Source organism: Pan paniscus, chromosome 1 (assembly GCF_029289425.2).
Source record: "Pan paniscus chromosome 1, NHGRI_mPanPan1-v2.0_pri, whole genome shotgun sequence".
In the NCBI taxonomy this organism is placed as follows: domain Eukaryota; kingdom Metazoa; phylum Chordata; class Mammalia; order Primates; family Hominidae; genus Pan; species Pan paniscus.
The window spans coordinates 79,506,931-79,651,109 of record NC_073249.2 but is presented as its reverse complement, the minus strand read 5'-3'; the positions used below and the strand labels follow the sequence as shown (position 1 = coordinate 79,651,109).

At 38.7% G+C, this 144,179-nt stretch overlaps 1 protein-coding gene and 1 long non-coding RNA gene across 4 annotated transcripts; both read left to right on the top strand.

Annotated features, from left to right (window-relative positions):
* Positions 1–34,868: 34,868 nt before the first annotated feature.
* On the top strand, positions 34,869–58,467 carry NTMT2 (N-terminal Xaa-Pro-Lys N-methyltransferase 2). The gene is made up of 4 exons (XM_003824640.5): positions 34,869–36,253; positions 50,501–50,676; positions 56,123–56,372; positions 57,107–58,467. The coding sequence occupies exons 1-4, from the start codon at positions 36,100–36,102 to the stop codon at positions 57,376–57,378; spliced, it is 852 nt and encodes a 283-aa protein (XP_003824688.4). The 5' UTR covers positions 34,869–36,099; the 3' UTR covers positions 57,379–58,467.
* Positions 58,468–61,644: 3,177 nt separating this feature from the next.
* On the top strand, positions 61,645–131,527 carry LOC130541447 (uncharacterized). Of its 3 annotated transcripts, XR_008955504.2 has the most exons (10): positions 61,645–64,335; positions 116,421–116,569; positions 116,965–117,104; positions 117,595–117,842; positions 127,709–127,914; positions 128,870–129,544; positions 129,856–130,098; positions 130,187–130,279; positions 131,022–131,242; positions 131,343–131,527. It is a non-coding gene; the product is annotated as an uncharacterized LOC130541447 (long non-coding RNA). The 3 variants fall into 3 exon arrangements; XR_008955503.2 differs by having other exon boundaries at positions 117,671–117,842; positions 127,709–129,544; XR_010112075.1 differs by having other exon boundaries at positions 116,968–117,104; positions 117,671–117,842; positions 127,709–130,279.
* Positions 131,528–144,179: the final 12,652 nt, after the last annotated feature.

Sequence of the window (144,179 nt, the reverse complement as noted above, 5' to 3'; positions counted from 1 at the left end):
TGTTAGGGTGTCAATTTTGGATCTTTCCTGCTTTCTCTTGTGGGCATTTAGTGCTATAAATTTCCCTCTACACACTGCTTTGAATGTGTCCCAGAGATACTGGTATGTTGTGTCTCTGTTCTCATTGGTTTCAAAGAACATCTTTATTTCTGCTTTCATTTCATTATGTATCCAGTAGTCATTCAGGAGCAGGTTGTTCAGTTTCCATGTAGTTGAGCAGTTTTGAGTGAGTTTCTTAATCCTGAGTTCTAGTTTGATTGCACTGTGGTCTGAGAGATAGTTTGTTATAATTTCTGTTCTTTTACGTTTGCTGAGGAGAGCTTTACTTCCAACTATGTGGTCAATTTTGGAATAGGTGTGATGTGGTGCTGGAAAAAATGTATATTCTGTTGATTTGGGGTGGAGAGTTCTGTAGATGTCTATTAGGTTTGCTTGGTGCAGAGCTGAGTTCAATTCCTGGGTATCCTTGTTAACGTTCTGTCTTGTTTATCTGTCTAATGTTGACAGTGGGGTGTTAAAGTCTCCCATTATTATTGTGTGGGAGTCTAAGTCTCTTTGTAGGTCACTCAGGACTTGCTTTATGAATCTGGGTGCTCCTGTATTGGGTGCATATATATTTAGGATAGTGAGCTCTTCTTGTTGAATTGATCCTTTTACCATTATGTAATGGCCTTCTTTGTCTCTTTTGATCTTTGTTGGTTTAAAGTCTGTTTTGTCAGAGACTAGGATTGCAACCCTTGCCTTTTTTGTTTTCCATTTGCTTGGTAGATCTTCCTCCATCCTTTTATTTTGAGTCTATGTGTGTCTCTGCATGTGAGATGGGTTTCCTGAATACAGCACGCTGATGGGTCTTGACTCTTTATCCAATTTGCCAGTCTGTGTCTTTTAATTGGAGCATTTAGTCCATTTACATTTAAAGTTAATATTGTTATGTGTGAATTTGATCCTGTCATGATGATGTTAGGTGGTTATTTTGCTTGTTAGTTGATGCAGTTTCTTCCTAGTCTCGATGGTCTTTACAATTTGGCATGATTTTGCAGTGGCTGGTACTGGTTGTTCCTTTCCATGTTTAGTGCTTCCTTCAGGAGCTCTTTTAGGGCAGGCCTGGTGGTGACAAAATCTCTCAGCATTTGCTTGTCTGTAAAGGATTTTATTTCTCCTTAACTTATGAAGCTTAGTTTGGCTGGATATGAAATTCTGGGTTGAAAATTCTTTTCTTTAAGAATGTTGAATATTGGCCCCCACTCTCTTCTGGCTTGTAGAGTTTCTGCCGAGAGATCCGCTGTTAGTCTGATGGGCTTCCCTTTGTGGGTAACCCGACCTTTCCTTCTGGCTGCCCTTAACTTTTTTTCCTTCATTTCAACTTTGGTGAATCTGACAATTATGTGTCTTGGAGTTGCTGTTCTCAAGGAGTATCTTTGTGGCGTTCTCTGTATTTCCCGAATCTGAATGTTGGCCTGTCTTTCCAGGTTGGGGAAGTTCTCCTGGATAATATCCTGCAGAGTGTTTTCCAACTTGGTTCCATTCTCCCCGTCACTTTCAGGTATAGCAATCAGATGTAGAGTTGGTCTTTTCACATAGTCCCATATTTCTTGGAGGCTTTTTTCATTTCTTTTTATTCTTTTTTCTCTAAACTTCCCTTCTCACTTCATTTCATTCATTTGATCTTCCATCACTGATACCCTTTCTTCCAGTTGATTGCATCAGCTCCTGAGGCTTCTGCATTCTTCACGTAGTTCTCGAGCCTTGGCTTTCAGCTCCGTCAGCTCCTTTAAGCACCTCTCTGTATTGGTTATTCTAGTTTTACATTCGTCTAAATTTTCTTCGAAGTTTTAAACTTCTTTGCCTTTGGTTTGAGTTTCCTCCTGTAGCTCTGAGTAGTTTCATCATCTGAAGCCTTCTTCTCTCAACTCGTCAAAGTCATTCTCCATCCAGCTTTGTTCCGTTGCTGGTGTGGAACTGCGTTCCTTTGGAGGAGGAGAGGCACTCTGATTTTTAGAGTTTCCAGTTTTTCTGTTCTGTTTTTTCCCCATCTTTGCGGTTTTATCTACCTTTGGTCTTTGATGATGGTGACGTACAGATGGGGTTTTGGCATGGATGTCCTTTCTGTTTGTCAGTTTTCCTTCTAACAGACAGGACCCTCAGCTGCAGGTCTGTTGGAGTTTGCCGGAGGTCCACTCCAGACCCTGTTTGCCTGGGTATCAGCAACAGTGGCTGCAGAACAGCAAATATTGGTGAACAGCAAATGTTGCTGCCTGATCGTTCCTCTGGAAGTTTTGTCTCAGAGGAGTACCCGGCCGTGTGAGGTGTCAGTCTGCCCCTACTGGGGGGTGCCTCCCAGTTAGGCTGCTCGGGGGTCAGGGGTCAGGGACCCACTTGAGGAGGCAGTCTGCCCGTTTTCAGATCTCTAGCTGTGTGCTGGGAGAACCACTGCTCTCTTCAAAGCAGTCAGACAGGGACATTTAAGTATGCAGAGGTTACTGCTGTCTTTTTGTTTGTCTATGCCCTGCCCCCAGAGGTGGAGCCTACAGAGGCAGGCAGGCCTCCTGGAGCTGTGGTGGGCTCCACCCAGTTCGAGCTTCCTGGCTGCTTTGTTTACCTAAGCAAACCTGGGCAATGGCGGGCGCCTCTCCGCCAGCCTCGCTGCCGCCTTGCAGTTTGATCTCAGACTGCTGTGCTAGCAACCAGCGAGACTACGTGGGCGTAGGACCCTCTGGGCCATGTGCAGGATATAATCTCCTGGTGCGCTGTTTTTTAAGCCCATCGGAAAAGTGCAGTATTAGGGTGGGAGTGACCCGATTTTCCAGGTACCGTCTGTCACCCCTTTCTTTGACTAGCAAAGGGAACTCCCTGACTCCTTGTGCTTCCTGAGTGAGGCAATGCCTCACCCTGCTTCGGCTCGTGCATTGTGTTCTGCACCCACTGTCCTGCACCCACTGTCTGGCACTCCCTAGTGAGATGAACCCGGTACCTCAGATGGAAATGCAGAAATCACCCGTCTTCTGCATCGCTCACACTGGGAGCTGTAGACCGGAGCTGTTCCTATTCGGCCATCTTGGCTGCCAGCCTACAGAATTCTTTTTAAAATCTTTATCAGAGGACACACCACACTATTTTGAAATTATATTTTCACCATCTATTTTTCCCAGTTGAGTGTAGCTCTTCAAGGAAAGAATATGTGTTTTATTCATTTATTTTATTGGAGAATTTCTGACACAGTGTGTACCCAATAAATGTTTATTGACTACTGGATTTTGTTGCTTAATGTATTTTATATGCCAAATGTATATTTAGGGTTTGCAGCTAGGCAGAAATATGAAGCGTGTCTCTTGTACTCTTTTGCAGCAATCTCCTTTCCTAACTTGCAGTACCTATTCCGTGATTCTCATGCTTTTATAGCAGTCTTCTCTCATGGTTAAGAATATGTCTGGTTCAGTCCTTAACACTAAGATGTTATTAGGGCTATACTAAAGGAATGAATTTTGTAATTTTAGACACAAAAACACCTGAGTAGAAAAGATATATTTTGAAGGGCATAGGACTTTCCAGTTCTTGTTAAATCACTTTAAGTATGCCACTACCTTCTATTAATTTTTGCTGCTACTACTAAGCATCTTGGGAACTCCACAGATGTATTCACTGTCAGTTCTTTGAGAATCCCATATGACAAAATTCAAAACACTATGTATTTTCGCTATTCTGTGACTTGGTCCATATAGTTTACTCTCTCTGGTTTTCTTCTGTTGCTCATCTCCCTTCAAAATGTTGACTTATTTTTCAATGTCACCTCTCCTAGTAATTGCCACTCAAAAGATAATTAAATGCTTCTTCTATGCTGTCCCATCACATTTGTCTAGATTGTAGACTTTATTGTGATATTATAAGTTGTCATATTCTTGTCTCTATCTCCTACTTAAGTATGAATTCTTTGAGATAAAGGATTTTGTCTTCCTTATGTTTGATTCTCACCTCATTTCAGTTCCTAGAAAAAGTGTGCATTACACTCAATGAAGGGTTGTTGTAGTAAATAAAGTCAGTAAACCAAATGAACATATACTGGATGCTAAAATAAAGTTGTATATCTGGAATAAACACTTTATCTGGAATAAACAATTTATTTATAATAAACATTTCTTTCTGAGCTATAGGGCTGCTTTAGCCTCAGTGTTTCATTCATGTAAATGGCATTAATCAAATGAACTATACATGTTACTGTAACCATAAGATGATGCTGACCACCTAAGGCAGGGTCTGGATGGCAGTAGAGAAAAATGCAGGAATTCTATGGGTGGTAGATTGGTTGACTTAAAGGCTCCTTAATCTCCAAAATCCAGTGAAACATGATATTCATGACTGGCCTGTTCTGAAACTTAGGGGCAAAGTGGATGCTGACCATGGTGCTGAAGGTTTGAATTGCATGTAATGAGCTCTTAGACACATGGTCTTTCACATCACAAAAATCAATCAGTGCCAGACTAGCACAAGTATAATTTACTTGATAGGTTATATTTTGATGTGCACTTCTACATACTGCTATCAAACCCCACAACTTTTATGATCAGTTCTAACTGGTGTATCTCAATGTAGAGTACATTGAAATACAAGATACAAGTACCCATAAACATTCATGAGAGCCAGGTCCATTCATTGAGAAAAATCAGATTTACTGCATAGACATTTATCCTCAAGTTTTCTTATTGGATACATTTTTGCTTCCAGTGCCAGAGGGGGCTCTGGAAGGACCAGCTCAACAAGCCCAAGATCAGGCTGGGTCCCAGGAGAGCCTAGAGGACAAATGGGCAAGGCCCCAGGGCTCAGCTCCTGCCTTCAGCTTCCACTTCTGCCTCCAGATTCCTGAGTCACTCACAGCACAGCCATGGAATAGGCCTGTCTCAGGCATGTCGCTGTGCCTCCTATGCTGCTGCTGCTGTCTTTGCTGCTGGGCAGGTCTCAGGCTCTGGATGGGAGATTCTGGCTGCAAGTGCAAGAGTCAGTGGTGGCACAGGAGGGACTGTGTGTCTCTGTGATGTGCTCCTTCTCCTACCCACTGAGGAGCTGGACGAGTCTACCTCAGCCTGTGGCTACTGGTTCAAAGAAGGGACCAACATAAACATGAGTGCTCTCGTGGCAACAAACAGCTCAAAACAAGTAGTGCAGATAAGCACCTAGGGCCGATTCCAGCTCATTGGGGATCCCCACTACCAGAACTGCTCCTTGGTGATCAGAGATGTGCAGATGGAGGATATGGCAGTGTACTTCTTTCGGGTGAAGAGAGGAAGCTTTGTGAGATACAATTTCATGAATACATTCTTTCTGGAACTGACAGCCCTGACTCAGAAGCCTGATGTCTACATCCCCAAGGCCCTAGAGCATGGGAAGCCAGTGACAGTCATCTGTGTGTTTAACTGGGCTTTTGAGGAATGTCCACCCCCATCTTTCTCCTGGATGGGGGAGGCCTTCTCCTCCCAAGGAACTGGAACAACAACCTCCCATTTCTCAGTGCTCAACCTCATACTTAGACCCCAGGATCATGACACCTACCACACTTGCTGCATAGACTTCTCCAGAATGGGTGTAAGTGCATGGTGGACCATCCAACTCTTCGTGGCTGATACCTCTAGGTACCTTGTTATCAGCATTTCCTATGACAATGCACCAACTGAATTGGCCTCATCCCATATTTCCTCCAAGAAATCATGGCCCATGGAGGCGGTGGTTCTGGTGGCCATCAGGGAGGGGGCTGTGAAGATCCTGCTTCTCTGCATCTGCTTCACCTTCCTCAGTGTCAATTTTTACAGGAGGAAGGTGATGAGGGCAGCAGTGGGTGTGGAGGCTGCAAACACTGTCACAGGCTAATCCCTCAGGCCTCCAGACTGTGTTTCCAGATGCCTACTTGTCCAGTTCCTCCACAATCTGAATGGCCATGTTTCCTCTCCATTGCTGGAGGATGAGGGGCAAATGCCACAGACTGGACTGAAGGCCTTGCAGGGTCGGTCCCCTGCTAGACTGTGCTCCTGATCCCTCTTCTCCCTGCATCATCCAATGTCTTCCCACATCCACTGGACCAAGCCTCTGTGACTCTGAGACTTTGCATGTGTAGTTCCTTCTCCTGAAATGCCCTTCTCTCCCCATCCCTGCCTATCCAGGTCTTGAAAATTATTCAGGCTCAGTCTTAAATGTCACCCTGGGCTGTGTGTATTCATTGTATGGTCTTGATGGAAGAAGGATATTGAATTATGTATTATGTATTCATAGACTCACTCAGCAAGTATTAATGAACATCTGCTATGTGCCAGGATTATCATAAACACCAGAGCAGCATCCATGGAAACAACCTCAAAAGTCTCTGTCATCCAAAGGTCTTGAGTAGATATTTCCTACAATATCTAAAAGTGCATTTAGGTTGATATACTGGGTAAAGAAAATGTGGTACATATACACCATGGAATACTATGCAGCCATAAAAAAAGAACGAGATCATGTCCTTTGCAGGGACATGGATGGAGATGGAGGCCATTATTCTCAGCAAACTAATGCAGAAACAGAAAACCAAATACTGCACATTGTCACTCATAAGTGGGAGCTAAATTATGAGAACACATGGACACATAGAGGGGAACAACCCACACTAGGGCATTTCAGAGGGTGGGAAGAGGGAGAGGATCAGGAAAAATAACTAATGGGTACTAGACTTAATACATGTGTGAGGAAATAGTCTGTACAACAAAACCCCATGACACAAGTTTACCTATGTAGCAAACTTGCATATCCTGCACATGTACCCCTGAACCTAAAATAAACGTTAAAAATTTTTTTTTGCTTCCAGACATAGTTGTAATACTTATAGTAAGAGGTGAAGAAAGATGTTTGGAACAGGGAAGTTCTAAATTAGGCAGACATGATGACACTAATCTGGAGATAGATTAAGCATACATTTTCCCCATTATGTTAGCATTAATTTTAAATGAAATTTTTATGTGCATGTAGCTTGGGACTAAATGGAAACTCAATGTGGAAGTAGTGAAATGTCACTATGCAAATTTCTTTCAAAGTCCGTTTGGGTGAAGATTAGTAGATAATAGAGTCTGAATACAGAGGAGAAGAAACGAAAGAATACATTTTTTAAACATTGTTGCTGAAACATTTTTAAAGACAACATTTTTCTACATCAAAAAACTATTTTTCTTGTCCTGTAACTCTGCCTTAATTATCCCACATGATTGTTGAGGGAGGGAATTGAGGTAGTGAATATAAACACAGTTCGTAAACTACAACTTCTTATGCAAATGTAAGATTTTGCTATTGCTATGTTGAGCTGGGACTTGTTTCTAAGCCTTTCTAAATTTTATTCTACTATTCAAACTAAGATACACATACTCTGAATGGTATGTGAAGAGTTTCTCAGGGATACTATGCCTGAAATAGACTAAAGGAATAAATTTCCAGATCTTTGACTTTGACGTATACTTGGTCCTCAGACTGATCTGTCTGACAAAGCACCTGTTTTGGAGGGGAGAGTGTTACTTTCCCACCACCCTTTTCACAGTTGTCCTTTCCTTACTTTTCAAAAGAAGGACATACCTCTTTCTTACCCATTTAGGGTATTGTGATATATTTTTCTGGGGGCAAAAATATTTATGGCTTCAAACAAAGGGATAATTTTAAATATTAATGTGATATTCAGGAAAGGATTGCTTTTGGATAATAAATGCACTTGCAAATTAAATTTCACCTCTTTGTTTTCAACAAAATTGAGGGAAACAATCAAGTTGTTAGCTCATATAGCATTACAAATAATTTTTGATGATCAATCATATAGAACTTTGGCATGCACATTAATAAATATAAGTACATGTCTAGGTATACTGTCATAAAATTTCCATTTCCCATAGTATAAGAAATGTTTATCACTATCTACATATTAAAACAAATTATAATAGAATTTATGGTGAACCCTGTCTCATTATAGTAGTAAGTTATTTATCCACAAATACATTGCTAATCAAAAATATAAAGCCCCATCTATCTTATTAAAAATGCATTTCCAGGAACATACCCCAAAATAATAAGCGCTATCTATGAGAAACCTACAGGCAACATTATACTGAATGGGCAGAAGCTGGAAGCATTCCCCTTGAAAACTGGCACAAGACAAGGATGCCCTCTCTCACAACTATTGAGCATAGGACTGGAAGTCCTAGCCAGAGCGATCAGGCAAAAGAAACAAATAAAACACATCCAAATAGGAAGAAAGCGAGTCAAACTATCCCTGTTTGTAGATGACATGTTTCTATATCTAGAAAACCCTATAGTCTATGCCCAAAAGCCCCTTCAGCTGACAAACAACTCCTGCAAGATTTCAGATACAAAATCAATATATAAAAATCACTAGCATTCCTATACACCAACAACAGTCAAGTCAAAAGCCAAACCAGGAAGGCAATCCCATTCACAATTGCCACAAATATAATAAAATACCAAGGAATAGAGCTAACCAAGGAGGTGAAAGATCTGTACAATGAGAACTACAAAACATTGCTCAAAGAAATCACAGATGACATAAACAAATGGAAAAACATCCTATGCTCATGAATAGGAAGAATCAATATCATCAAAATGGCCATACTGCCCAAAGCAATTTATAGATTCAATGCTATTCCTGCCAAACTACCAACAACATTCTTCACAGAACTAGAACAAATTATTTTAAAATTCATATGGAAGCAAAAAAAAAGAACCCAAATAACCAAGGCAATTCAAGCAAAAAGAACAAAGCTGGAGGCATCATGCCACTCGACTTCAAACTACAGTGCAGGGCCACAGTAACCAAAACAGTACGGTACTGGTACAAAAACAGGCACATAGACCAATGGAATAGAATAGAGAGCCCAAAAATGAGGACACACACCTATGTCCATCTAATCTTCAACAAAGCTGACAAAAACAAGCAATGAGGAAAAGACTGCCTACTGAGTAAATGGTGCTGGGATAACTGGCTAGCCATATGCAGAAGATTGAAACTGGATGTGTTATACCACAGACAAAAATCAACTCAAGATGGATTAAATGTAAAACCCAAAACTATAAAAATCCTGGAAGACAACCTAGGCAATACCATTCTGAACATAGGAATGAGCACAGATTTCATGATGAATACACCAAAAGCAATTGCAACCAAAGCAAAAATTGACAAGTCGAATCAAATTTAAAGAGTTCCTACACAGCAAAAGAAACTCAATAGAGTGAACAAGAAACCTACAGAATGGGAGAAAATTTTTGCAAACTATGCATCCAACAGAGATCTAATATCCAGCATTTATAAAGAACTTAAACAAATAAACAAATTTACAGGAAAAAAACCCATTAAAAAAAAAACCCCATGGCAAAGGACACAAATAGATACTTTTCAAAAGAAGACATACATGTGGCCAACAAGGATATGAAGAAAAGCTCAACATCACTGATCATTAGATAAATCCAAATCAAACCACAATGAGATACCATCTCACATTAGTCAGAACGGCTATTAATAAACAGTCAAAAAATAACAGATACTGGTTAGTTTGCAGAGAAAAGGAAATACTTATGCACTGCTGGTGAGAGTGTAAATTAGTTCAAACATTGTGGAAAGCAGTGTTGAGATTCCTCAAAGAGCTAAAAACAGCACTGCCATTCAACCCAGCAATCCCATTACTAGGTGTATACTCAAAGGAATATAAATCATTCTTAAAGACACATAAAGACACATGTATGTGTATGTTCATTGCAGCACTATTCACAAGAGCAAAAACATGGAATCAACCTAAATGCCCATTAATGATAGCCTGTATAAAGAAAATGTGGTACACATACACCATGGAGCCATAAAAAAGAATGAGATCCTGTTCTTTGCAAGTACATGGATGAAGCTGCTGGCCATTATTCTTAACAAACTAACTCAGGAACAGAAAACCAAATACTGCATGTTCTCATTTATAAGTGAGAACTAAATGATGAAAACACAAGGACACAAAAAGACATCAACAGACAGTGGGGTCTAACTCAGAATGGAGGGTGTGAGGAGGAAGAGGATCAGAAAAAATAACTAATGGGTACTAGGCTTAACGTCTGAGTGATGAAATCATCTGTACAACAAACTCCCGTGACATGAATTTACCCATAAAACACATGCACATGTACCCCTGAACTTAAAAGAAAAAAATGCATTTCCAATAAAAATTTAATTTTATTAAAATTATTTATCAAATTGGAAAAATATTGATATTTTGACTTCTTAATTTTGGAGTGATCAGGGTCCTTGGTTATTTGATTATTTTTCTCTATCTAAATTCAGTTCTTTAAATTTCAAACAGTCTTCGGGATTTAAATTCCATTAGTATGCTACTAACTCCTAAATTTATATCTCTAAGCTTCCTCTAAACTCCAGAATTATGAAGCCAATTGCTTCCTCAACATCTCCTCTTCTTTTTCAAAAAATTTCAAATTTTTATTTTTTGTGAGTACAAAGTAGATACACACACACACACACACACACGTACCATATATATGAGTTACATGAGATATTTTGATGCAGGTATGCAATGAGTAATAATCACATCAGGGTACATAGGGTATCCATCACCTTAAGCATTTATCCTTTTGGTTTACAACAATCCAATTATACCCTTTTAGTTATTTTTAATTGAACAATTAAATTAATTTTTACTATAGTCACCCTGTTATGCTAGCAAATACTCAGCCTTATTTATTCTTTCTGGCTATTTTTTGCACCCATTAACCATCGCCTCTTCCCCAGCAACCTTCCACCCCAACTCTGTCTACCCTTCCCAGCCTCTGGTAACCATCCTTCTCCTCTCTATCTCTGTGAGTTCAATTATTTTAATTCTTAGCTCCCACAGATAAGTGAGAATATGTGATATTTGTCTTTCTGTACCTGGCTTATTTCACTTAACATCTCCATTTGTATGTCTGACATCTTAAACTCCTGAGGTTTCCTCCAAACCTGCTCTACCAACAGCTTTTTATGTTAGTTGAGGGAAATTCAGCTTTCCCAGTAGTTTGGTCCTTGAGCCTTGACACTGTTCTTGATTATTTTCTTTTCTTCCTTCTTCTTTTTTTTTAATATCCCACATTCACACTGTTAAGAAATCCCACGAGTTTTACCTTCAAACTATATCTGGAATCTAATGAACTCTCACTACCCCACTGCTAAAAATGCTAAAAATGGTTCAAGCCTCCATTCTCTTTTATATGAATTAATGCAGTAGTCTCTTCTCTGGTGTCCCTGAGTCTACAATTCTCACCATATAGTCTATTTTCAATCAATAACCAGAATCATCTTGATAAAATACATTATATAATGTCACTCTTTCATAATCCTGCACAGTTAACTGTGATGCTTAATTTTATGTGTCAATTTGGCTGCGCCATGGTGCCCAGATAGATGGTCCAACATTATTCTGGAGGTTTCTGTCAGAGTGTTTTTCGATGAGATTAACATTTAAATTGGTGGACTTGAGTAAAGCAGATTATCTCTGTAATGTGAGTGAGCCTTGTCCAAACAGTGAAAGGCCTGAATAGAATGAAAGACCGACCTGACCAAGAGGGAGTTCTGCCGACAGCCTTCAGAACTGAACTGTAGCACTGGCTCTTCGTTGGGTCTCCAGCCTGCTGGCCTGCCTTCCAGATTTTGGACTTGCCAGTCTCCATAATCATGTGAGTCAATTCATTAAAATCACCTCTTTTTACTTACACACACACACACACACACACACACACACACACACACACACCTATTCATTCTGTTTTTCTGGAGAATCCCAACAGCACCACTTAAAAAGCTTTCCCTTTTAAAATACCAGGATATCTCTTATCAAAACATCTGTTCATTTATCCGGTAAGACAAGAAAAAAGATCAGTTAAAATGAATATTTAGGTTTTCTGTTTTTTCTTTATTTTTTGTGTTTATTTTTCTAATATGTCCCTTTGTCTAAGTTTTCAAAATTATTGACACAAAATATAAATTTTAGATTCTCTATTGCCTCTGTGGTCTTGCCCCATTTTTTATTCTTGATATACTATTTGCAACTTCTGTTTTTTCTTTATCAGTATTTCCAGAAATTTGACAGTTTTATTAATCTTTTAAAAGTATCAGTTGTTAATTTTTAGGTTCTTTCTATTGTTTCTTTGTTTTTATTACATTAATTTCTGTTTTTATCTTTATATTTTCCGCTGTTATATGTAGAATGTTTAGTTCATTATTTTTCAACCATTTTTAGCAACGTATTTAATTAAGATTATTCATTACATGGATCACAATCCATCATCCAAAACCCTTGGTGTCAAATGTGTTTCAGAATTCACTGATTTTAGATTTTAGAGTGGCAATATGGTTTATAAACTCTATATTATAAAAATCTCCCATGGTATCTGTGCCAATACTCTGGTCATATCTTGGGTTGGTGCAAAAGTTATTGCGGTTTTTGCCATTACAAAGTAATTACAAAGTAACGGTAAAAACGCAATAACTTTTGCACCAATCCGTACATTAAGCTAATAAAGACTATAGTTTGTCTCATATCAGATTGAGTCAGGGTTTCATGTCAAATTTTCTAAAAATTGTTTTTCAGAGCTTTCGGTAATTCAGAATTACAAATGAGGGATTGCACGCTGTATTGCTTTAGGTTTGTCTCAAAAGTGACTCTGTTGTTGCTTAATCCTAAAATGTTCTAATTTTCAAAATGACTTACTGGTGAACCCATAATGTGGTTAGAAATAAGCTATTTAGTTTCCAAATGTATGGAGATTTGGGGGTGATCTTTTAATTTTTTGAGGTATAATACAGATATATGCTCCAATCTTAAGTGTACCATTCAATCAGTTTTGATTAATTGTTTCAGTTGTATAAGTCACACCTGCATCAAGACAGAACAGTTTCATCATCACCTCAGAAAGTTCCTTTGTGCACCTTCCCAATCAGTTTCCTCCCTATAATCTGATCTGATTTCTACCATCATAAATTCATTTTGTCTATCCTAGACTTTCTTATAAGTAGGATCAAACAGTATGTAGTTTTTGTATGAGGGATTCTTTCACACAGAAAAATGTGAGAATTATCCATGTTGTTGCATGTATCATTACTTTGTCCCTTTTTATTGCTGAATAATATTCCTTTCAATATACCATATTCATTTTGTGCCTATTAGAAACTGAATTTCTATAAACAAGGGTTTTTTGGACATACGCTTTCATTTTTCTTAGTTAAGTACCCATGAATTGAATTGATGTGTTACATGGTAGATACATATTTAACCTTTTAAGAAACACCAGTTTTCTGAAGAAATTGTATCATTTTGCATTCTCAACAATAATGTATTAGATTCTAGCTGCTACTAATCTTCTCTAATATTTGATGTTGTAAATTGTTTTTATTTTTGCCATTCTTGTATAAGAACCACAATCTTATTGTGGTTGTAATTTGCATTTCTCTAATCACTAATGATGTTGAAGACTTTCTTATGTGCTATATACCACTTGTGTATCTTCAGTTAAGTGTTTGCTCAAGTCTTTTAATCATTTTTTTGTTTTTGTTTTGTTATAGAGTTGTGTTTTCATATATTTTAGATGTAATTCTCTTGCAGATGTATATGAATATTTTCTTCAGTCTATGGCTTGCCTTTTCATTTACTTACTGGAATTTTTCAATGAGCAGAAGGTTTTAAAAATTTGATGAATCCCAATTTATTATTTCTTCTCTTTGTAATTCATGCTTTCTTTGTCCACTTTAAGCAATCTTTGCCTACGAAAGTCATAAAGATACTTTCTTCTGCTGTTTTTTCTAGAAACTTCATGGTTTTAGCTTTTCTATTTAGTTCTATGATGAATCTCATTAATTTTTGTGCATTGAGGGAACGGGGGAGTCCAGGTTTTTTGCTCATATGATTATCCAGTTATTCTAGCTCCATTTTTTGAAGACATTTTTCACTCCCAGTTGAATTATTTCAGTGCGTTTGTAAAAATAACTTGACCGTACATGTGTGGATCCATTTCAGGACTCTCTCTTCTGTTCTATTTTCTATCTATCCTTTCACCAGTGGCACACTCTTTTGATTACTGTAGCTTTAAAAAAGTTTTCAAATAAGGTAGTATGAGTTCTCCAATGTTATTCTTTGTTTTGAAGATTGTTTTGGCTATTTTAGATCCTTTGTGATTTTCATATGTATGTTCTCATCACTTTGTCAATGTATATTTAAAAGCATGCTGGGAGCTGGGATTTTGATTGAGATTGTGTTGAATCTGAATCGATATGGTAGGGAGGAGGGAATTGATTGATAGCTTTGTTTTATTTAATACTGCTTCATTTATTTAAGTCTACTTTAATTTCTTTCAGCAATGTTTTATACTTTTTAGTTAAGAGGTATTACAACATCTTTTAATAAATTGTTAAATTTATCCCCAAGAATTTATGTTTCTTGATGCTATTGTAAATCGTATTTTTAACTCTTTTTTTCTAATTGCTACAAACACTGGCCATCAGAGAAATGCAAATCAAAACCACAATGAGATACCATCTCACACCAGTTAGAATGGCAATCATTAAAAAGTCAGGAAACAACAGGTGCTGGAGAGGATGTGGAGAAATAGGAACACTTTTACACTGTTGGTGGGACTGTAAACCAGTTCAACCATTGTGGAAGTCAGTGTGGCGATTCCTCAGGGATCTAGAACTAGAAATACCATTTGACCCAGCCATCCCATTACTGGGTATATACCCAAAGGACTATAAATCATGCTGCTATAAAGACACATGCACACGTATGTTTATTGCGGCATTATTCACAATAGCAAAGACTTGGAACCAACCCAAATGTCCAACAATGATAGACTGGATTAAGAAAATGTGGCACATATACACCATAGAATACTATGCAACCATAAAAATGATGAGTTCCTGTCCTTTGTAGGGACATGGATGAAATTGGAAATCATCATTCTCAGTAAACTATCACAAGAATAAAAAACCAAACACCGCATATTCTCACTCATAGGTGGGAATTGAACAATGAGATCACATGGACACAGGAAGGGGAATATCACACTCTGGGGACTGTTGTGGGGTGGGGGGAGGGGGGAGGGATAGCATTGGGAGATATACCTAATGCTAGATGATGAGTTAGTGTGTGCAGCGCACCGGCATGGCACATATATACATATGTGACTAACCTGCACAATGTGCACATGTACCCTAAAACCTAAAGTATAATAAAAAAAAGAAATGCTATTGATTTTTGTATATTGATTTTATAGCATACATTGTTAAAATCATATATTAAGTCTAGTAGTTTTCTTATAGATACCTTAGGAGGTTTTACATAAAGAATCATGTCATTTGCAAATAAAGATGACATCACTTTTTCCCAATTTCTATGATTTTTTTCTCTTTTGTACAAGCTAGGATCTCTAGTATAAATTTCAGTGAAAATGATTGGAGTGGACATTTTTGTTTTTTCTTAGAAAGCACTCACTATTAAATATACTATTAACTGTAAATATTTTGTAGATGCATTACAAATATTTTGCAGGAGTTTCCTTCTAGCATTTGTTTGCTATAAGTCTCTATCATAAATATGTGGGATATGTTTTCTATATCTATTGAAATGATTATAAGATTTTTCTTCTTTAATTATATAATGTGGTGAGTTATTTTGAGTAACTTTCAAATGTTAAGTAAACTTTGTATTTTGGTGCCAAATTCAATTAGTTACGGTTTGGTATGCTTTTTATGTATTACTGGATTTAATTTGCTAACATTTTGTTAAGGATTTTTGCATCTATATTCATAAAGTATATTGGTCTGCAGTTTTCTTTTTTTTTTTTCTTTGTCTGGCTTTAGTATCAGGAGAATGCTAACCTCATAAAAAATAGCTGTTAAGTATTTCTTTATTACTTATTATAACAGTATTCCTCAGACCGTTAAGTATTTCCTCTATTTTTGAAATATTTATAAAATCTTAGTGTTATTTCTTCTTTAAATATTTGGTAGAATTCACCAGTATGTCCTTCTGGGTTTGTTCAATGACTCTTTTCTCTGCTGTGTCCAATTTACTGATAAACTTATTGAACATATTATCTATAATCCAATATCATGAGTTTTTTATTTTTAGATTGTTCATTTTACTTTTATACAATATTCATCTCTGTTAAAATTCCCCATCTTTTCATGTAGATTGTCCATTTTTTCATTATATTTAAAAGCATTTGAAAATTATAATTACTTTAAAGTCCCTGTCTGATAATTCTAACATTTAGGCCATCTCTGAATTTATTCCATTTTCTCATTTCATGATGGGTCATATTTTCTTATTTTTTTGAATGAATCTCATAATTATTGATTGAATGCAGGATACTTTAAGTAAGAATAGTAGGTAAGGAGGTAAATAATATTTACTTTATGAAAAATATACTTCTCTTCTGTGAAGTCATTAGTTACATGATTAAATTAAACTGGTTTGTGATTGAACTGGGTTGGGTTTTGTGATGGCTTAAATTATGTCCATGCCTCCACAGGCTGGCTTCATGTATTTCAAGTGGTGCATTGTTGCTGTATTGTACTTCCCGTAAGGCCTGGAGTGCCAGACACATATCTCTGTTTGCTTGCTCTGGACTCATAATTAGTAAGGTATTCCTCTGTCTCTCTCTCAGTGCTCATTCACTTTCCTCTGCATCAGGCTGCTGTTATGTCGTGCTTGGTGGAATGTATGTGGGATAAAGAAGAGGGAGGGGAATTCCATTGGGTTTTCTGTCTTTGCCCTCAGACTTAAGCAACCCTTGCTTTCATAAGCCTCAGAAGGAATCGCTCTTAGCAATCCTCTTCCTCCCCCAGTGGCAGACAGCTGCTGTCTTAGTCACTGCAGGGTCTAGAGCACAGAGGAGTTTCTCTCAGTTCTCCTTGCTCTGTCCTAAGGCTTAGGCATGCCCCATATACCTGTGATTTACTAGGTGTCTCTCTCAGTGGTTTTGCCCTGCTTTCAATCTTTTTCATGAGCTCTCATTTAAGGACCATGAAAGAGCTGATGAATGCTACAGACTCTTCTGTATCCAAGGCTCTCAGGATTCTGATACTGTCATGCCATTCTACATGCAGCCTTTAGAAGTTTATTAAAACTTCAGCTGTTTTTCTTCTTTCCCATGGCTGGGGTAGCTGCCTTTCTCTCTGGATATTCTGTCAAAGATAAAACAGTCATATGTACTGTTTCTTGAGAGAAGCTTGTCACTCTTCAATATTAGTTCATTGAGTTACCTTGTGACATCAGAATTAAGCCCTTACCTTGTTAACTCATACTTACCATTTAAATTTTACCTCAACTTTTATTTCCTAGGTAAGGGCTCCCCTGAGTTTTAGATCATAAGATGCTTTTGCTTTTGCCTTCCACAACATTTTGCTTCCATTTCCTGTGTATAAGTTATCATACTTTTACTTTTAAAATGTCTGCAGCTTTCTTGAAGCCAAGCATTATGCCTGTCTCCACTCACTGTTATATATCCCAAATCCTAGTGCAGAGCCTGGTATTAATAGGCACTCAAGAAAATATTTGTTGAATTGAATTGAAATTCTCACTTTATTTCCTGGGAGGCATTTTGAGGTCCCAGCTGAAGGATAAAGGGAGGAGATAATTTCTTTTTTTGATGTGAATGATACAATTTAAATCCTGTGTCCACTAGCAGTGTAAAATAATTATCATCTCCTTCCATTTCCAGTATTGCTGGGAAGGCTACATGTCTTTGAAGTTAGGACCATGTTCTCTGCCATTGCATAGGCTTTGTTTTGTGTCCCATCTTCTCAACTAGTAGCTGATGACCTTGGACAAATTGCTTAATCCCTCAGAATCTCACTTTCCTCACTCATCAAATGAGAAAATACCATCCATCTCATTGGGTTGGTATAAGAATGAATTGAATTAATATGTACAAAGACCTACTGGATATTTAATAAGTACTTACTATTGTGTTTACTCCTTTTTGGTAACTTCTCTGTTGTTTTCTCAAGAAGGAATGAGAAGGGCTGTCTAAAGAGGAACAGGCAATTATGCATGTCTCCTTCCCCTGCATCCAGTATATTATTAAATGCTTCTTTTCACACTTCTTTACTTTTCTTGATCTTTCTTAACTCATTTGCTTAAAGGTTATTGAACAAAATGGGGCAGAGACAGCCAACAAAGGATGCTTTTTTTTTTTTTTTTTTTGAGATGGAGTCTGGCTCTGTCGCCCAGGCTGGAGTGCAGTGGCGCAATCTCGGCTCACTGCAAGCTCTGCCTCCTGGGTTCACGCCATTCTCCTGCTTCAGCCTCCCAAGTAGCTGGGATTACAGGTGCGCGCCACCACACCCGGCTAATTTTTTTGTATTTTTAGTAGAGACAGGGTTTCACCATGTTAGCCAGGACAGTCTCGATCTCCTGACCTCGTGATCCACCTGCCTCAGCCTCCCAAAGTGCATCACGCCCGGCCAAATGATCCTTAAAGTAAAATATGAGTATATCAATATTAATCTACTGAAATTTGATCAGACAAGAACGATTTCATCCACTTTGTGATGGTGCTGATATATAAAGAGGCTGTGAAACTACCCAGAGGCCTGAATATTCTTTGTTTCTAAAATTCCAACATGAAGTTAGGTTTACAGGCACAGAGGGAGTTCTGAGGGTTGTGCTTTCTAACTCTAAGGCAAACTCAGAAAACTCCTCTGCAAGCTGAAGTCTCTATATGACCTTTCCAACCCTTCCTTTGGACTCCTTTTCTTCTCTGAAAATCTCTTTATTGACTGTGGAGTAAGGGTGTCAGGAATCGAGGAGGGGCTCTGTTTGGGTCTAAGGGTATTCAACTGTGATTTTCTTATGCCAAGAGCATATGTTAATTCCTTAATCACCAATGCCTGATCTAATTGGTCCAGTCTCATAGTTTAGCTGCATAAACACAGTTTGGCTACTACCACTTTTAAGCAGTAACTCGCCAATACTGGCAAAGTGACACTACCGTCAGGAGAAAAGATTGACCATACGGCAGCATCAATCAGAAGTAGTATCATGAGCTCTAAACCAAACCCTCAATCAAACGGGGCAACCAAAGATCAAGGTTAGGTTACCAGGCTGGCCTGCGATATAGGTAGCAGATGCAGCAAACTGGAAGAAAATCAAGAATGCAGAGAATCAGATCAAATTTCCAGGACAAAGTTAGGAACATTAAAGATAAGAGTCAAGTTGTTAAGGCAAGGAGAAGACCACAGAAAATCAGAGCACAGGACAACTGAGGTGAATTATTTAGCTGAGATCAGGAACTCCATAGGTCAACATCAAGGAGAATGAAAAAGTCTGTTGATTCAGGTTTCAGCCAAGGACTGTGTAGAGTCAAAGAGGTAGGTCACCAGTAAGACTAAGAATGCCTTGGAGCCCAAAATAGTTGGCTACACCTGGAAGTAGCATTGCCTGCTCCTTACCCTGCCTTGCTTCCAACTTGCCTGTTTCCATGAAGCTTCATGGAAAAGGAATAGAAGTAAGGCCTTTAAGTACCTGCCTGTCCTACTATACTAATTTCCTTTCCAGTACTATTTTTGTTACAATGGCGAAATGTATAGTTGCCTCCGTACAGCCCTTATTTTGCTTCTACTGTCTTACACCCTGAGATCAGACAGATTCCAATGGTAGAGAAAATGGTGATGAAAAGTTCATTGGTTCTCTGCCATATCCCACCCATCCCATTTCCGATTCCTGCTCTCCACAGGCAACTCTTTTAGCTGTTTTATTTTTCTGCATTTACCTGCTTATTTCTAAATAATAGGCTTCTATGGCTATTTCTGGATATTTTTCAGTTTTAAGTTCTATTGACATTCTTGTCAGCAGGTGTTTTAGGTTCTTTTGACATCTTGGTAGGAATAATGAAGATTTAGATTTCTTACACCCCTGCCTGCTATCCCCACATCACTTCTCCCATTTTTTCAAGATGTTATATCACAATTTTTGTTAAATTCATATTATTTGTAATATTATGATTATATGAACAGTATTTATAGCTGTGCCATGTAGTTATAAAAATTACATTTTTTATTCTTTATAACTTTTGGTTTTTCCAGGAATCAATGAATACCTCCTTTTTGGTTCCTTAATTTTCTACTTATCTATCATAAATACATTCCTCCACTCTGCTAATCTCTACCTGCTATATTCAAAATATCAGGTTATCTATATGGCCCTTCTTAGAGACCACCATCCTTTTGCTGGATTGGTGATTTTCTAGAAATGCTGCATGCTGCCATTATGGAGATTTCTTTTCACTAACATCCTGGGGATTTTAAATATTTTTAAGATGCATTCTCTATTTTCCTGGATCCTGTAGATTCAAAATACTACATGTGCCATAGTCCATTTTTAATCGCATTCCACCCTTTAATTTTCATAGTATAAGCTTTGGGCTTCAGGGGTCTGCTATTTTTTTTCTCGGTGCTAATAGAATTCCAATTCTCAGCCTTAAACATTTCAGGCCTTCCTAAGAGCTGGAGAAAGAAATCTGAGAAAAATCAAGAGGGAAAATATTTTGTCATTTCTTGCATAAAGCAGATAGTCTTCTGCATCATAAAACTTTCTGAAAAGTGATTTGAAAATGTTTAGAAAAGTATCAATTTTATTCTCCTGTCCAGGCTTAAGATTTGTTTAAAGATATATTTACCTAATATGTTCTTTGTTTAAAAGTGTTCTTAGAAGTATTATTTGTGCAAAGAAATATTTTGGACACCTAAACATTAGAATTTGTTGCTATGACCTATGAAATATAATAGGTTACTTCATAAAATTTGCAAATCAGACTGGTTGTCATAGTAATTTGTTGCACTGACAATAAAATTCAAATGGACGTATTTTTCTGAGGTTGGTTTGTAGAGCTAGAAAAGTATTATGAATGAAAAACAATCCATGACCCTGTTGTGTACTTTACTCAAACAAAATTATAGGTATTTTGTCTTATTTGGAATTTATACTGTCATTAATCTTCCTCTTGTTTTACACCCTCTTTCCCGTGTAGCACATTCTTCAGAATTTTCCTCTGAAATGGTGCACAGGAGGTAATTTTTCGGGCCTTCCTCATGTTGAAAAATGCCATTATTCTTCTCATACTCTACAATCGATCGTTTGGCTGAGTGTTAGCATTTTAGTATTGAAATCATTTTTTTCTCAGAATTTTGAAAATTTTTCTCTATTGTCTTCTAGCTGCCACTGCTGTCATTTAAGTGCTGATGATCTGAATTGTCATTCTCACATGCATTACTGCAGAAACCTCCTAATTCCCTGCTGCCACTCTTGCCTTACTATTGGCCATTCTTAACACAGCAGCAGGGTGAGCTTTTTGAAAAAGAAATCAGATCATGCCACTTCTCCACTCCCAACTTCGCAATGACTCCCCACCTTGATTATGGTACCTCTCATGCCCTTATAATGGCCTTAAAGGCCTCACATGCTGTGAGCCCTGTTACTTCTGTGGTCTCATCTCTAGTTTCCTCCCCCATGTTTACTGTGCTCTAGGCACACTGGCTTCCCAGCTGTTCCATGAACATGTGCGATATGTTACCACCTTTGACACTTGGCACTGGCTGCTCCTCGGTCAGAAGGCTCCTCACCCAGACATCTGGAAGACGAACACCTTCACTTCTTTTAAGTCTTTGCTTAAAACATACTTTCTCAAGAGGACTATTTTGATTATCCTGTTTAAAATGACATGCCATCTTCTCTTCTTGCTTCAATTTCCCCTTATCCTGATTTGTTTTTTCTTTTTATGTAGCACTTAGCTTTTAACTAACTGTATTGTTTATGTTTATACCTTGTCTATTATGTAAACTCTAGAAGGGCAGAGATCTTTGTCTATTTTGTCATGAATATTGTCCCAGTGCCCAAAGCAGAACACAGTGCACAATAAATGTTTGAATGAATAAACTGAAAAGTGATTATTGTATTATTCTTCCATGTAATATGACAGAGAAACTTTACTTTAGTAATATTTCTGGGGCAAAGGTTACTTGCACAATCAAACTTTTCATCGTTTTACTGCCTCCATCTGTTTTTCACAATGTAGATAGAACAATACTTCCAAGATGTTAACCTGGTGATGTCAGCCCCCTCTCCACCCCTCCTCCACTCTGCTTAAGATACCCTAAGTGGCTTTCTATGTTTTTAGGATTAAGACAGAATTCTTTGATATGGCCTATAAAGCCCTGCGTGGATTGCTTCTTGCCTGAGCCATAGAGTTTTCACATAAGCTATTGTCTCTTCTTGGAATGCTCTTTTCTCTCTCTCTCTCTCTCTCTCTCTCTCTCTCTTCATTAACTACAGGAGCAAAGCCACGTTCTAAAAGGGGAGAGAATACAAGTGGAAATAGAGTCTGCCAAGAAGCTTGAGCCAGGCCCTTTGATTTCTTGGGGAGCAAAGATGAAAAGAAAAAGGCATTGTCCATTCATACTGCTTTCTTAAGCATCTTTTCATCCTAGTATTAACAGCCATTAAGTCAATGAATTACCTCTTTAAAAAACAGCAACACTATCATATGTAATGGAGGAGTAGCCTTTTTTCACTTCAGTTATGCTTCTAGTTAACTCCTACATATTTCTCAGATCTCAGCTGAAGGGTCAATTTCTAAGGGCAGTTTTCTCCAACTTAATTCTGTCCACCTTTGATAGGCTCTCTCAGCATTATGCACCTCCACTCCTTAGTACTTACTGTAGAGACACATACTTACACATACATGTGTTATCTGGCTAATTTGTATTGCTCCCACTAGAGTGTAAGCTTCATGAGGATAAGGGAATGAGACTAGCTTTTTTTCTCGATTTCGTCTCTGTTGTCTAGTGCAGTGTCTGGATCATGGGTGATAACAGAAAAACTATTTTTGGTCTCTGTTGTCTAGTGCAGTGTCTGGATCATGGGTGATTTTTAAATAAATTCATAGGTATAAAGTAGTCTGTTTAGGCATCAACTTTTATTATATATTAGATCTAATTCAAGCATAATTGCATAATTCCCCTTGTAATTGCACTAAGCTTTAGGGTTGGCCCTCTCTCCCTCAGATGCTATGCACTAAATTCTCTGAAGTCATAGCTGATTTGCATGCCCACTCTTCTATTGGTCTTCTTCTTGTTCTTAACAACTGCCTTATGTGGTTCTTCAAATATAGAATTTTTATTTCTATCATCAAAGCAGAATATTAATCTCATATTATTCTGGTGTCGTATTGGTTAATGCTGACTTGAAATGTAGTTTTAGTGTTTTACAACTCTAAGAACCAGCAGTTTTCACTGTTTTCTAAAAATGTGTCTGTCGTTTTACATTCCATATACATTCTAAAAATGTATATAAACTTTTGTAAAATTTCATAAAACTTCTCCGAGTGTACAGAACTTTCATACAACTCAAGAACTGACTATGACTTTCAGGCCTCAATAAAAACTTACAAGGTCTAGGTAAAAGAAGTGTAGGAGATGAGGATGGGAATAAGAAATGAGTGATGGCAAAACGAAAAGCAGGATGAGGCCACAGTGGATGAGCAAAATGAAGCCAGGAATTTTTTTCACACTAGACTTCTTGTCTTTATTCCAGAGAATATGTAGAGGTGTAAAAAAATTTATTGTCTTCTGATATTTGGCTTATGACACTTGGTTTCAAGATTCATTTTAGTTTTGAGAGGAATGAATTCTCTGTATAATGATCATCCTGCTGGCCTAGTCAGTAAATCTAGTTGTTTTTCTATCAGAGATGATGGATTTGCTGTGATCCAGCTACAATCTGTTACCCAGTCCAGCTACTGGCAGGTTTCATGGATTTGTAAAAGAGATGAGTCAATTAGGAATCCAGCCTATAGTTATGAAGTGGAACAAAAGTTAGTAGGCTTCATTTGGCTTCAAATGTAAGTCTGTCATGCTTATTCTCCAGACACCCTGAATAGATGTGTATAAATGCAAATATAGAGATGAGCTATTTTAAATTATGTCCCCTAAACCAGCCAATGTTCACAACTGCACAAAACACACATGCCTGCCAAAGTACTATTAAAATCAGCCTGAAAAAATGACCCAAGGGAGTCAAGTAGTTTATGAGTTTGGCTGTCACTAGATATTTAATTCATTTGAAGCACCCTTTATAACTGGAATGATAGGAGATGTCATAATGATCCAGAGATCTTGATAGATGCACCAAGAGTAAACGAGGGATAGCTTTTCAGCCTCACTTCATTATTGTCTGGCTTTCATCAGTGAGCCAGAGCCTGAGAGCCAGAGCTTGAGTGGCCCATTGAGTCTCTGCAGAGAAGGATGAGTCGGTGAAGTTCCAGAGGTTACCCTTGCCTAAAGTTGGCATTTCCTAGTAATGTTTCTGTGCTATGTGTGCAACTTAGTTGCTGATGTCACCAGTGACAAAAATTTATATAATTATTCATTTGGACATGGTTGAACAGGAAAAATAAAAACACACTAAAACAAATATGCTCAACCCTAACATCAATCGAAAGACAACTGCGGTTAAAAACAAAAGGAAACACAAAACATACTTGGCCTGATAAGTCGTTCTGTGTGAAAAAAGAGGATTGTCCAAGACATAAATCATGGCAACTTCCCTCTGCAGTAAGCACTTTTTTCCCCTCAGAATTATCATTTTATAATCGGAAAAGCCCTAGAGTTTAAAGTATGCCTCGTACAAATGTCACTTCCAAGCTTCAGTGCTAATCCAGAGGAAATATTATCCTAGTGGTCTCCAAGGCCCAATGTCTAAGTGTTGGATACATGATAAACTTACGTGGAGCTTTCTTAGTGAGATATAGTCCTCCAGAGGATTGAATTTTTCAAGGCCTAGTACAACCCAACCCTTTAAAATAAGATTTAAGCTTCCCTTGTCAGGTTCTTTTAAGAGCTTTTTAAATTTTTTTTATTTGCTGCTTTGACCAGGTTCTAATCCCTAGTCCCCAGTGACAACCTTTGGCCATCTCAACCATTTCATGTCTGGTTTCCCATGCCTGGGGCAGCTTGCACAATTAAAGGTATTTTTTTCCCACTCCCACAGAAGAGCCTCATGGAAATAATTTAAGATAGAAAATCTAACTCTTTTTTTAAACTAAAATAAGACTTTCTTGCTACTTTATGGGTAGTATTACAGATTTTTAATCATTTTTTCCATTCTATAGGCAGCTTTCTTGAATACAATAAATAATGACAGAATAGCAGATATTGGAAATAAGAAGTGGATCTACCAATTTGAACTCTCCAAAGCACAGCTAAAATATAAGTTTACTGTGCATAGACAAATGGCTTCCAAAGGTTTCCAAGAGGTCTAGGAGGGGGTTACGGTATGTCGCTTGATTGAGTGTCTGCTTTTAAAAAAAAAATAGATAAAGAAACAGGCAAACACTCCCTATGCAGTTGGACCCACGTAGGGTGAAGCGAGGCCTGGTGGTCTGTATGAGCCTGTCGGTAAAGCCTGTTTGCACTATTTTTCATACTGCTCTTTCATTCTAAGCTGAAAGTCTACTTAAATGCCCACTTTGTCACAAAGGCACATTAAGTTTATTAAGCAAGAATTACCCATTTGTATTCTTGACAATGATTTTTACCAAAACCTACACATGGGAGTATACTTTGTTTTTTATTTTTACTTTATTTTTTCTTTTTGAGATGAAGTGTCGCTCTGTCACCCAAGCTGGAGTGCAGTGGCACGATCTTGGCTCACTGCAACCTCTGCCTCCTGGGTTCAAGTGATTCTCCTGACTCACCCACCCGAGTAGCTGGGACTACAGGTGCCTGCCACCATGCCCAGTTAATTTTTGTATTTTTAGTAGAGACGGGATTTCACTATGTTGGCCAGGCTGGTCTCGAATTCCTGACCTTGTGATCCACCCTCCTCGGCCTCCGAAAGTGCTGGGATTATAGGCATAAGCCACCACGCTCGGTCCAGGAATGTATTTTGATGATTTTATCTTAAATTTAATTTTGCTAAGTTTGGCCTATTATTTTAGCCTTCTAAATCTATCATCCTGGATAGTAGGTTGGGGTCATCCTGATTCAACTATCAACATATTACTTTTGTTTCAGCCTTGTTTTAGCTACCAATTATAGAAACCTTTGGTCTATATCTTCTTAAGGTCATTAATAAAAATGTCAGTAGTTTTTAGCCAAGGCAGAAGTTTATCCCTGAAGATCCTGGAGATAAACTACTGTCAAAGAAAAATCAGAGCCTACAGTATTAAAGTGGTAAAACCGGATTTTGGTTCAAGACTATTGCAATAGGGAAAAAGAGGCTGGAGTATAGAACTGGGCTCAACTCCAAATACAGCTGGGCAAGTGGGAATTTATAGCTAAGAAGCAGGTTGTGAGGCAGTGGATAGAAAATTACTCTGAAGGAAGCATCAAGGGTAAGAGGAGATTCTGGCTCAACTGACTTGACAGGATTCTTTCTGGAGACAGGCCACTGTGATAAGATCCTGAAGGTGGAGGATGCAAAATTTGGTCAGATATTGAAGGTGACCAGATACTGAGGGTAAGGATTCTCTCTACACTAACTTAACAAAATTTTTGCTGAAACTGGACTCTACAGAGACAGAGAGAGAAGCCAAAATTTGGACCTCATTGATTAGAAGACTCAGAGGTGCCTATTAAAGTTTGGTAAAGTGGGATGGTGTCTTGTCAGTCCCTCCTCTTGTTCAAGTAAAGAAAAGGCATTCTTTTATCCTCTCAAAAATCTACATCTGCTTCTGGAGGCTCTCAGTAGAACCTCAGTTTGAGGTCTCCAGTTGGAATACTTTTCTAGTCTAAATAGCTTTTCTATTTCTTTAGTTGTGAAACATGAACCCAATGTTGAATACCATATATTTGATAGCAGTGTTAGCAATGAGTAAAACAGTATAAGGTCACTTCCTTCTGGGCTCAAGATTAGTTTTCTGATGCTAGTGTTTTTAGAATACCAGATTGCTTACTTGTAAATCAGGAAGGACAATCAGGAAGTTATAAGGGGAGGGAAGCCTTGAATTGTTGGTTATAGGATTGAGTATATAGTTTTTATTGATCCTTGATGTATCTAAAGATGCCAGATTAAGTCAAGTTAGAGCCCCACACTAGCTGAGATGCATAAGGCATCCTCATGGATCTTCCCAAGATAATTTCAAAAGTGAACACCTTATGTGGAGGTGAAGGTGTAAGAGTCATAAGATCAATGGAAAGCACTTGTGGTCATGGAAAGTCCAATTTTTCAGATGGTTTAGCCAATTTGGTCTTGAGAATGCTGTTGGCTTTTTCTATGGTTCCTAATGACTGAGGGCGGTAAGAGCAGTGTAGTCTTTGACAAATGTGTGTTGCTTTTCCAATTTTTTGTATAATTTTACCAATAAATTGTGATCTCTATCTCTAGAGATGGGAGAGGGGATACTCCAGATGGGGAAAATTTATCCTAGGAAAACTCCACTGAGTCAACAAAGAAACAATGGATTTAAATACATCCAACAACTGCAGAATATACGTTCTATTCATCAGCTCATGGAACATTCTCCAAGATAGACCACATAATAGAACCAAAAAAGAGTCCACATAGCCAAAGCAAAACTAAGCAAAAATAACAAATCTGAAGGCATCACACAAGGCCATAATCACCAAAACAACATGGTACTGGTATAAAAATAGGCACATGGACCAAGGGAACAGAATAAAGAACCCAGAAATAAACCCGAATACTTGCAGCCAACTGATCTTTGACAAAGCAAATAAAAACATAAAATGGGGAAAGGACACCCCTCTCAACAAATGGTGCTGGGATAATTGGCAAGTTAGTGTCATTGTCTCAGCAAGAAAATAACATTTTATTTTTCATTGAGTCTAACGGAACTCTACCATGTATGAGAGTGGCTCAATCATTTGCTGAGTTAGAAAGCAGGCACACCACAATTCCTTAAAAGAAAAGTGTTCTCTAGGAAAGAAAAAAAATGCTTGGATAATGCAAGTTATAGATAAATATAGCCTTGCCTGGAAATCTTATCTCACTTTCCAGTCTTGAATGACTCCTGCCAGAATTTTTATCTGAGCCTAATCTTTAGTAAGTGAATTAGAGAAGCGGAAGACTTCAACCTCCCTTCCTTCCTTCCGTCCTTCCTTCCTTCCTTCTTTCCTTCCTTCCTTCTTTCCTTCCTTTCTCCCTCTTTTCTTCTCTTTTCTGTCTTCCTTCCTCTTTCTCTCTCTTTTCTTTCTTCCTTTTTCTTTTGTTTATTATTCTTTCTTTTCTTTTTTCTTCTTTCTTTTTTGCCTTCTCCAAGATCTTTGCAAATACAAGCTCTCTATAATAGGGTAATAATTATTACCCTAGTATATAAGTTGTGATGGTGGAAGGGCAGAAAAGGATGAGAAAACTGTTGTGTCACATATTTGATATGCAATGTGGAATCATTGAAAGGTTTTAAACAGGTGAGTAAAAAATTTCTGATTTGTAGGTATTACAACAAGATCATAGTTTGCAGCTTACAAAATATTAATTTTTATATTATTGTGAGTTATTTCTAGATGTAAAGATTAGCTTTCTTAAGGCATCCTCTAAAGGCTGACACCCAGAAAAGGAATTGAATTCTTAAAAGTTCCATGTACACTACTATGGCGCAGTTTTTAAGGCAGTCAATTCTAGCCAACCATAAGCTTGAACCCCGGGCCTCAGGCATGCACAGGGTAGGGCTGTGTCTTCCCAATTATGAACAATGATCAGGCAAATCCTGCAGCAAACTTACTACATCATACAGCTGCAACCACCTAACTAAGACCACAGCTTTCAGATTATGGCAGAGGAAGAGCTGGTGTTATCTCCAAGTCAAAAAATGAAGCTGAAATCAAGGTTCTGCAATGTCATATAGTCATTTTGTCCTGGTCCTTCATTAAGCCAGAACATGAGCAGCTGCTTCCCTAATCATGCAGCTTAAGATATCCCCAACCCAAGGGTCAGGGTGTCTCTCCCAGAATATAACATCCAGCTCTGACAGGTGGCTGTGCCCTGCTCTAGAATGAATGGATAATGGGAAATTGTATGCCTGCTACTGACTCTGTTTCTGTGCATTTTATTTAATGAGCACTGCTCTAGGAGGTCTCGTATAAATGACATTTGGCCATTTGCCTTTGCTTGCATGACTATTTCATACAAACAACTATCTTAATATACAAAAAGCTAATAAGGTGAATATATTTGCACCCACAGCTTAGCTGAAGATTTAAACATTGCCAGTACTATCAAAGTTTCCTGGCATTCCATTCCAGATGTATCCTCTCCTTATCTCTCAGGATTGATCCCTGTACTGATCATTGTATTTACTCTTCCCCTAAAATCATACTGCTTAGTTTAGTGTGTGTTTGAAGTTTATATGCCTAGAAATATACAGTAAATATATTTTTGCAATTTGCTTTTCACACAACATTGTGTTTATGAGATTCATCCATATTTATGGGGAAGAGTAGTAGCAGATGTTTTCAAGCACACAAGATAAGGACAAAGCTAAGGTCTGATTCAGCCAGTTAAGACACAATGAGTTATTTTTAGATTCAGGCAGTTTGTTATTTCCATGGAGAGTGAAATAAAGAGTAGCCAAAGATGCCAGGTAGATGCATCCCTGTCCTATGCACCCAAAATTATGCTAGTAAAACAAAAGGGGCTGAATGGCTGCCCATAGGAGTTGCAGGATACTCCATTACTAAGATGCAATTCTAGACTGGAGCTAAGTGGTTTTGTAGCCTGATGCCACACCTTGCAGAAAGCCTCATATTTCATCAGTATCTGGGAAGTGGTAAGAAACTGTCCCATGCAAGACAAGTGCACACTTATGTTTATTGCAGCACTGTTCACAATAACAAAGACTTGGAAGCAACCCAAATGCCCATCAATGATAGACTGGATAAAGAAAATGTGGCACATATATACCATGGAATACTATGCAGCCATAAAAATGGATGAGTTCATGTCCTTTGCAGGAACATGGATGAAGCTGGAAACCATAATTCTCAGCAAGCTAACACAGGAACAGGAAACCAAACACCGCATGTTCTCACTCACAAGTGGGAGTTGAATCGATGAGAAAACATGGACACAGGGAGGGGAACATCACACACTGGGGTCTGTCAGGTGGTGGGGGGCTAGGGGAGGGATAGCGTTAGGAGAAATAACTAATGTAGGTGATGGGTTGATGGGTGCAGCAAACCACCATGGCACATGCATACCTATGTAACAAACCTGCACATTCTGCATGTGTATCCCAGACCTTAAAGTTAAAAAAAAAAAAAAAAAGAAAGAAAAAGAAACTGTGCCATGCAAGTCTCTTAGGGGATACAGGGAAGTGAGTGGGAGATAGCTCACAAACCACTTATCATCTTGTGTTTCGGGAGGATCACAAGGCATTCTGCCAAGACTCAGATTAGTTGTGGTTCAGTCCTGTGTGGCACGTGTGGATACCTGCAAGGGTGCCAGTGCATAATAGCAGAACATTCCCCAATAGTCATTGCTGTGTTTTGGTTTCTTACTGTATAAATATATGTTATTTGTCAATTTTGATGTTTTTGAACATCTGGGTTGCTATAGTGTTTTTGTTTGTTTATTTGGTATTGTAAAGAACACTATTTAAAAAATTCTTAAACATATCTCCTGGTGCAGATGTGTAGGAGTTATTTTAGGGTATGTGCCTAAGAATGGAATTGTTTGATCAAGGATACGCACATCATTAACTCTACAAGATAATGTCAAATTGTTTTGCAAAATGTTTGTGTCTATTTTCACTAAAACACAGCTTATAATGATTTCTTCTGTTCCATATCCTCACCAGGCCTTAATTTTCACAAATCTCACTCTGCACCTTGTTTTGATTAAAATTTGTATATTCTAGGTGATTAATGGGTTAGCCTTTTTTTAATGTTTCATTTGTATTTTTATTTACTTTTCTGTGAACTACCTGTTAATGTCTTTTTTCAATTTTTCTATAGAATTGTTTGTATTATTCTTATTTATTCATAGAAACTCTTCATATATTTAGTATACTAATTTCTGATTAATTATTGGTGGTACAAGTATTTCTTACCCATTTGTTCAATGGTTTCTTCTGATAAACAAAAGTTCACCATTCTAATTTCAATGTAGTCTAATTAATTATACTTTTTCTTTACGGTTTTTGCTTTTTGAATCTTAAAAAAGTTATCCTTCTTTTACTCTGTTATCATAAAGATGTTTTCCCATAACACGTTCAAAGAATTTTGGAGTTTTGCTTTTCACATTTAAATCTTCAATCTGCCTGGGTTAGATTTGTGCATGATGTGAGATGGGGACCCAATTATGCCAGCACCAGGAGCAATGTTGAAAATATCTTTTCTCTACTGCAATACTATCTCTGTCTTATGTCAACTTACCATATATGAATAGATTTGTAGTTCTATGTGTATTCTGTTTTATTAATCTTTTTACCTATTCCTGTGTTAATAACACCCTGTATTAATTCCTTCTTCCTGAAGTAGATTTTTTTTAGTTGTGCTTCCAGTTAGCACCTATGAGTGGTAAATTCTCTCTTTGTCTGAAAATATCTTTATTTCATCCTCTATGCGGAATTTCCCTTTAAAGTATTATGATATTTTAATTTGATAGGTATTTTATTTTGAGTGGATGTTCCCATTTAGCTTGTTGTACTACTGAATGAGTATGTTTTTTATATGGCATTTTTTCTTTCTTTGTTTTCCTTACTTCTGACTCTCTCTTCATGATAATTTACTTTTTAACAGTAGTTACCCCCCGCCCACTAAGGGATCCCCTGTGAGATGGAAAACCAAAATGGATAAATTCAGACTTTCTACCTTCTCTTGCTGGAGTCATATTTCTTTCTTCTGCATTCATTGTTTTTCTTTCCTGCCTGGAAATTGATGACTGGTAGACTTGAGATCTATATCATAACCTCATTTACTGAGTATGAACATAGCCAAGAATGGTGTGAGGTGGTAGCAAATAGAGCATTGCAGCTGTGAGAGAAAAAATATTGGCATAAGGAAGCAAACGCAATGAGCCAGAAATTGGTTCGAGCTATACCAGTATGAGAAACAGTCACAAAATCCAATGTGACCTACAGAGATAAACAAAATTTGACAAAGGCATTTTGTAGAAACCAATCAGTCTTTCATCCCACTCAAGAATTATGGGTATGAAATATAGAATCTTAGAACACTTAATAATCCTCATTCAAACACAAATAATTAATGTTCATTTTATAGTGGAAGAAAATTAGTTCTGTAAAAACTGAGAAACTTGCTAATATCAATTGCCAAATAAGCAATACTGAGCGTCTTGAGCCAGTGATTGCCAGTTTCTCTCCCAGCACCAAACATCCTGACCTTTTAAGCATAGGAGGGGTCATCAAAACATCACTGAGATAGGGTTAAGAACACACATCTTGTTAAACGTATTGGTGAATATAAGTAACAAAAGAGAATCCCTTCATGTTTTTCTTCTTTTACTTAATTTATTTTACTACAGCAACAAAAAATTCCAAAGGATGGATGAATGAGCTCTAACAACACATTTCATTTGGATTTCTTTTCAATTCTTAAATGCATTAAGTACAAATAATCTGGATATGTGTTAGAATTACTTAAATACAACAGAAGAAGAACCAGATAGACATCATGTATTTTGAGGACCTATAACTTATTATTAGCTTACTCCAAAGGATTGTAATGATAATAGTTAACTGATGATAATAACTGAACATGTACTGTGTATTAGGCACTGTGGTATTTTACATGGATTATTTCATCTTGCCCTCACAATAATAAAGTAAGGCATATACTATTATCATCATTTTTATATTAAAGAAGATTAAAGTGAGGCTCAGAGAGACTAAGAAATCAGTTAGTTGAGGTAACCCCATATATAAGTGGTGGCAATGAATTCCTAACTCAGTCATATCTGCTTAATTCCAGGTAAGACCCTTCCTTCTTAATACCATGAAATAATCATACCAGAAGTTTCTTTGGTCTGTTTGATGTCATCTACTCTATCTTCATCTTCATCAGAATTCATTGAGTAAAAATGATTCAGGATGGTATTTGTATTAGACAAAACTCCATGTTGCTAGTACAGAAAACTCAACTCAAGCTGGCATTAACAATAACAGACTTAGATAATGTGCCCACTCAAAAAGGAAAACTGGAACCAGGGTAACATTATGTACTGACCAGCTCAGGCGTGGATGATATACCCATCTGTGTACCACAAACTGTGGGAGGGGCAAAATGGATAACTTGAACTGCAGTTTGGGCAATTACTGAAGCCAAGGATGGGGACAATTCCACCAAAATTGAATGGCTGTCCCTTTACCTGGAGAGGGAGAAAATGGCAAAACAGAAGCACAAGAAGATGAGGGAAAATAAATCAGAGTCAAATAATTGGAATCCTTACTTCCTCTCTCAGTAAAAGATTGACACACAAATAAAACTTAAAAAAAGATTATGGCTACATTGTTTATCTTCAAAAAATTCTGGCTGGGCTTACTGGCTCATGCCTATAATCTCAGCACTTTGGAAGACTGAGACGGGAAGATTGCTTGAGGCTAGGGGTTTGAGACAAGCCTGGGCAACATAACGAGACCCCGTCTCTACAGAAAAAAACAAAATTAAAAAAAAAATCCAGATGTGCTGATGCATGCCCATAGTCCTAGCTACTCTGGAGAATCAGGTGGGAGGATTGCTTGAGACTTGGGAGATTGAGGCTGCAGTGAGCCATGATCACACCCCTGCACTCCAGCCTGGGTGACAGAGCGTGACCCTGTCTCAAAAAAAAAAAAAAAAAATTCATGGACAATGTATGAATTCATTGTATCTTGTGGCATTGTAACAAATAATCCCCAAACTTAGTTGCTTAAAATAATAAACACATTTCTGTGGATTAGTAACCTGGGTATGACATAACTGACTTAGGGTCTCCCATCAAGTTGCAGCCAAACCGTTAATTGGGGAAGGATTCGCTTCCAAGCTCACTTACACTGTTGTTAGTGGATTTCAGTGTCTTCTGGGCTGTTTGACCTAGGACTTCAACTCCTTGACATGCAGGCCTCTCCACATGACCACTCACAATAGGCAGCAGTCTTCCCACATGGCAAACAAGCAAGTGAGAGAAAGAAGACACCTAAGACAATCTTTTAATAACCTCTTCTTAAAAGTGACATCTCATCACTTTCACCATATTTTATTCTTCAGCGGTGAGTCCTTAAGTCCAGCCTATACTCAAAAAAAGAGGATTACAGGAAGAGGTGAATACCAGGAAGAAAGAAGATGGGGATTCTTATGGACTGCTGTGGACTGAATGTTTGTGTTCCATCAAAATTTTTATGTTGAAATTCTGAGCCCTAATGTGTTGGGATTTGGAGATGGGGGCCTTTGGGAGATAATTAGGTCATGAGGGTGGAGCCCTTATGAAGGGGATAAGTGCCCTTATAAGAAAAGACACAAGAGCTTGATTTAACTCTCTGCCATGTGAGCACACAATGAGAAGAGGGCAATCTGCAAACCAGACAGAGGGCCCTCACTAGACATGGGATCTGCCAGCACCTTGATCTTTGACTTCACAGCTTCCAGAACTGTGAGAAATAAATGTTTGTTGTTTAAGCCACATAGTCTTTGGTAATACGTTAGAGCAGCCTGAACTAAGACAGGGGTCACATTAGAAGTTGCCTACCATAATGTGTGCATTTGTGTATATTAGCATGTGTATATGTACAGGCAGGGGGTCTGTGGGTGCACATGGCATAGGGCCTATAGTGTATTGAGATCTTACACATTTTCCTGTTAGGAACATAAGGGGAGGAAAACAGTAGTCATGGTCCCTGTAGGGAACAGATGGAATTCACAAATTGGGAATTCGAACTGGTTTAATAAAGGGACTATTTACAAATATGTGGGCAAGTATAGGAAAATTACAAGGAATTGGGCTTGTCACCTGATGCATCACTCCCCCTGGGCCTCAAGCAGTCAGGTGAAGGAGAAATGAACAGAACCAGGAGAGGATATTTGTATGAGAAGACCCTGGTCAGACGTATGACCTTTTGTTAAAGGATATGGTCAGCTCATGGCATTTCCACAGAGAAGGTGCCAAGGGAATAAATACCTTGACCTCACTTTCCTCCTGTCTCCTCCTGGCACTATCCATTGGCTAAAGCCAACTAGAAGCTAGAGGGCAATGGAGTCCACTGATGTAGGTCAGCCTCCTGGGGAACACATAGTAATGTATGAAGAGTGGAGAGTGTATCCGGAGGGACAATCAGAAGATACCCGGTACAGAAAACAAATGTACTTAAGAGGAAAATTATATTCATAGTAGGCAGAGAGGAAGAAACAGGCTTACATGAATAGTTGTTGTTTACAGCAAGCTAGATGGAAGAATTTGCTGACAGAGAAGGATATTTAACGTCAAAACAAGCTTTCAAATAATTGCTTCTCTTGAAGATCCTTCAAAATAGGAAGCACATACACATTTCTATGGAATTATTTGGGAGAAATTGTACTGATGAAAGGAGCATGAGTGGCCAAGATGACTTTGAAGGGTCCTTGTAATTTGAGGATTCAGTGTTCTATGAGGAGTGATGGAAATCAGGGAACAAGATCTCTTGCAAAATATTCACAACTCTTTGAAATGGAAATTAGGCTATTCCAATTTAGAAATCAAATTAAGGCAAATATTCAGGGTGTTAGCAGGCTGTGCTCTTGCCTGTTTGAAGTGGTGGCTAAAGGAGAGAGGCGTGCTTTTTCCTGGATGAAGCAGGATCTCTCTCAGCCAGTTTTCATCCTTACTTAGCACCTGCTGGCTTGGAGTGGTGTCACCCAAGCAATCAGACGGAGGGATGTGCCAAGAGCCTGCCCTCCCCTCCCACTGTGTGCTGCCCCTCCTCCCCACACCCCATGACAGCCTGTCCTGATATAGATGGAGAGGGGACTGGTTTAAAATGACAGTCTCAAGTTCATTTAGAAAGAGAAGGCTAATTCAAAGAAACAGCAAGGCAAGCTTCCTTTCTCTGTAGGAATCATTATTATCCCCCTTTGTCATGGCCCACCTGGGAGCCCATTTTGCCTTTAGATCCCGCTGGCAGAAGACCGACGATGAACTCTGTAGACATAGCATGTCTTTTATCCTTCACAAAGCCATTCGCAATGACTTCTTTCAGAGCTATCTCTACCTGCTGGAAAAAATTCCCCTGGGTAAGTGAGTCAGAGCTACTAGATAAGAAACAAGAAATGACCGATGGGATTGCATGAGGTCATGGGGCTTCTAGAAGAGAATTTAAAACAAGGACACTTTTCAGGCAAAAAAGCCTCCACAACCAATGTCACTGGGCTGAAATGTTTCAGTGGAATTCTTTACGGAGAATACAAAGATTAAGTGCCTAAAATAGAGTCAGGACTTTATTTTGGGATTTCCATGCACCCTCAGGCACTGTGATTTGCTTCTCTGGGTGTCTGTTGCATGAGTATCAGGCTTGTAGAAACTCAGACATGTTTAATATTTACAAAAAATTGTAATTGGGCAAATTTGATAATTCAAAGATGAGAGTATTAATGCATTAATACATTGAGTAAGAGTTAAAAAGAAAGACTAAATAATGATAGATCAAAATGTGCTTGGGTTATGTATGTATGTTTCTGTGTCTGTGCTTGTGTACACACTTACAATCCTCTGTGGTCTTCTTGAATCACAAGAATAGTCAGAGAGCCTAAAAAAAGGAGATTTTAGCTTGGTTTTTGAATATTAAGAAGTCAGTGGTCTGTCTCCATTTTTGTTATCTCCTCTAGTTTTCAGAGAATTGGACAATAGAGCAATAAAAAGCTTATCTGGTTTGCCTACTCTACTTTTTTCAGCCTCTGTGAAAGCAGTTACTTCAGGGCACCCTAAACAGCACTGAAGAGGAAATAACTTACCATTAAAGAGTAAAGTACCCTTCTCCCTTTGATTTGTATTTTCCCCCAATGAAAGCAAGAAGGCTGTGTATCAGCCTAGTCTGTTTTCTTAAGGTCGTTTGAAAGCCCCATTTGCACTTGATGTGGTCAGGGTTTCCAGCTGTTGAAGCAGCTACATAATTCTTTGTATTGCATTCAAGCAACCGAATGTTAGCAGCCTACCAAAACCTTTTTGTAAATCCATTTATGAGGGATCTTTAATTCTAAACATACAAATACCTTCATCTCATATTTATATAACTTCCTTCTAAAACTTTTTATCATCTATGACTATTTGATTCTCATAGTCACACTATGAAATAGATAGGGTAAGTTATCATTTTTTTTCCTACCTATCTTCCCTCCTTCTTCCTTTCATTTTACTTTTTCAAAGGAGGGAAAAAAATTCAGAGATGATGATATTTAATCTAGATAGAGTAATATCAAAGCAAAGACCAAAGTCCAGGGCTTTTTTTTGGTAGATCACACTGCCCATGAGTAATTCTTTTAGGACGTATAATACATCTCATCTATATCCAAAAGGAAAAAAAAATACAGCAGTTTAAATGGAAGGTGATGATGTTCTAGTCACTTCATATACTGGCAAAGCATTGCTTTTCTGGAGACACTCTTCAGGCCATACCTCAATAAGAGTAGGTTGGTAGCTTTGGTTTTATTAGACTGGAGAAAGATATCAATTATAACAGCTGAGAAGAGAGTCACTAACAGGCAGATGACTTTCAAACTTTAAAAATATTTACTAGAGAGAAAAAGAAGTCACCTTTGAAGGCAGCTGAAGATGAATTAAAAAGTTGAATACAATAGTCTCTTCTGAAAAGCAGATGAAAATTAATTTGGCACAAATGGACTATAATTTATATTTAGTCTCAATCCCTTTTTTTGTTCAATAAAATCATTTTGATTTTGTGTTTTTCTCCTTTGTAAATATGCTAATGTTTTACGAATGAGTTTTGACCTTTTAAAAAAACATTATTATCAAAAGGCAAAGTTTTTGACAAAATATTCCACTGACGCCCAATGTAAAATACAGGAAAAAGGGAAACTTTTCTGCATAGGATTGGGGGCAGGACCCTTTCCTTGGTCTATTCTCTTAGACTTACCACTGTCTCCTGAGGCACTCCTTTTTTTTTTTTTTTTTTTTTTTTTTTGAGATGGAGTCTCACTGTGTCACCCAGGCTGGAGTGCAGTGGTGCAATCTCGGCTCACTGAAAGCTCCACCTCCCAGGTTCACTCCATTCTCCTACCTCAGCCTCCTGAGTAGCTGGGACTACAGTCCCCCGCTACCATGCCCGGCTATTTTTTTTTATTATTTTTAGTAGAGACGGGGTTTCACCGTATTAGCCAGGATGGTCTCGATCTCCTGACCTCGTGATCCGCCCGTCCAGAGGCACTTCTCTAATACCTGTGGGGTTCCATAAACACAGTTTGAAAACCATTAGTCTATCCCAAGCCAACATTGCCTTCATTTTACTTATTTGCAGCTTTCCATAAATGGGCATTGCTTATTTTCTCTGACCCTGATGATTTGACCTGGACATTAGTTTGCCTGAGAGTCACAGAGCTAGCCTCATCCACAGTACCTCTATGATGATAGAAATTTAGGGCTATGTTAGTCAATATGGACTGGGATAGGCTGCAATAACAAATTAACTCTGGAATCTTAATAGCTGAATACATAAAAAATATTCTTTTCTCTTGCTACATCATTTTCAACATGCATTATTGGAGTCGTGGAGGGGAGGCTATATTCCACACAGGCATTCAGGGATCCAGGATGATAGAGGCTTTGCCAGCTGGAACATCACTAGTCACCAGGCAAGCAAATAGAGCAGCCAAAGTTTTGTCTACTAGCTCTTAAAAACTTCAGCCCCAAAGGACATCTATTACATCTGCTTAGAATTCATTGTCCAGAACTACAAGAATTCTGGGCAATATGAAGGGAGCACATATATATTTGTTCACTAGAAAATGTTTCTGCTACAGGGAAAAATATTGTATTTTGGAGATAAAAATACCAGACAATGCTTAGTTCTGATCAATTCAGTCATATTCAATGTAAGAGACATTTATGGAATTTCATTATTGTCAAAGTATTATGCATTAGAAAGGATTCAAATATTAATAAGACAGTTTCCATTCTTCAGGATTTTATAATGTGACAATGGATGCAAATCTACAAATAACTGTGTATTAATCCTTTTAAACTAAGGGTGCAGGGAAATCAGTCTACCAGTTCTGTGAATACTCAGATTTTTTTGTAGCTTTTTCCTCTAATGGCAGAAGCCAAATGTTCAGAAAGGAATCTGCATGTAAGTCTTATCTGCCAGTGTGACTTTTATTCAATTAGAAGACTTCCCTTAATCCTTGATTCACTCATTTAAACTTTGGTTTTTGTCCCAGGAGGTTATAACTTATATTTATGGAATGCAATTGCATGTGTTAGTTCCCCTATTGGACTCTCATTCCCATGAGAGTAAAGACTCGCCTATTTTTTCCTCTTTTGTATCTATTCAGCATTTACCATGGTTCCCGGCACATAGGAAAAACACAAAAAATATTTGTTAAATGAATTAAATGGCCTCTTACTAATAATTAATTGCAGATCAGCAAAGTTCTGAGTTTAAATTTTTGCACTGCTACTACTAGAAAACTAACCTCTGCAAGTTACTAAAGCCTCTGAGTATAATTTTTCTTAAAACTACAGCAGAGTTGATTGAAGGATTAAATGTTGGTATATATGTGAAATAGTCCTCCTCAGTAAATATTAGTTTCTTTATTTCCTTCCTCTGAGCCAGGCCTCTTTTAAAGTCACCATGTAGCTTTCTCTAGAATAGGCATTACCAAAAACGATAAACTTAATTCAAAACATGAGAGTTTTCAGGCTGCAGTATTAATTATGTTTTTCAGTTTGGAAATAAAACTTAGCCAGAAGAGACGCTACCTTTCCAGCTCTGCTGAGGTGTTTTAGAGTCAGTTTCCTCTACTCTTGATAATTTCAAGACTTCATAGAAATGAAAATAAAGCCCTTCTTTCAAAAAGGCTAGGAACTTCTCCTGTAGGGTCTGCACAGAGAGTTTGTTGTTTGGGGTAATTATATGGAAAGAACGGTGGCTAACCAGACTCTTTGATTCCTTCTTTCCTTCCTTCCTCCCTCCAACTGCCTAGATTAGGCAGCAGTCTCACTCCAGCACGATATGTGGTGACATTCAGTCATGGGGAAATTTGCTGAAACATCCCTGGCAAGCTTCAGAGATTCACGGAATAGCAAAGACATACATACTAAAAATCTCCAATGGAAGACTCAGCTATGCTGTTGAACATAACTGATCTTCAGAAAGAAGTGAGAACAAGCCTATCATTGTTCTCAGTGTTTTGCATATATTATCTCAGTTCATTTTTATAACATCTCTATTAGGTGTGCTGCTATTTTCCCCATATTATATTTGAAGAACTGACACCTAGATGAGTCAAGTAACTTGCCAAAGATCTTGTGGTGGTGAGTGGAGTAGCAGGATTAGAACCCAGGTGATCTAACTCCATGATCTTTTTTAAACCACTGCATAATACAATGTAAATGAAAACTTAACTAATGTGGGCAGCAATATAAGTTTTACCATATTTTATGATTTAACAGGAATAGGGAACAAACATAGCCTATGAAGAGCATTCGCTTTCTGTTGAGATAATCAAGATAGGCAGGCCAGTAAATAGGTTTAAATAATCTAGTTACGCCAACCAAATTTCTGTTAGAAGCTTGGTGTGAACAAATTTTCCAAAAGTGGCTATTCATGAACAAATAGGAAATAGAACGGGAAAACAAGTCAGTGGAAATCTCCAGTGTGTATACCAGTGCTCAAAGGGCTCAACTGGAGATGTTGGGACAACATCTCCATGTTTAGTAACAATCATTGAGGAATAACTTAACACTCAATGATTCTTCCAGTGCTATCCACATTTCTGAACACATAGAAGTCAATGAATATTCATTAATTATATTATTGAGCAAAAGTCTATTACTCCTAGACATTGTTAAAGGCTTAGCCCAACTTCATGTGTAGAACAATGGTTCTGTGTGGTTTAACAGAAAGACCAGAAGCTTTGCATTTGAATAGGCATGTGCTAGGACCTGGTTATGACGTTTCTTTTCTATGTGATATTAAGTTACCAAGTCTCTCTGATTCTCTTACTCATCTATAAAATGACGATTATAATTCTAGTCTTATATAATCATTGTGATAGTTAAAAGAGACAATGTGAAGAGGTGACTTGAAAGTACCTAGCATAATACCTGGCACATAGGAGGTATCCTCTCTTGCGTTGATCCCTTTTCAGAAGAATCAGTCTCTGAGGAGGAAATTAACTATGGCTTTTAACTTTGATGGCAAAGACATAGATTGTTTAGCTACCCCTTTGCCATCAAAGTTAAAAGCCAGAGTTAATAACAACATTTCCTAAAAAGCACTTGGAACTTCCAGAATAAAACTCACCATACAGCTATTGGTATTTTAAAATTTTATTTCATTCCTGTGGTAGGCATTGCTGCACAACTCATTGTACAATGATACATTTTCAAATGTTTATCATTACCTGTGCAATACAAATGCTGCAAGACCATTTTTCTCTTTCAAGCAATGAAGAAAATATAATTTTCTTTTTTATTTAGCAGATATATTTTTAGGTGCAGAGTATGAGAGGGATGATCTATAGGTTTTCTACTTAAATAGACCTAGGTTCAAGTCCCAGATCTATCACTCTCTAGCTGCTTAACCTTGGGAAATTTAGTTAATCTCTTAATGCCTTGGTTTCTTCTTCTGTAGAATGGATATATAATGTTTATCTCACATAGTTCGATATAAATGTTTTGCACAAGTATTACATATAAACATGTTTGATCAATTATAGTTACTATTTTTTAATTATTTGAGTATGCCTAATTGGGAGGACAGGTATTTCATAAATGATACCAAAGGTATGACTTAGGTGTGCTTATGTCAGTTAATCCCTATAACCATTCAGCTCTTTCTTGTACCCATGTATTATTTAAAGAACAAAAAGCTAGCTTTTATTCAATGAACATTCAAAGAAGGCCCATCAAGAAGTTAGCATAACATTAAGTGCTAGGATTACAAAAAAATAAAATATAGCCTTATCCTGAAGAGTTTAGTGTAGGAGAGAGACCTACACAAATACTTCTTAAAAATGTGGTATTAGAGTGATAGAGACCACTATAAAATTCTACAGAGGTGCAAAGGAAGCATGGGGACTGCTGAATCAAATCTCATCATGAAAAATCTGTCTTCAGTATCTCCCCTTGACTTCTGGCCTTCTCAGATTTGATAGTAGGTCAGATAGAGTTCAAGAAAGAATAGAGTTAGGAAGACACTCAGCGAGTAGGTAGGGGATAGATCTCTTGCTGAATTTGAGAAAGTAGATTGTCTTTCCCCAATTTAGAAGTCAGGAAACACTAAACTAGCCCTCAGTTGAAAAGAAAAAAGCCCCACACAACTTTCAGAATAGGCAGTGCCTTATTTTAGAGATAAGAAACATCAGACACCTAAAGCCTATAGGGAGCAAATAAAACCTAGAGGGTTCCTCTGGGCAATTCAGAGACTTGGTAATGACAGCTTTCTAGTATCCTGGCACATTTAAACCTTGGATTTCACCAGAAACACTGATAAATCCCCCCCCCCCACCACCATTGTTGATGAAAAATATAATGAGGAGGGTAACATTTATTGAGCTTCTACTCTAAACCAAACACCATACTAGGTGTTTTCACATGCATTATCTCATTTAATAATCTCAACAAGTTGTATGATAGGTTTTGATATATTTGGGATATTTGTCTCATCCAAATCTCATGTTGAAATGTAATCCCCAGTGTTGGAGGTGGGGCCAGGTAGGAGGTGTTTGGGTCATGAAGATGGATCCCTCATGCCTTGGTGTTGTCCTTAAAATAATGAGTGAGTTCTCATGAGAGCTGGTTGTTTAAAATTGTGTGGCACTTCACCGCACCTTTTACTCCCACTCTTGCCATGTGATGTGCTTGTTCCTGCTTCACTTTTAGCTAAGAGTAAAAGCTCCCTAAGGCCTCCCCAGAAGCTGAGCAGATGCCAGTGCCATGCTTCTTTTACAGCCTGCAGAACTATTAGTCAATTAAATCTCTTTGTTTTATAAATTAAGCAGTCTCAGGTATTTCTTTATAGCAATGCAAGAATGGCCTAACATAGACAATTGGTACTGATGAGTAGAGCGTTGCTCCTGAAATGCCAGACATGTGGAAGCATCTGATACTTGAAAATGTGGAATTGACTTTGGAACTGGGTAATGGGAAGAGGTTGGAAGAATTTGGAGGGCTCAGAAGACAAGATGATGAGGAAAAGTTTGAAACTTCTAAGAGTTGTTAAATCATTGTGACCAAAATGCTGATAGTGACATGGACAGTGAGGCCAGAATGCTGAGATCTCAGATGGAAATAAGAAACTTATTGGGAGGTGGAGCAAAGATCACCCTTGTTATGCTTTAGCAAAGAGCTTAGTTGCATTGTATCCATGTCCTAGGGATCTCTGGAAGATTGAACTTAAGAGTGATGACTTAGCATATCTGGTGGAATAAATTTCTAAACAGCAAAACATGCAAGATGTGGCCTGGCTGCTTCTAACAGCTTAATCAGGATTTGGAAGCGAGAAATGACTTAAAGTTGGAAGTTATATTTAAAGGTGAAGCACAGCATAAAAGTTGAAAATTTGCAGCCTAGCCATGTGGCAAAGAAAGCTTTTTCAGAGTAAGAATTAAAGTAGACTGTGAAACAACCACTTGCTAGAGAGATTTGCATGACTAAAAGTGAGCCAGGTGCTAATAGCCAAGATGATGGGGAAAAGGTCTGGAAGGCATTTCAGAGATCTAAGAGACAGCCCCTCTCATCACAGACCCAGTAGTGTAGGAAAACTGGTTTCAGGGGACCAGGCCCAGGGCCCTGCTACCCTGTGTAGCCTCAGAGCACTGTTCTCCATATCCCACTCCAGCTCCAGCTGTGGCTCAAAGGGGCCCAGGTACAGCTGAGGCATCTGCTCTGAAGGGCAGAAGTTGTAAGTCTGTTGGCTTCCACATGGTGTTAAGCCTGTGGGTTCACAGAGTGCAAGAGTAGTGGAGGCTGCCAAGCATCTGGATTTCAGAGAATGTATGGGCAGTCCTGGGCACCCAAGCAGAAGCCTGTTGCAAAGGTGGAGCCCCCCACACTGAGATAACCTTTACTAGTGTGGAGGAGAAATGTGGGGTGAAGTCCCACACAGAGTCCCCACTGGGGGCACTGCCTAGTGGAGCTATCAGAAGGGGGTCAACTGCCTCCAGACCTGAGAATGGCAGACCCACCTGCAGTTTACAACCTCAGTATGGACTAGCCCAGGAGAGGAGCTGCCCAAGACCTTGGAAGTCCACACCTCAGTGTGCCCAAATGCGGGGCATGGAGTCAAGGATTATTTTGGAGCTTTAAGACTTAAGGACTGCCCTGCTGGCTGGGGTTCAAGCTTGTGAGGGACCTTTAACCCCTTTCCTTTGGCCTATTTCTCCCTTTTGGAATGGGAATGTTTACCCAATACCTGTATCCCCATTGTATCATGGAAATAAATAACTTGTTTTGATTTTATGGGGTTGTAGGTGGAGGAACTCATCTCCAGATGAGACTTGCAACTTGAGACTTGGGACTTCTGAGTTAATGCTGGAATGAGTTAAGACTCTGGGGGACTATTGAGAAGGGAATTTGAAATGTGAGAAGGACAAGAGATTTGGAGGGCCAGGGCAGAATCATATGGTTTGGATATTTGTCCCATCCAAATCTCATGTTAAAATATAATCCCCAATGTTAGAAGTGGGGCCTGGTGGGAGGTGTTTGGGTCATAGGGACAGGTCCCTCATGGCTTGGTGCTGTCCTCTTTGTGACTGAGTTCTTATGAGATCTGGTTGTTTAAAAGTGTGTGACACCCCACCCCTCCCCTTGCTCCTGCTCTGCCATGTGACATGCCTGCTCTGGCTTCACTTTCTGCCATGGTAAAAACTCCCTAAGACCTCCTCAGAAGCTTAGCAGATGCCAGTGCCATGCTTCTTGTACAGTCTGCAGAACTGTAAGCCAATTAAATACCTCTTTTCTTTATAAATTACTCAGTCTCAGGTGTTTCTTTATAGTAACACAAGAACAGCCTAACACAGGTATCATTACCTCTTTATAGAGGAAGAAGCTGAGGCTAACATGAGTTATGTAACCTATTCAAGGTCATAAAACTAATTAGTGTCAGAGCTGGCAAACAAATCCAGGAATGTCTTACTCCAACTTTTTCCTTCCTCTCTCTTTTTTCCTTTTCTTTCTTCCCTCTCTTCCCTCCTCTCTTCCTTCCTTTTTTCCTATTTTACCATTACTTCTTTAATGGCTAAATTGAGAAGTACTTATCTGCAAATCTCTTTTATGGAAGGTCTTACCTTTCATAGGGGCATCTCCTAATTGGGCTTTTTTTTTCTGTTACAAAGGGCTAACTTGATCAAATATTATCAGACTCAACTCATTTAAAAATTACTGTCTAAACCTAGCTTACATGTCCTCTGAAGAATTTTAGATCATTTTTTAATTGACAAACAGGTCTAATAGCTGGAATAAAGAGGCATTTTAAAATAGGTATATTCAACCACTTGAAAAAAGAAGAAAGAAAAGAGGATACTCAGCAGAGGTAAGCACTTAGCTATCAACAAAATTTCCTGTTTGTCAGAAAGTCTTCATTTTATTGCCAACTTGGATAATATTGTCTCGACTTGTTGTCCCTGTCTCTGATACTGGATCAATATTTCCTTTCAGGTCCAGATTAAGATTTTGAGTGAGTATTCTGTTTTTCTCCAAATTTTTATATTGAAAGACAGCAAAAGTCATCAAATGGTGCATTGCCTCAAGGTAAACTGAGTTATTTGCTTCTTAGAGTCAGAAGTTGAGACCTTAAGCCACAAAATTCTTTTGCTACCTGCAAAAGAGTTTCTCAAGGAGGCATTTGAAAATTCTGAGTTTTATCCAGATAATTCATGCTATGTGACATTTCTTTCCTGCTCATTTTTTGCTAACCCAAATAAAAAGTATCCTTCATGGTTAAGGTCTTACGGAGTCTTCTTGCTGCTACTTGCAGGCATCTGCTGCATGCCCAGCGCATTTTTTCGTACTATTCTTTGGACATGCAGCCATATGACTTAACTCCTCCATGCTAGAGTGTAATCTCCATGAGAGAGATTGAGCTTTATGTTTATTTCCTGAATGTTGTACTAGGGCTTAATAACTGAATCTTGAATGAACTGTCTTTTGATGAAAATTCTCTTGGATATTAACCTTTCCTAGAAATTTCATCTTTATTCTCCTTCAGAGTAAACAAACTTGTAGTCTATTTTTCTTTTCACCACAAGTAAATAGTGGAAGGTCCTTGGGAATTCAACTAATAATGTAGATCAATAAATAAATATTACATTAAATAAAAAACAAATAGTGTCTAGTTTTTGTCTTGAACTACCCCAAGTTTCACAGAGACATTGCAATTCTTTAATTTGCCAGTATATATATTTCTATAGTAAAAAGCCATGTGCTGGTGACTGGTTTACTTATCTGAGTCAATATGCACAATTGCAGAAGTTTTCAGGAGGGGAGAACCTGGGGCCGAACATGACACCTCATATATCTTTTTTTTTTTTAGTGAAATGCTGCTGTCAATTAGGTGAAAATGAGAACTCAAGCCTATAACCATAAAAGCCCACCTATTGAGTCTGACGCCTGCTGAGATTGGCATTCACTTGTGGTCTAAATGTTGCTGGCATAATGGACCATTCCTATTTCTAGATTAAGGGTTTTAATAGACTGCACAAACCAGTTGACTTAAGCAGGTGATGATGAGTGTGGCTGCTTTGCTGCTTTGGTTGGATCAAGAGAGCCCTGGGCTATGGCTTGCCAATAATCCCAGAGTAGCATCCAACCCTGGGCAGCCTCTGTGAGCTGTGAGTTCCTAGCCTGATTTTCTGAGACATCCGAAAGAATTTGGAACAGTCATATTATTGGTGATGGCTGGTTTTTGTCATCCCTGTAGAATTTATAAGCACTTATTAAGTCACTTGCTGCGTATGCAACACTTTACCAAGTGCTAGGGAAGGGAGATTGGTGTTGATCCATGGTTCTCAATGTTTTTGAACATAAGGACCATCCTTTTAATGTTGTATTTTCTCAATCAGTAGCTAATTTGTATATAAAATAGCAAAAAAGCTTCTATGTATTTATTTAAACTTTTAAAAGATTTATATTTTTAAAATAACAATCTATGTATAATAGTTAACATGTATGGAGGATATAAATAATATTGATGGCCTCCAGAAAATGATGTGCTACATAGAAACTGATTCTTGTTCTCATTATCCCTTTCAGCAAATTCATGGTGATTCAGGGTACAAACACTGGCTCCAGTGTCTCCAAGTTGGAAAATGCTGATGTAACTCCATAGCTGGAACATAGTCATAGTAATACAAGTAGTATTTTTTGGATTTTTAACTTTCAGAATCAAAATTTGGAATTATGTAATTGTTCATTTCTGAATACTATCCAATGTCTCAGTCTTGGGGTTATCTGAAGAAAAATGCTCTTAGTTAAAGTGAAATAGGTATTTTTCTCTTTGATTTCTTCTGCTCAAATTTATGTCATATTTTGGCTTGCTTCATGCCCTGATCATAACATTTTTGAATCACTGTATATTTTTCTTGGAGCTTTCAATTATGTTTTATTTTTGGTGGTTTAGATTAAAAGTATGTCCTCCTTAGAATATTTCTAATATCTCCTTGCTTCTTGACTACTCTATTGCCTTGGATCTAGCTTATTCTACTTAAAGATATTATTTTTGAAGTCTATGTTTTGTCTTGTAATATAAACTGATTTCTTTCCAGATCTGATACATATCTGTCATTTTGGGATTTCTTTTCATTGGATTCCTGGTTAATTACGTCATCTTTCATCGTGCATCTTCTCTTGATCGTAACCCTCATTGGGCTGGAATATAGCTTCAAGAAACTTCTGAAGAATGAATCTATAGGAGGTAAATATTCTATAATAATTTGACTGGATATGAAGTTTAGTTTCCAAAAATTTGATCTCAGAATATTGGTGGCACTGTGCCATTGTTTTCTAGTGTTTCTGATGAGATCTGTGATAGAAGCCTGATTCTAATCTTTTGAACATAGAGTTGCCAAATAAAATATATGATGCCAGCTAAGTTTAATTTTAACATAATCGACAAATAATTTTTAGTGTAAGTATTTACCCTGGAATGTGCAATATTTCAGGCATACTCATACCAATAAATTATTCATTATTTGTCTGAAGTTCAAATATGTGTGTTGTGTATTTTTTTTCCCTAAATCTGGCAATCCTATTTGAAGGTCAACCACTCTTCCTTCTCTAAATGACTTTTAGATCTTCTTACTACTCTTTCTGTTTTGAAATTTCTTACAGATGTGCTCAAATGTGGCTTTAAAAAAAAATCTATGCATCTCAGCACTTTGTTAGATCTTACAATCTCTTTCAGCTCCAGGGAATTTTCTTCTATTACTTTCTTTAATAATTTTCTTCCCTTCATTTTCTTAGTTTTCTAGAATTCTAATTAGCTTGATCTTGGGCCTTCTGAATTGCTTATATAAGTCTAGTCTTCTTATTTCTATTTTGCATATCTATCTTTTTGTTTTATGTCCTGGAAATTTACTCAACTTTGTATCTTAAAGATTTGGTCATCAAAACTTTAATTTCTAAGAATTCTTTATTGTTCTTTTAATCATAATTTTCTTGGAATCTTATCTTTAATTTATGGATGTGCCTGTTCTCATATCTCTTCAAAGATTTATGAGTTTTTCGTTTTGTTTTGGCTTAAATTGTCATCCATTTCCTGAATTATTTTTGTTTTCTTTGAGGTCAGTTCTGATTATTTATCTCAGTCTTTGTTTTTCAGGCTTCTTATGTGTTTGGAGATCATTTATCCACATTTAGGAATAAAAAACAAGGTAAATAATTCTAGGCAATAGATAAGGTTTCCTTTGTTTTGTACTTGTCCCCTAAATAGAAAGGAAGACAAGAAGCCCTACATGTGCAGGTAGATTTTACCAGATTCTGATGAGTGGGAGTAAGTGACAGTACTTGGAGTCTTATATATGTGAAAATGAGTAGTGTTCTAACATTTTAATGCTAACTGGTCTAGCTCTTCCTAGGCAATTTGTCTATTTATTCTTTTTTAAGACAACAGACACATTTTCCCTTTCTAGAATTACAGCTGTGCTGTCTGCTGCTTTTAGGAGGGTGCACTTGCCCTCTTACCTGGTTGTTCTCTGGACAGAGTTTTGATTTATGCTCTTTTTTTTTTTTTTTTTTTGGTTTCCATTCTCATTCGTACATTTGCCTTCCTGTTGATTCTAAGTCTGGAATGTAATTTACTCTTGCAAATATTTTGGCCTGCAAATTCTTTAGCTTTGTTCTGTCTGCTTTTTGTTGTCCGGAAATTTATTGGAATCATGAATCTGTCAGTGATACCCTCTCATTTTCCTCACTATTATGGGTTTAGTGTTTTAAGATAATTCTCAGGGAATATTGGGAGGGAGCGAAGACAAATGCATGTACTCAGCCTACAATCTTGAACCAGAAGTTCCATCCTTTAATCTACTGTCTATCGTTTTATCATGAATGTCTTATGATGAAAATATTTTATATCTGCATGGGTGAATTTTAGCTGCAAAACACACTTACGTGTACTCTCATTTATTCCTCAGAAGTTGGAACACATATTTTTCTTACACATTTTTGAAAATAATGAAATGACAAAGTATATGTGAATGTGCCTGGCACACTACCTAGGACAGAATGGCTGCACAATAAATATTATGTTTCCTTTATTATTTTATTTTCACAATGTAGAGTTCAAGCACAGTTCTGTAATATTGATATGAAGGCATATTTGGATATGTGTTGCTTGAAAAAGATATAAAAACAGTTACCCCTACCTTGCGATTAGAAGTAATTTTTTCATTAAACTTTATTATAAGCTTAATGAGAAAATTCTCAGAAAACATTTGGAGTTCAGAGATAGAACTCACTGCAAAATTGATGACATTCTTTACATTATTGTAGCTAACACTGTTAAAAATTTTAATACAGTGATATAGCTATGGGTTTATTCAACTATAGAGTTATTAAGTCATGAAAATGCCACGATTATTATAATCCATAGATGCGATCTCTGAAGATCAAAGGAGTTAAGACGTTTTCCCAGCATTACATAGTGCATAAGTCATGGAGCCAAAACTCAAACCCAAATCTTTTGACTTCAAACCAGTGCTCTTTTTTCCACAGCACAGATTCACAGGCTTTTAAAAGGAAATGCAATGCATAAAGCTGAGATTTTTTTATCTTATAAATATTAATAACTATTAATAATGTTTCATTTGCAGTGAAATTGTACGCTTTAACAAGCCAAGTCATCAATGGTGAGATGCAGTTCTATGCCAGAGCTAAACTTTTCTACCAAGAAGTACCAGCCACAGAAGAGGGTATGATGGGAAATTTCATTGAACTGTCCAGCCCAGACATCCAGGCCTCTCAGAAATTTCTTAGGAAATTTGTTGGGGTGAGTTATTCAACTGCAGCTTGATGAGAAGGCAAAGTCCTTGCAAACATTGAGCTCGCATGCCTCTGTGTTGTTATTTAAGTCACGACTAAGCCATATGACCCAGCCAAGAGTTCTGCCGCCTGCAAGCCGGTTTTAAGATGTTCAGAAAGGATGAACCATTTTTGATATGATAAATATAATAACACTGTTTTACCCTCCCACTTGGCATTTCACTGTCCTATCACCAACTAATCTTACATGCTTCAGAGGAAGGTGAATTAGCAGTGTTGATATAAAATTTGGGAATAAAGAAGACATCTCTTTTAGAGTCTCATAAACGTTTCATACCCAAATGATTGATGACAGATCATGCCTTTTGGGATCTTGGGTTGACTTATTGATTCCCTGTAATAAAAATGAGATGTTGGCCTGGCTAACACAGTCAAACCCTGTCTCTACTAAAAATACAAAAAATTAGCTGGGCGTGGTGGCGGGTGCCTGTAGTCCCAGCTACTTGGGAGGCTGAGGCAGGAGAATGGCGTGAACCTGGGAGGCAGAGCTTGCAGTGAGCCGAGATCGCGCCACTGCACTCCAGCCTGGGTGACAGGTGAGACTCCGTCTAAAAAAAAAAAAAGTTAGAAGGAAATACATGATTATGTTCAGTTTAAAAACAATGAAGGTAGAATATTTTTATACTATTTTATACATAGTTTTGATTTTACCTTGAAAGAATGGTATCCTTTTGTAGTCCTGCATTGGGTCAACCCCTATTACTTCCTTACTGTCATGTCATATGAAGACAGACAGTATATTGTAGGGGTCAAAATTTTGGGCTTTATGTCTATTGTGGTTCTTCTGCTTAATGTATAAGCAACTTTGAGCTTGTTACTTAAATGCACCAAGTGTCAGTTTTCTCTCTTGTGACTAGGGCATGACAATAGAAGCTACTTCACAGGATAATGTGGAGATCTAATGAGATAATACATGTCAGGTACCTGCTTTAGTGCACAAAATTAGTACCCAATAAATCTAATTTATTGCTATTACTACTACTAACAGGCTTTCATATAATGTATTCATTGTATTTTAAGGAACTTCATTTAGTTGTTAGAAAAGACTTAATCCCCAAGAAAGGCTGGGTATGGTGGCTCATGCCTGTAATCCCAGCACTTTATGAGGCTGAGGTGGGTGAATCACGAGGTCAGAGTTCGAGACCAGCCTGGCCAATATGGTGAAACCCTGTCTCTACTAAAAATACAAAAATTAGCCGGGCGTGGTGTTGCGCGCCTGTAGTCCCAGCTACTGGGGAGGCTGAGGCAGAAGAATCGCTTGAACCCAGGAGGCGGAGATTGCTGTGAGCTGAGACCGTGCCACTGCATTCCAGCCTGGGTGGCACAGCGAGACTCCATCTCAAACAAACGAACAAACAAACAAACAAACAAACAAACAAAGCAAAGCAACAACAGAAAAGACTTAACCCCCAAGATAAAGCTGCTGTTAGTTCTATTAAAGATGAAAAGTTCTAATTGGTAACAGGTTTTGTTCCAATACATTACAAAGTCATTGGTTTGAGATTTGGTGCCCATTTTATTCTGATAAAGGAAACATAAACATTAGGCCGTGGGGTTAGGCCATCAACCGATTTAGTAGCAAAACATTAATATCTCTAGTATTGAGGCGAGGTTCACTTCAAATCCAATCTTCCTGGAGCACCCAGTGTGTGAGTCCAGAGCGTGACAGTAGATAAAAATGTGATCAGGATGATGTATTTACTGGGGCCAAAGTGTCTGGACATCAGCTTCAGCCATAAAAGACTAGAGAGTCTAGGAATGAAGACCGTGGATATTTATAGGTTAGGTTAACTTGGAGTATTTCTAAATCAGTGCTGCTGACTGGTTTCACTGAATGCTGGTTCTGAGAGAGTCAATCTGCTAAGCGCTTTAGAAGCATTGTCTCATTTACTCTTCATGCCAATTCTTGGAGGTAAGTGCTATTATTAGCTCTGTTTCTATAGTTGTGGAAACTGAGGCTTGAAGAGGTTAGATAAGTTGTCAAGATTACATAGCTGGTAAGAGACAGAACAGCGAATTAAGCCCAGCCAGGTCTGCCTGACACCAAACTCTCTGCTCTTAACCATGACATATTTTTTCCATTTGTCTCATGAAACTGAAAAATCCCTGCTTTATTTATTTATTTATTTATTTACTTTTTTGGTGGACCATAGACCTCGACTCTCCTCCAGTCTGGCTGAAAGCAATCCCTCCTGCTTGCCTCGTGGTGAGGCCGACTTTGATCCCAAAGTATTTCAGAAGCTTAGTTAGTAATCCAGCTGTCTTGTCACTCCGTGTGGAATGCCAAGCTGACCACAGGGATGCTGGTCAGACAGAGCCCATAAGCACGCCCACAGACCTGGGAAAGGAAACAGCCTTGCGCTAGCATATTTATGTTGGAAAAGAGGCAGCCTGCTCCTTTGAAACAAATATAAGGAGTCCTTCTTAGTACACAAGGCTCATTGTAAAGCTGCGGCTTCTAAGTACAAATGCAGTCCTTTTTAAGGACTGATATTTTGGTACTTTGACCTTCATACTGTAATCTACTAGATTAGTATTCAGGTCAAGATACAAAGAGTTAGGGAATACGAATATCTGACATGACTTATTCTTGTGTCAACTGCGAAAAGAAGATTGTTTAATTTAAAGTTTTGTTTTCCTTTCAACACTTAATGACATGAGACAGTGGGAAAAGGTGTTTAAACTAGTTGCAAATGTATTTACTTTAGCAAATAAACAAATGATACCAAGATGATGTCAATGCCATAGTTGATAACTTTTCTGTTTTAGCTTTCTAGTGGGAGAAAGTAGTAATTCATAAAAAGCCATCAGTATTTTTTTGATAGTATTTATTTTTTGACATTTCTCAGAGATTGGATAGCTAAAAAATCTGGGTCTACTAACTTGTTATATTTTATAGTTTTTATACAGTGACATGAGGTCCTTTCATTTTAGTTTTTTAACTCCACTGGATAAACCTAAAATAACGTTCTTCAAAACAAAATACGTAGGCAGAATCAAAACTAAACTGAAATTCCTAATAGTGTTTTACTAGTTTATATGGATTCATAAGTATAAACATGGCATAATAAATGAAAATCAAAATAACCAAATGGGTTCACACCTGTAATCCCATCACTTTGGGAGGCCGAGGCAGGTGGCTCACCTGAGGTCAGGAGTTCCAGACCAGGCTGGCCAACGTGGTAAAACCCCATTTCTACTAAAAATACAAAAATCAGTGGTGTGTGATAGTGCACACCTGTAATCTGAGCTACTCGGGATGCTGAGGCAGGAGAATCACTTGAACCCGGGAGGTGGAGGTTGCAGTGAGCTGAGATCGTGCCACTGCACTCCAGGCTGGGTGACAGAGTGAGACTCTATCTCAAAAAAAAAAAGACTGTCTTGTTTTGAAATCACACATTGCACGTAGTTCTAGTCATATTCATTCAAGGGCATCAGATTTCAATAAAATCACAGTTTCAGGCAGCCATGGTGTCCAATAAAGTTCATGGTGCTTTATTGTTCCAGGATTCTACTTCTGAAACCACTTACTACACTAATGAGAGCAGCATGACCAATAGAGGCTTTTAAGGCCAAGTAATAATAAGAAAAATTTGAAATGAGACTCTCTTATTGAGCATACACATTTTAGTAGTCATTTCTAATAATGACATAATTTCTCCATATACTGCTCATCTTTTTGTTATGAATTTACTTAGAAGATGCTTCTTTCACAGCATTCATGCCTAGGCCTTTTTCTGAATTAGTTTAGTCTAAATTATATTTGAATGTGACATGTGGCATAGTGTAAGTAAAAATGGCAAACACATGGCAGTATATTACCACTTCCCCTTCTCATGCTTGAGGCAGACATCACTAATCAATCATAGATCTCTTTTCTGCTGAGTCTAAATGAAGCCTTATAATTCTTTTTAACATAGCATTAGACAGATATTACCAAGGGAATCAGAGGTGACATCCCTAATGGAGAACTGGCTTTGGATTCAGACCGTTCCTGTTCAAATTCTAATTCTGCCATTAGCTATGAAATATTAGAAATCTGAGTTTTCTCATCTCCAAAATGAGGATAATAATCTATATTGTGGAGTTTTCTTATTATAATTACTATAGCTAAGAGCTTGCTGTGTATAAATAATAATTGTGGCTATTATTATTCCATTTGGAAAGAAGTTGCAATTCCTTCACTTTTTGTTCTTCATTGTACTTTTCTAGCATAACGAAGGCCATTTGGGTGGACTGGAAAGCTGCTTTTCTGATGTTTCCCTCTGTTTGTATTTTACCTTTGATCCTTAGCCAATTTTTTTTTTATTCTTAGTTCCTGAGAAATCAAGAGTAGGCTTTTCCCTTAAGATCTTGATTGGCAACTTCAAGTATCTTGTTACTGTAATTTCTAGCACAAAACCGCTTCAGCAGCCATCCCAATTATGACCAAATAATTTAGACCAGCTGAATCTTCATAAATCAGAAAAGTTTTTTAAATTTTATGGAAGCAAGTTTGAGAAAGTTTGCGTAGGCTGATTTCTCCCTACCTCCACCACCTTGCCATCCTCTCACTCCCAGTTAATTTAATGCACAGACCTACTTAAAAAAACAGTTTTAGAGTTTTATGCCCAATAAATCATGTAGTTTCTGGTACCAAAAAACCCAGAAAACAATGTTTAGCATTAAAAGACACAAGGAAACTTTGCCAAAACTACCCTTTATCCATGTGAACTTGCTGTGTGCCATCAGGGCTGTATTTGAAATAAAATTCTGGCCTGAGAATGGAACAGTTAGCATTGTTCACCTCAGGTTCCCAAACTTACCATCCACCTAAGAGGAGTAGATAATTCAGAGCCTTCAAAATTTGCCTAGAAAAGATAAAATTCAAGTATTCCAAACTGAAATGTTTCCATTGAATGAATCTTTAATTTTAAAACTCAGAAAGGTTCTCACTGTTTGGTTCTTTTTTGCTTTTCTGTAGTGTAATAATCTGTAGGCAACAATCTGTAGTGTAGAACCATTTACCTGTGGATTTGTCTCAAATTTAGTCATTAAAGTTTTATCTTCATAGGGCTAGCAATGGCTCATTATTTTTTTTGGAGAAAATTACCAAGTGTTTAAACCTAAGATATTATTTTTTTAAATCTCATTTATAATTCTTTTTTTGGATAAATAAAGAAAGCAGGACTAGAAATGTTTAGCTGTTTTTTGAAAAGATAATTGTATATCTTGATTGTGGTAGTAGGTGCATGGCTATTCACATTTGTCCAAAATCATCAAATTGTACACAAGAAATGGTACATTTCATTTCATAAAATTTACCTAATAAAGTTGATTTAAAGAGGTAACTAGGGTGTGCAATTTTCAAGGATGGGTCTCTGTACTTGAAATATCAAGGTGCCTTTCTGCAGGGGCCTGGGAGAGCTGGAACAGACTGCGCCTTGGACTGCGGCTCCGGGATAGGAAGGGTCAGCAAACACGTCTTATTGCCTGTTTTCAACAGTTTGGAGCTGGTAGATATGATGGAATCCTTTCTCCTTGAAGCCCAGAACTACCTGCAGGTCAAAGGTGACAAAGTAGAAAGCTACCACTGCTACAGCCTGCAGGAATTCACACCCCCCTTCAGGAGATATGATGTCATCTGGATTCAGTGGGTCTCTGGTTAGTCCTGCATGACTTTCCCTCTGCTTTTCTCCCCTTCTCAGCCAGAGAAGACAGTCCTTGGGGCTAATGAGGGCACCAGGGAAGAGTTAGCTGTAGTACTTCAAGCAGTTAGCTAGCCTTAGGTGTCATGTGAACTCCCACAAAACTCTGATCCTCCAGATTTCTCCCTTGACATTTTCTGTACAATAAATTTACATTTCTTGGAGGATTTATGTTGGTTCTCGAACCAACTTAAATGGAGCAAGTGCCTTTGGACCAACCTAAATCCTCGAAGAAATGTAAATACTTGAAAAAATTTCAAAAGTGCAGTCAAAAAGGTTAATCCCCATTTATTGGCAGAACTAGACATTCTTAGATTTAAATCCCCAGGAAATGAGACAGCAGTGAATTTGATTTTGGGGTGTGTGTGTGAGACACAAAGAAGTGGTAATAGAGGGGTTTCTCCAGGGGACATGGAGGGACTTGTGGGGTAGACAATAACTTATCTCATGCCTATGAGGTCGACAGGCTAGGTAGGATAATATATTTTATAGACGGGCACAGAGGCTTCTCTAAGAGGATATGTGTCCTCTTATCTAAATTTTCAAAGCCTCCTGTAACTAAATGAGGCTATTAAATCATGAATGAGTGAACAAATGGTCTCCTGATTCTTAGCCATGTTCTTCCCTACTCACCTTCCATCCTCCCCACCATTTCTTCCTGTTCCCCCATCCACTTGGTATCCCTTGTAGGGCACCTGACTGATAAGGACCTTCTTGCATTTCTTTCCCGGTGCCGAGATGGCCTGAAAGAAAATGGCATCATCATATTGAAGGACAATGTGGCCCGGGAGGGCTGTATCCTTGATCTCTCTGACAGCAGTGTGACTCGGGACATGGACATCCTCCGGAGCCTAATAAGGAAGAGTGGGCTGGTGGTGCTGGGCCAGGAGAAGCAGGATGGCTTCCCAGAGCAGTGCATCCCCGTGTGGATGTTCGCACTGCACAGCGACAGACACTCCTGAAAAAGCAGTGGGAATGAACGACTGGACTGGGCAGTGGTGCTTTGGGATGGGGTTGCTATCCTTCCAGGTGCCCCTTGTAATGCAGATAGGGATGGCAAGAAAAGGGATACAACGTATGTCTGCAAATTATTTGTGATATAATATGTACATGTTTTCAGTGATTATATAATGCACTCACTCTGATGAGACATGCACAAATTCTGTGGATTTTCTGAAAAAAAAAATGGAGTGAAATATCAAGAAACGTGCTTTAAATCTGTTTGTATGTATCTAAACTGTGCAAGCGTGCATGAAAACAGAAGGCATAAAGGACAGCTGGCCTGCATCAGTATTTGTAAAAATTGTCTTTCACAACATCCTAGACAAAAATGGTGAGTTTTTTTTTGTTTTTCCATCACAAGATGAAGTCAGCATTCTGTGCATCAAGGAAAACAAATAATTTAGCTTTGGGGGTTGTTCAAATAAAGCATTTGTCTACTCAAACAAAAAAAAAAAAAAAGAAAAAGAAACAATGCCCACATATTCCAAACTGTCTTGTTCCCTGATAATTAGTATTATAGAGTATTCTGGTGGGGGTGGGGGTAGGAGAAAATCTACACTCCTTTCCCCGCCTTCATGTCAGCTACATTATACTTCCTCTTTGGTACTACTACTTCTCTTGAACAAACATCTCCCTCTAATTAAGAAGACACTAGTCAAAATAATCTTGTGAAAACAAGTCCATTATTTAATTTTCTCTTTAGCCTTTCTCTTGGCAGAAAAGGTATTTGGTTTCACTTTCTATTTAGGGTCAGTTTTACTACCCAATGATGTAATATGGATGTAATTTGATAACAGAAGTCTGCATTACAGTGATGGGAAGTATCTCCTTTCAGGAGAAAATGTTGTGCCCTGAAATTTCAACCTTTAACATATAAGTAAATGTCATTGCTAATCTAATTTTAGTCTTTGGTTTTCAACATGGCTTGGTTCATCGCAGCTGCTCCTGGGGTCTTGATTGATATGAATGTATATTGGAAAGAGAAGCAGCAAAAGAAATGGACAAGGAAATGATAAACCTGAAAATTGACTAGCTGGACAGTGGTTTAATTAAAAATAATCTAAAATCATTCAAAAAATGTAATTCAATTTTTATTAGCAGAATGCTAAATATAACTGCTGTTCTCTTTAAAACACTTCAACATCCTTCACAAGGAAGCACATTTGTGCAAGCACAATGTGTGATATGTATTGAGTCTTCCATGAAATGCAAATAATCAATTTAAGTAAAGAAGACAGACTACATGGATATGCTATCATCATAAAATAGTATTTTCAGGTCACAGCTCTAATTTCAGAGGAAAACAATTTTGATAAAACATTTAATACATTGTTGTAGCTTTACCTTGGTAGTTTCATTTAGCGTGCTGGAAAATTATTTCACCTATTCTGCTCTTGGCGTCTTACAGCTGTTGTATGTTACTCGCCATGCTCTAGGGTAGCGTGCCACTCAGAATCCGTGACAAGCAAGCCAGGGACCAGAGCCAAATCAAATGGTAAACCATTACCAAACAGTCTAAGTGCAGCAAAACAATGGTACTTAGGTTTTAGGCCTTTGTAATTCTTAGAGCAAATTAGCAGAATCTTCTTTTTAGGCTCATCCTGGGAATTTTCTGTTTCTTTCACCAGTATCCTTAATTCTCTTAACCCTTGACTTTCTGCTTTGCCAATATTCACAAGCTGATTGACACAGTTGTCAATATTCTCTGCTATGGGCTTCTGAGCTTATGGAGGGAATGACGTAATTTTCCTGTAGATACTGATATATGATTTTCAACTCAGCTGTGTCATTGAGGTTGATCATCATTCCCCTTTCTCATCCTAAATCACATATTATTCTCCTTAGAAATTTTTCAGATTTTTACTGCTCTATACAATTTCCCAATTCCATATCTATGCTTAACTTAACTGAGAAAGTAGACATTGGGAGTAAATAGTATCATCACCCCCTCTCCCCTGACCTGGCTTTATATTGTTAATAACGGGTACAAGGCAAAGGGTGGCTTGAGAGAAGTTGGAGCCAGATCATGCACACTATAGGTCATGTTAAGGTTTGGACATGTTACTCAAAGAACAAGTGGAAGTTCTTGAAGGGTGCAAGTAAAGGACTGATTTTTCTGCCTTTGGGAGTAGAGTCGTAGAAACTGTGGAAAGAAGACATTTAGAGTGAGACCTACTCCAGTCCTCTTTAATCTAATTGAGTAAGCCAAACACACTGCTCATGTTTATCAACACATCTGAAAGCTAGTGACGCAAATGACAACCTACATTATTTCCCAAATACTGGTCCATAGTCCAGCTGCCTCAGAATCACTTGGAGGTGACTTACAAATAGAGATTCTCAAACTTGATCCCCATGATATATGGTTCTGTTAAGTTGGTCACTGATTCTGATCACTAGTTTTGTTTGAGGACACTGATGGGAAAGAGGTGTGGAGCTGGGCTCCTCAGAACCACAGAAAGTAAGGCAAGGGAAGCAAAAGTACGGGCCAGGTTCAAGGGAAATCGCTGGATGATGAAATCCATTCTCCACATTGATGCCAGTCCTTCTAAAATATGAATCTGACTGTCTCATGTATAAACTTCCTTTTTCAAAACTTTTATTTGAGGTTTGGGGGTACACATGAAGGTTTGTTACATAGGTAAACACATGTCACAGGGGTTTGTTGTACATATTGTTTCATCACTCAGGTATTAAGCCCAGTACCCAACAGTTACTTTTTCTGCTCCTCTCCATCTTCCACCCTTGCTGCTCAAGTAGACCCCAGTGACTGTTGTTTCCTTGTGTTCATAAATTTTTATCATTTAGCTCCTACTTACAAGTGAGAACATGCAGTATTTGGTTTTCTGTTCCTGAGTTAGTTTGGTAAGGATAATAGCCTCCAACTCCATCTGTGTTCCTGGAAAATACATGATCTCATTCTTTTTTATGGCTGCATAGTATTCCATGGTGTATATGTACCACATTTTCTTTATTCAATCTGTCATTGATGGGCATTTATGTTGATTCTACGTCTTTGCTATTGTGAATAGTGCTGCAGTGAACATTTTCATGCATGTTTCTTTATGTGACAGTGATTTATATTTCTCTTGGTGTGTACCCAGTAATGGGATTGCTGGGTGGAATGGTAGTTCTGCTTTTAGCTCTTTGAGGAATCGTCATACTGCTTTCCACAATGGTTGAATTAATTTACACTCCCATTAACAGTGTATAAATGTTCCTTTTTCTTTGCAACCTCACCAGCATCTGTTATTTTCTGACTTTTTAGTAATAGCCATTTTGACTGGTGTGAGATGGTATCTCATTGTGGTTTTGATTTGCATTTCTCTAATAATCAGTGATATGGAGCTTTTTTTCATGTGGTTCTTGGCCACATGTATGTCTCCTTTGAGAAGTGCCTGTTCATATCCGTTTGCCCATTTTTTAATGGGGTTGTTTTTCTCTTGCAAATTTAAGTTCCTTACAGATGCCAGATATCAGATGTTTATCAGATGCATAGTTTGTAAATATTTTCTCCCATTCCGTAGGTTGTCTGTTTACTCTGTTGATAGTTTCTTTTGCTGTACAGAAGCTCTTAAGTTTAATTAGATCCCACTTGTCAATTTTTGCTTTTGTTGTGATTGCTTTTGGTGTGCTTTTCATGAAATCTTTGCTTGTTTCTATGTCCAGAATGGTATTACCTTGGTTGTCTTCCAGGATTTTTATAGTTTTGGGTTTTACATTTAAGTCTTTAATTCCTCTTGAGTTCATTTTTGGGTATGGTATAAGAAAGCAGCCCAGCTTCCATTTTTTGCTAATGGCTAACCAGTTATCCCAGCACCATTTATTAAATAGGGAGTCTTTTCCCCATTGCTCATTTTTGTTAGCTTTATTGAAGATCAGATGGTCATAGATATGAGGCCTTATTTCTGGGCTCTCTATTCTGTTCCATTGGTCTATGTGCCTGTTTTTGTACCAGTAACATGCTGTTTTGGTTACTCTAGCCTTGTAGTATAGTTTGAAGTCGGGTAACATGATACCTCCAGCTTTGTTCTTTTTGCTTAGGATTGCCTTGGCAATTCAGGCTCTTTTTTGATTCCATATGAATTTTAAAATAGTTTCTTCTAGTTCTGCGAAGAATGTCTTTGGCAGCTTGATAGGAATAGCATTGAATCTGTTAATTATTTTGGGCAGTATAGCCATTTTAATGATATTGATTTTTTCTTTACATGAGCATGGAGTGTTTTTCCATTTGTTTGTGTCTTCTCTGATTTCTTTGAGCAGTATTTTGTAATTCTCATTGTAGAGATCTTTTACCTCCCTTGTTAGCTGTATTCCTAGGTATTTTATTCTTTTTGTGACATTTTTGAGTAGGATTGCCTTCTGATTTGGATCTTGGTTTGGCTGTTGTTGGTGTATAGGAATGCTAGTGATTTTTATACATTGATTTTGTATCCTGAAACTTTGCTGAAGTTATTTATCAGCTGAAGGAGCTTCTGGGCTGAGACTATGGGGTTTTCTAGATATAGGAAATTCATAGCAATTCTAATTTCAGATAAAATGGATTTCAAACCAACAACGATAAAAAAAGACAAAGAAGGGCATTACATAATGGTAAAGAGTCCAATTCAGCAAAAGACCTAACTATCCTAAATATATATGCACCCAACACAGGAGCACCCAGATTCATAAAGCAAGTTCTTAGAGACCCACAAACAGATATAGATTCCCACACAATAATGGTGGGAGACTTCAACACTCCACTGACAATGTGAGATCATGAAGCCTGAAAATTAACAAAGGTACTCGGCACCTAAACTCAACATTGGGTCAAATGGGTTTGATAGACCTTTACAGAACTCTCCACCCAAAACCAACAAAATATACATTCTTCTCATTGCCAGATGGCACATACTCTAAAATCAACCACATAGTTGGACATAAAACAATTCTCAACAAATGTAAAAGAACTGAAATCATACCAAACACACTCTCAGACCACAGCACAATAAAAATAGAAGACTGAAAATTGCTCAAAACCATGCAATTACATGGAAATTAAACAACATACTCCTGAATGACTATTGGGTAAATAATGAAATTAAGACCGAAATCAAGACGTTCTTTGAAAATAATGAGAACAAAGATACAATATGTCAGAATCTCTGGGACACAGCTACGGCAATGTTAAGAGGGAAATTCATAGCACTAAATGTCCACATCAGAAAGTTAGAAAGATCTAAAATTAACAACCTAACTTCACAATGGAAAGAACTAGAGAAGTAAGAACAAATCAACCCCGGTGGTAGCAGAAGATGAGAAATAACAAAAATAAGAGCTGAAATGAAGGAAATCAAAACATGAAAAAACATTCAAAGGATCAATGACTCCAAGAGTTATTTTTTGTTTTGTTTTTCTGTTTTTGTTTTTGTTTTTTTTTTTTGGAAAAAAATAAGAAAGGCCGGGCACAGTGCCTCATGCCTGTAATCCCAGCACTTTGAGAGGCCGAGACGGGCAGATCATGAGGTCAGGAGATCGAGACCATCCTGGGTAACATGGTGAAACCCCGTCTCTACTAAAAATACAAAAAAATTAGCCGGGCATGGTGGCGGGCGCCTGTAGTCCTAGCTACTCAGGAGGCTGAGGCAGGAGAATGGCATGAACCCGGGAGGCAGAGCTTGCAGTGAGCTGAGATTTGCAGTGAGCCAAAATTGTGCCACTGCACTCCAGCCTGGGCGACAGAGCAAGACTCCATCTCAAAACAAAAACAAAAACAAAAACAAAAAAACAACAAAAAAAAGACCACTAGCTAGACTAATAAAGAAGAAAAGAGAGAAGATCCAAATAAACACAATTAGAAATGATAAAGGAAATGTTACTACTGACCTCACAGATAAAAAAACAACCATCAGAGACTACTATGACCACATCTACACATACAGACTAGAAAACCTAAAAGAGATGAATAAATTCCTGGACACATACACCCTCCCAAGACTGAGCAAGGAAGAAATTGATTCCCTGAACAGACCAATAATGAGCTCCGAAATTCAATCAGTAATAAATAGCCTACCAACCAAAAAAGGCCAGGACCTGAAGGACTCACAGCTGAATTCTATTAGATGTGCAAAGAAGAGCTGGTACCATTCCTACAGAAACTATTCTAAAAAATTGAGCAGAAAGGACTCCTTCCCAACTCATTCTATGAGGCTAGCATCATCTTAATGGTAAACTTTCAATGACTCTCCACCACCAAGAGGATGAATTTCTATCTCCTTAGAATGGCATATAAAGCCTTTTGTGATTTGGCCCTGACTTCCCTCTCCACTCCAGCAGCTGTACTTAAGTACTTTTAGGTCCCTTAGGGAGCCATAACTTGTGGCATTTTTACATGTTACTTCCTTGGCATATATATTTTATTTTATTTTTGTCAGGCCCACACCACTTAGATGTTGCTGACTCTAGTAAAGCTTCCCTTACTCCCCAGGTGCTGGGCTAAGTACCCCTATTCTGGGCTCCCTTCTGCTTACCATATCACAGCACTTCCGTGACTTCATAATCGTCTGTTTACTTGCCATTTCCTCTATTAAATTCTGAGCTCCCTGATAGGAGTATTCACGGTTAGAGTCTCAGTCTCTATTACGGGCCCTAGTACACTTCAGGGACTCAAAAGCTTTGCTGATATAATGCAAGGTGATAAAAAAGTAGAAAGACTTGGGATGATCTTGATTTCTGAAGGCATCAAACAGGAATTAGAATAAAGCAGCAGGAAAAACGAAGGCCTTTTTAAGTTCCATGAGAACTACGGTTTGCAAGACTGGTCAAAACAGTACAATGCAAGCGGCAAGAATCAGGAAGTGCACAGAAACAAGAAGCTCGGTGCACACTGGGATCAGGCAAGCATCTGGGAGAAGACTGTAGCAAGACTGGATCCTGAGGTAAAATCCTGTCTAGTTATGAAATCTCATTCTCTCTCTCTCTTTTTTTTTTTTGAGACGGAGTTTCACTCTTGTTGCCCAGGCTGCAGTGCAATGGCGCAATCTCGGCTCACCGCAACCTCCGCCGCCTGGGTTCAAGTGATTCTCCCGCCTCAGCTTCCCGAGTAGCTGGGATTACAGGCATGTGCCACCACGTCCGGCTAATTTTGTATTTTTAGTAGAGACACTGTTTCTCCATGTTGGTCAGGCTGGTCTCAAACTCCCAATCTAGGGTGATCTGCCCACCTCGGCCTCCCAAAGTGCTGGGATTACAGGTCTGAGCCACCGTGCCCGGCCCTCTCTTTTTTTTTTTAAGAGGAGACAATCCGAGGATATGAGCAATCTGACGTCCATAGTTTCATTAGGTGAGTGTGTACACTTGATAAGAGAGATATGTTGAAATCGTGAGTAGGTTATATTAGTAACAAAATCCTCACTCATTTCCTGCTATGCAAGAGGTCAGAAGAAACTAACTAGGTTATAGATGACGTTAATCCTTCTGTGAATGTTGATTAGAAGGTGCTCACCTGATGTCACAGATGAGCTAATTGCAAACATGCCTGCAATCCTAGATGAACTTTGGAGGACCTCTTGATTTATATAGTGATTCATGAATGGGTGCGCTCTTCATCTACCTCTCTTTTCGAGAACCTGAGCCACCACTCCTAAGCACTGGCATAGAAGCATGCAAAGTCTTAAATCATCAGCAGTTTTATAGATTTGAGCCCATCATAAAAATATAAAACAAAGTGAATAAGCTCATCCATGTGAAAGATGATCTGCTTTGTATTATGGACACATTTTGGCCCCATCTTTATTTTTTTTTTCTCTCCACTATTTCCTGTAACTGGCCTGTTTTGAGTGATGTATTGGAGAGAAGGCCTGTGTCAGATATCTTCAGCTGCCTGTCATGAGTAATTAAAACCAGTCGTGTTATTGCTTTCCTTAGTTCCAGCTGACTCTTTGATGCTTTGGTGTCCATGCCAAAAAACTACCTCTTATAATCATCAGAGGCCAGTGTTTTTGCAGAGGTCACTGCAAGCTAATTAAGCAAATATGTGAAAAATAGTTTTAAATTATCTCTATTAGTGGAGTGTGAGTATACATGTATTTAGAGTGGGGGTTGAAGAGAGACTTTTAAAACAATAGCTGACTTCCAGAACTAGTAATTTGGTGTCGGAGAACTACGTGTATATGGCACCTTTGTACATTCATTAAGTTGGCACAATTTGACCTTTTGTTGCATGACAGACACTGTATTAGTTTCAGCAAATAAACATATAGAAAATGTCTTAAAAGATCATGGGTCAGTAATGGGACATATAGATACATAAATGATAGTAATAATTCAGGATAAAATGGACTAAATGAGTGGTATGTACAAAAAGTTAAAAAAAATAGGTAAAAGAGTAACTCCATCTCTGGGATTTGAGGGAGGTTACAGAGAATCATTCATTCAACACATTTTTTGGTTTTGTTTTGTTTTGTTTTTTTGAGACAGAGTCTTGCTCTGTCGCCCAGGCTGGAGTGTGGTGACATGATCTTGGCTCACTGCAACCTCCGCCTCCCACGTTCAAGTGATTCTCGTGCCCCAGCCTCCCAAGTAGCTGGGATTACAGGCATGTGGCTAATTTTTTGTATTTTTAGTAGAGACGGGGTTTCGCCATGTGCCCAGGCTGGTGTCAAACTCCTGAGCTCAAGTGATCCACCTGCCTCGGCTTCCCAAAGTGCTGGGATTACAGGCATGAGCTATCGTGCCCAGACTCAACACATTTTTTAATGCCTACCATGTGCCAGGCACTGCTCAAGGATCTCAGGCTACATCAAGGAATAAAACCAAGGTCCCTGGCCTTGTAGAGCTTATACTCTAGGAGAGGTGGAGAGGTCATAAATATAAATAAGTAAATTATTTTTATGTTAGAAAGTGGTGATGGGGGGAATAGAGTAGAAGAGGGGGATTGAAATTCATGGGGGGATGTTTGTAACTTCAAAGAGTTGTTGGTATTGGCTTCATTGAAGAGGTGGCATTTGAGAAAAAAAATGCAAAGATGAGGGCATAAGCCATGTTGATATGTGGGGAAAAAGGGAACAGCTAGTGCAAAGCCCTAAGTCTTAAGTGTACCTGGCCCATTTGAGAGACAGCAAGAGGTCAGTGCAGCTGCAACAGTGAATGAGGGAGAGAGCGTAGTCATATATGAGGTTCAAGGATATGACTGGGGCAAGATTATGTAGGATCTTGTAGGTCATTGAAACGACTTTCACTTTTATTCTGAGAAGGGGAGCATTGCAGAGAAGTGACATATGACTTGTGTCTTAAAAAGATTCCTCGCTTCTGTGTCAAGAAATGATAACTGGGGTAAGAATAGAAGCAAGGAGACCAGTTAGACCAGGACTTGGTAAACTGTGGTTCATGATCCAAATCTGGCTTATTGCTTTTTGTAAATAAACTTTTATTGGGACATAGCCAGGCCCATTTGCATTACCGTAATAGAGGTGAGTAGTTGCCACAAGGACTGTATGGCCCATGAAACGAAGAAATACTTACCGTATCACTCCCTATGAAAAACGTTGCTGTCCCCTATGTTAGAATATTGCTGCATTTCAGGAGAGAGGTGATGGTGGCTTAGACCAGGGTGTACCACTGAAAGTAGTGAGAAGTGTTTGGGTTCTGCATATATGCAAAATTAAAACCAACTAGATTTGCTGAATGATTGGGTGGGAGGGTGTAATAAAGGAAAAGTCAAAGATGAGTGTCAAATGTTTGGCCTGAACTACCAGGAGAACATAGTTTCTATCATTTGAGATGGGGGAAGTTGGTGGTAAAACAGTTTTCATGGTGAAAGAAGATCAAGAATTAGAGCAGCTTAAACTCAACGTTGGTGAGTGTTGGGATGACACCAAGTGAAAATGTTGAGGAGCCAATTGAATATGCAAATCTAAGTTCAGAAGAGACTACTAGGCTGAAGATGGAATATTGGGAGCCATCAGCATAGAGTTGATATTTAAGGTCATGATTCTGGATGAGATTACCAAAGGAATGAGTAAACACAGAGAAAAGAACAAAGGATGAATCCTAGAACTCATAATCATGAAGTTTGGGAAGAAAAGGAAAAACCATTAAAGGATACTAAGGAGGAATGACCAATAAAGTAGACCAGTAAATTAAATCAAGAGTAGGGTGTTCTGGAAGCCAAATGAAGAAAGTTTATCCAGGAGGACAGAGGAATCAAATATATCAAATATTTCTGATAAGTCAAATAAGAAGAGAACTGATAATTGACTATTGCAATTTTGGTAGACTAGGTAGGACCAAAAATTGGATTGGAATAGATATAATTAAGTTTGGAAAGAGAAGAATTAGAGAGAAGGAGTACAGAAAACTCTTTCAAGGAGTTTTTGCTGGAAAGGGAGACAAATTTGCAAAAGAATAAGGCAATTTCAGGCAAGGGAAGTAGGATTAAGAGAAAGATTCTTGTTTTTAAGATGGAAGAAATAATTTTTCATATAATTTCAACTTTTATTTTAGATTCAGGGGTATATGTGCGGGTTTGTTATATGGATATATTGGGTGATGCTGACATTTGGGGTATGATTGATTCTGTCACCCAGGTAGTGAGCATAGTACTCAATAGGTTTTTGACCCTTGCCTACCTCTCTTCTTTCCACCCTAGGAGTCCCCAGTGTCTACTGTTGCCATCTTTATGTCTATGACCACCCAATGCATAGCTTTCACTTACAAGTGAGAACATGTGGTATTTGTTTTTCTGTTCCTGAATTAATTCACTTAGGATGATGGCCTCCAGCTGCATCCATGTTGCAGCAAAGGACATAAGTTCATTCTTTTTTATGACCATGTATTATTTGATGGTGTATATGTACCACATTTTATTTATCCAATCCACTATTGATGGACACCTAGGTTGATTCCATGTCTTTGCTATTGTGAATATTGCTGCAATGAACATACACATGCATGTGTGTTTTTGGTAGAATGATTTATTTTCCTTTGGGTATATAGCCAGTAATGGGATTATTGGGTGGAACGGTTGTTTCATTTTAAGTTCTTTGAGAAATTTCCAAACTTCTTTCCACAGTGGCTGAACTAATTTACATTATTTCCAGCAGTGTATAAGCATTCCTTTTTCTCTGCAGCCTCATTAGTGTCTGTCGTTTTTTGACTTTTTAATAACAGCCATTCATTCTATCTGGTGTCAGATGGTATCTCATTGTGGCATTGACTTGCGTTTCTCTGATGATTAGTGATGTTGAGCATTTTTTTGATGTTTGTTGGTTTGTTTTCTTTTGAGAAGTGTCTGTTCATGTCTTTTGCCCACTTTTTAATGAGGTTATTTATTTTTTGCTTATTGAATTGTTTAAGTTCCTTGTAGATCCTGGATATTAGAACTTCATCATATGCATATTGTGAATGTTTTCACTCATTCTGTAGGTTGTCTGTTTATTTTGTTAATGGTTTCTTTGGCTATGCAGAAGCTCTTTAGTTTAATTAGGTCCCACTTGTCAAATTTTGTTTTTGTTGCAATTGCTTTTGAGGACTTAGTCATAAATTATTTCCAAGGCCAATGTCCAGAGTGGTATTTCCTAGTAGGTTTTCTTCTAGGGTTCTTATAGTTTGAGGTGAAGGTGGAAGAAATAATTTAATCGTGTGTATGTATTTTGATGGGAAAGATTTGATAGAGATGGAGAAATTAATGATTTAAGAAAGGAATTGCTAGAGTAATGTCATTGAGTAGTTAAGACAAGATAGAATCTGGTTTGCAAATGGGAGGATTGAATTTTAAATAGGAGCATGGATAAATAAATCCTCCCTAGAAGCAGGTGGGAGTTTATGTGTGCAGATTCTGGAGGGGGTGGTGGGAGTCTATGGAAATCTTTTTTTACTGCTTTAATTTTCTAAGTGAAGTAGAAAAAAAAGATCATTATCTGAGAGTAAAGATTGAGATGGTGTATTGTGGGTTTGAGAAGAGAGGAGAAAGAACAAAATAGCCATCAAGTATACGGTAGAATGAATGGATTGGAAAAGTATAGTATGATCATCAAGCAGCAGACAGGCTAACTTAAGGTTCATAATCTTGTGCATTTGTCTTCAGCTCATTCTTTTGCATGGTTGTAGGCACAATGATAAATTTAAGCAGGGTTGTGATTTTTTCAAGTGCGTATAGCAGGGACAAGGAATTGAGAGTGTATACAAATGAGTGAATATGTTAATTAACCATGGAATTTAAGATGAGTAAGTATGAAAGAGAGGATATTAATGAGGTTACAAACAGTGAAAAGACAGAAAGAGGAATGGATTGGAGATCCTGGTGAAATTGGAATTGAGGAATTAGAGGGAATAAAGTGATAGATGGAAGTTATGGTCAGAGAATGGGATAAACTAAATTGAGATTATACAGGGATTATTGGTGATGAGAAGGTCTAGGGTTCTAAACATATAAACATATGGCTGAGGTAGTATGAGGGTCGGATCACTGAAAAAGAGGAGTTTAGCAAACTGAGAGGGTAGAGTGTTAGACAAAATCTCTAATGGGTGTATTGCAATCATCCAAGAATCAAGACATAAGTGGTATTGGATAGGGTGAAAGTGAACCAAGCATTAAAATCAGTGGGAAATAAAGGGGTATTACCTGGGGGCTGGTTGGTGACATAAACAATGAGGGATAATGGGTAATATGATTTATATGAGATTAACCCCTAGAGTACTTAGTGAGGAGAGAAAGAAAGAGAATAGTTTGGAAATAGCAATGAGGAGCAAATGTGAACCTACTGCACATATGATTTAAATTTTTACATGGGACTCCAAGGATAAGTGGATAAGGGAGATAGAGTCTGGGGAAAGAATATTTCAGGCATAGGGAAATCATTGGGCATTTAATTGCATGTGAAAAGACATGTAATTTAAGATATGGTGAATATATCCACATGGCTGCATTATCAAGTGGGAGCATGGTGGTTACAGATGTAGAGAGATCTGGACATGGTAAAGCAAGATGGAAGAAAACGAAGTTTCTGAGACTAGCTAGGTTGGGGCAGATTGTGCAAAGAGACTACCTAAGGTTTTTAGTCAGGGCACTGATCTCATCAGATTATTTCACAAAAATAAATCTTGCTACAATGTAGAAAGAGAGGTAGAGGCAAAGAAGGCAACTAGAAAGCTACAGCAATAATGAAAACTACAGGTAGAAGGGTTTGAACTTAGGCTGTTCAAGGGATAGAGGAAACATTGGGAAGGGAAAATCAACAGGAGCTGGTGATTGTTTGAATGTGGTTAGTGAGGCAAAGAAGGGAATCAAGGAAGATTTGAAGGTTTTTGACTATAGCCGCTGGGTAAAATATATTACCTTTTACTAGTTTAGGGAATAAAGGAGAACAACTAAGATGGACTGACAGATTATACATCTTTTAATAGGCAATAACATCGCAGAGCCCTAAGGCATACACCTTATTCTCTAGATAGATGTTTATTTATTTCACGCAACTAGACATTCCTTAAAGTATCTTCAACACTGGTGAGGATTCCAAGAGATATTTTCAACGCTGGTGAGGATTCCAAGAGACCAATCGTATTCTTTTATCTAAATGATTTAGTCAATTTAGAAATAGACTTGAGGACCAAGGATCACATATTACTTTACTATATATAAAGCAAAGTTGGAGAATGCATCTTGGATCTGCATTCCAAACTTTCTTCCTCCCACATCCTACCTCTTCCTACCTCACAAGTCTAGATCTTGGGATATGATTACCCCTGCCTGTCTGCTGCACCCCATCCCCTCTCCAAAACAAAATAGTCTAGTGTGATGGGTTAATATTTGCCAAGACAGATACAAAGAGATCTGCAATCTCCCTTGATCCAGGGAGAATGGATGGCCCTGACAGGAAAGGAGAAAATGATTGCCACATCTTTATGCTTTCTTTCCACAGTGAAACAGGAGCAAGCAAAAAGACCACAGCTTGCTTTGTGAGTCTAATCACTTTTCCAAATCCTAATGAGAGGAGCACTACTTTGACTGTGGGAAGGAATGAGTAAGATATAGAAAAGGGACAGAAATGTCCCCTCTTCCCTTACTGATCTCTCCTGGAAGTGGAATGGAAATCTTTGCCTCTCTATGGAAATTAAGGAATGGGGTAATAAGCACTTCCCTAGAAAGGAAAGAGTCCATGTTAGATGTAAGCAAACTGGCAATATAAGTGCAGGTAAGGTAGTCTAGTCATATGTGGCCCCTAAGTAGGGAAACATACCTCCCTGTGTACAAAATGTAGGGCCAGAGCACTCTAAGGGAAACAGAAGATAGAAGAGTCAGATAATACATTCAGAACAACAACAACAAAAAAAATCAAGGTGCTGGGAAAAGATGACTGAAGCTCAGTATATCAATTACATCAATGATTGGATCGCAGGTTGAGCTAGGTGAAAAGGGGAATGTTTATTATGTGGATGCAAGGGTGATATAAAACTCAGTGGCAAGAATGCAGCCAGACCTTGGGATGCGACCAGAGATGAGAAAGCTGCTGGAAACCAGGAAATAGACTCTTCTATTCAAGCTTTGCTTTGCTCTGAACATATGCTTGAGTTTTCTCTTTCCTTGTGGGTGGCATTCTCTGCTCCCTAGTCCACATAACAGAAAACATGGGCACCCTCAGCTTCCCAGTTTGCATGTTCTATATTCAGCCACAGGGAATGAATGATGAAGTGATGGACTATCTCTGTCTTGGTAGCCCTTGCCCTTGCTTTCAATTCCCATTTCACTGAGAATGGTCACCAACTGTTCTGGCAGAGTCTCACTTCTTCTCCTATCAATCAACTGTGGCCAGGGAGTAAGGTCACATTGTGCAATATGGTTGTGTCTCTCTCTTTCTGTCCACCCCCCACTCTCAGAGGCCTTTGAACCAAAGCAACTCCATCTTGAATAGGAGCTGGGCAAAATATTGCTGAGACCTACTGGCTGCATTCCCAAGCAGTTAAGGCATTCCCAGTCACAGGATGAAATAGGAGGTCAGCACAAAATACAGGTCATAAAGACGTTGCTGATAAAACAGGTTGCAGTAAGGAAGCTGGCTAAAACCCACCAAAAATCAAGATGGCAATGAGAGTGACCTCTGGTTTTCTTCACTGCTATGCTCCCACCAGCACCATGACAGTTTACAAATGCCATGGCAGCGTCAAGAAGTCACCCTCTATGGTCTAAAAAGGGGAGGCATGAAAAATCCACCCCTTATTTAGCATATAATAAAGAAATAATCATAAAAATGGGCAACCAGGAGCCCTTGGGGGCTGCTCTGCCTATGGAATAGCCATGCTTTATTGCTTTGCTTTTTTAATAAACTCATTTTCAACTTACTCTATGGACTCTCCTCGAATTCTTTTTTTGTGTGTGAGATCCAAGAACCCTCTGTTGGGGTCTGGTTTGAGACCCCTTTCTGGTAACACAGCTATGAGCTATAGGTGAGGAGCACAGTTAAAGGAGGAGGCAAGCTGGGAAGGCACTCCAAAATTATCTTCAGTGCCTGAGTGTCTTCATAGTCTTCGTTGTCTTCAGTGACTAAGATCAGAAAACAATAAGAAAATTTAAATACATGTAATATGTCCATGCTATGCCCTAGAGATATACTTAAGCAGTCTCTTGAGAGGAATTCTTTAGAAGACTTTCTTGGGAAGTCAGTTCACACCTGCATTTGGAACCTTAGCAAGAATAAGAAGGCTGCAATTTTCCTGCACCGTTGGGTTAAATACGTGTACAGAAAGGATTTGGGTTATTGCAAGAAGAACGAAAGGATGTCCTGGAAGAATGTCTGATTCTCACCGCCTCTAGGAATATTTGTCAAGAGGGAAAAAGTAATGTGGCAGACAGACCCTCTGTGTCTACCAGATGTTCTCTGACAATATCTATTGTTAGAATGGAAATTTAAATTATGAGAACCAGGCCCATCAAACAATGAAATATCTAGTGACGTTTTGAGTCCTATTCAGTAGGCCTTTCTGAGTATTGCTCTGAGTCTATCCACTATTTCTTTCTTTTTAAAAATCGTATGATTTAAGGTGAACACCATGCTATTTTGGTATACACAGTGAAATTACTACAATGGGTGAGCAAATTAACATATCCGTTTATTGAAATGAAATGTAAGTTTATCTCCGAGATACTGTTTGGCCTTTCCTTGGATCAGAAAGTACATGAGGAGAACTTTTCTGTCTCTTCCTCACCTCAGCCCTTTGGAATTTCCTTTCAAATGGTGGGAAAATAATAGTAATAAGCACTCAGTGAATGCTAAGTTCTTTACATCTGTGATTTTACTTAATTCTTTCAACAGCCCTGTGAGATAGGTGTTTGCACTTTATAAGTATAGAAACTGAGCCTTAGAGAGTTTAAGGGAATAGCCCAAGGTCATGTGACTGGTTAAAGGACCAATCACAAATTGGATCCCAGTGCTGCTGATATAAAAGTCTGTACTCTCAAAATAAACACCACCAATATGATGATGTCTGGGAAACATGAAAAGACTATATTTATAATAATTTATTTATATGACTCTGTTATAAGAAGAAATGGATTCAAACATTTGATTGTATATGAGAAAAACTTGGAAGTAGATGAGCAAGTAGAGCTTCATAAACTTGATTTAGTAATTTTCCTGAGTGTATCTGAGTGAGGGTAATGGCTTTCCCCTTCCACTCCCAACAAGATTCTTGTCCCACTCACTTATAATGTCAGAAGATTCTTCAGATTATTTTTTCTTTTCTTAAATTTTGATTATCTTTTATTAATACATAATATTTGTACATGTTTGTGCGGTACATGTGATATTTTGTTACATGTATACAATGTGTAATGATCAATAATGGTATTTAGGATATCCATCACCTCTATCATTTATCATTTCTTTATGTTGGGAACATTTTAAATCTTTCATTCTAGCTATTTTGAAATATACAATGTATTGTCATTAACTATAGTCACTCTCCTGTGCTATTGAACACTAGAATTTATTCCTTCCATTTAACTTTATGTTTGTACTCATTAACCAACCTCCCTTCATCACTCCCTCCCCAGTCCCTTCCCAGCCTCTGGTAACTCTCATTCTACTCTCTACCTCTATGAAATCAGCTTTTTTTCTTTTTTTTGCTCCCATATACAGGTGAGAACATGCAATATCTGTCTTTCTGTACTTGGCTTATGTCACTTAACATAATGACCTCCAGTTCCATCCAGGTTGCTGCAAATTACAGGATTTCATTCTTTAATATGGATAAATAGTATTCCATTGTGTACATACCACATTTTCTTTAACCATTTATTCACTGATGTACTATTAGGTTGATTACATATCTTGGCTATTGTTAATAATGCTGCAAAAAACATAGGGGTACAGGTATCCCTTTGGTATACTGCTTTTCTTTCCTTTGGATAAATATCTATCAGCTGGAGTGCTGGATCTTATGGTATTTGTATTTTTAGGTGTTTTTTTTTTTTTTAAGTTCAGGGGTACATGTGCAGGATGTGCAGGTTTATTATATAGGTAAACGTGTACCATGGTGGTTTGCTGCACCTAGGTGGTGTCCCATCACCTAGGTATTAAGTCCAGCATCCATTAGCTATTATTCCTGATGCTCTCCCTCCTGGCTTCACACCCTCTGACAGGCCCTGGCGTGTATTGTTCCCTGTCATATGTCCATGTGTTCTCACCATTCAGCTCCCACTTAGAAGTGAGAGCATGCAGTATTTGGTTTTCTGTTCCTGAGTTAGTTTGCTGAGGATAATGGCCTCTAATTCCATCCATGTCCCTGCAAAGGACATGATCTTGTTTCTTTTTATGGCTGCATAGTATTCCATGGTGTATATGTACCACATTTTCTTTATCAAGTCTATCATTGATGGACACTTAGGTTGATTCCATATCTTTGCTATTGTGAATAGTGCTGCAATGAACATACACATGCATGCATCTTTATAATAGAATGATTTATATTCCTTTGGGTATATACCCAGTAATGGGATTGCTGGGTTAAATAGTATTTCTGCCTCTAGGTCTTTGAGGAATCATCACACTGTCTTCCACAATGGTTGAACTAGTTTACAATCCCACCAACAATGTATAATTATTCCCTTTTTTCTGCAATCTCACCACCAGTATCTGTTGCTTTTTGACATTTTTTTTGAGACAGGGTCTCACTCTGTCACTCAGGCCGGGGTGCAGTGGCATGATCTTGGCTTGCTGCAACCTCTGCCCCCTGGTCTCAAGTGATCCTCCTGCCTTAGCCTCCCAAGTAGCTGGGACCATAGACGTGTGCCACCATATCTGGCTAATTTTTGTATTTTTTGTAGAGACAGAATTTCAGCATGTTTCCCAGGCTGGTCTCGAACTTCTGAGCTCAAGCAATCTGCCCACCTCATCCTCCCAAAGTGCTGGGACTACAAGTGTTAGCCACCGTATCCGGCCTTGACTTTTTAATAATAGTCATTCTGACTGGCATGAGATGGTATCTCATTGTGGTTTTGATTTGCATTTCTCTAATGATCAGTGATGTTGAGCTTTTTTTCATGTTTGTTTGTCCCATGTATGTCTTCTTTTGAGAAGTGTTTGTCCGTGTCCTTTGCCCACTTTTTAATGGGGTTATTTGTTTTTTTCTCATAAATTTGTTTCAGTTCCTTGTAGATGCTGGATATTAGGATTTTGTCAGATGGATAGATTGCAAAAATTTTCTTCCATTCTGTAGGTTGTCTCTTCACCCTGATGATAGTTTCTTTTGCTGTGCAGAAGCTCTTTAGTTTAATTAGATTCCATTTGTCAATTTTTGCTTTTGTTGCAACTGCTTTTGGCATTTTCACCATGAAATCTTTGACTGTGTCTGTGTCCTAAATGGCATTGCCTAGATTTTCATCTAGGATTTTTATAGTTTTGCATTTTACCTTTAAGTCTTTAATCCATCTTGAGTTGATTTTTGTATATGATGTAAGGAAGGGGTCCTGTTTTAATTTTCAGCATATGGCTAGCCAGTTCTCCCAGCACCAATTATTAAATAGGAAATCCTTTCCCTATTGCTTGTTTTTGTCAGGTTTGTTGAAGATCAGATGGTTGCAGCTGTGTGGTCTTATTTTTGGGTTCTGGGTTTTGTTCTAGTGTTCTATGTGTCTGTTCTTGTACCAGTTCCATGCTGTTTTGGTTACTGTAGTCCTGTAGTATAGTTTGAAGTCAGATATTGTGATGCCTCCAGCTTTGTTGTTTTTGCTTGGGATTGTCTTGGCTATTCAAGCTCTTTTTGATTTTCATATGAATTTTAAAATAGTTTTTCCTAATTCTGTGAAGAATGTCAACAGTAGTTTAATGGGAATAACATTGAATTTATAAATTGCTTTGGGCAGTATGGCTGTTTTCACAATACTGATTTTTCCTATCCATGAGCATGGAATGTTTTTCCATTTGTTTGTGTCACCTCTGATTTCTTTGAGCAGTGGTTTGTAGTTCTCCTTGAAGAGGTCCTTCGTTTCCCTTGTCAGTTTTACTCCTAGGCATCTTATTCTTTTTGTGGCAATTGTGAATGGGAGTTCATTCATGATTTGGCACTCTGCTTGCCTGTTGTTGGTGTATAGGAATGCTTGTAATTTCTGCACATTGATTTTGTATCCTCAGACTTTGTTGAAGCTTCAGAAGCTTTTAGGCTGAAACAATGGGGTTTTCTAGATATAGGATCATGTCATCTGCAAACAAAGATAGTTCGACTTCCTCCCTTCCTGTATGAATACACTTTATTTCTTTCTCTTGCCTGATTGCCCTGGCCAGAACTTTCAATATTATGTTGAATAGGAATGGTGAGAGAGGGCATCCTTGTTCTGTGCCAGTTTTCAAGAGGACTGCTTCCAGCTTTTGCCCATTCATTGTGATATTGGTTATGGATTGGTCTTATTATTTTGAGCTATGTTCCTTCAATACCTAGTTCATTGAGAGGTTTTTTGTTTTGTTTTGTTTTGTTTTGCCAGAGTCTTTCTTTGTTGCCCAGGTTGGAGTGCAGTGGCATGATCACAGCTCACTGTGGGCTCCATCTCCAAAGTTTAAAAGATTATCCTGCCTCAGCCTCCCAAGTAGCTGGAAATACAGGTGTGCGCCACTACACCTGGCTAATTTTTGTATATTTAGTAGAGATGGGGTATCACCATGTTGGCCAGGCTGGTATCAAACTCCTGACCTCAAGTGATCTGCCTGCCTCGGCCTCCCAAAGTGCTGGGATTACAGGTGTAAGCCACTGCACCCAGCCAGTCACTACGCCTGGCTGAAAGTTTTTAACATGAAGGGATGTTGAATTTTATTGAAAGCCTTTTCTGCATCTATTGAAATAATCACGTGGTTTTTGTCTTTAGATCTATTTATGTGATGAATCACATTTATTGGTTTGCATATGTTGAACCAACCTTCCATCCCAGGGATGAAGCCTACTTGATTGTGGTGGATTAGCTTTTTGATGTACTGCTGAATTCAGTTTATTGAGGGTTTTTGCATCAATGTTCATTATGATTGGCCTGAGTTTTCTATTTTTGTTGTATCTCTACCAGGTTTTGGTATCAGTATGATGCTGGCCTCATACAATGAGTTAGGGAGGAGTCCCTCCTTTTCAATTTTTTTGGGATAGTTTTAGTAGAAATAGTACCAGCTCTTCTTTGTACCTTCAGTAGAATTCAACTGTGAATCCATCTGGTCCTGGGCTTTTTTTGGTTGGTAGGCTATTACTGCCTCAATTTCAGAACTCATTATTTGTCTATTTTGGGAATCAGTTTCTTCCTGGTTCAGTTTTGGGAGGGTGTATGTGTCCAGGAATTTATTCATTTCTTCTAGATTTTCTAGCTTATGTGCATGGAGGTGCTTACAGTATTCTCTTGTGGTTGTTTGTATTTCTGTGGTGTCAGTAATGATGTCCCTTTTATCATTTCTGATTGTGTTTATTTGAGTCTTCTCTTTTTTTCTTTATTAGTCTAGCTAGCAGTCTATTTTATTATTTTTTCAAAAAGTCAACTCCTGGATTCATTGATTTTTTGAAGGCTTTTTTGTGTTCTGTCTCCTTCAGTTCAGCTGATATTGTTTTTTTCTTGTCTTCTGCTAGCTTTGGGGTTTGTTTGTTCTTAGTTCTCTAGTTCTTTTAGTTGTAAGATTAGGTTGTTAAATTGAGATCTTTCTAGCTTTTTTGATGTGGTCATTAGTGCTATAAATTTCCCTCTTAACAATGCTTTAGTTGTGCCCCAGAGATTCTGGTACATTGTGTTTTTGTTCTCATTGGTTCAATGAACTTCCTGGTATTTGCCTTAATTTGATTATTTACCTAAGAGTCATTCAGGAGCAGGTTGTTCACTTTCTATGTAATTGTGTGGTTTTGAGTGAATTTCTTAATTTTGAATTCTAATTTGATTGTGCTGTGGTCTGAGAGACTGTTTATTATGATTTCAGTTTTTTTGCACTTGCTGAGGAGTGTTTTACTTCCGGGTATGATCAATTTTAGAGTAAGTGCTGTGTGGCAATGAGAAGAAGGTATACTTTGTTGTTTTTGGGTGGAGAGTTCTATATATATCTGACAGGTCCACTTGATCCAGAGCTGAGTTCAAGTCCTGAATGTCTTTGTTAATTTTCTTTCTCAATGATCTGTCTAATATTGTCAGTGGGATATTAAAGTCTCCCACTATTATTGTGTGGGAGTCTAAGTTACTTTGAAAATCTCTAAGAAATTGCTTTACAAATCTGGGTGCTCCTGTATTGGGTGCATATATATTTAGGATAGTTAGCTCTTCTTGTTGAATTGAACCCTTTACCATCATGTAATACCCTTTGTTTTTGATCTTTGTTGGTTTAAAGTCTGTTTTGCCAGGAACTAGGATTGCAACCCCTGCTTTTTCCTGTTTTCCATTTGCTTGGTAAATTTTCCTTCATCCCTTCGTTTTGAGCCTGTGCATGTCATTATGTGTGAGATGGATCTCTTGACAACAGCATACTGATGGTCTTGCTTCTTCATCCAGCTTATCACTCTGTGTCTCTTATCTGAGGCCTTTAGCCCATTTACATTTAAGGTTAGTGTTGTTGCATGTGGATTTGATCCTGTCATCATGTTGCTAGCTGGTTATTTTGCAGACTTGTTTATGTGGTTGCTACATAGTGTCACTGGTCTGTGTATTTTAGTGTATTTTTGTATTGGCTGGTAATGATTTTTACTTTCCATATTTAGTGCTCCTTCAGGAGCTCTTGCAAGGCAGGCCTATTGGTAACAAATTCTCTTCACATTTGCTTGTCTGAAAATAATCTCATTTCTCCTTTGCTTATGAAGCTTAGTTTGGCTGGATATGAAATTCTGGGTTGGAAATTCTTTTCTTTAAGAATGTTGAATTCTTAAAGAATTGGCCCCCCATTTCTTCTAGCTGGTAGGGTTTCTGTGGGGAGGTCCACTGTTAGTCTCATAGGCTTGCCTTTGTAGATGATATGGCTTTTCTCTTTGGCTGCACTTAACATTTTTTCTTCCATTTTGACCTTGGAGAATCTGATGATTATGTCTCTTGTGCATGATATTCTCATGAAGTATCTTACTGTGGTTCTCTGCATTTCCTGAATTTTAATGTTGGCCTGTCTTGCTAGGTTGGGGAAGTTCTCCTGGATGATATCCTAAAGTATGTTTTCCTACTTGCTTCCATTCTCTCTGTCTCTTTCAGGTACCCCAATCAGTCATAGATTTGGTCTCTACATAATCTCATATTTCTCAGAGGTTTTGTTCATTCCTTTTCATTTTTTTTCTCTATTCTTGTCTGCCTATCTTATTTCAGAATGATGGTCTTCAAGTTCTGAGGTTTTTCCTGCACTTGGTCTATTCTGCTATTAATACTTGTGATTGCATTGTGAAGTTCTTGTAGTGTGTTTTTCAGCTCTAACACGCTGGTTATGTTCTTCTTTAAACTGCCTGTTTTGGCTGTCAGCTCCTGTGTTGTTTTATCATGATTCTTAGCTTCTTTGTGTTGTGTTACAACATGTTCCTTTAGCTCAGCAAAATTCATTATTACCCACCTTCTGAAGCCTCATTCTGTCATTTCAGCCATCAGCCTCAGCCCAAGGGCTCAGCCTCAGCCCTTGCTGGAGAGGTGTTGTGATCATTTGGAGGAAAATGGGGACTTTTTGAGTTTGCAGCATTTTTGTGTTGATTCTTTCTCATCTTGGTGGGCTTATCTACCTTTGATCTTTGAGGTTGCTGATCTTTGGATGGGGTTTTTGTGGGGTTTTGTTGTTGTTGTTTTCTCTTTGTTTGTTTTTCTTTTAACAGCCTGCTGACTCTTCCATAGGGCTGCTGCAGTTTGCTGGGTGTCTGCTCCAAACCCTAGTTGCCTCAGTTTTTCCCATACCTGGAGGTATCATCAGTGAAGGCTGCAATACATCAAAGACGGCAGCCTGCCTTTCCTCTGGAAGCTCCTTCCCAGGGAAGTACTGACCTATTGACAGCTGGAACACACCTGTAGGAGGTGGCTGGAGACCCTGGTTGGGAGGTTTCACCCAGTCAGGAGGAACAGGATCATGGACCAGCTTAAAGAAGTAGTCTGGCTGCTTTTTGGTAGAGCAGCTTTGCGGTGTCGGAGATCCCTTCAGTGTCTGATGGGTTTGGGGTCTACCAAGGCCCTCAGGCTGGACCAGCTAAGAAGCTCGAATAACCACAGTGGTGGCCTGCCCTGCCTCTCAGGCACTCTGTCCCAGGGAGAACATGGGCAGGGGTGTCTGAAGGCCCTGGATGGGAGGACACACCCTATGAGCAGGAGTGGATTGGGTGTCCTGCTTAAAGAAGCAGTCTGGCCATGCCTCCACAAAACAGCTGTGTTGTGGTGGGGAACTGCCTCTTCCCCTGTCAGATTGGACTCTTTAAAGCCCACAGGCTGGAATGGCTGTCATCCAACCAACCCAGGTGGCAGCCTTCCCCTTCCCCAGGCACTCTATCCCAGGGAGAGATCAGCACTCTTTCCCTAATACCTGCTGGCAGGCATGGCTGTAGGGTCCAACTGGGAGATCCTGCCCATTGAGAAGTGGGTCAGGTCCCTGCTTAAAGAAGCAGTCGCCAATGATCTGGCAAAGCTGCTATGTTGTGCTGCTGGGGAGACCCTTCCTCGTTCAGACTGTCTGGACTCTCCAAAGCCCAAAGGCTGGAACTGCTGAGTTGACCAAACAGCAGAGATAGTGCCTGCCCTTCACCCCCAGCCCCCGACCGGGGCTCTGTCCCATCTCAGGCCTATTCCATTCTGTTGCTGGTAGCTGGCTGGGATTCCAAGCCAGTAGGTCTTATCTGCTCAGCTACCTGGATTCTCAGCTCCCTGGATTCTGCCCCTTCCTAGCGTGCATGCAGATGTCCCGCCTTGCCTGAGTTGCAGACATGTTTGTTGGGGTTCCTGAGGCCAGAGTATCTAAAGCTCCTGGGTCTCTGTGCGTGCCTGAGCAGCTGCTCTGCCAAGACTCCACACAGCTCTGTGGGTCAGAACCAAGATTCTGATAGCGTGGGCCACAGGGGGATCTCCTGATCTGCAGGTTGCCAAGATCAATGGGAGAAGCATGGTTTCCCAGGGTCGCACAGTCACTCACCACTCCCCTTGGGTGTGGTTGGGGGTTCCCTTGGCTCCATGTTGTTCCCAAGTGGGCCATCATCCCACCCTGCTTTTCTTTGTTCTCTGTGTGTTGAATTGTTTCCCTAATCAGTCCCAATGTGAGAACTTGGATATTTTAGTTGAAGGTGCTGTATTCACTAGCTCCTTTCATTTCTCTCTGTGTTGCTGTAGACTGCAGCTCCTCCTAATTGGCTATATTGGCCAGAAGTCTCCTATTTTTACTTTTTTGAGAAACTTTCATGCTGTTGTTTATAATGGCTGTACCAATTTACATTCCCACCAACAGTGTATAAAAGTTCCTTTTTTCTCTACATCCTCTCCAGAATTTATTGTCTTTTTGATAATAGCCATCCTAACTAGGGTAAGATGGTATCACATTGTGGTTTTGATTTTCATTTCCCTGATGATTAATAATGTTGAGCATTTTTTCATATACTGCTTGGCCATTTGTATGTTTTCTTTTGAGATATGTCTTTTCAGATTCTTTGCCCATTTTAATGAGATTATTTGTTTTTTGCTGTTGAGTTGTTTGAGCTTCTTGTATATTCTGGATGTTAGCCCCCTGTCAGAAGAATAGTTTGCAAATATTTTCTCCTATTCAACAGGCTATTTGTTCACTCTGTTGATTGTTTTCTCTGCCGTGCAGAAGAGTTTTAATTTAATATAGTCTAATTTGTCATTTTTTCCCCACTGCCTGTGCTTTTGAGATCTTAGCCCTCCCTAAGATCTTTGTCTAGATCAATGTCCCAGAGCATTTCCCCTATATCTTCTTCTAGTGGTTTTATAGTTTCAAGTCTTACATTTAAGCCTGTAATCCATTTTGAGTTGATTCTTTGTATACAGTGTGAGTTTGGGGTCTAGTTTCATTCTTCTGTATATGTATTTCCAGTTTTCTCAGCATCATTTATTGAAGAGGGTGTTCTTTCCCCAGGGTATGTTCTTGGCACCTTTGTCAAAAATCAATTGGCTGTAAACATGTGGACTTATTTGGGGGTTCTTTATTCCGTTCAATTTTGTCTACATGTCTGTTTTTATACAAATGTCATGCTCTTTTGGTTACTATAGCTCAGCAGTATATCTGGAAGTCAGGTAGTACGACACCTCCAGCTTTCTTCTTTTTGCTCAGTATTGCTTTGGCTGTTTGAGTTATTCTGTGGTTCTATACAAATTTTTGGATTGTTTCTCTACGTCTGTGAATAATTTCATTCATATTTTGATAGAGATTGCATTGAATCTGTAGGTTGCTTTGGGCAGTATGGTCATTTTAATGATATTAAATCTTCCAATCTTCAAATTCTTCCAAAAAACGTGGGATGTCTTTCCATTTGTTTTTGTTCTTTTCAATTTCTTTCATCAGTGTTTTGTAGTTTTTCTTGTAGAGGTCTTTCACCTCCTTGGTTAAATGTATTCCTAGGTACATTTGTTTGTAGGTGTTATAAATGGGATTGCTTTCTTGATTTCTTTCTCAGCTAGTTTGTTATTGGTGTATAGAAATGCTACTTATTTTTACATGTTAATTTTGTATTCTGCAACTTTACTGAACTTGTTATCAATTCTGACACTTTTATAGTATAGTCTTTAGGGCTTTTCTATATACAATATTATGTCATGTCACCTGCAAAGAGGGACAATTCAACTTTCTCTTTTCTAATTTGAATGCATTTTATTTCTTTCTCTTGCCTGATTGCTCTGATGAGGACTTACATTGCTACATTGAGTAGAAGTGGTGAAAGGGAGCATTCTTGTCTTGATCCAGTTATTAAAGGAAAGGATTTCAGCTTTCCCCATTCAATATGTTGAGCTATGTTCCTTCTATGCCTAGTTTGTTGAGAGTTTTTATAATGAAGGATGTCAAATTTTGTTAAATCCTTTTCGTGTATCAATTTAGATGATCATAAAGTTTTTGTCCTTCATTCTGTTGATGTGATGTATCATGTTTATTGATCTGCATACGTTGAACTATCCTTACATCCCCGGGATAAATCCCACTTGATCATAGTGTATTATCTTTTCTTGATGTGCTGTTGGTTTAAGTTTGCTAACATTTTATTGAGGATTTCTGCATCTATTTTCATCAGGAATATTCGCCTGTGGTTTCCTTTTTTTTGGTGTATGTCTTGGCCTGATTTTGGTAATGGGTGATGCTGACCTGCTAGAATGAATTAGAGAGAATTCCCTCCTCTGCAATTTTTTGGAATACTTTGAAGATAATTGGTGCTAGTTTTTCTTTGTAAGTTTGATAGAATTTGGCAGTAGAGCCATCCAGTCCTGGGCTTTTCTCTACTGGGAGATTTTTTATTACTGATTCACTTTCATTACTCATTATTTGCCTGTTTGGGTTTTCTACTTCTTTCTGGTTCAATGTTAGTTGTACATGTCCTATAATTTATTCATTTTCTCTGGGTTTTCCAGTTTGTTAGCATGTAGTTGTTCATATTACATATAATATGTAGTTGTTCTTATTACATGTAATTGTTCATATTGTATATAACTACCTGTTAGCATGTAGTTGTTCTCTGATAGTCCTTCGTATTTAAGTGGGATCAGTTGTAATGTCTCCTTTTTTGTTTCTAATTTTATTTGGACCATCTCTCTCTCTTTTTATTATTAGTCTAGCTAGCAGTTTATCAATTTTATTTATCTTCTTAAAAAAACAACTTCCCATTGACCCTTTGTATTTTTTTAAATCTCTGTTTAGTTCTGCTCTGATCTTTATTATTTTTTTCCTTCTGCTAATTTTGAATATGACTTGTTCTTGCTTTTCTATTTCCTTGATGTGCATCGAGAGGTTCAGATTATCTTTAAGAGGAATGGCCGTTCTGAAGAGGGCTGGGGCTGGTGCTAGATCTTGAGATGATCCCACTGGCAGCAGACCTTTGGTTGAGAGAGCTAGACCTCTACTGGAAAGACTAATCCTGTGGCCAGGCCTGAGGCAAACGCTCACCATACAAGAAGATTATCCAGAAAGACATTCTGAGCCTTTTCTGATCAAATCCTGGACCTGTCCTTTCTTGGTCTTTCACTCTCTTTACTTGTCTTAAAGAGATTTATCATCTCTTCTTCATTAACATAGTGTATTATTAAATCACTCCTCTGAATATGCACTAAGGAGGTATTTAATAAACTTTTATCTTCATTTGAGTATTTATAATCCATTTATTTAGATTTAAGACATTTCAAAAATTGTGTAAATGTAATTTTTGTTTGTTTGTTTATTTAAAGAAAATATGTGTGGTAATTAACTTAACCACACAGGTAACCTGAACTTTAAATTGTTTGGTTTTTGGTCTATTCACTCTGTCTCAGAAAATACTACAGAAGAGTTGACTTTTCTTTTTGGCATTTGAAATTTGATGAAAGTATAGGCCCCTTTTCTGGATAAACACACACATACACACACACACATACACACACAAATAATTTTATATATCGATTTAAGATAATTGCTATAGTACAAATCATTACAGTGGTAAAAATATCATTTAGATTGAGTTTCTTTTGCAAGCTTATAAAATTCCCTAATTTTATAAATAGTATGTATATTAGAAGATACCTGTAATCTTGAAGCTTAGAGGTGGAGCTGACTTTAGAAAGTTCTAATTCAACATCTAACTCAGACTTTTGATGTTAAGTAATAATCGTACATATGTATTGCTATTTGCTAGGCACTTCTGTAAATGCTTTAAATATACTAAATTCTCATAATATTCCTAAGAGATAGGTACCATTTTCATCTTGTTTCACAGAACAGTAAATTGAAGCATAAAAAATGTAAGTAACTTACCAGAAGTTACATAGGTAGAGTTGAACCTTGGCAGTGCGAGTCTCTGAGATCCTCATCACCATGCTACATTGTAAAAGAACTATACCAAGACCTCCTGGAAGAGGTTACTTCTGCCCCCTCTAAGCATCTGAGGCCTGATGCTGTCTCTGAGTCCTTTCTGGGATTTCCATATTTTGCTCTAGGCAACTCTTCTCACTTCCATATTCGAAACCTGCCATATGAGGTTCTAAAAGTAAGGACAAATTGTCACAGAATGGGTCCTATCTAGACCCTGCTCTTTTATTCGAAACCTGCCATATGAGGTTCTAAAAGTAAGGACAAATTGTCACAGAATGGGTCCTATCTAGACCCTGCTCTTTTATTTTAATTCTGAGAAAAGAGTCTCAATTCAGCTCAATTCAGAAAAGGTACAGAACCCAAGTACCTTTTCTTTCTCAACTCCAGGAGTCTGCTCTCTGTTGGTGCTAAATATGGGCAAAAAATGTCAAGTTATGTACAAAGGACTCTTGTATAAACCTTTTGGAGTGATGGATGGCTGCTTGGTAGTGACAGTGCAATAACGGCTTCCCTGAGTCATCGTGCTATGCCTGGGAGAAGTGAGAAGTCAGGGACAACTGGTCTCAGAGAGGGAGCAGTTCTTCAGCTTAACTTTGTATGGGTCAGGTTCTTCATTCCCCATGACAGAGATTATATTTCAGTGGTCGCTAATTTGAGGACAGGATCCAGACAGAGATTAATGAGAAACCCTAACCCTCTCTGGAATGTGGGCAGAGCCTGGGACTGCAGAGCTTGGTTCCAGAAAAACTGGTTTAAGAAGCCAGAAGCCCAAATTGTCTAAAGTAGGATATTAGACCCTTGGCTAAGGAAAGATGAGCACCCTGAACACAGGCCCTGGTCTGGGGCTTGGTGTGCAATGTTCAGATCATGCTCTTACCTTGTAAGTTCAATCCTGTGATGATCAGCAAGAAGGTGACTCAGTATACAAACAGGCATATTTAAATTTTAAATTTCCCTGAAACATCAGGATTATTTAAAATCTAAAGCATGATGATTATGGCCCCTCCTTCAGAGAAGCATGTAAGATTAGTTTCAATTTTTGGTGTCCTCTTTCAAGCTGATAACAGGAAGGACTTGATTCATTTGTTCAATTTTTCATTCAACCATAAACTGACAAGTATTTTTTTGGTACCTATGCCAGGCATTATGCTAGGCACTGGGGACACAAGTAACAAAGTGATTTAAGTAACTTGAAAATTTGGTAAAGGGTGGACATGAAATAAACATGCACTCAAATAAATGTATAATTTTATTTATTTATTTATTTTTAGATGGAGTTTCTCTCTGTCACCCAGGCTGGAGTGCAGTGGCACAATCTCGGCTCATCGCAACCTCCATCTCCCAGGTTCAAGCGATTCTCCTTCCAAGTAGCTGGGACTACAGGCACATGCCACCACTCCCGGCTAATTTTTGTATTTTTAGTAGAGATGGGCTTTCACTGTATTGGCCAGGCTGATCTCAGACTCCTGACCTTGTGATTTGCCTGCCTTGGCCTCCCAAAGTACTGGGATTACAGGCATGAGCCACTGTGCCTGGCCCATAAATGTATAGTTTTAATTGTGTTAAATGCCAAGAAAGATAATAATGGGAGTAGGAGCATCTAATTTATGTTTGAGGCTCTAGGAAGATCTTTCTCCTTAGTAAATCTTGAATCCTTTGGGGATCCCACTTAGGGAAGGTTTATGAAATGAGGACTGCTGGGATCTGATGGGATCTCCATAAATATCAGAGGATATAAGTGGATTTGGAAGTGGAATAAATTTCCTTTCTGGTCTGCACATTCTCTCACACCATACATTAGCCAGGTATGTGTTATTCCCAGTTTCATTCCGAGCACCTAGACACAATGGCTAGCATGTAGTAGGTATTCATTAATGTTAATTGAATAAATGAATAACTTAAAAGCCGACATTCTTTTACTTGTCTGTTTTTGTTTAAGTTGTTCAGGGCAGAGCTGAAAGTAGGAGATGGAATCATATCATAAGTCCCAAACCGGGAGATGACCTATAGAATATGTGAAAAGCTTGTGAACAATACCAGAGAGAAAAGGATAGTGAAGTCAAAGTCCAGTTGGAAGGAAAAGAAATTATCTCATATTGAGACTTACAGATTAGGATGAGGCAACAGGTTCCTGCCAGTAAAACTTTTCATTCCAGCCTTAGTGACTATCATCTAGGCCTTCATGCCAGGATGGCAGAGAAATGCTGTCTCTGCTCTTCAGTGCCTTTCAACAGACTTTCAGTTATGAGATGAACAAGTTCTGGGGATCTAATATATTGCATGGGTGGTGAGGGATGTATTAATGAATTTGGTTGTGGTGATACACAATGTTTACAAATATCAAGTCATCATGTTCTACACTTTGAATATATACAATCTATTTGTCACTTAAATATTTTTATCAAGAAATAAAGAAAATGAGAAGGAACCTCTTCAACTCTGGAGATGCCAATGAATCAGGTAATGGCAGAATGAGGAGGAAGGAGAAGTATGGAGAGTTTGAAACAGAGAACAACGAATAAAATGTCTTTTCCTTTTTTTGTCCTTAATAACAAACTTTCTAAGATAAAGTTTATTTTGGTTTAACTTTAGATAACCCTATTGATATAGCCAAGTTTCCACAGTAATGTCAACAGTAGAATTGTGCAGGCTCTGAAATGAGGGATAATGTGGAAATGATCACTGGCTGGGATAGGACATTGTAATCCTTGCCTAGTCTTCCATCTAAAAGTAGTTAACTTACTTAGCTTCAGTGGGCAAAGATCTCTCCTTTCTTTCCTCACTCTTTAAGTCCTTGCTAGCCATATTCCATCCTCTGTGATCAGTTGCTTGGGGATGCCAGAAGCAGGTTAATTGTCTCTCTACCTCAACTTCAACTTTCCAATAAGTAAGAGTACCCAAGTTCTATCCCACGCCACTTCTCTCCCTCGTCTTTAACTTTAGGAAGGCTTGAATAAAGCTAGAGGCTCACAAGGACGTGTGCTCTCTGGGCCCTTCCCTCTTTACTGTTCCAGGAATGGCCAAGCACACCCTGGTCTCCAGGGCTTTGCCTTTGCTGTTACCTCTGCTTGGTACACACATAGTATACACCTTTCACTTCCTTAGGGTCTCTGCTATAAAACTACTTTCTCAAAGAGACCTTCCCTGATTCTCCCCTTTCCTCCTCACTTGCTGTATTTTTGTATGGGTAGCCTCGGGGGGAATGGATATATCTGTTTATCTATCTACTCTAGAATGTGGGCTCTGGAAGGTGTTGTGTCCAAAGAAAAACTTCCCCTTCACTCTCTAAAGGTTTGCTGAAACTCACTGATACGAGGCAGATTAATAGGCGAAAAGGCATACAAATTTATTTGATCATAGTTTCATGTAGTGTAGATATCCTCAGAAGGAAGATCCGAAGATATAAAGGAAATTGTTTATTTTTATGCTTAGGTTCATGAGACAGAACCATAGATAGTAGTGTAGAAATATGATTGGACCAAAAAAGGCATGACCTAATGCTAGCAGACTGAATGGGGAGACCCAGCAAAGCTTGTCTGGATTCTTCTTGGCCTCCTGAGCACGTGTTCCTTCCTCCCGGATATGGGGCAAAGCCCTCTCTGGAATGGGGACCTTATGACCTATAGTCAAACAAGGTAGGTCCAATAATTTCTTTATGGGCAGCTTTTACACAGAAAGATGAGGGGAAAGTTACAATAATAGTTTTAGATTTTATGGCTGGCTTTGACGAAAAGGGGTTCTCCTTTCCATGAACTGCCTTGGGGAAGAGGGATTCTAGTTTCTATGGGTAGCCTCATGGGAAAATGGGACTGAGAGACAGGAAGGAAGAAAGGTCAGAGAAAAACTTTTGCTTCTGAGGCTGCCTTCATTTTGGGGTATTGCTTTTGAGTCCCAACATGACATTGCCTTTGCATTTTTATTGCTATTCAGCAGAATGCTGTCACATAGATGGTCAATACATTTTTGCTGAATGAATTGCAACCATCAAGGAGGTACGAAACCAAATCAAACCAAACCAAATAACCAAAATCTTACCTGTGAGAGCAAAGATATTAGCACTAATACTGAACAAATTCCTACATATTTACTTATATTTTATGTCCCAGTTATCAGGCTTCTTCATGGATTCCTTTATTCTCACAGTACTAAAGCTCAACCAGCCTTCTTGCATTTCCACATATACTCCCAGCCCCTGAAAGCCTTCCCTACTCTTACAATTCCAGGAAGGACTAACAAAACAATACATCTGGTGACCCACTTAAAATAGGCCACATTTAAAGCTGTCCTGTGTTAAAGGGGACTCTCTTAAATGGACCACCCTGAATGTTACATGAGATGGTGTCTTTCTGCCAATAAGCTTAGTAGTGTTTTATAAATAAAAAGATGATGTTAGGGAGAAGGGTTCTTCCCCCCTCTTTCTGTTTGTCTCTGCCTCTGTATGTCTCTCTTTTAATTCACATAGAGAATTTTATTATATAAATCTTCTGCTAATCTATGCAATGACAAAGCAATTTCAACCCAGGAAAATGATTCCACTCCCTTGCCTCTTACGTGAAATAAGACTGTTTCAGTTTTGTGAAAAACTAGGGCAGACTAGATGCTACAGAAGCAGCTTTTCTAAGTGAGAGTAGATCCTCTAATCACTTCTTGGTTCCTACAGGACTTCTGCTGGGTCCCTGAAAGAAACCTCACATTCAGGACGGAAAATGAAACATAGGCTAGTTGACAGCTGCTTCAAGAATGCAGTTGCTGGCTATCTCCTGACAGGGGGTTCTGTTGTGCTTTGAAGAATAATATGAAAATTCAAGCTCAGAATAAGCTACTGTAATTTGAAAATTAAAACTCCACCCTAAACCTTCACCAGCATCTGAAGCCAAATCCTTTTAGATGTGCAGGAGGGATCTGTTTACTTTGTATGAAAAATCATTTTCTTTTTATTAGCAAGCTCCAGGGTTTCCTGATGATCTGAAGGGCTCTTGCCTCTCCGAGGGCAGTCCTGGGGCACTCTTGGCACAAACGGAGGCCAGAGAGATTGGAAATATTATTTTGCAACATTTTCTGCCTGGTTTTAAAGTCAAGGAAGACAAATGGTTCTGATAATTTCAGCAATACCTTTGAATGTGAATTGCCTCATTGTCCTGAGCTGACCTAGTGAGGTTAAAATCAAACCAAACCCAAACAAATAAAAAAATAAAAAGAAAAATTGAAACCAACATACCATGAACAACTCTTCCCTTCCTCAGCCAGCCTGTTTGACCCAGAAAAAGGTAGCTATCTTGTTCCTATTATCATCAAAACCAACATAAGAATCTGCTCATTGCTTTTTGGACTCATGGTGGGGAAGGGCAGGGTGGGGTGGAGGTATATGGGTGGGTGGCAGGGGGTTTCAGTAATTTTCTTAGTTTTTTTTTGCTGCTATAACAGAATATCACAGACTGGGCAACTTATAAGCAGTAGTAGTTTATTTGGCTCACAGTTCTGGAGGCTGAGAAGTCCAAGATCAAGGGGCCATATCTAGTGAGGGCCTTCTTGCTGCATTACAACATAGCAGAAGGCATCACATGGTGAGAGAACATGACATTGAACACAAGATTGAATTCACAGCTTCACGTCCTTCTATAATTGGCATTAATCCATTTATGAGCGCAGGAGTCCTCTTGGGAGTCCTCATTATTTAAACACATCCCATTAAGCTCCACCTCCCACCACTGTTGCACTTGGGATTAAGTTTCCAACACATGCCTTTTGGGGGACACATTTAAACCATTGCAGTTGCCTTTAAATCTTTTTCTTGATGTCACCATGCTCACTTTTGTCTTCTTCCTGTTGTTGAATTGTTCACCTCTAACAAGCAGGCCATCCTGATTTCTTCTCATCTCACTGTAAATTCCACCAAGAGACCTCCTTTATCAGATTCATCTTGAACATTCCAGGCCACAATGATCTCCTCATCTCTCACCCATAGAAGAAATATTATTCAGGGCCCCAAGCACTCTACTGCTGGAATCCAGGTATTTTTTCCACTCCCTTGCCTCTTACATGAAATAAGACTCTTTCTAGCAATCTTCTAACTTTCCTGAGCTGTAAGATCATCCCTGGATTTCCTACCCAGAGACTAAAACTCTTGAATTTCAGTAGGCTTTAGGCTTCTTGGTTCAACCACAGCTCCACCAGTGACTCCACTGTCAGCTCCCTCTGCCTTTTAGATGCTCTGCAACCCACACACCCCTTTTCTCTCTACTTTAACATCCATTCACCGACATAAGATCTGCCTTTTGTTCATGTTTCTCAGCCTCCAGCTTTTCTACTGCCAATGTGCTCCACTTTTTGAGTAATCCTGTCCATCAGCTGTGGTACATTATAAAATGAGTATGCCCTAACCTGCACTTCCAGATGGCCTCATGATATTCTTGTAATTACATTCCCTGACTACCATGGGCAAAATGAAACACATGCTATGAAAGTAGGTATGTGTTATGTTGGTTCACAAGACAAACTTTAAAAGAAAATGAGTGAGGTCTCCTTAGGACCTTTTCCACTGATTGGCCCCTTCTTTGAATGGGGGTTCCTAATAGTCACTGTTTCTCAACCAATAGCATGAAATGCTTGCTTCCGGATCTTGTTTTTAAGTCTTTAGAACAGAGAGGTGATGATAAGTGGGGACTGTAATAAAGCCTCACTAGTGTACTTGATACACTTCCTTTTTTTTTATTTTTGTTTTTTAATTTTTGAGATGGAGTCTCGCTCTGTTGCCCAGGCTGGAGTGCAGTGGCGTGATCTTGGCTCACTGCCACCTCTGCCTCCCAGGTTCAAGCGATTCTCCTGTCTCAGCCTCCCAAGTAGCTGGGATTGCAGGCACACACCACCCCTCCCAGCTAGCTTTTTGTATTTTTAGTAGAGACGGGGTTTCACCATGTTGGCCAGGCTGGTTTCGAACTTCTGACCTCAGGTGATCCACTTGCCTTGGCCTCCCAAAGTGCTGGGACTACAGGCGTGAGCCACCGTGCCCGGCCTATTGTACATGAAAATCTTATGTGCACTATGAAGTTTGAGAAAAGGTAAGAGGCAGGGAATGGGTAGAGATGGTTTCACTAAAGAACTACCTTGGGCCAGGTACTAAGTAGTTACTTTGTATATGTTCCTTATTTAAATGTGGCAAAAAACTTTCATTTCAGACTTATCAATGGCTCAGACTTTTTAGAGTTTATTTCCTAGCTGCTAATTTTCTGGATTTGTTATTTAGAGCCTGAACTTAAGAAGCTGAGAAATATGAGTTCAAATCATTCTTGCTTTCTGTGGGTAAGCATTTTAGTGCTTAAAATAGGAGGATTATCAATTTCTCTTCTGTAAAATATGGGAATGGCAACACCTACTTAATGAGATTGATGTGACAAATAACTGAGATATTTTAATCAAGGTGTGAATTACAGTGACTCTTCTATAGTAGATACTCAGTAAGTGAGAGCGGTGGTTATAATCTTTACCTAGACATATGCTTCTGGCCAGGGAGGAGACACCCAGAATCAATCCTGTTGGTATTAAAATTTTTTCTTTAAGATTTTGCAGATAAAAAATAAGGCCATGGTTCATAAAGATTCTGAGCTCAGAGTAATGGACTCATGGGTTCTCACAGAACTAGTGAGGAAAAAATGAAAGGGAAAGTCAGCATACACACACACGTGCACACACACCCCACCCCTCAGTCTTTCAGATAGGGTCTGTAACAGTAAGCCAAGGTTCACTTACAGAGTTCCCATAACAAATGAGCATATGGTGAGCATTTGACTGAGGGAAATACACATCCTTTAAGGAAGCTCTTAAGTTCTCACAAATTCAATAAGAATAGAAGAATGTCTTAAAAATCAGAAGACATCAGAAACATAGAGAAACTCTCAGTAGTTTATTCTTTTTTAAAACTTGCAACTTAGAGGTGTATGTCTACATGTAGCCCTCTGAGTTAGGATGCATTCCTCCACACTACAGCCTGGAGAAAACAGATCTGCGTGTCCTTTAATCCATGATCATTGTAGATCAAGTTACCTCTTTGAAAGATTCTCTAGCCAACTAAATGAATAGAAAATGATGTACTTAATTGTTTTCTAAATTGCAATTTTTCTCCCACAGATGTTTTTTATCAGTGTTGAGCCCAATGGGCTTTGTCAGTCACACGGGGAGATGAAGTCATGTGGTAATAAAAGAGACGGGGTTGGGGGAGGAAGGGAAATACCATACAGTATATTGTCTAATTGAAAAATGTGCCACATAAATGCTGAACTTGAAATCTTTCCCTCCCCAAGGGCTACTCACAACAAACAATGCACACATCTTCTGCACTGGAAAGATTAGACTTCTCCCCTTTCTCCATTATTAATTCAGGCCAATGCAAGAGTTTCCTTTTTTTTTTTTTTTTTTTTTTTGCCTTTTTTGGGTTAAGTCATTCTACTGGAATTGTGATGCAAGGTAACAAGATTCCAAAGTGAAATCTTAAATGCAAAGGTAATGGCATCTGAGCTAGAGGGTGAAGGTTACAGTGATGATGATAAAGGGATAGCATTAGTTTAAACTCTAACTTTGTAGAAGGAAGGTGAGAACTAGCAACAATATCTATGAATGTATCTGAGAAATGGTTGCTAGTGATAATGCAACCTAAAATGTAGGGGAGGCTAGTAGAATTATGGCACTTGGAAAATTCAGAAAGTCTCAGGCTTCAGTGCATGTTAATGAAAGCTAGAACCATAAGTAGAGTGGATCAGGAAGGACAGACAGAAGGGAAGGCTGCATGTGTTTTTCATAGCAAGAAGGAGAATGCTACAGATGTAGGACCCATGTCAGCATCAGAGAGATTAGAAGACAAAGAGAGACTCATGCTCACAAGCAAACCTACAGAAGTAAAAAGTTTTCACTTCCCCCTCCCCCAATACCCCATTATGGAAAACAAATGAGAATTGACTGCAGTACAAAAGCATTGGCCTAGAAAGTCCTCTGAGAGATCTTTCTAGTTCTCCACCTATATTCATTTGCACTGCCCTTTACCCACACTTGACTGTGCTTTAAATTTTCTGTAGGAAGTGACTTGTAACCAGTGAGATGGTAACTAAGGGGCTTTTATCAGCCCTCACTGTCAAGAGGGCCTCTCTCTTATGTCAGGAAAAAAAGGGGGCTCTTTCCTCTTGTTCTGCCATTATTGAAGAAGGAGAGCATCTGGTCATTATATAAGAAACTCAGTGAATCACTTATTTTATTTTTTACTCATTTAATTTAGCTGTGTCTCATATTTGACTAAAACTAACTCCAGGGATTTCTCCAGGTTCTTTGATTGCACTGGAATCTTAATGAGTCATCCATTTCTTTGAAATATGAGGATTATTACCCAAGTTTTATATTCCTTTAACTAAATAGTAATTTTTTTGTAGTAATATTTGGAATAGCCAGATTCAAACTGCATAAGAGAGAGTCACCATGTGTAATACCAAAGCTTTCTGGGGAAGAATCACATTGCATTAAGTTGCAGATAATTAGGGTTTTGTCTGGGCTTTAAAACACACTTCAACCTTTCTGTTTCTCAGTGTTCATCCCTGTATTAAAATAAACATCCTCCTCCTCATCATAATTGTCATTGTCATCATCAGCATCATCATCATTTTTCTCTTCCTCTTACCTTCTTGTTCTTCTTCCTCTTTTTTCCCTATTCTGCTTTGTCCTTTCTTTCTGTCCCCTACCTCCTTCTCCTCCTTCTTCTTTTTGTTGTCTCTTCTTCCACTTCTTTTCCCCTTTTTTCTTTTGCCTATCCTTCTTCTTCTCTTCATGTTTTCTTTTGTTCTCTTTCGCTTTTCTCTTCCTCTCCCTCACTTCCTTCTTTCCATTTTCTCTATATTTTTTGAGTTTTCACTCTGTGTCAAGGTTTAGTGAAGCCTCTTACTTATGTCATCTCAACACACCTTGGTAGTGGACCTAGATATTATTTTCAGAAAAGCAAATGAAGTATCAGAAAGGAATAAGTAATTTATCCATTTACATGCCAAGTAAATATGACTTTGGGTATCTCTAACTCCAAATCCATGCTTTTAGCCAAAACCTCTCTAGGAGAGATGAAAAATATTGGGGGAGAAACGTTGAAATAATCAAAGTTGTAATTAAACTTTAAATTTATAATTTAAGAGTATGAAACATAACTTTGCATTTGTGAAAATTTGGAAGTTAATTGAGATAAGATAATTAAAATGCTTATGTGATAATATGGTTTGGCTGTGTCCCCATCCAAATCTCATCTTGAATTGTAGTTCCCATAATCCCCACATGTGGTTGGGGGGATCTGGTGGGAGATAATTGAATCATGGGGGTGGTTTCCCCCATGCTATCCTTGTGATAGTGAGTAAGTTCTCACAAGATCTGATGGTTTTATAAGGGGCTTCCCCCTTCGCTGAATTCTCATTCTTCTCCTTCCTGCCTTCTTGTGAAGAAGGATGTCTTTGCTTCCCCTTCTGCCATGTTTGTAAGTTTTCTGAGGCCTCCCCAGCCATGCTGAACTGTGAGTCAGTTAAACATCTTTCGTTTATATAATAAATTACCCAGTCTCAGGTATGTCCTTATAGCAGCATGAGAGTGCTGCTGTATATATACTAATACAGTAAATTGGTACTGCACAGAGTGGGGTGCTGCTGTAAAAATACCTGAAAATGTAGAAGTGATTTTGGAACTGGGTAACAGGCAGAGGTTGGAACGTTTGGAGGGCTCAGAATAAGACAGGAAAATGTGGGAAAGTTTGAAACTTCCTAGAGACTTGGAGGGCTCAGAAGACAGGAAGATGTGGAAAAGTTTGGAACATCCTAGAGACTTGTTGAATGGCTTTGACAAAAATGCTGATAGTGATATAGACAATGAAGTCCAGGCTGAGGTGGTCTCACATGGAGATGAGGAACTTGTTGGGAACTAGAGTAAAGGTCACTTTTGCTGGGCAAAGAGACTGGCAGTATTTTGCTCCTGCCTAAAGATCGGTGGGCTTTGAACTTGAGAGAGATGACTTAGGGTATCTGGCAGAAGAAATTTCTAAGTGGCAAAGCATTCAAGAGGAAGCAGAGCATTAAAGTTTGGGAAATTTGCAGCCTAACAATGCAATAGAAAAGGAACCTCATTTTCTGGGGAGAAATTGAAGATGGCTGCAGAAATTTGCATAAGTTATGAGGAGCCGAATATTGATTACCAAGACAATGGGGAAAATGTCTGCAGGGCATGTCAGAGACCTTCATGGCAGCCCCTCCCATCACAGGCCCAGAGGTCTAGGAGGAAAAAATGGTTTTGTGGGCTGGGCCCAGGGCCCACCTGCTCCATGCAGCCTCAGGACTTGGTACCCAGTGTCCCAGCTGCTTCAACTCCAGCTGTGGCTAAAAGGGGCCAACCTACATCTCAGGCCATTGCTTCAGAGGGTGTAAGCCCCAAGCATTGGCAGTTTACATGTGCTGTTGGGTCTGCAGGTGCATAGAAATCAAGAATTGAGGTTTGGGAACCTCTGTCTATATTTCAGAGGATGTTTGGAAATGCCTGGATGTCCATGCAGAAGTTTGCTGCAGGGGTGGAGCTCTTGTAAAGAACCTCTGCTAGAGCAGTGTGGAAGGAAACTGTGGGGTCAGATCCCCCACACAGAGTCCCCACTGGGGCACTACCTAGTGGAGCTGTGAGAAGAAGGCCACCATCCTCCAGACCCCAAAATGGTAGATCCACTGACAGCTTGCACCATGCACCTGGAAAAGCTGCAGGTGCTCAATGCCAGCCCATGAAAGCAGCCAGGAGGAAGGCTGTAGCCTGCAAAGCTACAGAAGTGGAGCTGCCCAAGGCTATGGGAACCCACCTCTTGTATCAGTGTGACCTGGATTTGAGACATGGTTTCAAAGGAGATCATTTTGGAACTTTAAGGTTTAATGACTGCCTCATTGGATTTTGGACTTGCATAGGGCCTATAAACCCTTTGTTTTGGCCAATTTCTCCCACTTGGAATGGGTGTATTTACTCAATGCCTGTACCCCCATTGTATCTAAGAAGCAACTAGCTTGCTTTTGACTTTACAGGCTCATAGGCAGAAGGGACTTGCCTTGTCTCAGATGAGACATTGGACTTGGACTTTTGGGTTAATGCCAGCATGAGCTAAGATTTTGGGGGACTGTTGGAAAGCCATGATTGTGTTTTGAAATGTGAGGACATGAAATTTGGGAAGGTCCAGAGTGGAATTATATGATTTGGCTGTGTCCCCACACAAATCTCATCTTGAATTATAGTTCCCAAAATCCCCACATGTGGTGGGAGGGACCCAGTGGGAGTTAATTGAATTATGGGGGTGGTTTCCCTCATGCTATTCTTGTGATAGTGAGGAAGTTCTCACAAGATCTGATGGTTTTATAAGCGGCTTCCCCCTTCACTTGATTCTCATTCTTCTCCCTCCTGCCACCCTGTGAAAAAGGATGTGTTCACTTCCTCTTCTGCCATGATTGTAAGTTTCCCTGCCTCCCCAGACATGCTGAACTGTGAGTCGATTAAACCTCTTTCCATTATATATTACCCAGTTTTGGGTACATCTTTGTAGCAGCATGAAAACAGACAAATACATGTAATAAATCATTTTTTTTTGAGACAGTGTCTTGCTTTGTTGCCAGACTGGAGTGTAGTGGTATGGTCTTGGCTTACTGCAACCTCCACCGCCTGGGTTCAAGCAATTCTCCTGCCTCAGCCTCCCAAGTAGCGGAGACTCTAGGTGTGTGCCACCACGACCTGGCTAATTTTTGTATATATATATTTTTAGTAGAGATGAGGTTTCACCATGTTGGCCAGGCTGGTCTTGAACTCCTGACCTCAAGTAATTTGCCCACCTTTGCCTCCTAAAATGCTGGGATTACAGGCATGAGCCACTGTGCTTGGCCAGTAGTTTTTAATAGAATAATCTATAAAGAAGAAATGAAATAGGAATTTATAGTACTTTGAAATATAAAAAGGTCTTTATATTAAATAATTATTTATTAAATGTATTTATTAAAACTCACAGGGGATGCTCAAGGATGAATGCATGTGCTAATACAAAGGACTCAGCAGTCCTTGGAAAATGCACATTTGTATTTGTTAGAATCAGCTATCAAGTAACAAAGACCAAATTACCATAGCTTTACACTTTACAAAAAGAAGTCTGGAGATGGATTCTTCCAAGGCAGTCACAGTGGCTCATTGATGTCATCCAGGTCCTCCATTCTTTGTTTCTTTTTATACTACCATTTTAAGTATGTTGGTTTTTGTTCCTTAGACTTGTACCTCATTATGCTAAGAGATCTGTCATAGCTCCTAGGATCACATCTCACCTAATTACATTATTACATTTAGGGACAGAGGGAAAAAGTTTTTTTTCTTTTGAGGATCTTTTTTTTTTTTTTCCGTTTTTTTAAAGAAAGGAAATAGTTTCCAGAAGCTGCTTCCACTCAACTCTCTAGCATACTTTCTCTTATGTTTCATTAGCCAGGTCTGGGTTACATGCCCACTTCTGATCACTGGCAGAGGAAATGGAGTGGCAAGTAGGGCCAGAGAAGGAGCTAAACTTCTTCAAAAATATAAGATGTCTGCTTGCTTCCTGAATCTGTTTGGAGTTTAATTAGCAAGTAAGAGGGCAAAATGGATGTTGCGTAAACAATGAACACTGTCTGCTATACCACCTTATCCATTTCACAGGCAAAAAATATCTTCCTTAATTTCCCTCAACTGAGAGCAAACCTGTGTGGAATATTTTGCCTTGAGGAAGCAAAGATGGGGAAGAAGACAGCATCCTGTGGAAAGTTACAGTTGGTTTGCCTCTTTCTTTCAAACTTTCATATATTCTGTTAGTATTCTAATCTAAATACCAGGAGAATTTTGAGCAGAAAAGTAGAGGAGAATGACTGAAAATTAAAGAACAAGACAAGCTTTATTTTTTTGAAAGGAGGAGATATGGACAAGTGAGGGATAGGCATGTAAATAAGTAAACATGTCACTGAAGATGGATGGAACATTACATGTGGCACAGCACAAGGAGAAACAGAGTTCACTGCAGTCATGACAAAGAGGTGAGACAGGGACTCTGGAAAGGTCTGAAAGTTTCAAAAGTAGACTTATCACGCTTTTTAAGAAGCCAGCACAGTGTGTCAATGGCCATATGAATAATCTAATATTCCACATCGCTAATGATGATGATGATGATGATGATGATGATGACGATGATGATGATGTTAATATATAGTGTTTACAACATGTCAGCTGCTGTTTTTAGGACTTTCTCCATGGTCATTTAACTGTTATGACTGCTCTACAAAGTAGGGTCTATTATTGTCCCATTTTTTCCATGAGGAAACTGGTACAGGTAGGTGAAGAACTTCCCCAAGCTTACACAGCTAGTAAATGGCAGACCTATGATTTTTTTTTCTTTTGTTGGTTTCTTACATTCTACCAATAATGTTATTTATGCACAATGATTGGCCCTTTCAAATAATCATATTGAGAATTTTAATAACATCTCTTTCATTACAAATTGATTTGGGAAAATTTGAATATTTATATACTTCACTCTTAAATATAAGCACTCTTTGGAAATCATTACCAATTCATCAAGAAGCTGTCTTAGCCACAGTTACATAATTCACAATAAATATCAATTAAGCTAAGGCTGTATGAGGAAGCTAAAAAAACCAAAGAACTCTGAACAAGTAATGTATGTAATTAAGTTGTATTAGAGCAACAATTTGAACAGCAAAATATCGTGCATATCCATAGCTCTTTAATGATAGCATAAGAGACTTTTTAACATCTAAGGTGATTACACTGAGAGTAGGTAAACAACTGACTTGATCCAATGGAAGTTTATCTATTGGCTCATTTCTTCTCTGCCTCTCTTTTCTTAGAATTATTTTTCAGTTTGCAGTCTATTAGGGCCACTGTGATTGCATCTTCAGTTAGCATGGAGCAGTGCAGCTTCATGGGAGAAAGGCATAGTTCCTTGTCAATATCTCTGCTTTTGATGGTCATGGCTTCTTCAACCACTTTTCCTTAACCTATTCAATGGCTAATAAACTTGGATCAATTTCAGAACCACAGCCAAGTATTTAAAACCTGGAAGCCATAAGTTTTTCCTTTTTATTCACTTGAAACAATTTTATTAAATTACTACCAACTAGAGCCTTCACCAATCTAGCTCATTTTTGGATATTTTATCAAGGAGCCTTTCATCGTTTGAATTCTCTAAATGATCAACAACCTTCTTGTGACAGAGCAGAGCCTGGTCCAACAGCTCTTGGGTGGGGACATACAGGCTCATGAGCAGCAGGTTCAAAGCTACTGGCCACCAGTGATCCACTCTAGCTGCCATATTGTCAAGGCCAGAGCTGGAATTCAACCCAGATATTCTAGCTCCACAGTTCATGTTCTTAACCCCTGGACTATATTATCTGTCTAGTGTCTGTGTTTTACCTAGCATCTTAGAATACTGAAGCCATGGCAAGGTTATAAATGGTAAAAATATAGCTAATAAAGAAGACCAATCAAGACGGTGTTATAGGGTTGAGGAGAAAAGGACACACATGGCAATGATAAATTGCAATGTTTGGGGAAAGAAATGAGAATCAGTTATATTTTGAATGGAAACATGTTGGAGGAGAAGAAATTTGCAAAATAATAATCAGACATGTTTCAGGTTGGCTGCTTACCCACTGAGTTCTTAGGTCATCACCTCTGAGAATAGCATGGGTTAATGGGCACTACTGTCCTGGCAGTCCTTTTTTTCTCTTTCTCACCATGTCACTGGGCTTTCTGGTGCACCTGGACCATAATAGCACTACTAGGCTGCTCTATCAGAGTACATTGTCTTTCACTGACATAGAAGAAATACCTTCTGATATTCCAGACACCTGCAATGGGATGGAGAATGGGAAGAGGGACCTTCATTTTGGTGGCATTTCTTGTCTAAGCAGGGATGTATCACTCAGTGGCAAGCTCTGCCTCTCAGATAATGAATGGAGCAGTGGGCCATCCATTCCAAGGTCTTGGGGCAATATCAGGATACCTCTGAAACTTAGTTTATAATGTAGTAGTTTCTTCTGTTTGTCATATGGCAAGGCAGAATGGACTTTCAGAATCTTGTTTTTGTGGTCTAGTGGTGAAGTCTTATCTTTGGGACAGCAGCCCAATTATTCATAATTATTAATTCAGAAGGTACTTTCATATATGCGTCTGCCTAATGGTCAGATGGAACTGTGGAACTCCATGACAAGCTTGCAGAATGTTCCATTCTCCATCTGCACGCAGCCTAATAACTGTATTTTCATAGAATTAGAGACTTATAATATTTAAGGCATTTTAAGGTAATGTATCTCATTCAAATCTTTCTCTTTACAGATGAGGAAACTGAAGCCCAGAGAGATGAAATGATTTTCCATGTTAATACAGAGACAGAGTAGTACCATATGCTATTTTACCTAGGAGTCAATGCTCTTTCCTATACATCTCCCTGGCTTGGATAAATAACATTGTCTGGAAATGGGAAAGATAATTATAACTGGGACAATAGTAGAGAGAAGAAACTTTAGAAACTCTGACAAGAGCAGAAGGGCAAGCAAACCAGTTTGAGTCAGCACTTTGTTTGAAACTGAGGCTTATTGGATGTTAAATTATAGGAGCCTCTATCCCATTGACTGATTTTTTTTTGTGGGGGGAGTAATCTTCTCACCCACATGAAAGTAAGGAATTCTTCCAAAAGCACTTAAGTACTACTATTAAGGGAACTCAAAGAGGTCATTTACAAAATAGCTCATTTACTCTTCCCACCAAGAATTTGTTGCTTTAATTGAGGGGAGAGGTTTTTTGAGAATTGGCTGGCCTGGCATTAAGCTAAAATTATTTGCTTTCCATCTTACTCCTCCTTTCCCTTTACCTTATCTGGGGTTTTACTTTATTAATTAAATTGAAAATTGTAGCATGAGTTTTTGGTTAAAAAAAAGTTTGAAAAATACCCCCCAAAATGTAGTGAGAAGAAAATCATTTGAATTCCTATCCCCCCAGGCTTCTAGTTCTCTTTTCTAAAGACAGACTCTCAAACAAGCTCTTTCTGTTTTCCTAAGTTATGTCTAATTAAGTATATTTTACTATCTAGCTGCCTCTTTTTATACACATGGCACCATATTATTCTGTGTCGTATCCTTTCTTTTTCACTTAATATTTCTTAAAGATGATTACCTATCTGTGTAGAGATTTACTTCATTCCATTTACATTTTAAAATATTGATAAAACATATTTCTAGTGCCTGACATGTGGCCAGATCCCAGAAGATGAGTTTAGCAAAGAAGACCACATGAACCATCCCAAAAGGCCTGTTGCTTCTAGGCTCAGGAATCCAGGGACCCCTTCCTATTATGTGAGCTTCCTGGGTGAGTGTTTTATAGTGAAATCATATGTCAAATTGTGATTCTCAGATGACCTTCCCAGTCTGGCTTAGAGGAGAGGGTTGTCGGGGGAGGTCCTGGGAAAGCCGACTTGCCTTGAGATTGTCTTCTTGGCTGCTGGGTGAAGCTGCACTCCTACTCTGAGATTTCTCCAAGGAGACATTGGGTTTTCCTGGCAGGCAGAGCTTCAGGCTACTCAGCGGAATGTCTATGGTTCTGTAGCTTCAAGAGGAGCCAGGAGGCTGAGCTTCCAAGCCAAGGGAAACACTGCTTCAGACTCAAGACCACGATTTGGCAGAGACCACGGGGTCTGCTGAATTTAGGAGAGGACTCTCTCATACCCCTTCCTTACTCAAACCACTCTTTCCCACTAAAAGAGGATGGAAGTGACATAAGAAATCTGCTTTATTCACCAGCACACAGCAGTTGCTTGGGTGAAATGGACTCCGGTCCCATTTTGGTACAATAGGAAAGGCAAGTGCCTCCCTCTCTATCTGGGAAGAAAGGAGAAGGAAGCCAGAGTGGAAATCAGACATCTCAAGTCTTAGCAGCAGTCTTGGTCTGTGCTTAGACAAATAATCTCAAGGCGACCCAAATCCCCTGTTCATTGTGAAAACAGACAGTGCCAGAGTGAAACAGAATTAAATTGTTTCTCTTTCATGGCAGCTGACGTGTAAAAACCATTCTATTCCGACCTTGTGGTCAGAATATCCTGACACCTCATAAATTATCTTAAGGGGTCAGGGCTCAGGGAGGTTTGGGAAGGCTGTGAGTCCACACTGCAGTCAGCGTTCTGCACCGCACAGCAGCAGTGGGAGCACCTCCTTCCTGGTCTTTCCGATAGGCAGACACCAATGTGTAGGATGTGGAGGAATGTAGTGTCCTCAGAGCCAGTTTTTATGAGTTGGGACAAGCATTTTTCCCTCCTTTTATGTTTGTAGGATTTGTATGGCCACAGCAACTTACCCTCATGAAGGTTTTTAAGGAAGTGAGAAAAGCACAGTGATAGCCTCCATGTCAGACAGAAATTCTAGGGTGGTTTTGTCTTAGCAGAAAAAAAGACAGGGGAGGGATGGAGACAATAGAGACCTATACTTACACAAGATGAAGAACTAGAGAGAAAAAAATGAACCAAGGAGAAGAGAAAGGAAGGTGGGAAGGGGAAACGTGGGTGGCAGGAAGAAAATTTTTCTTGATTCAGATATACAACCCTAAGCGCACACACACACACACACACACACACACACTTTCTCACACACACTCTCTGTCTCACACACACAGTCTCTCTGTCACACACACACACACACACACACACATGCCTCCTCAGCAGAGTGGAACTCTGGGACTTCTCTGCCTCCTGGTGAGTTTCTTTTAGCCCACACATTCATCTGTGCCTTACACACAGTAGGTGCTCCATAAATGTTTGCCTAGTGGTAACATCCACAGATTGGTCCCCAGAGAGGGAAACAGATTTATTTTGGAAAATTCCAAGTATGTAAAGCAAAGTCGTTCGGAGCAAACAGTATTCCTATAGCCTGAACCACCATAAGGTTGAAAGAATCTGGGTATTTGTGGGTGTGTCTGGACATATTGTGTGTGGGAGTGTGAGTGGGTGGTCTGGATGGGTGGGTAATAAGTGACAGGAGGGCCCTTGAAAATATAAAGGGCTCCATAACTACTGTAAAAATAAAACTGGGAATAGCATGCCCAGACCTCCAGTCATGCGGTGACCAAACCTGACCTTGGCAGAGATGAATAAATTTTGGAGATGGATTCAAAAATTATTAGCCAATGTTTTTGGTCCCTATGGGCTTTTTTTGTTTCTTTTTTAAAGAACAGCTGGGCGGGTTTTTGGCAAGGCAAATGACTGCCACAGCCTGTAGAATTCCGGAGCCCTTCCAAGCTTTTTCTAGATTCTTTTGTATTAATGCTTTTTTATTTCTGGTTCATTATTTTCCTAATGGGATATGTCTTCTGGCTCACCCCTTGGACAAAGGATATGCTTTCTCACTGTCTCTGCTCTTAATTTCTTCCTTTATGGAAATTTTGTCTTGAGGACATAATTATGATCAGAAATACATTAGAAGTGTATTGTTTTTCCTAATTGTGTCATCCCATTCCTGATATCAGCATCTCTTAAGCATCACTGACTAGTAAAGAGATGGAAGTTATTAAAACAAGCCACGTCATGGATTGACGATCCTTCTCCCAATTCCTTTGGCCTGGAGAAACAGAAAAGAAGATTCAAGGCAGAAGACAGTTAAAACCATGTTCACATCAGGCTTCTAAATAGGTTGCAGTATATGATTTTCTTTTCTTTTCTTTTTTTTTTTTTGAGATGGAGTCTCGCTCTGTTGCCCAGGCTGGAGTGCAGTGGCGTGATCTTGGCTCACTGCAAGCTCCGCCTCCCAGGTTCAAGCAATCCTCCTGCCTCAGCCTCCCGAGTAGCTGGGACTACAGGCGCCCGCCACCACGCCCGGCTGATTTTTTTTTTTTTTTTTTTTTGTATTTTTAGTGGAGACGGTGTTTCACCATGTTAGCCAGGATGGTCTCGATCTCCTGACCTCGTGATCTGCCCGCCTCAGCCTCCCAAAGTGCTGGGATTACAGGCGTGAGCCACCGCGCCCGGCCGCAGTATATGATTTTCTGCAGCTGTCCCAGTGCGCAAACGCATGCTCATTGGAATGTTCATTGTAATGGTAAAGGGAGGCAGGGCAAAAGGAAGTATTGATGGGATACAGAGGGAAATCCTATACTATCCATACCACAACTGCTGATACCTGACAAGTCTGAGTTGGTATATGTATGTCTTCATACATATATCTACTAATATACCATAGCAAGCTCTGTGATATGTAATTTAGATTTTTTTTTTTAATTAGAGAAATAGCAGTTCATGAGGTTGGTAACATATCTTTAAACTTTGTGGTTATTTGGGGTATTAGGTGGTAAGTCTTAGAAATAAACTTTCTTAGATGCTGGAGATTACATGCTACAGGTTTAGACATTAAGGAGTGTCATAAAACTAAAATTTTCTCTAAAAGTACATTGATAACAACCTTCATACTATATCCCTATTTCCTTTATACATCTTTTGAGGTTTACCTAACCATTCCCCAACTAATCAGCCTAATTCTTGATTCCATACAGTCACCTCCTTCTTGTAATTGCTGTGTACATTTGTGTGTATTTGTGTTGATTTTTTATGTTTCATTTATTTCCCATTAGACCATAATCTCATTGGGGATAGGAATCAGTACATTTTTTTTTTTTGACCCAGGGTCTCACTCTATTACTCTGGGCTAGAGTGCAGCATCGGGATCTCAGCTCACTGCAGCCTTGCCCTCTGGGGCTCCGGCAGGAATCAGTAATCTTTATTCTGTATCCCCAAGTGCCTGGGATTATTTTGTAAATCCTATGCATAGTCAATAAATGAAGAACATATTCTACTCTCAGAGGAACAATTTAATGCTAGGTTGGCTTGTTTTACTAACTTCCATCTCTTTTCTAGTCAGTGATGCTCAACAAATGCTGATATCAGCGATGGGATGACACAATTAAGAAAAAAATACACTTTTAAAATTATATAATGCTCTTCCAAGTCAAGAGTAAATTGCCTATTAATTTTCCATGGCTTTGTAGGTAGCAAAATGGCATTTAGACTGCAGGTATACATTTCTGATTATAAGCAATTATCCCTCTTTTAATCAAATATAAACTATCTAGTTAGTAAAGATTTTAAAGTCAGTTTCTCTTGAGGTGTTCTTGTTAATTCTTCTTGGAGCATTCTATTGGACCGCCCACTATCATCATCTCCTAAATTTTAAGCCTGGTCCCATAGTCCAAAGGATCACACATGGACAATCAACTGAATACATTTGACCTATTTCTGAACAAGGTTCTATGTCCTCCGACACCGTTAACCAAAACGACTGACTCTAAGTTCTAGTCCTTATAAAATGCAAAATTGCTGCCCTAGCTCGTTACTTCAGTCCTCTCCTCAAAATCTTTTGCTGGATTGCAGACTGATTCATGCTTCAGCTCCTTTTCTCCCACTGTAATATTTGGCTATGTGGGTCCTAGACACACTGCAAAATGCGTTCTACAGCTTTCCTCCTCTTCTCTCTGGAGATCCAGCATGTCTCCCTTGGCATATCACCAAACTGCTTCTGTGTGCTGTTCTCTCTCTCTGCATTACTACCATCCATCCTGAGCTTAGTTCTCTTAAGAGACTCCCTTTATTCAGCTGTCTTTGTGGAAAGAACTACTGAATGAATTTAGAATGAATTGCCAATTAATTGGTAATGATATATTTTGGAAATATGTGCTCCTCGTTCTATCTCTTGGAATATAAGATCTTCATCCCAGTGCTTCAAATTCATTCATCTATCTGTTAGCCTGGGAGAAAACTATAATTTGTTTTATAAGGAATTCAACCAGATAGATAGGAATTAGTCAGATTCTAACATACAAGATAGATTTTGAACAAAACAATAGGCTTGAGAGGCAGCCAGGCATTGTTGAGAAAGTTTGTTCCAAATAAATTATTTGCTCCTTTGGCATATGAACAACTTAGCTTGAAGTGCTTGTTCTCTGAGAACACCCCTCTAGCATAGAGAAGATGACTCTTCTGCTACAATCCCCAGGCGAGCTCCATGGCCGCAGAGGGTAGTAAAAGAAAAGCCCGCCCCTCTTTTGGCTCTAGGGATTGTGAGATAAAGCAGGTGGGAGAGTAAATCAGTGAAGCAATCGAACATCTCTCTCCCCATTTACTATAAGGTAAATAGTAAGCTCCAAGAAGCCGGTTAGGGCTTGGGAGGTGGCCAGCTTACAGGCTGCCTTAAACTAACCTGGGTCACAGTCAGATCAACCAGAGAATGTAGTGAGCTCAGGCAGAAGAAACTCTGAGGTCATCCTTTCCTGAGGCATGCTTGGTTCCCTTGTGCACAGACAAATTCCAGAAAGAACTGGAAATCTGGTTAGGAAACTTGGCAAAGTGGGTGTCACTGTATTGGGGAGGGTGAAACAATTCTGTAGCAGGAGTTGCAAGGCAGAACCCTCGAACTAGGGCTTAATGATAGTCACAGCCAAACCTCATAAGGGTCTCTAACACCAATAGGAGCTGAGGTGAGGCAGAGCCAGCCAAGGGTCACTGCTGAGCCCTGCCAAGCCCAAGCTAAGACCTACTAGATGGAAAGTTAAACTGACCACAGACCTCAGCTGTTGTATGCCAGTGAGGCAGGCAGCACCTGTATTGACAAAGATGGTACCCCAGAGACACAGGGAGGGGGACGTTGCTCCTGAGATCCCTGACTCTTCCTTTATGGACTTTGAGTTCCCACCAGTCATACTCCTCTTCCTTGTTCATTCATGTATCACTGCCTTTAACCCAACGCTGAAAGGCTTTCAAAGAAATTAGAATTTTTTTTAACAAAAAATATGTTAAATACTTCTTAAAATAGACTGTTTATATTATGGATCAAACTGAATTCCTAAGTTTAACTATATTTTTGGTAATTTTTTCTCACCTACCTTTTGAGAAACCAGATTGTTTACTGATAAAATAGTAAACCTTACATTTTTTGGTCTTCTCATTTGCTCTTCTCATTTAGTGACTCATGCCACATAATGACTGGCAGTAGCTGAATAGTTAGCCTTTCCTAGGCTATGAATATTTTAATAGGTCATTCTGAGGGGTCCAACTTTGTATACTGAAGGACTTAATTTTAAGGTTTAGTAAAGTTGTTGGCAAACTATAGCCCACAGGCCAAATCCAGCCTACCATCTGTTTTTGTAAATAAAGTTTTATTGGAACACAGTCATGATCATTTGTTTACATATTGTCTGTGGCTGCTTCAGGGTTATCAGGACAGAGATGAGTAGTTGCGTTAGAGACCATATGGCTTGCAAAGCTGAAAGTGTTTATTATCTGGCTTTTTATAGGATGTTTGTCAACCCCTGATGTAGAATAATGCATGGTTTTATTGAGCATCTTGTCCAGTGCCCTTTCTGAACAGATGAGGCCACTGAGGCCTAAGAATTTAAGGTACACATCCAAGATCACACAAAATGTAAGGGGAGAGATCAGGATAACAAACAGTGGAGTTTTAAACATGGTGAAAGGCAAGTGGGGGAAATCTGTACAGAGTTGAGGTCTTTTGAACAGTCTCATCTTAAATAATGCTCCTGAGATTGCATGATTATTATGAAAAAGCGTACTAACAAACCCAAGAGGAAAATAAAAATAATAAATGAAAATCCCCTTCAACCTGTGAAATCACCTGGATTTTATGACAGTGGTAAAAGACTCAGTTCAATTAGTGGCTCTGTGCCCCCCAATACTCATAAAACCTGCATTTTGGGACATTCATATGTTCTTGTTATATATTAGATAAATGAGTCCCCAAAGAGGCTCTAGTGTATCAAGTTACTCAGTTTAGAGATTTGGGAAAGAACCTAAAAAATTGATTACCAGACTCCAAAATGAGACTGCAACAACTAGGGGCTGGGGGTTGTCTATAACCCTGATCTTTTCTAAAAGGCTGTCAGAGAAACAAGGGCTACATGATTTAGTGCCACCTCCCAGGCTCTTGGAGAAACACTGAGGAACAGAACACAGACTGGTTGCCACGTTGCTATCTCTGTCTTTCATTCCACTGAAGAGTCCTCTCTACCTGCTTTCATTTTACTTCCTAACCTCATGTTCACTTTTTACCCCCTGTAGTTAGGAGGTGGCCCTGCCACTCCATTGAAATAGGGAGGGTTTTTCAGCCCTCACCTCATTTGACCCCTCTGAGATAGCTGACATTTTTGCCCACGCCCTTTTGAATAATGTTCTTTCCTCCCTTGGCGTCTCTAATGCCGTGTTCATGTGATTCTCCTGACTTGTTGCCACTCACCAGCCTCATCTTTCATCTGTCCTCCGTTCTCAGAGGTGGGCTATTCCTCAGGGTTACGATTTCTATCTTATTTCCATCTCTTATATATTCATCTAGGAAATTTATTTATGCTCAGAGCTTTAACTACTAGCTAACTGGGGTTGTCTCCCAAATCTGTTTCCAGTCCACGTGTCTCTTCTGAACGATAGCATTTATTTCCATGTGTCCACAGAACACCTGTAGTCAATGTGCTACGAGTATCTCAAACTCATAAAGTCCAAAGCTGAAACTATAATCTTTCCCCTACTCCTGATACCTTCTCTGGTATTCTAAATTTACTAACCATCTACTCAGCTCTCTCCAGTGACTCCCTGGATCTATAAAGAATGAAGTTTCTAAATTCCACAAAGCCTTCCATGACCTGACTCAGGCTAGCCTTCTTGTATACTTGGTCTCCATTCTGCAGACCCTTGCTTTCCTCATTACCATATTTCTGTCCCTTTATTCTCCTTGGAATCACTTCCCTGTTGTTAGTTCAATAAACATCTATTCAACTTCCAAGATTCAGTTCAAGCACTGCTTTCTCTGTAATCACCCAACAAGATACTGGGCACTAGAACAGGAAGGCCAGAATCCTTACTTCCTCACCTTTGCACTTTGAAGAGCTCTGGAATTCATCATCCTGACAGAGCAACTATGTGGCAGCAACCTGCTCCTTTTGGACAAGGCTCTAGCTGACTGCACAGTTTGTTGTGGAATTTTCCAGTTCTCCCACCCATCTGGGATTATCTTACTAGCCTTGCTTTAATAACTGCGGGCCAAGTGAGTGGTAATTCTTGGAGTAATTTCGACAGAGTGTTGTCAGTGAACATTCTTCTGGAGAAAACAATGCAATAACTGGAATGGGGACAGCCTGGTTAGGAGCAGAGTATAGCACATTATTCAGCACTTAGTACATTAGAAAGAGGTAGCATAGTGGGGTTAAAGAGCATGGAGTCTGGAGTCAGAAGGCCTGAGTTTGAATTATGGCTCAGCTACTTACTAGCTTTGTGACTCTGGACAAGTTTGTTAGCCTCTCAGTGCCTCAGTTTCTTCATCTGTAAAATAGAGATGGTGATAATAGTACCCCCCCAGATAGGATTGTGGTGAAGGGTGTGTGTGTGTGTGTGAATATGTATATGTATATATGTGCACACTCATATGTTTCTTGGAATAATGCATACTATTTAATGTGTTCCCTCTTACTATTTTTAGCTTGTTAGGTGATGAAGGGGAAAACCAAATTCAGTAGCCTTGAGAAAGATCATTTTCAACCAGAGGGTTGAGTAGTCTCCCTCTTTTACACCAGTAAAAACAACCAAACTCTCAACTCTCCAATTAAACTGCTTTGCACTTCAAAGTGCAAAGGTGAGGAAGTAAGGATTCTGGCCTTCCTGTTCTAGTGCCCAGTATCTTGTTGGGTGATTACAGAGAAAGCAGTGCTTGAACTGAATCTTGGAAGTTGAATAGATGTTTATTGAACTAACAACAGGGAAGTGATTCCAAGGAGAATAAAGGGACAGAAATATGGTAATGAGGAAAGCAAGGGTCTGCAGAATGGAGACCAAGTATACAAGAAGGCTAGCCTGAGTCAGGTCATGGAAGGCTTTGTGGAATTTAGAAACTTCATTCTTTATAGATCCAGGGAGTCACTGGAGAGAGCTGAGTAGATGGTTAGTAAATTTAGATATTCAGTATATAGATACCTTGTGTTTGTTTAGTCCTTTATACTAGGCAAATAACTTTTGTTTACTGGTATATTAGGTTGCAGTAAAAGCAAGAAAAGAATAAACAGACTTTTGAACATACACTTCTTTGTTTTATGTGCCAATACTTTGATGAATATCTCCTTAAATAGTTTGAAAAGCAATTATAGAAACTTCAAACACTAGGGAGTTTCGAACACTATTAACATGAACCACTGTGGACCTCAGTATACATGATCTCTATGGCATTTGCTCCTCACAACCACCAAATCCCAATAGATAGCATATACAGTTTTATTGCCCTCATTTTCAGTACAGGAAAACAATAAAAAATTAACATACAAGTTCTATTTTCTGACTCCCTGTCTGATGTGCATTCCATTGTTCTTTTAAAAATTTTTAACTTTGTTTTACGTGTATAATATTTTTTTTTAAAGTCGGGCTGTGCTGAATCGATTCATACCCTAGAGAGTCTATCTAGAGGCCCTCAGTGCCCTTCTGATAACTTTTTCCAAATTTCAGAAATTTTTATCATAATTTTTATATCTTCACTGTTACTGATGGTGACCAAGAACCCTAGTGGTGCAAAAGAAACTAAGGAGAGCTAGGGGATAACAAGAAGTAGAAAATAGTGCAACAAAGAAAACAGACGTATTATCTATTTGCCTGTTGCTGCTTAGCCAATGCTTTGTTGTATGGCGTTACTACGTCTGTGTATCTACTTCTCTCTATTTCTAGCACCACCAACTACTCTGTTCCATGCTACCATGATGTCTTGCCTGAATTGCCATGATATCTTCCCAACTGATCTCCCTAAAACCACTCTGACACACTTCTAATATATTCTCCAATTTGTTGCCAGATTTACCTTTTCAAAATACAAATCTGATCATGCCCCTCTTCTTTATTTAAATCCCTTCAGTGGATTTCTTTTGGTCTTGGATAAAAGCAAAATTCCTCACTGAGGGCTATAAGATGCTGCATCATCTGGCTCTACCTGCTTATGGTAGAGATTGCAAGCTGTTCAGTAATGCCTATTCCTCTTGTTCCTGTGACAGATAGTTTACAGTTTCCAGATTCCCTTATTGTTAGTACCTAGCCCATAAATACCTTCAGTGTGCATTACTCATGATCTTGCCAGGTGACTTCGATGGCAATACTCATGACTTTGAAAGCCACATCTTGAAGATAAGGAGTAGTATCAGCATGAATCTCTGAAGTGGATCCCCAAGGATCTTTCATTACCATCCTTGACCTGTGGTTTCTTGGAAGGTTATATGAGAAAGAAATACATACTTATTATAAGCTATTATGGGGTCTATTTGTTGCTGCAGGCAAGTCTACCATAATTAATATGTCATATCTTCTGTCTCATCTATCCACAATACTGCCCATGCCTCATTGCTCCACATCAGCTGAATAAATCTTTCAGTTCCTCATCCTTGCCATGCTCCTTTATCCCAGGGCATCTTTGCATGTGCTATTAACCCTCCCATTAATACTTTCTGGTTAAATCCTGCTCATTGTTCAGGTCTCAGCTCAGGTATAACCACTTCCTGGAAGCCCTCTCTGAACTCAAGTCCCACTATTAGGCTCATCTCTTCATGTACTTTTCCATAGATCTTGTGATGGTTGTGACTATGCATTTGTGTTTGTGCTTATTTAATTATCTTATGCTCCTTCACTAGAGTGTAAATCCATGAGGCCAAGGATGGTGTTTGTTTGGCTTATTTAGCATCTATATAGTGCCTTGACATAGACAACCAATAATATTTGTTGAATGAGTGAGTCAGATTGTTGATTTTTATCATTGAGAAAAAAATTTTAAAATATTTTAAAGTAAAATTTATAGCTGTAAGTTGTGATGCAAAAATATTTTTTCTCAACATATAATATTATTTGGATACTTTGTGTTTAAAAGCTTTTAGTAATTGCTGACATGTCCTAAGATCATAATTTCAGGAAAACAAAGATTTGATGTGACAGCTCTTGAAGTGGCAGCCCTTTAGCCAGCTGCAATGGTTTATCTTACTTGCCCTCAGCATTTTACTTTCCCTGATAGTTGATAACCAAATGCAATTTATGAACAATATATTTCTTCCTGAAGAAACTTCTTGTTTGGGAAAAAATACTAGGTATATTAGTCCCTTTTCATGCTGCTGATAAAGACATACCCAAGATTGGGTAATTTATAAAGAAAAGAGGTTTAATGGATTCACAGTTCCACGTGGCTGGAGAGGCCTCACAATCATGGTGGAAGGCAAAAGGCACATCTTACATGGTGGCAGGCAAGAGAGAATGAGAGCCAAGAAAAAGGGGAAACCCCTTATAAAACCATCAGATCTTGTGAGACTTATTCACTACCACGAGAACAGTATGGGGGAAACCGTCCCCATGATTCAATTATCTCCCATCAGGTTCCTTCCACAGCACGTGGGAATTATGGGGGATATTATTCAAAATGAGACTTGGGTGGGGACACAGCCAAACCATGTCACTAAAGAAAGAAATATACAAAGAATAAGTTATATTCTGTCTGTATTTTAGTGTAGTGAGGGTAGAAAGAGGATGGGCTTTGGATGAAATAGATCTGGGATCTTGGTTTCTAGTTAGGGTTGTAAGATATGTAAGTCTATCCCTTGCGACCCTTCAGACATGCTTATTCTAAAGAAATATTTATTGTTTGAAATACATATTTAACTAGCTATCTTGTATTTTTATTTGCTAAATCTGGCAACCCTATTTCTAGTTCTCCACTTACCAGAGGTTGGATAGGAATTTTACCTTGAGAGGATTAAGCAGGACACACTATTTGAAATGCTTAGCATAGTGTCAGACACTATGTGCTGACACTTAGTGTTCCAAAAATATTTATTCTTTTTTAGATTCCACATGTAAGTGAGCTCATGTAGTATTTGTTTTTCTGTGTCTGGCTCATTTCACTTAGCATAATGTCCTCCAGGTTCATCCATGTTGTCACAAAAAAGTCAAACTCCAAGAAATAGAGAGTAGAATGGTGGTTACCAGAGGCTGGTGGGGATGGGAGGGGTGATGGAGAAAGGGGAGATGTTGGTCAAAGGGTATAAAGTTTGAGTTAGACAGAAGGAATAAGTTTTAGTAACCTATTGTACAGCATGGTGACTACAGGTTGCATATTTCAAAACTGCAAAAAGAGTAGATTTTAAATGTTCTTACCACACAAAAATGATAAGTACATGAGGTAATGGATATGCTAAATAGGTAGATTTAGTCATTCTACGATGCATGTATATATGAAAACATCACATTGCACCTCATATTTATATAGTTATTTGTCAATTAAAAATGAAATGAAATAAAAACATTTCAAATGAAAGAATAAAAGGCGGAATTAACAATATTTAAAAATTTTATGCTTATTACTAATATATGTAAAAAATGAAAGTTACTTTTGTTACAATAATGGATCCCATTATTTGTAAACATCAGAGCTACCATTGTGTGCCATATTCTATACCATGTGTTGTTCTAAGAAGCCGTTCACATGTATTATTTTATTCATTTTTTTCAATGATCCCATAAAACAGATATGACATTATCTCCACCATGCAGATGAGACACAGAGAGTTTGGGTCACTGCCGACATCACACTGCTTACGGTGGTGCAGCCTCAGATCCCACTGTCAGACTCCGGAGTCTGCTTCTTCACCACCAAGCCATAATTTCTGCCTGTGACAAGCAAGGCCGGGTCCATTATGGATGAGCATCCTTTCATATTTGACAGGACCACTTCCCCTTAGCCCCTTTGTAACCCCGGGGCATTGGTGATGCTGTCCACCTGGTAAATCAACCATCCCTTTTGCACCCAGAGCTGATTTTATAGAAATCTAAATACACTTCACTAGGTTTACATGTTAACACTAAAAGAAAAAGAATGTTCTCTGTTTGCCTTTTAGTTGAGGCAACATTTTGGTTTCATAGGCTTGTTTTAGTAAGTAATTATTCTGGTAATGCCAAGGCCTCCTTTATTGAGTCATAAATGCATCCTGGACAACTCAAAATAACAAGCAGGCCTTTTCCTTTGGGCCTAGCAGGCACACACTGTTTAGCTAGATGTGAGTTGGCTTGCCTGCCTCTGCAGGTTTCTCTTTCTCTCTGGAAAGCTCCTATGAAACCATGTGAAGGGGGGAAAGAGGATCAGATAATTGGGATCTTTAAGACGGTTATTATGAAAAATGTTCTGGAACCAATTCAAATACCAATCAGAAACCACATTGTTCTACTAAATCACTTTCAGATGCCATATAAGACACAAAATACAATTATTTCCAGTTTAAAAATATAATGTTCCTTTAAAAAAAACACAGCATTTTATTTTATTATTTAAAAAAAAACTCTACCTTGGCTGGATTTCAGGCCCATCACAGATGATGTACAGACAGACTTTGTGCCTTTCCCTTTGGATTCGGAGCCTGTAGACCTCACTGTAATGTATTTAAAAGTTCCTTAAAATGGATGTGACAGCTGTTTTCTTTGTGTATTACAGAAATATACAGAGTTCAGAGGCTCCATGGCTACACTTTGGGCATGTATGTCATTACAGGAATGAAAAAAAGATGATGGCCAAATGCTGTATTAAAATCCCATTAGAAATGCCGGGAGAAATTTATGGCCCCAATCTCTTTTATCTGACAGGTATCAGTTTGGTGAAAGTTTTCTTTCTTGCCCTTTTCTCTCCCTCCCTTCCTCCCTCCCTCCCTTCCTTCCTTCTCTCCTTCCCTCCCTTCCTCTCTCCTTCCCTCCATTTCTTCTTCCTTTCCTCCTTCTTTTATTACCTTCCAATTCCCTACTTGACCACAGAATATCTGAGTGTTGTCTTTACTACTGAAAAGGCAATATTTTCAGATTTCTGTCAATATTTGCTTCTCTTCCTTGTTTTATATGTTAGACACCTTGAGGTCCCTTTCCTAGATATTTTTCTCCAGCTGAGGATTCATTGAGTCCATGATGGTTTGTCTGAGCCATCATTACTGTGATGAGGAGTAAGGAGTTAACACACCATGTGACCTCAGGAATAATTTCTGTTACAGCAGTTCCCATGTGATCCATCAGGCTCTGAACATGAATTTTAATGGGCTCAGAACCACTTCTCTACCCTGAGGTCACTGGCTGTCAGAGTGAATCTTCCACAAACTGATTGGAACCTGAAGAATTTGCTCTGTCAAGAGAGGTATGCATTTTTGCCTTCAGACCTCTAGGACATGCTGTCACCCTCTGTGGAACAAGAGGGAAATACCAAACCATTACTTTGTTAAGTATAGAGTTACTTATGGATTAACATGGGACACCTCAGCTCACAAAGTTGCTACAAGGTCTGACAATAGGAGCAATAGGAGCCTGGAGGTCTCATTCTGGTCTGGCTTTGCCACTTACAAGCCATGTGGTCATGGACAAGTTGCTTTATCTGTAGGTTCAGTTCATTTAATGGTAAAAGGAGGACTGGCTTTGAAAATCTCTGATTTTGTGGAACTAACCCAATGGGGGCAGATAGGAAGATGAAATATTGCGGTGAGATAGTGTCACCAAGGATACACAACAGGTTTTTTCCCCAAATGTTAGTAGGGAAAAAAGAATAAATAACTCTATACTTCAGGAAACTCAGAGTCACTGATAACACCTCTGTTCACTTATCTAATGTTTTGTTCATCTCTATTTACCAGCCTAAAAGCCATTTAAGGCCAAGGATGGGCCACTCACCTCTGTATCCTCACCTCTATGCCTGTTTGTCATGTGTAGGAAAAAAGGCATAAACTTTAGGTGGTATGGAGAATGAGGAAAGGGGAGGAGAAGGAGAAATCCAAAAGACAGGTGGAAAACCATGGGAGCAAATCAAGGCAGGAAATCAGAGAAATCAAAGCCAGAGAGTATCTCAGGAAGAGCTGATGGCTACCAGCACTGAATACCACAGGTAGGCAAAAACATGCTGCAGAAAGGCTGAGCAAAAGTCCCTGCAGCTGGGGAATATCAGTGGTCAGGCTATGGAGACTAGAATAGTTCCTCTGTTGTTACTTCACCTTGCAACTTAAAAAAATATATACAGGCTGGGCACAGTGGCTCACACCTGTAATCCCAACACTTTGGGAGGCTGAAGCAGGAAGACTGTTTGGGCCCAGGAGCTTGAGACCAGCCTAGACAACATGGTGAAACCCTGTCTCTACAAGAAATACAAAAAAATTAGCTGGGGGTGCTGGAGCATGCCTGTATTCCCAGCTATTAGGGGGGCTGAGGTGGTAGAATCACCGGAGTCTGGTGGGTTGAGGCCGTAGTGAGCTGTGATCACACCACTGCACGGCAGCCTGGGAAACAGAGTGAGACCCTGTTTCAAAAAACTTAATCTACGTATATATACAGAAATGGGCTTTTATGTTTTCATTTTTATAAATTGGGAAATTTTATACATATATTTCTCTATATCTTGCTTTTTTACTTTTCACATGCTGTGAAATTCCTCCAGGTCATTTGGGAGAGATCTAAACTCTCTAACTCAATATTTTTTAAAGCAATATTTGACAAAATTTGTATATATTCAAGATGTATAACATGATAGTGTGTTATACGTAAACATTGTGTAATGATTACCACAATCAAATTAAAGAGCACATCCATCATCACCCATAGTTACCATTTGTGTGTGTGTGTGTGTGTGTGGTGTGCATAATAAGGACACTTAAAATCTGATCTTTTATCGAATTTCAAATAAATAATCAAAAAGTAAAAGCATTATTATCTCTAGAAAACAGGAAGACAGCACTGTCACTTAAGGTTGAATAAACGAAATATTGAAGAAGTTAATTTCACCAAACATTACACAGTAATAGAAGATAAATGTCGTGAACTCAAAATATCTGAGAGAGGTCTCAGTCAATTTAGAAAGTTTATTTTGCCAAGGTTAAGGATGCACCTGTGACACAATCTCAGGAGGTCCTGACAACATGTGCCCAGGATGATTGGGGTACAGCTTGCTTTTATACATTTTAGGGAGACATGAGACATCAGTCAATATGTGTAAGATGTATATTGGTTCGGTTGGGTAAGGCAGGACAACTTGAGACGGGGACTTCCAGGTCATAAGTAGACAAGAGACAAAGGTAGCATTCTTTTGAGTCCTTGATCAGTCTTCCACTGAATACACAGCTGAGTCTGGCTCCATGAATCTGCATTTTTACATAAGCAATAGGGCAGAGGAAGTAATCAGATATGTATTTGTCTCAGGTGAGCCTCAGAAGGATGACTTTGATTTCTTTCTGACCTTTGTCCACAAGGAATTTCCTTGCTGGCAAATTGTGAGGGAGATATGTAGCTTTTTATCTTTGTAGCTATCTTATTTAGAAATAAAATGGGAGGCAGGTTTGCCTGACATATTTCCTAGCTTGACTTTTCCCCTGGCTTAGTGACTTTGGGGTCTTGAGATTTATTTTCCTTTCACAGTGTCAAATCTATACTCCTGATGTATCTTTTAGTTCCCACTCCCTTTAGACTATATTACACACTTCTTACTGACGTGACGTGGGCTACTTAGTGAACAGGGGCAGAATGGTCCAGTAATTGGCTAAGAGTACGTCAAGATCCAGCAGATTGATGTACACAGCACCATAGGCTTACTTCCCACAACATCCTTGAATGAAATAAAAGGAAAAATCCAAACTACTTGGTAGTAAAGAATTGGAAAAAATAGCAGAAGATTAGAATAAGTAGTAAATGACAAATGGGAAATATGAATACTTGATGAACATTATGTTCAAATGACTATCTCAGCAGAACATTCTGCATCTACAGAAAGGATTGGCTTAAGTAAAGCTATTATGATGGTATTAAATGCTAACTTCAAAGTAGAGAGCAACTCCAAAACAGAAAAAGAAAATGTTTTTAAGCAGTACCCTTTATATAATCTGGTATCGGTTTTGAGGAATAACAGAGTACATTCTGAGAAAAAAAAATTGGAAACACCTAAAGGGTAAGGAAATCATGAACCAGAAGTATGGATTTCTGCATTACAAATTGTATCAGATTCTTTTTTTGGATAATAGTTAATAACACTCGTGAGAAAAAAGTAGAGTAGATGTTATTTATTAGAGTTTTTATAGACTATCTGGTTTAGAAATTGCAAAATTATATTTTTAATTTATTTTGAGAGTTAGTTCCAATTGGCAGAGACTAAAATATGTTGCAAAGACTGCTTGTAGAAGAACCAAGAAAGGAAGAATTCAAGGTGTTAGAGTTTAGGAAGCAATATGTTTTACATCTCTTTCTTATAAATATTTTCATTGCTTCTCTGAAAGAAAAATAAATTGGAACATTAATGAAATTGGCATTTAAGTCCTTAGTTTGAGAATGTTAGTGAACACTAAAAAATTGGCAGAATTGAGAGATGAAATTATTTCTCTTCTTTCTCTGGATTTTAGGAGAGATCAGAAGGAGAAGAATTATTTATTCATTTATTCATTCAAACATTTCTTTCTCCATGGTCACATTGGTGCCATAATAAATGCAACAGAAAGATGTAAAAAGAAAATAGCTATTCTTTATTATTTAAATTATCTTCATCTTAATTTTCTTATCTGTAAAATGGAGATTATAACCAATAATTCTGAGAGTTATTGTGAGCATTAAATGTGATGACCTATGTAAAACAGCACAATGCTTAGTGTACAGGAATGGTGTTAATAACAAACCTTATTGAGCACTTACTATGTGCTAGGTACTCTGTTAAATTTTTTGTATACATTTATTCATCTGATGCTTGTAACAACCTTATGGTGGATGGAATTATCTTAATCCCAATTTATGGTTGAAGAAACTGTTGTTTAGAGAGTTTAAGTAACTCGTCCAAGTTTGTAAGTAGTTTGGCTGAGGTTCAAACTTAGAGAGTTTGACTCCATTGCTCGTACCTGGGAGCTATTATGGTTATTACTTTAACTACTAGGCTAAGCTGAAATTGCAGCAATAGGAATTTAAATTCAGACATAACGTCCTTAACTATAGAGATTATGGGAAAAATGGAATGGAAGTTTTTAAAGTATGAAAATCCTGAGAGACTTTTAAGCACATCCCAGACATCAGTTGGGGTCCTACTATCCCTTGGAGACTTAGATCAATTTGGTTTAAAATTTCAATTTGGTACCAATACAAGTTTAGAGCTACTTCTACAATTTCTGTGAATTTTCAGTGGCGTCCTTCTTCAAGTTTTCTTTGTCTTAGATTCATCCTGCATCATCCAGACACAATTTCTACTTTCCCCAAGTATGTTATTAGTTTAGTGTTTTTACTGAAGATCTGAGAGGTTATGGGAGAAGTAACATCACACACAATATTGCTAACTTCCTGGCCTTATCTCCATTCTTCCTCATTTTACACAAGAGGAAATATGCTTGATAACCATGCTGATTTCAACCACCTTGTAACCAGGACCCCAGACAGGATTCTTCCTATTGGCAGATAGGCTGATCATGCCACTGCAGGTGAGGAGACAAACCTCTTTTTCATCCATCTAGGTATTCTTCTTAAGCCTTGAATTTTCTTTCCATTAACAAAAGAAAAATAAAACCAGAATCATCAAAGCTAATGTAAGTCAATCCTCCAAGTAAAGTCCTCTTGAGAGGCCAAGAGGTCAAAACTAGAAACAGTAAGATTACATTAAAAGTTAGAAATGTTAGCCAGGCCTGGTAGCGAACCTGTAATCCCAGCTACTCTGGAGGCTGAGGCAGAGAATCGCTTGGACCCGGGAGGTGGAGGTTGCAGTGAGCCAAGATCGCGACACTGCACTCCAGCCTGGGCAACAAGAGGAAGACTCCACCTCAAAAAAAAAAAAAAAAAAAAAAAAAGACAGAAATGTTTCTAAAGCATTCATTTGTACGGACTACAGTGAGGAGATTCTTTGCCACCTGATTTCCAGTTGGGTTGGGCCAAAGGGAAGCCCTGGCAGGAGATTGGAAAGAAGGAAGAGAACGGGGTCAGGTGGTTTATTTACTTCAGTCTCCTTTTTGGACACTAAGTGATCATTAACCTGAGGCCAGAAGGCCAGTCAGTCAACTCCAGGGAGAAAATTGGCAGAAGAGAGAACTTTGCAATGCTTTATGCTCCTGTGGATATATAAGCACATGTCAGTATAGCCAACTAAATATATAGTTTCCCTTAGTCTTGACACATGCAAAACTTTTTTTTTTAAATTCATGTTGAAAGGAATGTTAGAAGAATGTTAGAAACTAGTTTCTTCTTTACAAGGGAATTATCTTTATAATAGGCCCTCTTGCCTGCAGGCGATCTGTATGCAAGCAGATTGGTACAGAGAGATCTGGGTTCCAATTCAGGCTTGGTATCTACTAATTTAATGAAAGGAAGGTTTACAATAGTCAACTCATGTATTTACCAGTGCAATTCATCATTTAACATATAATTATTGAGTATGTAGTTGTATCAGGCCCTGTGCTAGGCACTGAGAAAACAGCAGTGAACGACAAGCTCCCTACTTTCAGGGTGCTTACATTTCAGTGGGAACAAAAAAATCTGTAACATTCTAAGAGAAAAATAAGGCAGGGCAAGAGAACAAAGCATTATAGGGGAGGGGCTCCGAGATAAGGTGACATGTGAACAGAGATCTAAATAGAATAAGGGAGGGAGCCATGTGGAAATTTAGGGGAAGAGTGTCTTAGGCAGAGGGAACCACCAGTTCAAAGGCTTTGAGACTGGAGTGTGCTTGGTGTGTTTCAGGAACAGAGCAGAAGCCAGAATGGTGGCTGGAGCTGACTGAGGCAGAAATGGGTAAAAGATGAGATCAGAGAAGTAACCTTTCCTTTCTAGCAAATTCACCTAATTTTCCTTTCTCTACTGGACTGTTGTGAAGTCTTAAAGTTTGAGGGCAGTGTTTATAAAAAGTGACTAATGGAATATTCCTCGTGTGAGAAGTCCTGATGGTTCTGACATGGGGTAGGGTTCACACCTTGTTTCCACATTTCTCTAGATTCCTTTCCCATCCTAGTAATAGGCCCAGCAAAAATTCATATTGTTCAAAAAGACTGAGAAATACTTAAGTCATAGACTGATTTCTAATCAAGTGAATTTTTTTTGGCATGATTAGAAGTGAATTTCTTTAGCTCCAAACTAGTTTCCAGCCTTTATTTATTCCATTATGATTTATGTGGCCACGCATGCTTTCTGTAACCTTCCATTATTTCTCTGGATCCATGTTTTGGCCAGGGCAGTCAGTCCTACCCACCGTAATATAAAGAACTCTTACAGATTTTTAAGGAAGTTTTTCACTTATAGAAAGTAATAAAAGTATTAATTTCCTTTTCAGATTATTTAAATGGCTCATAAAACAGCCTCATTTACTGAGCCTACATTTCCTTGTGTCCCAAATAACCAAGAGAGGGTGTATGGTCTAGGGCACTAAAGCATTTATGCACACTGGTGGTCTGAAAGGTTTAATGTCTCTTCCTGGAGTGATTAATTTAAAGCAGGGCGAGACTGGCTCAACATTATTATTTCATCTTAACTGCATCTGGAAATCCAGAGTGAGCCATGATTTAACTCTGTTGAAGAAAAAGAAATGCATGTTCATAATTCTTACCTATTATTAAAGCAATTCCTCAATTGTTCCTCGTACCTAGGAGGCAAAGCTCATATCACCTTGAACAGGAGACAGGAAGTGGCAGAGTCATTTCTGTCTATTGATGAGGCAGGGACTTAGGGAGCAGAGTAACTGGAGTTTAGTTGAGGCATGAGGCTTCTATAATTTTATAAATTGAGCAAAAAGCTGATAATTTATTTCTAAAGAAAAAATAAATCCCAAGAATTAACAACTAAAAAAATTTGCCAATATTATAAACATCACAAAATGAAGAAAAATAGCATAATATTTTAAATTAATTAACTCCCTCACTTACCACTATGCATTCTTTTTACATTTTTGACTGCATACTCTTTGATGAAACTTTCTTACTAATAAGATTCTGTAATATTTTATACAGAGAATATAAAGATATCTTAGTCTTTCCTTTAGCACAGTTGATTGAAATTTACTTTTTATTACTCATAGTTTAGATGACCAAAACTGTGGCTTACTACGGAGACTTATTTGCTGTTTTTCTCTACTGCTCCAAGTTTGTGGTCTATCAAATAGGAATTTTGATAGTTCTAGTATTTCTTAGCAATGGTTTAGGTTCAGAAACACATGCTAAGAAAATGAGTTCTTGATTGTATGTATGGATAGAGAAAAACTTGGGATAGGAAAACCTCGGATAGTTCTTGATTGTATGTATTGATAAAGCAAAACCTGGGTAGATTAGGGTACTGTGTTTTGGGGCATGCTGTACTTTCAGGAATCCTTCACTGTAGAGATTAATGTAGGTAAGCAGTACAGGGGAAAAAGTACCCTTGACACACACACACACACACACACACACACACACACACACGTGCACACACATCTGGGTCTGAGTCCTTTCCTTCCGTAAGTACCCTTTCAATGATATTCTGTATTTTTTCCCCCTATTCGAGCCTGTCTGTGATGTATATTTTAACTTGATCTCATTTAGATAGGATGTTGGCACCCTGTGCTTATGTGTAGTATTTTGTTGGCTACTGGCACTTGGTTGAACATATGGCAAGTACAAGGTTAATCCACTCACTTGGAAATAGTAGCAACTCTTCTTGACATAACTGTATCCTATAGAGTCCATTTATATTTTGCTGTGATTTGAGAAATTTGGTTCTACTTATACCAGAAACAAAATAGGCCACTTCAAACTTTTTTTTTTCTTCAGTGAGAGCTTCCAATTAAAAGGAAGAAGGAAGAACAGGACATATTTTCTGTAAGAATAAAAAATGCCACATGGTGCTTACCCTACCTGGCTGATTTCTCTGTTAGGAATATAAACTTCACAAGGCAGAGAGTATTTTTCTTATCACGTATCTTCTTTGTTGCTCTCATGCTCCTTAAGAGAATTTTTACAGACTTTTTTCCTCCTTCCACATTTTTAAGTTGACAACTAAAATATTTAACATAATTTTATATAGTTTCAAAGGATATAATTTCTTGAACATTTAAATGGAAATTTTTAAAGTAAAACTGTCACCTCACTTTTAAATTAGCACTTTTTACAGGAATTTTATATCTGCTATCATCTATTTTAAAGGCATACAAATATCTTCTTTAAAAATTCGATATTTTTTCTGAATGGGCAAAAACTGGAAGCATTCCCTTTGAAAACTGGCACAAGACAGGGATGCCCTGTCTCACCACTCCTATTCAACATACTGTTGGAAGTTCTGGCCAGGGCAATTAGGCAGGGGAAGGAAATAAAGGGTATTCAATTAGGAAAAGAGGAAGTCAAATTGTCCCTGTTTGCAGATATACATGATTGTATATCTAGAAAACCCCATTGTCTCAGCCCAAAATCTCCTTAAGCTGATAAGCAACTTCAGCAAAGTCTCAGGATACAAAATCAATGTACAAAAATCACAAGCATTCTTATACACCAATAACAGACAAACAGAGAGCCAAATCATGAGTGAACTCCCATTCACAATTGCTTCAAAGAGAATAAAATACCTAGGAATCCACCTTACAAGGGATGTGAAGGACCTCTTCAAGGAGAACTACAAACCACTGCTCAATGAAATTAAAGAGGATACAAACAAATGGAAGAACATTCCATGCTCATGGGTAGGAAGAATCAATATCATGAAAATGGCCATACTGCCCAAGGTAATTTATAGATTCAATGCCATCCCCATCAAGCTACCAATGACTTTCCTCACAGAATTGGAAAAAACTACTTTAAAGTTCATATGGAACCAAAAAAGAGCCCGCATCACCAAGTTAATCCTAAGCCAAAAGAACAAAGCTGGAGGCATCATGCTACCTGACTTCAAACTATACTACAAGGCTACAGTAACCAAAACAGCATGATACTGGTACCAAAATAGAGATATAGATCAATGGAACAGAACAGAGCCCTCAGAAATAACGCCGCATATCTACAACTATCTGATCTTTGACAAACCTGAGAAAAACAAGCAATGGGGAAAGTATTCCCTATTTAATAAATGGTGCTGGGAAAACTGGCTAGCCATATGCACAAAGCTGAAACTGGATCCCTTCCTTATACCTTATACAAAAATCAATTCAAGATGGATTAAAGACTTAAACATTAGACCTAAAACCATAAAAACCCTAGAAGAAAACCTAGGCGATACCATTCAGGACATAGGCATGGGCAAGGACTTCATGTCTAAAACACCAAAAGCAATGGCAACAAAAGCCAAAATTGACAAATGGGATCTAATTAAACTAAAGAGCTTCTGCACAGCAGAAGAAACTACCATTAGAGTGATCAGGCAACCCACAAAATGGGAGAAAATTTTCGCAACCTACTCATCTGACAAAGGGCTAATATCCAGAATCTACAATGAACTCCAACAAATTTACAAGAAAAAAACAAACAACCCCATCAAAAAGTGGGCGAAGGACAGGAACAGACACTTCTCAAAAGAAGACATTTATGCAGCCAAAAAACACATGAAAAAATGCTCACCATCAGTGGCCATCAGAGAAATGCAAATCAAAACCACAATGAGATACTATCTCACACCAGTTAGAATGGCAACCATTAAAAAGTCAGGAAACAACAGGTGCTGGAGAGGATGTGGAGAAACAGGAACACTTTTACACTGTTGGTGGGACTCTAAATTAGTTCAACCATTGTGGAAGTCAGTGTGGCGATTCCTCAGGGATCTAGAACTAGAAATACCATTTGACCCAGCCATCACATTACTGGGTATATACCCAAAGGACTATAAATCATGCTGCTATAAAGACACATGCACACGTATGTTTATTGCGGCATTATTCACAATAGCAAAGACTTGGAACCAACCCAAATGTCCAACAATGATAGACTGGATTAAGAAAATGTGGCACATATACACCATGGAATACTATGCAGCCATAAAAAAGGATGAGTTCATGTCCTCTGTAGGGACATGGATGAAACTGGAAATCATCATTCTCAGTAAACTATCGCAAGAACAAAAAACCAAACACCGCATATTCTCACTCATAGGTGGGAATTGAACAATGAGAACACATGGACACAGGAAGGGGAACATCACACTCGGGACTGTTGTGGTGTTGGGGGAGGGGGGAGGGATAGCATTGGGAGATATACCTAATGCTAAATGAGGAGTTAGTGGGTGCAGCTCACCAGCATATCACATGTATACATATGTAACTAACCTGCACATTGTGCACATGTACCCTAAAACTTAAAGTATAATAATAAAAAAAAATTAGACATTTTCGTAATTCTTTTTTCTCTTTGGTATTTTATTTCCATTCCACTTCCTCTTAGACTTTTACGCCAATGCAAGATAATTTTAAAAGCGAATATCTGTTATTGGTTACCCTTTTATATGCCTATACAACAAAAATTTTAAAATTTCCATTCTGTGTTTTTTTCACTATCTCCATAGTCAGAACTTTATGTCTAGATTTAGATTCCTTTTGCTACATTTTTAGCTCTGCCTACTAGTTGCAATAAAAATTTTCTATGGTCCTAGAGTTTGAATACCTATAATTTTCTTCTGTATTATCATAACAGTTATTTTTCATATGCAAGTGATCAAACATACACACAAATTATAATTTTTAAATATCAAAAATAATATTGTATTGGAGATGCTTTTCTTAGTATGATAGGTGGTCAGGGTTTATGGTGCTTTGATTAAATGAGGTGACACAAATATTTCAAATTATTCCTTTGTTTGACATCCCAGAGATTATTACATCGCAAGACAATGCATCGCTCCAGCAAGGATAACAAAGAGAATGGGAAGGAAAGGGTTATGAAGAGTTCATGGAAGGCATCTAGGCAGACTACTTTTAGGAAAGAGTGGATGTGGAAGCTAAGTATCTGGAAATTGATTTCCTTAGAACAGTTTGTGTTTACATGTCTTCTGAAAGGTTTTATGTACTCCCAAGAGTAAGTATACCTGTTTGAAGAAGCTGCTCAATATAGTTCTTAAAATAGTCTACAAACATGTTACCCCAGCATAGTAAGAAATAGGAGTACAGCCAGAAATGAGAGTGGGAATGATTAGAGAGACCTCTTTGAGGCCTTGGTCGTGGGCAGGAGCACAGTGGGCGGGGCTCTTTCTAGATATGCTTTAATCATCAGGAATTCTGATACAATTATATTTTGATTATGATATATAAGCTTCATTTGATTACTGTTGCCAAATATTTTTTGCTCTTCACAAAGTAAACCTCTTTTTAAAACTTTTTAACTGGCAAATAATAATTGCATCTATTTAGGTGGTACATTGTGATGTTTTGATACCTGATTACATTGTGGAATGATTTAATCAATCTACTTAAATTTAGTGAAAATAACTTAAGCTATTAATCTCAGCCTTGGTGGCTTCTCCTAATTTATGCTTACACAGGAGGCCATCTTCATTGTGAAATGTCACAGACTCTCACAAGCAAGAGAAGAAAATGTAGAGAAGCCCCTCAAATAAAATGCATTAGGTTAATTCATACCGACAAATGTGACACACTTAAAATTGTTCCTAACATCAGTTCATGATTTATTTCAAAAGTTCTTAATATTCAAAAATGCTCAATAATTTAAATTATTTCAATGTATATAGCAAATAAACCCTGCTATTAAAACAAAAGAATCAGGTTCATTTCAGAAGAGTGAAAACTAGCAAGATCTTACTGTAAATCAACTGTTTGTTTTCAATTATTTGGCATGAGATCTTACATATTTTTAACCCATGTTTTAATTCTCGTAGATACCCTGTTGCAAAAGTTCTGAAACATTGTGAGAAAAAGTGTTTTTGTAGCACTTTGGCAATGGAAGCCTCACTTCACTCTGTTATGTAATGTCCCATCCAGTTTTTAGTTAAACCTGGAAACACCTTTGTCCTTAGGTGAAGCAGCAAGTCTTGCTTAAGCAAAGCTGGTGAAATCAGAGCCTGGTCCAAGGCTCAGAAGCGTTTGCGGGGAAAAGCAAACACTTTTTGTGGGAGAAGGAAACAAAGGAGAAGAGAGGAGGAGGAAGAAATTGAAAAAGAAGGGGAGGAGAAGAGGAAAAGAAAAAGAGATGTTGAGAGAAAGAAAAACAGAGAACTGTGTGTGATTGGATGCCATGACTCCTCAGTCTTAGTGCTAATGCCGTTGTTACCTAACTCTATTTAGGGAACTTTCCAGAACACAGCGAAGCTTTGTGGGCCTGGCTTTCAGAACTTATGCAACAATTGTTTTGGGAGCAGCCTGAAAATTTTACAAGAGAACTGAGTTTTCAAGAGACTGACAGTGTGACCAAAAGATCAAAGGTTTGGTGCAGTGGGACTAAGTTTCAGGAAGCCTTTCAAATTGTGAAGATTTTCCTCCCTGTTATGGCAGTTAAGACATGTGAAAATGGTAGTTCGAGACACTTATAAGCAACTTTCTTCTTAGTTCACAATGTTCCGTGAATGTCAGTGCCCTCCAAACCCATGAGAACAAAGCAGGCAACCAGGATGATTACTCCCAAATCATTGATAAAAGGAGAGAGAAGTACAGAGATACACAGTGATTTGTGTGGGTTGCCAAAAAGTTGCACGGTCAGTTTGACAACTGTTATTGCCTTCATGTTGACAAATTGCAAAAGCAGCATTGCTGTGTATGGGTGGGGAGGGAGGAGGAATTGCATGAGTAAGAATGAGATGAGCAATAGTTAGGTGGGGTGGAAATGAAATCTTAACAGTTATTGGGGATTCTGATGTATTTATCAAACCAAAAGATGATCTAAAAGCCATACAATCAGACTTACATTAGGGCAGTCTGTGATAAGCAAAAGTTATAGTGTGTTTTTTTTGAAAATATGGCATGATAATTAATAGCAACTCTTTTTTTATACTTGCTTGGTTAACAGGAGGAAACACAGATAAATTAAATACTGGTTAGCAATCTTCAATAACCAGGAGATGCTTAACATTTATTTAGAAATCTGCAACATTTTATAAATCATTGTTTTGGCTGCTGGGACAAACTCAGAATCTGGAACCCACGGAAACCCTTCAGTTACACAAAGGCTTTCCAGTTCATTGCTACTGCACTGAAGAACAGTCTTCACAACTATACCTGGAACTTATTAGGCCAGGAAGGCAAGGCGTTGGTATGTGTTTTTATTATAGTTAAACTTATCTGGATTTAAAAAGCATTAACTATCTTCTGATTTCTTCCTTTTTCTTCAATTGTACAAGAGTGTTTCAATTGAATATTGCAACTGAAGACATTCACTCTGCGTTGATCACCTATGGAGTGATCAAATTTCAACCCTTTGAAGTTTCCTAAATGTAAGCCTTCTTCTTAAATATCCTTAAAGCAGCATTTTTAAGCCTGTAAAGATCCATGAGCCCAAGAATCCCTGCCTGAAGTGCTTTTGGCTTCAGTCATCCAGTTTCAGTCTTCCCATTGTTCAGTTACCCAGATAACAGTTAACCAGATCCTGGTTTTCTCTCATGCCTTGTGGCTAAAGTCATGTTTACCCCAATTGATAAAAATGAAAATGAAAATTATTTATGCAGAAATTCATTCTGGTACTACAACTCTCCTTTCCGTCACAATTTTAGAAGCTTAACCATGATATGCAAAGTGCATTCTGAGGATGACTAACTAGTCATAGTTGAAGGGTTTGGATAACAAAATAGCAGAATAGGACAGGGCCAGGTAATAGTCCTCATCTAAATTTGACTCCAAGGAGCACCAGCACTATTATCAACTCCCACTGCAGTTAAATTAAGATGCTTTTTCCAGAAGGAGTGAACATTCAGACGCAGTAAATTTACAGGGGTGGCTTCCAAAAGTGACGTGTTTCTCCTGGATTATTCCACTCAGAATTCTAGTTAGGAACAACACTGATTAACCCCAGAACACAGTTTCTTGGAGAATCTTCTATTAACCTGACTCGTTTCATGAACTTAGAGAAAACTTAGAGAAGCTTATAATTAATTATGGCCAATTATGCAAAGCTAAACCTCTGACAAGCTGTATCTATAAAAAGATATGAGACTGACTTTATTTTTTCTTTTCTGAAAGGAAAGAGGCACTCTGAATTCAAATGCTGTTTGAATGAACTGACTGCTTCAGCACTGTCTTGTAGATATAGTCCATTCAAATAAAAGACAAATATCTGACTGAATTTTGTTAGCACGTTAAGACATATATTATAAAAAGGTTTAAGAAGAAAATAATGGTCACAATTCTTCAGAAAACATGTGAACTAATGTGACAAAACACTGTGGTGTTGCAAACTCAAGGTAAAATGAAGTGAATGAGAAAACAAATTTCCCCACAGTTAAGTTGTATCACAATGTTTATTTATCTTTAATTCACCCATCTTTATCCCATTTCTACCAGTGCTGCTCTGGCCAAGTCACCTCGCTGAAATCTCCACTTCCACTTGTGCACCCTGCCAAGCCACTCTCTACACAGCTGCCAGAGTGATTACAAAAACAATGTGGGATTATGCTACCCCTGCTTATCTAAAATTTGTCAAAATGCCCGTTACACTTTGAATAAAATACAGATTCCTCTCAGATCTCATTTCTTATCATGTCTTTCTCAATCATTATGTTCCAGCCTCACTGACCTTCTTTCTGTTCCTGTAAAATATTCCTGCCTCAAGGCCGCAGGCCTACGACCTGCAGTTCTCTTTTTCCCACATATGACCAGGCTCTCTCTTAGCCATCAGGTCTCAAATAAGCTCTTTCCGTTCTGTCTAGGCATCTTATCAAAATCAACCTGTGTATTATTATTCATTTATCACATAATCTTGTTTTATTTTCCTCATAGCACTCTCACTTTCTGAAATTATCTTTGTTTATATGTTTAATGCCCTTCTTTTCCACTAGAATGGAAACTCAAAGATCAAGAAACTTGTCTGGCCTTTTCACTGTTGAATTGCCAAAATTTTGAACAGTGCCTAACATACAGTAAAGGCTCAATAAATAAATAAATAAATAAATAAATGTTCAGCTCTCTTGGCTGTCTCTGCAGTGACCAAGAATATTTTGATGTCTCTCAAAAGAACTGTATGCTTATAGTAGCCTCTGTAGTTCTTGGGTTTGAGTTGTGGAATTACGTGTAGGTGAAACAAAATTATAATGAAAACCTTCGTTTTTAAACCCTTTTGGGCAGAGTCTCATAGAATCTCATTTTATAGACAGGTAGGGTCAGGGATTTGGGAAATGGAGAATTAAATTAGTATTTTTGAATGCTTATTATGTTTTAGACACTGTGATAGGCATTTGATATATGTAAAGGCAATATGCAGTCTTCTAAATTGAATTCCATATGACTTAGACTGTTTAGGGCGATGGGCTTGTGATCAAGACTGTATGAAGTCAGGGATAGCTAGATAGAATTAGGGATAGCAAAGGAACAGATGCTAAGATTATGGACTGTATGATATTGTAGGATATTGTAGAAAAAGTGTGAGCTTCAAATCAGGTCTGAGCTCAAATCCTAATCTGCCACTTTTACTAGTTGTGTGACCTTGTGTAAGGTACTTACAATTTTAGTGTGGCTCATTTTTCTTATTTATAAGGAATAGAGAACAAACAGCATTTACAAATGATTAATTCACAGTGTTGTGAAGATTTAGTGACATAATATTTTAATATGTAAAATAACTAGGCCTATTGCCTTTCACATAATAGATGCTTAATAACTGGCAAGTTAGTATGACATACATTATTAGTTACCTACCCAATAAATATACTTCCTTTTTTCTTGACAATGGAACCCTAATTTTGTTCAGAGTAGTAATATCTAGTCCAAATGATGGGTCATGTTTAATGTAAGACAATCATAAGCAACCTGTTTCCCACTTTCCCAGCTTCCTTTGCAACTATAGGTGGTCATGTGATCCAATTCCGGATGACAAAACTAATGGGAAATCCACTGTGTGTTGTGTGTGTGTGTGTGTGTGTGTGTGTGTGTGTGTGTGTGTGTGTGTGTATGTTCATGTGTGTGCATGCACCTAAGTGAGGGGAGGAGTGTCTGGAGAAGTTTTTCTTTTGTTAAAAAGCAAAATATTTTAATAATAAAATTTAGCACTTGAGCTACATTTATTTTTGAATGGTTTTTAAATTAATATTATTATTTTGAGACTGGGTTTTCTTCTGTCACCCATCTGCAGTGCAGCGGCATGATCATAGTTCACTGCAGCCTCCACCTTCCTGGCTGAGGTTCTCACCTCAGCCTCCCAAGAAGCTGGGACTATAGGCATGCACCACCATGCCTGGTTAATTTTTCTGTTTTTTGTAGAGATGGGGTCTCACTATGTTGACCAGGCTGGTCTTGAACTCCTGGGCTCAAGCAATCCTCCCTCCTTGGCCTCCCAGCATTGGGATTACAGGCATGAGACACCACGCCCAGAAAATCATTATTATTTTTAACTGACTAGTAATAATTGTACATATTTAGAAGTACAGAGTGATATTTTGATACATGTATACAATATGTAATGAACAAATCAGGGTAATTAGCATATCTATCATCTCAAATATTTATCATTTTTGTTTTGTATTGGGAACATTCAAGATCTTCTCTTTTAGCTATTTGAAAATGTACAATAAATATTGTTAACTATAGTTATCCTACAGGGCTATAGAACCCTAGAACTTATTCCTCCCATCTAGCTGTAATTTTGTATCCATTAACTATCCTCTCCCTGTCCTCCACTCCCCACTACCTTGCCAGTCTTTTAGTAACCATAATTCTACTCTTCTATGAGCTTAAGGTTTTTAGTTCCCACATATGAGTGAGAACATGTGGTATATCTCTTTCTGTATGTGACTTATTTCACTTAACATAATGTCTGGGCTTATCCATGTTGCCACAAATGACAGGATTTCATTTTTTTTTTTTGGTGGCTGAATAGTATTCCATTTTGTATATACCACATTTTCTGTATCCATTTATCTGTTGATGGATGCGTGTTGATTCCATACTTTGGCTGTTGTGAACAGTGCTGCCATAAACACAAGGTATCTCTTTAATGTATTAATTTCTTTTCCTTTGGATAAATACCAGTATTGGGATTGCTGGATCATACGGTAGCTCTGTCTTTAGTGTTTTGAGGAACTGCCATACTGTTTTCCATAATGGCTATACTAATTTACATTCTCACCAACAATGTATGAGCATTCTCCTTTCTTCCCATCCTTGCCAGCAAGACTGTTTGTCTTTTTAATAATAGGTATTCTGACTTCTAGGGAAGCTTTTCTATTTCTGATATTAAGACAGAAATAGGTGGTCCTGTTTATTATCCCTTTCCTGCTGACGTGAATGTGGAAGCAATGGTTTGTGATCAAGGAGTTATCTTGCAACCTTGAGAGAAAGCTTTGCAGTTTTTGAGTCACTGAAGCAATGCCAGGAGAAGCCATTTATTTGCAGACATCCCATGTTTACTTAAGCACTGTTAGGTTGCTGACTACTGAAAGCATTTCTAACTGATGTAGGTGTGTGTTTATTTGTTTGAATGTGTGTGTGCTCACATGTATGTAGGTGGGTAGAGCATTTAAATATAGTGGCAGTGAGATATACATTACTTGCACCAAAATTACCTGGAGTTGCCAATTTATTTAAGGTCACTTCACACATGACAGAGGTTAAGGATCTGGATTTTGAATTTCATGAATTAAATCTGATCCTCGGGATACCAGTGCCTCCAACATACTTGCTATACTTTGTTGTGGAAAAGAATAGCATGTGTATTTATCAAAAGCGAAGTTTAAAAAGAAATTTGCTTTTCATTTTTGATGTTAATCTCATTTTATTTCCTTTTATAAAAACAAAATATATTCTGTGCATATTTTTGGACATTGAGTGAAAAGCAAACAATATATTTTAAAAGCCACGTTAAAAAATCTTGTTTTAGATTTTTACAATTTAAAGTGTATATGAGAAAATGGCTTAAAATAAAACATACTTCAATTAAAATGTTTTACTCTGTCATGTACTATATAAAACATATTATGGTGTATAAAACATATTCTTAGAAGCCGGAATTCTAGAATAATACTATAATCAAATAGTTTTCAAAAGTTTATATGGAACCACAAAAGACCCTGAATAGAAAAGCAATTTTGAGCAAAAAGAACAAACCTGGAGGCATCACATGTCCTGACTCTAGAATATACTACCAAGCCATAGTAACCAAAACAGCAAGATTCTGGCATAAAAACAGACACACAGACTAATGAAATTGAATGAAGGACCCAGATATAAAATCACACATTTATAGCCACTGATTTTCAACAAAGGGGCCAAGAACACACAATAGGGGAAAGGACAGTCTCTTCAAAAAATGGTGCTGGGAAATCTGGATATCCACATGTAGAAGAATGAAATCACACCCCTCTCTCTCACCATATAAAAAATCAACTCAAAATAGATTAAAGACTTAAATGTAAGACCTGAAACTATGAAACTATTAGGAGAAAACAAAGGGGAAAAGCTCCATGGCATTGGTCTGGGCAATGATCTTTTTTGGATATGACCTCCAAAACACTGGCAACAAAAGTAAAAATAGACAAATGAGATTACCTCAAACTAAAAAGCTTCTGCACAGCAATGAAAACAATCAACAGAGTGAAGAAACAACCTACAGAATAGAATAAAATACTTGTAAACTGTACATCCAATAAGGAGTTAATAACTAAAATATATAAGGAACTCAAGCTACTAACTAAGCAAGAAAATGAATAATCTGATTTAAAAATGGGCAAAGGACCTGAATACACACTTCTCAAAATAAGACATACAAATGGCTGTCAGGTATATGAAAAAACGCTCAACATCGCTAATCATCAGGGTAATACAAATTTAAACACAATAAGATATCACTTCACCTGTGTGAGAATGGCTATCAAAATGATAAAAGATAACAAGTTTTTCCAAGGATGTAGAGAAAAGAGAACACTCACATACCATTGGTGGGAATGTATGAAAAACGGTATAGAGGTTCCTCAAAAAAAAAAAAAAAAAAAAAAGAACTACCATATGATCTAGCAATCCCACTACTGAATACACATCTAAAGGAAATGAAATCAGCGTGTTGCTGATTTCTGCGCTCCCATGTTCACTGCAGCTTATTCACAATAGCCAAGATATAGGATCAACCTGAATATCCATCAACAAATAAATGGATAAAGAAAATGTGGTATATATTCACAAATGGAATACGATTCAGCCATAAAAAATGAATTCCTGTCATTTGCAACAAGATAGAAGGACCTGGAGGAAACTATGTTGAGTGAAATAAGCAAGGCACAGAAAGATAAATACCACATAATCTCACTCATATGGAATCTAAAAAAGTGGAGCTCATAAAAGTAGAGAGTGGAATGGTAGTTACCAGGGGCTGGGGTGGTTGGAGGGTGGTGGGGAAATGTTGGTCAAAGGATACAAAATTTCAGTTAGGTAGGAGGAATAACTTTCAGAGATATATTGTACAACAGGGTGACTATAGTTAACAATATATTGTTTTCTTGAAAAATGCTAAGAGAGCGGATATAAAATGTTCTCACCACAAAAATGATAGCTGTGTGAGGTAATGTATATGTTAATTAGCTAAACTTAGTCATTCCACTATGTATATATAGTTCAAAAGTCATATTGTACATGATAAATACAGTCATGTTCCACAAAATGATGTTTCAGCCAATGACAGACCACATAGATGATGGTCCCACAAGATTATAATACTTTACCTTTTCCATGTTTAGATATGTTTAGATACACAAATACCATTGTGTTATAATTTTCTACAGTATTCAGTATAGTAACATGCTGTTCAGGTTTGTAGCTTAGGAGCAATAGGCTTCCTCCAATAGCCCAGGTGTGTAGTAGGCTATACCATTTAGGTTTGTGTAAATACACGCTATGATGTTGACACAATCACAAAAGTGCCTAAAAACACATTTCTTAGACCTGTTAAGTGACACATGACTGTACATACAGTTGTATCTGTCAATTAAAAACAAAACAAAACTAATTTCAGGTGCTTAGTTAACTTAATTTGCATAATAATAAATGACATTTACATAGTATTACAATGTGCCAGATATTGTCCTAAAATCTTAAGTCATTTAGTGTTATTAACTCTATGGGTTTGGTGTTATTATTACTGTCATCTCCACTTTATGACTGTGGGTCCTGATTTACAGAGACATTGAATAATAAGCTACAGGAGACGTAAAATTTGAACCAAGGGAGTCTGGCTCCAGCATGTGCCCTCTCATTCACTGTGCTCTGCGGCCTCCCAAGTTATATCACTCATTGTATTTCATGTGAGTTACAGTACTTATATAATGTGTGGTGAGCTACATTTCTTAACACATTTACTGTTTGTTCTTTTATCTGAGTATTTGAAGATATCTTTCTGCTTATTATCTCATACAGGTTGGAAAAAATGGGCTTACCAACCACCCTTACCCTCTTCCTCCCAGTAAGCTAACAAATTGGGAGGTGGATCACTAGTACCATGTGCACTCCAACAACAATTAGAACAAAACTTCCCCTGAAGCAAATCCTAAACCAAAATTCTTATCTGCCTTAAGAATCAAGAGTCAGGACTAATAACCTCCATTTTGTAAATGGAACAAAAGTTTCATAAAAGATGTGGAACAGAGTACTCCTTTATTTGTGCCATGATTAGGCCAACTCTGAAGTGAAGAAGAGGAATAGAGAAAAGCAAAAGTTAGAAGCATTTAATGAAATAAAGCAGAGAAGTATGAGAATAAAATGTGGAAGAGGAGCAGGAGATTCAGAGATGAACAAGAAAGTTGAGGAGCTTGGGTCTGGTGGGTGGAACACATATTTGAAGAGTGTTGGAAAATTAAAAAGTGTGCTTCACCCAGTCTCTTGTAGAAACTACAGTTTTAAAGGAAGCTGCCCAGAACTGCCTCTCTGCTTGGATGCTGCTTAGGCATCTAGGAAATAAACAATTAAGCCCAGCTCTGGCCACATCCTTTTTCTCCTGGCATTTGTAGCCTCCTTCTATTCTCCAAACCTTTGATATTATTCCTTAAGTTAATCACTCGTTTTCTCTGGGCAGTGTCCCATCTCTGCCTCTGTAATTCTCTCTGTTGTGAACAGCTCTCCATTATGCATTTATTCTGGACCAGACCATACCCAGGAAGCCACTTTTCCAGCTATAGGGAAACCACAAGAAAGCTCCAAAAATGGAAGTCCCAGCTTGCTCTCCACAATTATGTCATTTTTCTCTCCCTCTTACTTTCAAGTTTTTCTTTTAGTTTTGTACGTGGAATTGGGCTAACAGGAAGACCAGATTACTAGCACTAACTCTGGGGAAAGTTTCATAAAGGAGTTGCTGTGAAATCTCACTAGCCCGTTATGTAGCCTGACTGTTGCCACTTCATCTTCTTGTCACTCCTGAGTGTCTCACAAATTGGCTCCTTCCCCCACTACTCTACTAAGTCTGATCCCACAAAAGTTTCTAATAACCTCCCAGATCATGACTCAAATGGAAGCTGTTCAGTCGTTTTCAGAAATGAATACTGTTTGACAACATTTTTTTTGACAACATTTTTTTTTCTTCCATCTGTAAACCCTCGATGCATGTCTCCCTCTCCGATTGTTCCAATCTTTTCCCAGTGGTCCCTTTTTCTCTGTCTCATCCTTACATTATGGCATCCCCAGAGTTTTGGTTCTGTCCACTCCTTTCCTTTCTTATCCTCCCCTTTTTTTATTGGTTGATTGTGCCGTCCCCCCAACTCCCCACACCCACCACCCAAAATGTTGAAGGCCTCATCTCTGGTACCTCACAATATGACCCTGTTGGAAATAGGGTCACTGCAGCTGTAATTAGCTAAGTTAACATGAGATCATACTGGAGTAAGGTGAGCCCTAAATCCGATATGACTGGTGTCCTTAAAAGACAAGGAAAATGTAGACATAGACACATACAGAGAGAAGTCAGCCATGTGAAGACAGAGACAGACACTGGAGTTATGCTGCCACACACCAAGGAACACCTGGGGCTACCAGAAGCTGGAAGAGGCAACGAGGTTTCCTCTACTAGAGGCTTTGGAGGGACCATGGCCCTGCCAACATCTTGTTTTCAGCCTTCTAGGCTCCAGAACTGTGAAACAATATATTTCTGTTGTTTTAATCCCAGTTTGTGGTAGTTTGTTTTAGCAGCACTAGAAAACTTACAGGCCTCTCCTCCCTCCCCCTCATTCCTTCCTCTTCCTTCTCCACTCCTTCCCTCCCTTGATTTTCCTTCTCTTTCCTTCTAGTCCTTCTTTTCTCTTTCCTTCTCTATTCTCTAGATAACCATAACATCTACTCCCATGACTTCCATTACCATAGATATCCCAATAGCTCTCAAATCTCCTAAACTCCAAAGCCAAATTTATTATTTTCCATTTATCTTCTTCATCTGAGCGTCCTGCCAGCATTTGAAATACAACACACCCAAAACAGAACTCAAACGTGCTTTTCCATCTATGTGCTCTGGCAGATTGTGTTTTCCTATGATGACTGCCACAATATATGGCTCATCCTTTTTGCAGTTTACCTTTGTAACTCCTCCCACTGAGAGCTAGGAGTATGTGTCCACTCCATGGACCTGGGTGGACCTTTGTGACTATCCTCACCAGTAAAGTAGCTGGAATCACAAATGAATAATTTATGTAATTTCCAAGCTTAGGTCATAAAATTTCCGTTCACTACCACCTGGTTCTCTTGGCACACTTGCTATTGGAATCCAGCCACCATGCTATGAGAAAGCCTAGACCAACAAGGAGAAGCCACGTGTAGGTGCAATGGTCATCAGTTCTAGGTAAAGCCCCAGTTGAAAGCCAATATGAACATCCAGGCATATGCGTGAGGAAGCCTGGAGATGACTCCAGCTTCAGCCGCCATGTGACTGCAACACATGAGAGATTCCAAGCAAAACAGATATAGCTAAGTGTGTCCGGAATTGGTGGGTTCTTCGTCTCGCTGACTTCAAGAATGAAGCTGTGGACCCTTGTGGTGAGTGTTATAGTTCTTAAAGATGGTGTGTCCAGAGTTTCTTCTTACTGGTGGGTTTGTGGTCTCGCTGACTTCAAGAGTGAAGCTGCAGACCTTCACAGTGAGTGTTACAGCTCTTAAAGGCAGCGTGTCTGGAGTTGTTTATTCCTTCAGGTGGGTTCGGTGTCTCATTGGCCTCAGGAGTGAGGCTGCAGACCTTCGTGGTGAGTGTTACAGCTCATAAAGGCGACGTGGACCCAAAGAGTGAGGAGCAGCAAGATTTATTGCAAAGAGCGGAAGAACAAAGCTTCCACAACGTGGAAGGGGACCGGAGCTGGTTGCTGCTGCTGGCTTGGACAGCCTGCTTTTATTCCCTTATCTGACCCCACCCACATCCTGCTGATTGGTCCGTTTTGACAGGGTGCTGATTGGTGCATTTACAATCCCTGAGCTAGACACAAAGTGCTGATTGGTGCATTTACAATCCTCCAGCTAGATATAAAAGTTCTCCAAGTCCCCACCAGATTAGCTACATACAGAGTGATGATTGGTGCATCCACAAACCCCGAGCTAAACACTGAGTGCTGACTGGTGCATATACAATACTCTAGCTAGACATAAAAGTTCTCCAAGTCCCCACTCAGGAGCCCAGCTGGCTTCACCTAGTGGATCCCACGCAGGGGCCCCAGGCGGAGCTGCCTGCCAGTCCCGTGCTGCGCACCCGCACCTCTCAGCCCTTGGGCAGGATGGGACCTGGTGCCATGGAGCAGGGGGCAGAGCCCGTAGGGGAGGCTTGGGCATGCGGAGACCAACGGGGGGGGGGGCTGGAGGGGAAACTCAAGGGGGATCTCCGGCATAGTGGGCTGCAGGTCCCGACCCCTGCTCTGCGGGGAGGTGGCTGAGGCCGGGTGAGAATATGAGCATGGCATGGGCCAGCTGGCAGTGCTTGGGGATCTGGCACACCCTCTGCAGCTGCTGGCCTGGGTGCTAAGTCCCTCTCTGCAGGGGGCTGGTGGGCTGGCTGGCTGCTCCAAGTGCAGGGCCACAGGGCCCACGCCCACCCGGAACTTGCACTGGCCCACGAGCGCCACCTGCAGCCTCAGTTCACGGCCGCGCCTCTCCCTCCACACCTCCCCGCAAGCAGAGGGAGCCGTCTCCGGCCACCTCGGCCAGCCCAGAGAGGGGCTCCCACAGTGCAGCAGCAGGCTGAAGGGCTCCTCAAGCATGGCCAGAGTGGATGCCGAGGCCGAGGAGGCACCAAGAGCGATCGAGGGCTGCTAGCACGTTGTCACCTCTCATAAGCACAATCAACTTTCAAACCATAAGAGATGATAATAAAATGATTGTGTTATTTTAAGCCACTAAGTTTTGGGGTAAATCATTATGCAGCAATAAATAACTGGAGCTGTCTTCTATTTTGGTTAATGAAAGATTTACCAAGTCACATATGTTTGTATTCTTAGTCATCTGTGACTCTTCCTTCTTACTCCACAAATTCAGTCAATTCTCAAATTCCTACCAATTCTATCTCATAATTTTATGTTGAATATATCCCCTTTCTTATATTCTCTGTTTCCCTGCCTTTTGGAAACCATTAAGATATGCATATAAAAGAGGATTTAAACTGACTGTCCAGGGTTTACTCTCTTCCTGCTCGAATCCATCCTCAAGCTTATGTGGAGTGATCTTTTAAAAATACACATCTAAACTGTGCCCCTTCCCTGCCTGCCACCTTCTGTGTTAACGATGTATGAAAAGATACTCTTCATATGAAGTCCTCTGTAGTCTAGTTCCCCAAACTACTTTTCCAGCCTTGTCACCTGGCTTATACCCCATGCCCCCTCCTCATTTTGTCCCAGGTAAGTACCTTCCAGGCTCCTCTACCTTTGCCCACGTTCTTTCTTCTTCATAAAATGCATTTATCCACATTTGCTGTCCAATAAACTCTTACATATTCATCAAGATGTAGATTACATATCACTGCTTTGAAGAACTTTCTCAGATTATTTCCTTGCTTCCCAGAAGTTACCTTTTTTTCTCTCCTATAATAAAACCTTGCAATACTTCTCTCATTTTATTAGAATTATTTCTGTCTAGGCATCTTTCCCATTAGACTGAGAAATTTATAGCACTAGGACCACTGAATCTAGATCCAGTGCTCAATATTGGTGATTTTAAAAACAATGTACTATAGTCACCATCATCCATCCATTATCTATCCACCCATTCTTTGTTCTATCCTTCTATATATTCAGCTATTTATTTATTTATTTATTTCCCTATCAAATATTACCTACCAGTGGTACTTTACTCCGAGGAAAGAGTGAGAATATCATATTTCTTATTTTGGTTTAGAGAGTCTGAAAACTAAAGCCTTGCCTTTGCCTAGACAGTGCATAGGAAATTTTGTGAACAACATTTTTTTTTTTTGAGACAGAGTCTCGCTCTTTTGCCCAGGCTGGAGTGCAGTGGTGCTATCTCAAATCACTGCAAGCTCTGCCTCCTGGGTTCACGCCATTCTCCTGCCTCAGCCTCCCGAGTAGCTGGGACTACAGGTGCCTGCCACCACGCCTGGCTAAGTTTTTGTATTTTTAGTAGAGATGGGTTTCACCGTGTTAGCCAGGATAGTCTCGATCTCCTGACCTCGTGATTCACCTGCCTCGGCCTCCCAAAGTGCTGGGATTACAGGCGTGAGCCACCACGCCTGGCCGTGAACAACTTTAATAACAAAAATAAAACATGTTTATGAAGCTAAACACTGCAAGAGCCACATTATGTATATCATTACATTTAACTTTGACAAGAATACTGGAAAGTAGATTTTATTGTTGTGTAAATTGATACTCAGAGATTAAATATAATAACTTGCCCAAGTTTACACTTAGTAAACAGCATTGCTAGATTTGAATCTGAATCTGTTTGATTCTAAAGTTCATTTTCTTTCCACAGTAGGTCATACTTTATTTCTCTGTTTAGTGTTAGTGATCATCTCCTTAGTAACTACTGCATTGTCACTATTTCCAGATCATCCAGATGTTTGTCTACTGGAAATCTAAGTGGGGCACTATTAGTCCTGACAGCCCTTCCACCTAGCTTCCCAAAGTTTAGTTCCCCAGCTGCCTAGTGAGCAGTGTCTTATTTCTCTGTCACTCAGTTATTTTGAGCAATTCAGAAATTGAGTTTTCATGATGCTGCATAGACTGAAGTTCAATTAGTCAAAGATGGATTTGGGAAATTCTAATTAGAGACAGTTTTGTGTTCAAATAAGGCATGCAGGGGAAAGTCATAGCTGAGTAAGTAAGGGTTGTGGGTGTGGCTGTGGCATCTGTGTATGGGTCTTTGTGTCTGTGTGGGTGTGAGAATGCAAGCACATGTGGTGTCTGCAGAATGAGGCATCTGTAGCTTCAGTGGTTTTGCTGCAACTGGGCGTTTTTATTGTCTGCCTGTCCATGTGTTCTTAGGTGCACATGTGGCTTCTCTGTGGGTGTGCCATCATGTCTGGGTATGGGTTTCTCTGTGTGCATGTGGGAGTGCTGGAGGAAGAGCTAACGTCTAAATAGCTTTTCCAGACTTCCATCCAGGACCCAAGATTCTAAGCAAAAATGATGCCAGAAGCATAAGTGAAATTTGCTGCTGATACCTTAAATGGGAGGCATGAAAGAGCCAGAAAATGAAATGAAGAATCCATTATATACCCGTTTCCTCTTCTCTTCTTAGTCTTAAAAAATCTTCTCCCCATTTCTACCTCATCTCTTACCTGTCCAGGTCAATTATTTTTCACTCAGCCTGTGTGTCATCAAACTAAATGATTATTTCAGTGTTTCTGTCTCTAAACACATCTGTGTCTCTGCCATTGACAAGGAGGGAGAGCTGTGAGACCTGGAGAAGACTGGCAGGAAGTGTCCAGCCAGAGGGCACAGGAAGCCAATGCTTCTCCCGCCATATTGAATCATCAGGTTGACTACATGCCAGATGTGTTCTAACACAGTCCCACCCCTCCTAAATGCTCAAGTGATAGGCTAACACTGTGAGAGAGGGGATAAAAGGTAAAATAGCAGCTGGAATTATTATAGAACATGAAACAAGTCAATCAGCTGTGTGAATTGTGAAACATAAATTCGATTTGTGCTGTATCAAAGTAATATTTGCAAAATAAGGGGAAAATCTATGAAAGCGTCTAGTAGAGAGCTCCAACTAATACCCATATCA

What these genes read in the sequence shown, in the direction of transcription:
- NTMT2 (XM_003824640.5), top strand. Translation starts at nt 36,100, where the DNA reads ATGGCCCACCTGGGAGCCCATTTTGCCTTTAGATCCCGCTGGCAGAAG. An exon ending in GCTGGAAAAAATTCCCCTGG is followed by an intron (nt 36,254 to 50,500) that starts GTAAGTGAGTCA and finishes TTTCATTTGCAG; the next exon opens with TGAAATTGTACGCTTTAACA. An exon ending in CTGGATTCAGTGGGTCTCTG is followed by an intron (nt 56,373 to 57,106) that starts GTTAGTCCTGCA and finishes TATCCCTTGTAG; the next exon opens with GGCACCTGACTGATAAGGAC.